Source organism: Corylus avellana, chromosome 2 (genome assembly GCF_965113065.1).
Source record: "Corylus avellana chromosome 2, dhCorAvel1.hap1.2, whole genome shotgun sequence".
In the NCBI taxonomy this organism is placed as follows: Eukaryota; Viridiplantae; Streptophyta; class Magnoliopsida; order Fagales; family Betulaceae; genus Corylus; species Corylus avellana.
Window position 1 is genome coordinate 10096854 of NC_142491.1, and position 108591 is coordinate 10205444.

At 34.2% G+C, this 108591-nt stretch overlaps 9 protein-coding genes and 1 long non-coding RNA gene across 14 annotated transcripts in view; 5 read left to right on the forward strand and 5 right to left on the reverse strand.

Moving 5' to 3' along the window:
- The window catches only part of LOC132165977 (hydroquinone glucosyltransferase), a 3842-nt gene extending 1598 nt beyond the window's left edge, over window positions 1–2244 (forward strand). The window contains exons 2-3 of the mRNA XM_059576703.2: window positions 1–837; window positions 1496–2244. The exon at window positions 1–837 is cut by the window's left edge and continues 30 nt beyond it. Coding sequence (XP_059432686.1) covers window positions 94–837; window positions 1496–2170 — 1419 coding nt within the window. The 5' untranslated portion in view covers window positions 1–93 and the 3' untranslated portion in view covers window positions 2171–2244. The remainder of the gene's footprint in view (window positions 838–1495) is intronic.
- Window positions 2245–3084: 840 nt separating this feature from the next.
- On the forward strand, window positions 3085–7759 carry LOC132190970 (chaperone protein dnaJ A6). The gene is made up of 8 exons (XM_059605998.2): window positions 3085–3193; window positions 4376–4543; window positions 5447–5612; window positions 5783–5924; window positions 6400–6533; window positions 6619–6761; window positions 6875–7073; window positions 7168–7759. Exons 2-8 carry the CDS (start codon window positions 4394–4396, stop codon window positions 7491–7493), a joined length of 1260 nt encoding a protein of 419 aa, XP_059461981.1. The 5' UTR covers window positions 3085–3193; window positions 4376–4393; the 3' UTR covers window positions 7494–7759.
- Window positions 7760–27257: 19498 nt separating this feature from the next.
- On the forward strand, window positions 27258–28358 carry LOC132163063 (Integrase-type DNA-binding superfamily protein). The gene has a single exon (XM_059573265.1). The coding sequence runs from the start codon at window positions 27338–27340 to the stop codon at window positions 28067–28069; it is 732 nt and encodes a 243-aa protein (XP_059429248.1). The 5' UTR covers window positions 27258–27337; the 3' UTR covers window positions 28070–28358.
- Window positions 28359–49895: 21537 nt separating this feature from the next.
- On the forward strand, window positions 49896–59234 carry LOC132168091 (autophagy-related protein 3). Its single transcript, XM_059579166.2, has 10 exons — window positions 49896–50253; window positions 50812–50882; window positions 52153–52269; window positions 52344–52507; window positions 53397–53482; window positions 53727–53778; window positions 54813–54878; window positions 56897–57024; window positions 58239–58342; window positions 58973–59234. Exons 1-9 carry the CDS (start codon window positions 50093–50095, stop codon window positions 58333–58335), a joined length of 942 nt encoding a protein of 313 aa, XP_059435149.1. The 5' UTR covers window positions 49896–50092; the 3' UTR covers window positions 58336–58342; window positions 58973–59234.
- A 656-nt stretch (window positions 59235–59890) lies between these two features.
- On the reverse strand, window positions 59891–60527 carry LOC132182068 (uncharacterized). The gene is made up of 2 exons (XR_009440276.2): window positions 60364–60527; window positions 59891–60278 (listed from the first exon to the last, which is right to left on the reverse strand). It is a non-coding gene; the product is annotated as an uncharacterized LOC132182068 (long non-coding RNA).
- A 202-nt stretch (window positions 60528–60729) lies between these two features.
- Window positions 60730–76209, reverse strand: HUB1 (histone mono-ubiquitination 1). Of its 2 annotated transcripts, none has more exons than XM_059595270.2 (19): window positions 75745–76209; window positions 74889–75050; window positions 74689–74764; window positions 72278–72505; window positions 72010–72171; window positions 70409–70602; window positions 70201–70284; window positions 69954–70073; window positions 69667–69853; window positions 69406–69566; window positions 69250–69321; window positions 68483–68559; window positions 67865–68059; window positions 66932–67004; window positions 66762–66848; window positions 65297–65434; window positions 65009–65211; window positions 64763–64928; window positions 60730–61294 (listed from the first exon to the last, which is right to left on the reverse strand). In XM_059595270.2, exons 1-19 carry the CDS (start codon window positions 75877–75879, stop codon window positions 61163–61165), a joined length of 2652 nt encoding a protein of 883 aa, XP_059451253.1. In that variant the 5' UTR covers window positions 75880–76209; the 3' UTR covers window positions 60730–61162. The 2 variants fall into 2 exon arrangements, with proteins under 2 accessions (XP_059451253.1, XP_059451247.1); XM_059595264.2 differs by having other exon boundaries at window positions 74680–74764.
- A 1765-nt stretch (window positions 76210–77974) lies between these two features.
- On the reverse strand, window positions 77975–84490 carry LOC132187289 (alpha/beta-Hydrolases superfamily protein). The gene is made up of 9 exons (XM_059601557.2): window positions 84237–84490; window positions 84046–84108; window positions 82469–82601; window positions 81639–81858; window positions 80914–81042; window positions 80773–80822; window positions 79430–79527; window positions 79063–79350; window positions 77975–78830 (listed from the first exon to the last, which is right to left on the reverse strand). Exons 2-9 carry the CDS (start codon window positions 84094–84096, stop codon window positions 78342–78344), a joined length of 1458 nt encoding a protein of 485 aa, XP_059457540.2. The 5' UTR covers window positions 84097–84108; window positions 84237–84490; the 3' UTR covers window positions 77975–78341.
- An 8515-nt stretch (window positions 84491–93005) lies between these two features.
- On the reverse strand, window positions 93006–94891 carry LAP6 (Chalcone and stilbene synthase family protein). The gene is made up of 2 exons (XM_088513456.1): window positions 94684–94891; window positions 93006–93970 (listed from the first exon to the last, which is right to left on the reverse strand). Exons 1-2 carry the CDS (start codon window positions 94889–94891, stop codon window positions 93006–93008), a joined length of 1173 nt encoding a protein of 390 aa, XP_088369582.1.
- A 1623-nt stretch (window positions 94892–96514) lies between these two features.
- Window positions 96515–99635, reverse strand: LOC132172211 (Tetratricopeptide repeat (TPR)-like superfamily protein). 3 transcript variants are annotated; one of them, XM_088513454.1, is made up of 4 exons: window positions 99516–99635; window positions 97207–99379; window positions 96879–97094; window positions 96515–96795 (listed from the first exon to the last, which is right to left on the reverse strand). In XM_088513454.1, exons 1-2 carry the CDS (start codon window positions 99605–99607, stop codon window positions 97282–97284), a joined length of 2190 nt encoding a protein of 729 aa, XP_088369580.1. In that variant the 5' UTR covers window positions 99608–99635; the 3' UTR covers window positions 96515–96795; window positions 96879–97094; window positions 97207–97281. The 3 variants fall into 3 exon arrangements, with proteins under 3 accessions (XP_088369580.1, XP_088369579.1, XP_088369581.1); XM_088513453.1 differs by having other exon boundaries at window positions 96515–96798; XM_088513455.1 differs by lacking the exons at window positions 96515–96795; window positions 96879–97094 and having other exon boundaries at window positions 97662–97851; window positions 97953–99379.
- Window positions 99636–102557: 2922 nt separating this feature from the next.
- Window positions 102558–107544, forward strand: LOC132168118 (uncharacterized). Of its 2 annotated transcripts, XM_088512921.1 has the most exons (5): window positions 102558–102797; window positions 103801–103884; window positions 104488–104719; window positions 105520–106181; window positions 106304–107544. In XM_088512921.1, exons 2-5 carry the CDS (start codon window positions 103876–103878, stop codon window positions 107285–107287), a joined length of 1887 nt encoding a protein of 628 aa, XP_088369047.1. In that variant the 5' UTR covers window positions 102558–102797; window positions 103801–103875; the 3' UTR covers window positions 107288–107544. The 2 variants fall into 2 exon arrangements, with proteins under 2 accessions (XP_088369047.1, XP_088369048.1); XM_088512922.1 differs by lacking the exon at window positions 103801–103884.
- The last annotated feature ends 1047 nt before the right edge of the window (window positions 107545–108591 follow it).

The window sequence follows — 108591 nt, forward strand, 5'->3', positions numbered from 1 at the left end:
GGGGTTATGTCCGCAAACTTTACCCAACTCGTATAAAGGTGACGTTTTGCATAGTATTCTAAGAATCTAGTCGAGCAAAACCCTGAAAACTCCATGGAACACAAACCCCACATAGCAATGCTCCCAAGTCCAGGGATGGGTCACCTTATCCCTCTTGTAGAGCTAGCGAAGACACTTGCTTTTCGCCATGGCTACCATGTCACATGCATCATTCCCACATCTGGGTCTCCATCAAAAGCCATGAAAGGAGTCCTCCAAGCCCTCCCCACAACCATAGACCACATCTTTCTTCCTCCGGTGAACTTGAACGACCTCCCGGCCGGTGGGCAGCCCGGAATCCAAGTTTTCCTCACCATGACTCGCTCTCTGCCGTCCATCCATGATGTGTTGAAGTCCTTGGTCGAAACTTCTCGGTTAACCGCCATCATCCTTGATCACACTGCAACCGACGCACTAGATGTTGCCAAGGAGCTAAATCTCTCGCCGTACATTTTCTTCACGTCGAGTGCTTTGGCGCTGTCGTTGCTCTTGCATTTGCCGGAGCTGGACGAGACAGTTTCATGCGAGTATAGAGACCTGCCGGAACCGTTGAAACTTCCGGGGTGCGTAGCTATCGACGGTGGGGATCTTATGGACCATGTTCAAGACCGGAAAAGTGAATTGTACAAATTGTTTCTTTGCCACACAAAACGGCTCCGGTTAGCTGAGGGGATTATGGTTAACACGTTCATGGAGTTGCAGGGAAGAGCCATCAAAGGTTTGGAAGAGGAAGAAGGTGGAAACCCCACAATTTATCCAATTGGACCAATCATTCAAACAGCTTCAAGTACTAAGCAGGTAAAGCATGTTGTGTTAAATTACTAAGCGGATAGAAAATTGTAAATTTTGAGCATGTTTCGTATTGTGTTAAAGAGCTTAGAAAGCACTTTGCTCTAAAAAAAATCTAAAACTGCGTCTTTTGGATGCTTGAAAATGATTTTTTTTTTTTTTTGAAAAAGCTCTTTAAAGATATTTCTATGGACAAAAGTTTTGTTTTTCAACACAATCTCGAATAGGCTTTTAATCATTTAAATAATATTTTAACACTCCCATTTACGTGTTTGTCTAGTCTTATTTGCTCCGATACCATGTTAAATCATCAATTATCTCATAAATTTAGATTGATAAGAAATAATAAATTTTGAAGAAATTTATAATATTATGGAAAATTAAATATAAAAAGTGGAATAAAGAAAAAGAAAAAAAAAGTGAGGCAAGAGGTTTTACGGGTGGTTCGGTATTAGACACCTACGAGTCTATGACGTCCATCATTAGGGAAGAACCCAAAATGCTACATCATGCTCTTATTTCTTGATTATTTTTACAATACCAATGATCCATTTTTATATGAAAAATGTGTTAGATTTGTAATCAAATCACAAGAATTTGATAATCAATCGCAAGGATATGAAAATATATTCTAACAAATTTAATCATTCAAATAATATTTCAACAGGTTGACGGGCTGCAATGTTTAAGTTGGTTGGACGACCAGCCGAGTGGCTCCGTCCTATTTGTGTGTTTTGGGAGTGGCGGAACCCTATCCCACTCTCAGCTCAATGAGCTAGCCTTGGGATTGGAATTGAGTGGGCAAAAGTTCTTATTGGTGGCAAGAAGCCCAAACAATGAATTGGCTAATGCAGCATACCTCAGTGACCAAAGCCATGACAACCCTCTAGCTTTTTTGCCAGAAGGTTTTGAAGACAGGACCAAAGGGCAAGGCCTAGTGGTGCCGTCGTGGGCGCCGCAGGCTGAAGTCCTCAGCCACGGCTCTACCGGCGGGTTCTTAACGCACTGTGGCTGGAATTCAATCCTGGAGAGCATCGTGCACGGCGTACCTTTGATTGCATGGCCGCTTTACTCAGAGCAAAGAATGAATGCAGTGTTGCTGGTTGAGGATCTGAAAGTGGCTTTAAGACCAAAAGCTAACAAGAAAGGGCTAGTGAGCAGAGAAGAAATTGCAAAAGTTGTGAAGGGTTTGATGGTGGGAGAAGAGGGGAAAAGAGTTGGCAGCCGGGTGAAAGGCCTGAAGATGGCTGCTGAGAAAGCATCAAGTGCAGAAGGTTCTTCTACAAAGGCAATCTCTGAATTAGCATTCAAGCTGCAGGCTTCTAAAACAGGACAATCTTAATTTTCTTGTTTTTTCATGTATTGAAGACCTCATTACTACTTATATTCTATATGAACAAAAAAAATAGTGATGTTCCGGGATCCGAATTCCCTGCCATTTACAGCTCAAAGAGGAAGGAGATAAGGATAATAACAAGGGTCGGGGGTCGGGGACTGTGAGACAACGGGTCCTACCCGAGTGGATCTTAGCTTTAAGAGCATGTTTAAAATTGCATCAAAAAATAAAATTTGTCTATAAAAAAGTGTAAAAGAGTTTTTTTTTTTTTTTTTAATTTCATTTCCAAGGTTCTATTGAATGCAATTTTGAATTTTTTTTAGAACAAAAGTAAGTTTTAAGTTTTTTACCAGCCCATCATTTTTGTGTATGAAAAAACCTTTTCAACAATAAAATTACTTTTTAACTCAGCCAATTCAAAAGAGGGTTACTTTTTTTTCTATCTAGGCGGCTGACTTGTATTCTTTTGCCGCCCCAACGAAAGACACAAAAACGTCGTCGTCACGCATAAACCAACACGCGGTGGCTGACAGCCGGCCCTTTTTGACACAAATATCAGCCGTCAGATCATTAGAATACACGTATGTGATCTTGCAGTGACCTCAGCCCTAACAGCTCGAAAACTGCGATGTCAATAGTAGATAGCCAATCACAACTTGGTCTCCCAAAGCGCGCTCTTAGGGTGGGGCCCAGGCGTACACATCCTTTCCGGCGTTTCCGCTAGTTACCTCACAGAGCAGGTAACACAATCACTGCCACCCAAATTTCCCTCTCCTTGCGGAAAAGCTATTTCCAGATAGTAATTTTGCTACAGGAAGACTTATCGCCCACCACTGACCAATCAGGATTCAGAAATAAGCTTTAAGTCTAAAGGTCTTTACGAACCGGCATATCCAGCTCTGGCAATAGCAATTCCTTCCCCTATAGAAGATCCCCCAACAACAATTGGGTAAAAACAACTTCTCTGAATATTTCGGTGAGAGATTCAGAGGGTTCCATACTTTGGGTCCTTCTGTAAATTCCTATAAGGTATCTCTTACTTTGCACTCTCTCTCTCTCTGAACCCTTTTGATCTGTTAAAGCTTAGATCTTTCTGTTAGATTCATTAGAAATTAGGGTTTTTTTTTTTTTTTTTTTTTTTTTTTTTTTTGTGGGAGACATTAAGGATTTTACCATTTTAGGGATTGTTGTGTCATAACTTGTTGGCAGTTGATAAGATGGATTTTTCAGTATCAAAAATTGCTTATGATTTCTGGGTTTATTTTCGTTTTGTTGGTTATTTATATAAATTTGCGAAGGAAAATATTAAATTTGTATAATTACTATCTGCATGAGGCATAAGCTTTTTTTGCAATTGTATGACCGGTACTTGAGACCCACTTTTGATGTTGATTCTATGGTGAAAGGGTTTCGAGGATGCATGAAATTTTAGCAAATTTGTTGTTTAAGCGCTCAAGAGGCTTTTTTGTTTTGTTATGAAATTGGATTTTTTACCCTGCTGGAGCTTGCTGTTTGTAATTTTTTAGGGATCTATAGTGGTATGCTCATTGTTGGCTGGTTAGCTTTTATTTAATGAAGTGTTTTGCAAGTTTTTTCTTTTCTTTTCTTTTTTTTCAGTGGTTAGTAATGGGTTTGTGGATTAGTAGGGAGCAGGTCTGCTACTATCTATTATTTAGTTCGAGTCTTCTTCCTTCTGGATTGGTACAATTGTTTGAAATTCAACTTTTATGCTGGGAGCTTTCCTGTAGCCATCGTCGCTACCAATTTTGAGGGCTGCAAACCACAATGTTATTGCATTGAAGTCTCTATGTAATAGCATGGTTAAATGAGCTTCTCTTTTTCGGTCCGGAAATTATTACTTACAAGTTAATGGAATAGGTGTCATATTTTTTCTTCAAAGGCATGATATTCCAAGATAAGTAAAGCTTAAGAGATTGTTTTTGGAACTTTTTTTGGGGGACTATGTTCTTTTCTGCTAACCTGGTTGTTTAACATATGATTGAATTTATGCTCGCTTGTGACTATAGTTGTATGCCTGTTTGTGCATCTTTTTCCTGTTATGTTTGTTTGTTTGTAGCTAGTTATATGATTTTTCTACGTTTCCAAATTTGGTATTGGCATTTAGAGACCTGCGGAATTGAATTTGCCTCTCTTTTGAATAAGCAGAGGTTTTAAAGTACATTTTTTTCGTTTTTTTTTTTGTGTGATAAGCTTTAAAGCGCTTCAATCATGTTTGGGCGTGCGCCAAGGAAGAGTGACAGCACCAAGTACTATGAGATTCTTGGTGTTTCAAAAAGTGCAAGTCAAGATGAACTGAAGAAGGCGTATAAGAAAGCTGCAATCAAGAATCACCCTGACAAAGGTGGAGATCCTGAGAAGGTGGGCCCTCAGAAACATATGCATGCATACATACATACGTACATATGCTCACTCAAATGTGTGCGACTTACTTTGCCTTGTACAGAAATTATTGGGTATTATATAGATTGTATTTGTTATCCAATTCATTACAGGCTCAATTAATTATATTATTGTGAATTTAGATCTTCATGTGCTTGTTTGCGGCTGTTAATACTGAAAGAGTTGTAAAAAATTGATATTTGCAAGGAGCCAAAATATGCTGAAGTCCACACCTTGTGCTGAACTACCACATGCTAATATAAAAATAGAAATAAATTCTCCCTACTTTCTGTCGTTTTTCCCCTTTTGGCCAAATGCTCAAAAGATTGTTTTTCCTGTTGCAAAGTATATCTTGGTCAATCACTTATCAGTCATCAACAAAAGAATTTGAAGTACTTCTATATGTTACTTTTCACTTTGGCCCCAAAAAGAAATGGTTTTGCACCAATCAATGGGTCTTTATGGAAAAAAAATTTCCCGGAAGGTATTATAGTCAACCTGTGGATGTAGCCATTCTAGCTACCTCTTCCTGTCAGTGCATGACACAAACCTGTCCGATGTAGATTATGATTGATGAATAGGTTTCAATATGCTATTCTTTAACTTGTATAGTCCTTGGAATTTTCATTCATGTGTTTTCTAAGGTTGCAACATGGCTTTTAAATAAAAGTTATTGGAGAAAAGGGATTTAAATGGTCACATACAAACATAATAATATAAATTTTATTACATTTTGGTGACTAAAATTGCTATGGCTATCATATAAATGATATTAGTAGACATGGGAATAGAAGTTTTGTACCTATGAGGGCGTGTATCACTTTGTCTAAGGGCATGCATCAGTCATATTTTTAATGCTACTTTTCTGGCATCCTGGATCAGTTCAAGGAACTGGCTCAAGCCTATGAAGTTCTCAGCGATCCAGAGAAAAGAGAAATGTATGACCAATATGGTGAAGATGCTCTCAAGGAGGGTATGGGAGGAGGTGGTCCCGGTCATAATCCATTTGATATATTTGAGTCATTTTTTGGTGGAGGAGCCTTTGGTGGTAAGAGAATACTGAATTTGTTTACTTTTCTTTCTTTCTTTCTTTCCTTTTTTTTATTTTTCTTTTTTTTTGGGGGGGGGGGGGGGGGGGGGGGGGGAATCTTGATCTAACCTTCCACTTCAATAAAATGTTCATTTATAAGCACATTTTCTTCTGGTGCTCTGATCCAGGTGGTGGCAGCTCACGAGGAAGAAGGCAGAAACATGGTGAGGATGTGGTGCATACTCTGAAGGTTTCTTTGGAGGACTTGTACAATGGCACAACAAAGAAACTATCTCTTTCTAGGAATATTTTATGCCAGAAATGTAAAGGGTATTTCCTCTACCTTAGCTCATTGTATTCTTCACTCATTGTTATTATGTTTGTATGTGACCATTTAAATCCCTTTTCTCCAATAACTTTTATTTAAAAGCCATGTTTATGGTTGTATGGTCCCTTTTACTACACTGTTGCAGAATTATTGCTGGAGTCATCTTGTCCTTCCCCCATTGTCTTGTTTCCTAAAACTATATTTAAAACTCACCGTTGCTCGGTGTTGTTACATAAAAATGTATTAGTAATGTTGTTGTCTTCTATATGTTGGATGTCATCCCCCTTTCTCCATCCCCATTCCACTCAAATATATGTATAATGTAGGGGACGTCAGAATACTTATTAACTGGAAGTTGCTTGGACTCCTTCCCTAGTTGTCCCCAGTAAACATGAAAAGGTAGATGTAGAGGAGAGAAATGGCTCGTGATGGAGAAAACTTTACAATAACGATTTAATCCATCCCTAAATATTTCAGGAAAGGTTCAAAAAGTGGAGTATCTGGGAGATGTTATGGATGCCAAGGTACAGGAATGAAAATTACAACCAGACAGATTGGATTGGGCATGATTCAACAGATGCAACATGTATGTCCCGAATGCAGAGGCTCAGGTACTTCACTGAGACATATATGGTCCATATTAATGATATTTGATGGTGCTGTTTTCATTCTGGAATGTATCTATCATTGATGTAGGTGAGGTCATCAGTGAGAGAGATAAATGCCCACCATGCAAAGGAAGCAAGGTTACTCAAGAAAAGAAGGTGTTGGAGGTGCATGTTGAAAAAGGGATGCAGCATGGCGAGAAGATTGTGTTTGAGGGACAAGCCGATCAAGCGGCAAGTGAAATTACATTTGCAATTGGACAACACTAGTGTATTTTCTTCTTATTACACTCCACTAGTCCATTTAAGTGCTACTAAAATTGGCTCATATTTCTTGTGGTTTGCAGCCTGATACCATCGCTGGAGACATTGTTTTTATATTGCAACTGAAGGAGCACCCCAAGTTTAAGCGGAAGTATGATGATCTTTATGTTGAACATTCCCTCAATTTGACAGAGGCTCTTTGTGGGTTTCAGTTTGCGCTTACCCATCTTGACGGCAGACAGCTTCTGATCAAATCAAATCCTGGGGAGATCATTAAGCCTGGTATTACTCAGTGACTTGCATGATAATCCATGATTCAATTTCTTTCCTCCCAAGCTTTTTAGTTCCTTTGCTCATCAAGTATTTCCAAATGCAGGTCAATCCAAAGCAATCAATGATGAGGGAATGCCGGATCACCAGAGACCCTTTATCAAGGGCCGACTTTACATTCACTTCAATGTGGATTTCCCTGACTCAGGAATTCTTTCTCATGAACAATGCCGGACTTTAGAGACAATACTGCCCCCAAGGCCTAGCAAGCACTTGACAGACATGGAGCTGGACAATTTTGAGGAGACAACTCTGCATGATGTTAACATGGAGGATGAGATGAGACGTAAGCAGCAGCAACATCAATATCAAGAGGCTTATGATGAGGATGATGAACCAACAATGCCAAGAGTGCAGTGTGCACAGCAGTAAGCCTATCTCATTTTTTTTTAGTCACTATTTTAGCAGTATGCACTATCACGTGGCAACATGCGAGTGTAATATGCAATTACAACTGCATATTTTTATTTTTCTTAACGCTTCAAGACTTGTGTTTTGTGTTATTTATTTTTACCGGTATTGCGGTTTTTGTAGTTTAGTTTAGATGCGCACTACTTCCTTTGTGCTAAGGTTGTGCTCCGTTCCGTTTATTTAATGATATTGAATTACTTACCAAAAAAAGTTTAGATATCTTTTCAGTCGGAAGGTTGTGCTCTTTTGTGCTTATTTAATGATATTGAATTACTTATCCAAAAAAAGTTCAGATGTCTTTTTAATCGGAGCAATGTTAGAAATTACATTTTTTTATCTTATAAATATCCCACAATGCTGACTAGCAATAATGACTTATCTAAGAGTTGGTTATAACTGTCACATCTATAGTGAGATATTTATGAGATAAAAATGTAGTTTTTAACATTACTCTTTCAGCTAAAGGTGAGATGATTTACTTGATTTATATGATTTCAAATTTTTTTTCATTGTGACAGTTCCCAAAATCTTTCAGCCCAATGGCGGAATGATTTTTAACTGCAATTACTACCCAGATTTAGCCCAATTATGGCCAGTTTGCTGGTTTGTTATCTTTGATTTGGATATTTATGAAATTAATTTCTACTATAGCTGCATAGGTCATCAGCCGTTGGATTGGTAATTTGAGGTTTTTTTTTTTTTTCCATATTTCGAGCAAAGTTTTTCCACCTTGTCTGTAATTAGGCAATAAATCCAGCACTGTTGTGCTCAAAGCCTTGCAACATTCATCAATGTTGAAGGACTCTTATGATCAAGAAAGTTACCGGTGGGCGGTGGTTGTCATGCACTCTGATATAGAATGGCTTTGTTTGATAATCTGCTATCTTAGTGTGTGATCATTCTGGATTTACTTTTTAGGAGGAATTATACTTGCTCCCCTTAAATTACCACTCAAGAAGTTGCAATGTACTTTTTCAATCTACCAAGCCCTTTCACGTAAAGTGTAATGATAAATACTCCTCTCATCTCATCTCATCTCATCCCATCCCATCCTACTGGGCCAATGCATATCCCTTGAATCAATCTCTAATAAAATAAAAAATCAAGGCTCGATAAGCATTGGCACATCAGTTCAGTGAAATTAAGGTGGTGTATTTCTCTTTCAACTATATTCATATAACCCCTTGATTCATGCATCAACCTTTCATATTTCTTATCCTTTCATTACGATTTGTGCTTATAAAATAGTCTCGAGGAAGATGAGAAAGATATAGCAAAGGAGATGAATAACCATAATAAGAACAATTTAATGAATATTTGGACTTTGTAGTCTAAATAAAAGTAATGAGAAAAATTGGCTTGGTAATCACAAAAGGTTCTCATTTTTGTTTAATAGATGTGATCATAGCGTATTTATATGAATCACTAGATAATTATATATACATGAAGATCTTCATATGGGTTATAAAGCAATTTGGGTGCAAACAATACATTCTTATATGTGAATATCTATCGAAAGAAAGATTTGAGAATAATTCAATTTATCCATGTCTTTCATTAAGAAGTCATAATCCGGATTTGTTATTGTCACTGTATACGTTGAGGATATAGGTCTTCCTCCTCTAGAAGAGCTCACAAAAACTTTCTTCCTTTTAGCATTACTCCTCTAGAAGAACTCGCAAAAACTGCCTTGAAAAATGGGTTTGAGACAAAAGGTCTTGAGAATTATTTGTTGTTCCCCCTCTCTTCATTGCAGTTATAAATTGGAAGTTGTCCCAAAAGTTTTTAAGTTTTATTTGAGTTTCTAATTTTGACAATTAAAAATTCGAGATTTGGCCTTGTCATATATATATATATATATGACAATTAAAAGGCCAAATTCAAAGATTTTTGGGACAATTTTGTTAATTCATAACCAAAGCCTATGGCCTCCACATTATCCAATAAATTAAGTAGCCAAAAAAAAAAAAAAAAAAAAAAACAGCTGAACCACAAAACCACAAAGACTACAAACGAACAAGTTCAAACAGCCAAGGCAACCACCCTAACCCAACAACTATGCCAAAAAGAACATGAACACTAAAAACCAAACAGAATCAACTAATTAGCTACAGTAGATTGAGGTATTTGCCAAAAATGGTAGGTTTCTTTTAAAGCTATTGAATTTAGTTGGCATCGGATATGGCTCATAAAAAACTTGCTTATTCTAGGTTTCCTATGATGTCACATATAATTCTAAATTCTTCCTTCTTAGGCTTCTTATCATGTACCACTTTTTAGAACAAATTCCTCATTTTTGATGATATAGTGTAGACCAAGCTAGGTTTGAGGAGACTTCGAACTTTTCGCCTTGTGATCATTTATTGACCGAGAAGACAGGTACTTAGATTAGAATGAGTTTAGGACCCTTTATTTTCATGGTCAAGATTTTATTTTGTTGCATCTAACAATATACACGGTGTCACATTATTTAAAAATCATAAACAATGTGACAATATATTCTTAGAATCATCTTTGAGATTGTAAGAAATCAATCCCACTCAGTCTATTAAATGATATAAGTTCTTAGAGCACGTGATTCCCATATGCATATGAAAATCATATGCTCTAAGAACAAATATTAATATAATGGATTGGAGTTGATAAATTTATTCAAATCCAATTTAGAGAAAAAACTTTATCCGACATCTGTGTTTTTTAAATATGCTGAGCGAGGAACAAAGCATGTTGTCATGGACCCAACCAATGTGACAGAGTACTTTTTGATCTTACACAGCACTGTCCACTAAAACATGGGATGATTGTGGGATCCAGAGCTTGAATTTCTCCCAATTAAGTCATGGGTTCATCATCATCAGCAATAGTGAAGGCTAAGTTACTTTTGGTGTCAAATCCTTGCTTGCCATAGTTGAGAGAGCAGGGTGGCCTTCTATGAAAGTCCAGGGTAAAGAAAGGTTTCATGATTTCATCCACCATTAACCATCATATTGTACATGTCACATGATGTGGTCCACCATGCATCATCATACTAGGATTCCCAAAAGACTTAGAAGATGAAAGCTATAATAGTTGCAATGGAGAGATGTAAACTGTTGCATTCTCTTTATAAATAGTATTGACAGCCTTTATCAGAAATACCTTTTCTTTTTTTTTTTTCTTTTTAATGTTTTGTTTTCGTTTGATGATTACTAATGTTGATATAGTGATTGTAAGTCATGCAGTAAAAGAAGCCTGAAGTTAGAGAAAATAGTGATGAGAAAGGTTCACCGAAGGTCTAGCATAACCACTTCTGATGATTAAGTTAGAAATAGTAAGAAAGAAATTAAGGAACGCAAATTGATAGAGTGAGGGTGTAAGAAATGATTGCGTACCTGATGAAGGACTAACCTTCTTTATATAGTCTGGTCGTTCCCGCCCTCCTTCCTCTAGGGTTTATGGGCCTTCAACTAGACTTACGTTAAGGGAATTAGAGATTGTTACGGTCATGCAGTCAGAATGTGAATATTCTATTCCGCAAATATTGAGAAGGTTTCTAACGTGAGGGACCGTTATCTGACCTATCAGCAGAGGAAATTGACTGTGGTGCACTCCATCAGGATGTAGGCACATCCTAGTGTTGGGCTAAGACTAACTGTAGGCTTGATTTTCGGGCCTTTCCCAATTTTGGCTCATTTTGGCAAGTCGTCGGCATTCTAGCCGACAGGTCGTTCAATAAGTGGGCTCCACGATCTCGAGTAATGAGAGCCTTTGGTTATGTAGCTCTGGGTTAGGCAAGCCTTATAGAAGTTAATCAAATATCCAATTGATCACCTTGTTTGTATTGTAAATATGCAACTACGAATAATCTAACCTAATAGAAATTAGACCTAGCATGATTCAAAATAGAAAAAAAAAAATTCAATCATTTCTATTTGTTTGAAAAGGAAAGCAAGAAAACGGTTGCGTTAACACGCAACGACTTTCACGCTACCACGCTCGGTCTTGCTTGTTTGATTACAACTTCCAAGCCTAAATAAACATCCTAATCGCCCATTAATCTCAATGTCCAAGAATTAGCAATTGATGCTGGAATGAACTATTGAATATACTGAATCTCACATAAACATTAATTTTTTAAGAATCAATTTATTTCAAATAAGTCATATCTTGCTCAGACCAAGAAATAAAGTTGGGCTTATAGTTGAAGCCGCCAGTATAAACTAGTTGTGGTAGGCATGTAGGAGCTAAATGAGAAACATTATTATTATTATTATTATTATTATAACTTTACTTTATATATAATAATAGTTTTTAATAAAAAGGTGCAACAACTAGTCTTTTTTTATATATATAAGAAGATGACAAATTAGCTCAGGAAAAATAAAAGGAGATGGCAAATAAGCCTGTCTAGAAGAAAATGATGACATGCCACATTCATTTGTTTCTTTCCTTGCTCAATTCACTTTCTTCTTCTTCTTCTTCTTTTATTTTTTTTTTTAATTTTATTTTTTGAGACGAATGAGGACAAATTGCAATTGGTGAATTTCAATGATCCTATCTTTGAATATGGCATTCAAAAGGACCAAATAAAAAATATAATTTGAATGATAGAACTATAAAAAAATATATATATACAATCAACCGACATTTGCCAAATTTGAAGAAAAAGCCAATTCTGTATATATTCAAAGAAGTTGGCAACATAGAGAAGTTTAATTTCCATCTTTAGGGTTTTTTTTTTTTGGGCAACATATTCAAGACTTTGACAGCCTAGGCCCTAGGATTGGAATTATTGTACGATGAGAATCTTAATTATAGTGAATTTAAATCGTTTTGCTACTATGTGTACCACATTGCCATGTATTCTTGTCCCAAAGGTAGTGAAGGCGGTGGCTGCTTGAAAGGCAGTAGAATTTGGCAGAGATTTTAGGCTTCAACAAATATACATTAAAAATTGTGCATGTTTTATGATTGGAGTGCTCTTGTTAGAGTCAATATTGGCAATTGATCGATGATACACGAGCAATGTTAAATGGTCTCCAATCTTGATTTGCAGGTCATATTAAAAGAAAAGAAAATGAAGCAACCCACCATTTAGCCAAAGCAACTCTTAGCCAATCTTTAGACTAAGGGTCCGTTTGGGAGTGTGTTTTTTAAAAAATAATCTGCGTTTTTAAACCAAACCGCAATTTTAGAGTGTTTGAGATTGCGATTTTAAAAACGCAAATTTTAAAATCGTGAAAAAGTTTGCGATTTCTATAAGCTGACTAAGGGTGCTTATTTGAAAAAAGTGCGAATTTAAATTAAAATCACGATTTTGTTTAAAACAAAATTTGGCGTAATATTTACTTATTTGGCCATGAAACCGCAATTATATGCTAATGTTATCCAAACACTCAATTGATAAAATATATATATATATATATATATATATATATATATATATATATATATATATATAAAATACTTCTTAACATGTTTTACCAAACACATATACAATTTTAAAAAGTAGCAATTTCAAAAACGCAATTTTTAAAATCACACTTATTGAAATTGTACTCCCAAACGTGCCCCAAGTGTGGATGAAGAATAGTCCAAATTTTATACAAAGCATGAAATTTCCTATCCAAAAAAATATTTTAACAGGTTATACATGAATAAATGACAATGAGCCCACTTAGGAAGTTGCCCAGAGAGGCAATTAGCTTGAGAAAAAGGAATGAACAAAAAGGGTGTGCTTCAAATTCAAAAGTTACAATAAAGATATAATTTAAGAAGGAATTTTGTGGAGTTCTTTAGAATATCTTCAACAAGATTTGAAGAATTACTTTGAATCATAATGCATACTTAAAAGTATCAATATATATATTCATCTTTCTTCCTAAATGCAGAGAATGACAGCAAGAAATTTGCTTGATTGCATGTTTAAAGTGGCATCCAAATTAAATACAAATATATAGAAGTCATATCACATATGGATTGGTGTCAAGGGCCTTTACTATTTTCATTTTTCATTTTTTTCTAGGAGATTGTTTGAAGGCTGCTTAATTAATGACAAAGCATGTGAGAAAAGTAAGGTATTAATAACTCAACGATGCGGACAAGATGCCGCCTCATCCGACAACGGGACAAGGATTCTCTCTATTTCATGGCTACTATCTTATTTTGTTATATCTAACTGTGTACATGACATCACGTTATTTGAAATTTTTAAATAATGTGACAACATATTTAACGTGTGGCGTGCAACGAAATAAAATCTTACTCATATTCCTGCCCCATCCCACTAATATCTTCTCTACTCACTTGCCACTCATTTTCTCAAAATTGTTCTCCACCTTTCATTCTAAATTTTGAGCTACCATCCATGCAGGCTATGGGGAATATTTTTTGAACCATCATTAGGGTGGGGACTATAGGGCCAAGATAGTTTGGACATTTGCATGCACAATCAAAAAAAAAAAAAAAAAAGACTTTGGAAATTGAAAGAAGCATTGCAAGATTTACAAAGAAGAATTTGTCATTAAAAATGAAGTGAGGAATACAAATTCTAAAAATCAATCGGATATTATGATTCGAATTCCAGATGTGAATGGTCTACTCTCAAATGAGTATTAATAGACATGTTGCAACTCAGCAAACAAAACATATTGCAACATTTTCTTCTGTCCCAATATTTTGAGTGCTTATTTTTTTGCAAATTTGTCTCTGAATTCTAGTGATGAAATTGAAATACAATTCCAAAAGATAAAGACTATCACATGTTCAAAAGCAAGATAGAAATGTAGCACTTTTGACTTACAATCATCATCATAATCAGGAATAAAATTAAGGGGCCGTCACGCCCCCAGTTTTAAAATTTTCCCTTAACATATGACTAAAAGTTAAATTTTACCTGATCAAAATTAAATTTGGCCTTTAATTCATGTTTTCGACCCTGATGAGAAATCTTAATTCCGTCCCTGAATATAATCAATTGATCAACTTTGCCATACTACTCAATGATTACTCAAACCTTCATATTATCATACAAATATGGGAATTAGTTTTCAATGATTAGTTCTCATTTAAATGGCTGTGATAGAACCACCTCAGCTACTAACATTATGTGGTAGCAATGATGATGATCATTGATCACTCAACAATTATGAAAAGTTGCAAATTTTAATATTGGATAATATTTTTTGATTGGCAATGCATGGGACCAAATACATGCATGTAGGAAATCAAATTCGAGTCACAATCGTCATCATAGTTAATTAAACCACTTTTGAGTGGGGCATGTTTGGGTGTAGGATTAATTTAAATCTCCAAATGGTCATAGATATGAAGATATGTGGGGCATATTTTTTTATTTAGGGTTAATTCTCATGTGTTTAAACGTGATCATATTAAATTGTATTCAGTTTTGGTCGTTCTATAGCCTTAGTAAATGCCACAACTTGCATGCCCCTCATGTTTTGTATTAATTTTTACATATTTAAACAGGCTCTTTTCAATTGGAAGGGAAGAAGAGGACCTGCTGTTTGACTAGAAAACAAATGTAGAGAATTAGGTAGGAAATTTTGGTAAGAAGAGAAAGTACAATATAATGTAATCGGGGATTCCCCGACGAATTCGAAAAATCATTACAAATCCCAACCCAAGCCTTGTCGGGAGCTGACGAAGAAGCTCGGGTTTGCTTGGTAAGTTCAGGTCGATTCAGGTTCAGATTAGAGACAGATCTATGGTGGGACTGAGAGTAGCCCTGGTCCCCCCAAAATTACAAGAAAAAAAAAATTTAAGGTTAAAAAAAAAAAAATTAAGGTATTTTTTACAAATTGGTTCGGACGAATTTTGTGCAATCCTATAATAACCTTTTCTTTGTTCCAATAGCAATAAAGGGTCGAGCTTATGCTATAATAACCCCCTGGACACTCTTGAGCCATAAACTGTAACATACTATGTTGCTTTGATCATATTAAATTGCTTTCAGTACTTTTTTTTTAATGGTGATGCAAATTAACTATACCATGTGGAGTTGTCTAAGCACCGTCCAAAGCGTAGATTCTGATTATCAACTTGTCATACATGTTTTGGATTCTGAACAATAATGGAGTTTAGTATAAGAGTTTTGATAGGGAAATGGTACTTTTTACTATAAGTTGTTTACAAATTGACATGACAATTTATGAGATACTTATCACATTAGCTACTAAAATGTAATTTGACACATGGTAATCTACATAAAACTTACTACGTTTACAAATTGGTGTGGTAGTCCATGTTGTTAGATTTTTAGTGTTAGCAATTTTAGTATAAAAATATGATGTGTTGTAAGGTTAAGTCGTGATCAAAATGCGGTTCAAGAAACATCAAGAATTGAAGTAGGAGTGGTGTCAGTCGATGCCTCGGTCTAAGCTCAATCGATTGAGTTGATGCATTAAATCTATTACTAAAACTTGGGAAGCTCGGGTAAATGGTCAATCTATGCTAGATCGATTGAGATGATGCACCACAATCCAATAGAAAAGCCCAAGAGGCTCGATCAATGCATTAGTCAATCAAGGTGGTGAAATCATAATTACAGGGCTTTTGTAAGAACGATCAATCAAGTCTTCTATAATAAATGCCTTTAGAATTGCCTCCAAAGTGGTTTTCTTCAAAAGGTTTCTATTTAATTACCAAAATCTTTGTATTATTTGATTTTTATACTTTCTTGGATTTTGGTATTGATAACTATAGTAATTGGCTTAATAATTGGTTTGATAATCTTATTCTTAACAACTTGGAGTCTAATTCATAATTTTTACACTTGACACTTATCATGTCAGCCATTAAAATATGAATTGTCGCATAATAATCTATGTGACACTCAATTTCATAAAATGTGGACGGTCGTAAGAGTTTGTAAAAAAAGTGTAACACTTCTAAACATTTTTGTTAGTATAATATTTTAGAACAAAATGGATAGTAAACTGCTTTGAACTACTACAATTTTTACTACAAAGTCATTTATAAAATATTTTAGAACAAAATGATTAATAAATTGCTTTGAACTACTACAATTTTTACTGCAAAGTCATTTATATATTGATGTGACAATCCACAATTGATAAAATAATTAAAATAAATTAATAAACCAAATTATTTGTTTAATTATTTCACTAATTATAAATTATAACATCAATTTATAAATATTTTTACACTAAAAATTACAATGCTCTAACAAGTGATGATAGAGAGAACACGGGCGTGATGCACGCCAGTATTTTTTAATATTTTTTAATATTAAAATAATATATTTTAATATTATAATTAAAATATATATATATATATATATAATATTAAAAAACATGGGCGTGCATCACACCTGTTTTCTCTCTGTCATCACTCATGCCCTAACACTCATGCCCTAACACCACTCAAGTGACTAAAAGTTAACTCTAAACTTGGTAAGTCTACGTCCACCGATGAATAAGGGATATCTAATTACCAGAACATCCTTTAGATTTCATTAAAAAATGTTTTTTTTTTTTTTGAAGGAATTAAAAAAAAAAAATGTTGATTGGCTTAACTTTATTTACCCATAATTAATATTATTTATCTAATTCCATACGTGCGGCTCTCTTCCTTAAATTGATTAGACCCCAAAAAGTTGATGGACCACTAGGGTCAGTCAAGAAATTGATGTTTTGAAAAGACAAAGTAGGGCAATCATACACAAATAAACAATTTTATTGAAATGACTAATTAGTATAATTTTTAGTACAATCTATATATATATAAAGGCTAATTAGTCTAATTGATGGACACTATTACACTAATAGAGATTAAAACCTAATTTTAATATGGGTTAGCAAAATTTGAAGTATCAAGAACATATCTCTTAAAAATTTATAATTCATAAACTCAATCAATCACTTATGATTGCGTGACTTCTTCTGCAAGGGTTCACCTCAAACTCTAGAAAATTAAAATTTATCTTAATTAATGTAACATGAATAGGAGATGATTTATTAAGTGATTAAAATTATTATTTTTTTCTAATTGTATTTATTAGATAGCTAATAATTTATCAAGATATTAAAACAAGTAATTTTGAGTTTGAACTTTGATTTTACTCTCTCTGATTTCGAGTATTTCTGAGGCCAATGCGTTGTCTCTCTCGCCTTGGCTGTTATAGTTGTTTGCTGGTTTTTTTTTAGTGCTTTTGTTTTTGTTTTTTTAATAAGGATCTGACTTCTCCTTAGATCTATTTTCATGAGCGATCTTTCAGATGAAGGTTTTTATCTTAGCCTTTGGGTCGAGGAGGATTAGTTTCGGTATAAACGTTTTACTCCCATCGCCAAGAAAATAAAAAGTTGGGAATATGGGCTACCTATGTATTAAATTGAGTATGCCTGGAACAGATCTATTCTATAACTGTAAGTTTGGACATGGGTTAGCGAATGTTGAAGTTATAAATAGAACTTGATTGTAATATTTTTATATTTGTCTCTATGACGTTATAACCTCATAGCTCTGGCTATGATTTATCAAAGCTTTATGCTATTTGATGTAAGAGTTTTATACTCGTGATCTTTTTTCAATAAATGAATATAAAAGATTCTCCTAAAAAAAATAGTAAATTATCATTGATGATAGAGACATCGAAACATATTACATTTGGGAATGCATTTGTAATAGAGATGTAAAAGCAAGAAAATTACTGTCTAGTTGAGAAAGTCCTAATAAACCAGACAGTGGTCAAGAACGTGATTTGTCGGAATATGCTGTAGGTCTAAAAACTAATTAGAACAGTAACATTCAAAGTTTTAAACGAAGTATAGACTAGATTTAGATGGAAGAAATTTCTCATTGTATCTATAATATTGTTTTGTTAGAATAATATACTCTATTTTTATGAAATAAATAAAGAATTGTTATAAAAAAAAAAAAAAAAAAAAAAAAAAAAAAAAAGGTAGGAGTCAAAAACTTGTTACAATGGACCTAGAAAATTTTCCAAATTTTCAATATTCTTTGTGCTGATCCTTCTAAAGGCTATAGTCCTCGGGTAGCTCAACTAAACTCCTCCCAAAGTCACTAAATTCCGAATACTAACATTTAAAGGTTAATAGAAACAAAGGCAACTTGGAGGATTAGGTACGCCATATGAATAGCCCACAAGTTAGGTTTTGCTTCTTATGTGAATCTTTAGAGGGGTAATTTGCATATCCAATCTTGACTATTAATTTATTGCACTATTGTTGTACCCTTTCAATGGTAGCTTCAAAGAATGATCTTTTAAAGGGATCAAGATCCTCTTTATTTTATAGTTCAAATTAAATTTTACTCTTTTAAAAATTTTAAAATAATGTGACACTATATCCGCAATTAAATGTAATAAAACAAAATTTAGACTCTAAAATAATTCATCTCAAAAGTGAAGTGGAGAGAATCCTATTCCCACTTGGAATCGGCATTGATCATAAATATATTGTTGAATATCTTGGAGCGAAAGAATGAGAGAGAGAAGAAAAAAAGAGAGAGCGGAAGCATATAATAGACTATATCTCTTCTATATTGATGATATGATTACAAGGGTCTCTATATATAAAGAGGCTATGAGTAATAAACAAGAAATCATAGACTAAACCCTAGAATATATAAGGCAACATAATAGAATAATATCAAATATTCTAACATTCCCTTTCAAACTCAAAGTGTAAGATTGAGTTTAGGAAAAATGAAGGGAAATTACGATTTTTTTTTTTTTGGGTCGCCGGAGTGAGGCGGCCGGTGGCGGTCGACGAAGGGCGGCGGCGGCAGTTGAGCCCAAAATGTTGGGCTTGGACTTGGATGAGAGCCTTATATGCTACATTGGGCCGATTACATGGGCCAAGATTTGGCCATAACCAATGGACCATTGAATATGGTCGACCCAAAATAATATGAACCGGGTCTAACCCGGTGGACCAGGTTGACTAAGTTGGATCGGTTTGGATAGCTTGACCCAGTTGTCATATTCAGCTGAACTGGGTTGGAGATCCGAACTTGATGACCCGGTTAGAAACCAATTTTGGACCGGGTTTGGTGCCTTGGATGGATCCGGTTCGGGTTGTAAAACCCAGTGGACCGAAATGGAATGAGACCCGCTTGGTCGAGTTGAAGGATCAAATTGCCAGATCCGTGGATATCGGTCTAACCCACTGGATCGAGTCGTCCATCTTGGTCGAGTTGACGGATCAGATTGCCAGATCCGTGGATCTGGGTCTAACCCACTGGACCGGGTCGACCGTTTTGGATCGGGTTGAAAGTGCCGACGTGGCAAAAGTGTTGCTGGAGGGCCGTTGGCCACGGATTTTCCACAAATTTGTAGATCTCTACCTCGCAAGCTAGAATCTGGGATTAATTTTCCCAGATAAGGCTGCGATGAAGGCATAGAAGAGATTTTGAGCGGATGACCACTTGGCGGCACGCGAACAACCGGAAAAGGGAGGTCGTCGGAAGGAGCCCCAGAAAACGTCAAAGACATTTATTGGAGGCCACAGAAAGTGGCTCTGATACCATGATAAATATATTGTTGAATATATTTGAGCGAAAGAATGAGAGAGAGAAGAGAGAAAGAGAGAGCGGAAGCATATAATAGACTACATTTTTTTTATATTGATGATATGATTACAGGGACCTCTATATATAAAGAGGCCATGAGTGATAAATAAGAAATCCGAGACTAAACCCTAAAATATATAAGGCAACGTAATAAAATAATATCGAATATTCTAACAGACATAATAGAGAGCTCCTATCAATTTGGTGAAAGAATAATACTAGAAATCATATTTTTATCTTATAATGTTAATGGTTAATCTCAATTTCTCAGCCAACCCTTTAATTTAATTTTTTTTTAAAAAAAAAAACAATGACTAATCCAAGAGTTGGTGAGACTATGATGTCAGCATTGTGAAATAAAAATGTAGTTTCTAACATTACTCTTTGGTAAAAATGACAAATAAGCACTCATAATCATGGTCATATGGATTACGAGGTAACGACGACTATGGCAAATGGGAACACCACTCATCGGTTGCAAGTTTGAACCTTTGCAACAAAAACGGCACGAATAATGTTATATTACATACAACACAAACATCCTATAAATAAATATTCTACAAAATTGGCATAACAGGATCTACTAGCCCTTTAATAGACTTTTATTAAAATGCTAGCTATTAGACCGTGCGATATTAACTTTGTAAAATATTTATAGGATGTTTGTTTAGCATATAGCATTACTAATTTAAAAATAAAATTAAAAATAAAATAAAAAAAATAAAAAATAAAAAATAAAAAAGAGAGAAGCATATAGCATTACTCAAATGGCATAATTGGTGTTCCATAGACCAATTGGGACATTCATCATTAATTTCGGACACTTCAGCACTAAGAATTATATTTGGTTTTTCATATTATTATCTGTAACCCTAAGTTTGGAGTTTTTTCCTATCAAAATAATGCCCAATTTTATCTTCCCTTACAAAGTTAGATAAGAATATTGTTCTTAAAAGATTACTCTCTTCGTTATGGTCTTTGAGGGTGGTTTTGTTTTTTATTTGAAAAAAAAAAAAAAAAAAAAAAAAAGACTTCATATAAATATGAAAATTGTTTTTTCTACTTTTAAGTGTTTTGTATTGGAATTATTTGTTAACATTTTTATTTATTTGGAAAAGAGAACAAAAGACAAATCCTTTGAAATGCATGGAAGATCTATGAATGCATCGTTTCATAAAGAAGTATCCAAACTGAAATCATGATTTCATGAAAATGTCATGCATGCAACCACAAAATCATAATATTTTCTTGAAAATAATTATTGTGTCATTAAACAATTTTTTTTTTTTTTTTTAAAAAAAAGGTTGTCTAGATTCAAGGGCTTGGCTCGATCATTTACATCTCCTAACCATAGTTTTCAATTTAATTTACTATTTTAGATTTAGAGTCCTAAATAACATTTGGTCTATGCTTATGTAATGTAAATTAAAATAAATTATGTCTGCACATTCTCGATATTTTTGTAAATACAGAGATTTTTCTTTTTTAAGTGGCTTGGAAGAGAAGTACTTAAAAGGTTATGAGTAAACAAAACACACACATATATATATTCAATAAAGCAATATGCCCAAAAGATTAAGTTTGTGCTTGGCTTGTGATAGAATATTAATTTAATTATTATTATTATTTAATTAGTTTAAGCTTTTGAAAAAAGTGATGATTTAAACGTGATATCAAGTCATGAATTTGAACTTTGTCATTATAATTCACTTTCAATTTTAATTAATTATTCTACTTCTAGGGCCAAGAAGAGTCTTAAAATATTAATTAAATAATTATTTCATTTTTTTCTTATCAGCTATAAGTTTTTGAGATAGTAAGTGATGGTTTGATCGTAAGTGATGGTTTAATAGTTTGATATTCTTGAGTGATATGTATAGGGTCAGTGAGAGTGTTAAAATATTAATTAATGGTTATATTTATTCTTTCTTATGAGCTTAAAATTTTCAAATAAGCCGTGGTTTAACAATTTAATCATACTCTTAATTGAGTTCGAGCCATATGTGGCTAAGATATACTATAAGACGAATGCCCCCAAAAAATAAAGATCCTTAAATAATTAATTAAGGATCTTATAAAAAAAATAATTAATTATCTTATAAAACAAATTAAAACCCGAGTGCATGTTGACAAAAAAAAAGTAAAAAAATTATTCATATTTCTCTATATTGGCATTTGGCATGCCTAAAACGAGCCCAAAATTTTGTGGAGTTGAAGCAATTTCAGCCAAGTGTCCAAGAACACATAAATGATGAATTAAGGGTCTTGCCGGGGAAGTGTCCAAGTAAGGAAGGACAGACCATGTAACCTTTCTTTTATTTTCATACACAAGATTTGAATATCTTGTCTCTCCCCATGAACAATCCTTATCACTATTTCCTCACTGCTCATTTTTTGTCTACTTAATTAGAAGATGGAATTAACTTGATCAAATTAATTTATAAAATATGGGTAATTACTTTTTCCCTCCATCAAGTACAATGTCTTGGCACTTTCCTCCTATGAACTACTAACTGTGACACTCAACCTCTATGAACTACGTACCATTTTGTGCCCAAAACCTCCATTTCGTCAATCAAATGCCAATTCCGTCAGTCAAAGGCATTAACTCAAACGGTCTACCTGTCACTTTACCCCCATGAACTACAACGCATTGTCACTTTGCCCCCATGAACTACAACGCATTGTCACTTCGACCATCTGAGTTAACGCCTTTGACTGACGGGATGAGAGTTTTGAACACAAAATGGTAGTTCATGGGGTCGGGTGTCACAGACTCACAGTTGGTAGTTCGAGGAGGCAAAGTGAAAATGCATTGTAATTCATTGGGGGAAAAAGTAATTAGCCCATTAAAATAACTTATATGATTAAAGGGAAAATTACACTTTACTCCCAAAGTTTGGGGCGATTTGCAATTCGACTTCCAAAGTTTCAATTTTGGCAATCTACCCCCCCAAAGTTTCAAATTTTTGCAATTTGACTAATTGTATCCAAAACTTTCCATATTGCCCCTAATTTTTTATTATTTTTTTCTTTTTTTAAAAAAAAAAAAAAAAAAAAATCAGGGTGTCTCCTTTGGCCATCTAGCCATTTTTGCACCCCCAAATTTGTTTTTATTTTTTTATATATAAAAAAAATAAAAATTAGGGGCAATATGAGAATTTTGGGATAGGGGAAAATATATTTTGCTCCTTGACCTATCAACTCATTTTCACTTTTAACCCCAATGTTTAAAAAGTGACATTTTACCTCCCCCCTTTCAAATTTCCAAATTGTTGCAATTCGACCATTCTAACTTCTTCTTTTTTTTTTTCCCCAAATGCCTCCATCCAAGTTATAAAAAAAAAATAAAATAAAATAAAATAAAATTAAGGGGTGACTAGTCTAGGGTGGCCGGAGCCACCCCTAGGCCCAACTAGGGTGGCCGGCCACCCCTTAATTTTTAAATTTTTTTTAAAAAAATTTAATTTTTAATTCTTTTTTAACTTGGGATTGGGGCATTTTGGGGAAAAAAAAAATCAAAATGGTCAAATTGCAACAATTTGGAAGTTTTGGGGAGGGGATAAAGTGTCACTTTTTAAACATTTGGGCTAAAAGTGCAAATGGGTAGATAGTTAAGGGGTAAAATATATTTTCCTCTTTTGGATAATATTGGTTGAATTGCAAAAATTTGGAACTTTAGGAGGGTAGATTGTCAAAATTGAAACTTTGGAGCTCAAATTGCAAATCGTCCCAAACTTTGAAGAGGTAAAGTGTGATTTTTCCATGATTAAATATTTAATACTATTCATAGTAAGAATCAATGGGTGTTTTTTCATTTTTCTTTCCTAAGCAAATCACGCGTGTTTGGTTAGTTAATCAAACATTGTTTTTTATTAAACATTATTAAAATAAACAAATTTAAACGACCTCTTTATATTATCAACGTGGGTATAAACCGTAGCCAACAAAGATAAAATAACACCCTACCTAACAGGAGGCTATCATGCTTCAGAATTCAGATCATTCCTATGGTCTTTAACTAATTCTATTTCTCCTATGGTCTTTAATTAAATTCCCTTTTTTTCCTAGGGTTTAACTAATGCTACTTACTAAATTCCTATTTTATTTGTGGATGTGCTCATTAATCTTTAGATTTAAAGGGGGACCAAAATTTTTTATTTGGGAATCTGAACATTTGTAATGAAATAATTACATAAAATATATTATCTCTTTATGTTTGCGTAAGCCATGAGGGAGTCCAAATCTATTTAAATAAATAGGCACATAGGTATATATAGTATGTGTGCTGCATGCGTTTTTATGTAAAATAAAAACAGGCAAGTTTTATAGTATACTTGCATTTTAAAAAAGTCAAGCTTATTCATGTTTTGCTTTCAAACCAAAAACGTATTTAAGACACATTTCAAGTTTAATTTTTGGGGTAACATAACTAAAGATTTCTGAACTTCCACCCGATTTGAAACCTTTTTAAACTTCAAAATCTCTCAATTTGATCCCCTAAACTTTCAATTTCTCTCAATTGATTATACGTGATACTTGCATATGATTAATATAACACCAGAAGGAACCTTCATATTTCTCCTTTAAAAACCTACGTGGGTCCCCTTTTACTTAAAAAACTAGAAATAAGAATTTTTCCTATCTTTGTGCGGACATATAAAAAAAAAAAAAAAAATTAAGTAATTGAAATGGAGATGAAAATTGCCATATTAACCTAATAATTAAAAAACACGGGTTTCCATTACTCGTAAAAAGACAAAAAGGAAAAAAACAATATATTTTTCTGTATAATGATAATACTACTGTCAGAGATGTACACTAATAACAACAAACAAAAGGACAACGTCAAAGCAAAGATAACTTCCTTAAGCCATCCGAATTCAACTCAATATTATTGTAAAATATTGCTATCCCAACGGCTACAAAAGATTGAAGAAAAATGTAATTAATAATTTTAAAAATTATAATGAAATATTTAATAAAAGCATAATCCGCCTTTTCGAAAATTATGATTTGACCTTTGAGATACTATGATTTTAAAAATTCACTTTTTACTGTAATTTTACATTCTCAAACCCACTCTCAAAACAGAACATTCTCGACGGTTTTGTTCAAAACAACGTGTTTAGAATGTGAAACCACATAACCCAACTCACTTTTAATGAGTCAAATGCCGCCATTGTACTATATAGGATTTTAATTTTCAAGTCTATCGGATAAGTTTATTAACAAAGCAAAAAATTGCTTGACTAATTTGCATTTGGTAAAAAACATTATGTCATTGGGCCTACATTTTTCATGTCCACCATGTGTGATGGAGATTTTATACTATATATATTTCCCCATCTCCACCCTCCCAATTAATTACCTTTAATAAAAAAAAAATTATAAAATAATAAAATAAAACAAATGGTGATCAATATATATATATATATATATATATATATATATAATGCAATAGCACATTTCTTATAGATTACTGTTTATTAATGTGTAATGAGGTTGCATCAATTGTCATGATCCCTACTAACCAAAACCTTTTGTACAAGCTATTTAAGGGCACTGGAACACTTCATCATGCTTATAACGTCATCAATGGCACTATTCATATTGCAATTGGCCAATTTCAATTGCAGCCAATTTTTAAAAAGCCCATCAACTGATCAAAGTTCTAGATGTGTACAGTTCAATGAACCCCATAACATATATATATATATATATATATATATATATATATATATATTCTGAACACCTAATGCTAATGGACAAGGTTGTAGCAGAAGCCAGATCAGGTTGAAACATATAATTGACTCAAGTTGAAGCTGACATATCAACCGGCTTAGATAACAAATTCGATATTTTGGGTGCTAATTATTAATTAAATAATTATATTTTTTTTATTTTCTTATCAACTTCAGTTTTTAAATAAATCGGTGATTTATAAATATGGTATTAAAATAGAAGTCTTAAGTTCAAATTCCTGAATTCACAATTTACCCTATACTTCAATTAAATATTCTATGAGTTGGGTCTCACCCGTTGAAGGAGAGTTTAAGATTATACGTAAAAATCACTGATTCTTATTAATTCAAACTCTTAGAACAACTGATAATTTAACAAATACTTCATGTCATTGTAGGAGTGGTAATTTGTGTTCATGTGTCAGATTCGAATTGTATTGAGGCATGTGTATAAGCAGTGGCGGATATAAAGGGGGGCGGGTAGGGGCGTCGGCCCCTCCAAAAATTATTGAATTTGTTTTTTAAGAGTAATTTTATTTTATTTTATTTTATTTTATTTTTTTTTATTTTCTTGACTCTAACCCATACTCCTCCTTCTCTCACTCCTACTATAAATTATTATTTTAGTTCCACCCCTCTTAATACGAATTCTTAGATCCGTCACTGAGTATAAAACTATATAGGTCAACCATAATCCAATCAATTTTAATTAAAATGGGTTAAACCCCTCAACGTTAATCTACTAATTTTGTGTTGGGATTCGCTAGCCGTGTCGTATGTCGGGTTCGGGTCGTAGTAAGGCATGAGTATAAGACTATATAGGTCAACTCCTAACCCAACCTATTTAATTAAATAGGACATACACTTTAATCTTTAATCATTAATTTTATGTTGAGTTAATATCAAATATGCGGTGGGGTTAAAAAGTTTGGGGCTGCGTCATAGTAGCATGGAGCACCAAAGAAACAAATTATGAATAAAAATATAGACTACATAGGTGGTTTGGGCTCAAATCGTGTGGACCCGCGAATCAATGGGTAGAATTATAGAGGATGCCAGAAGGGCCCTCGTAAAAAGCAATGTGAAGTTCATGTGATTGAATGAGCAAACATGGTGGCCTACCATGCAGAGGCCACAGAGTTAGAGGACCAAAAAAATGTACCATTACACATGGAAAATGGGGATGGTTTTGTGTTGAAAAATGGGGAGAGGTAAATAGACCAAATGAGTCATACTAGAAACACAACATGGGTGTAAAATATGATCTCAAAGCATGAATTATTCGATTCTCACATGGGAAACAAATAAGCTGAACTGGTCTTCCTTCTTTCTTTATGGTCTTTTTCTTTTCTTTTTCTTTTTTTTTTTTCCCTTTCTTTTTTGATAATATTCCATTTTTATTTAAGAATCATAAAAGCCCAACTCCACCTTCTATTTTTCTCTACCAATCACTCACATTTGCTTCCTTAGCTAGCTAGCTCTGCACAGCTAGAGCTTCTTCATTCTGTCATGGAACAACATATCAACCTAGAGACTGCTGCTGCCCATGACAAGTTCCTCAGCTCATCTTCCACCACCTCTTCCTCTACCTCCTCTTCTTCAACAACTTGCAAGAATTCATCAGCTGCCAACCAAAACACAAACACAAACACTTCCCCTCTCAAACGCTCGAGAAAAGCTCAAGATTCCGACAACGAAAGCGAGCACGGGAAGCCGCGGAGTAGCGACGACGATGGCGGTGGCAACGGCGGCAAGCACCCGACATACCGCGGAGTGCGAATGCGCAATTGGGGAAAATGGGTGTCGGAAATCCGCGAGCCGAGGAAGAAATCGAGGATATGGCTTGGCACATATCCCACAGCAGAAATGGCAGCTAGAGCTCATGATGTAGCTGCTCTAGCAATCAAAGGTCACTCTGCCTACCTCAATTTCCCTGAATTGGTCCAAGAACTCCCCCGGCCCATCAGCACAGCTCCCAAGGATATCCAGGCAGCAGCCGCCAAGGCGGCGGCCGCCACATTCCTAGAGCCAATACAATGTGAAGCCGAGCCTAATCGAGCCGAGCCAATTCCTGAAACCGTGCAGGAATCAACCGGTTCACCTTCTACCGATGATGACGCATTGTTTGACCTGCCGGATCTTCTTATCGAAGGCGGACTCTGCTACCATTCATCGTCGACATGGCAGTTGTGTGCAGCAGATGCCGGATTCCGGCTTGAAGAGCCATATTTATGGGAGTAAATATAGCAGGAGATCAGGGGCTTTAACCTCAAAGTTCATCACAGTGGTCCACCAGCAACTGCATTCTCTAGACAACAAAAAACCCAAACTGGGAAAAATGTCACATCTGTATCCTTTTGAAATGGGTTGGTTTCAGTCCACTTTGGCCCCGTCTGAATTTGCAGAGATTGGAAAGGGAGTTGTTACATCTCTTGTTTGCTTGCATATTTGCTCCTAAAAGAGAAGGGAGGGGGGGCCTTCAATCTTTACTCTACTGTAATATATCAGCATTATATATACAAATAATAAATGAGAAATTTTTACTCTCCTCTCCATTTTCTTTCTTTATTTAATAAAAAAATTGTCATGTATTCCATAACCTGTAAAAAATACATATAAGTTCTACTAATACTATTAAAAAAGCATGTGCTGAAACAACGGTTTTATAAAATCAAAAATTTCACAGACAAAGTTGAAAGGAGAACTTGTCTTCTTTCTTATGGGGTGTAGTGAATTTTGTTTCTTTTATTTTTTTTATTTGAGGGGGCCAGTCGGGATTAGGGAAACTGACTTTCAAAGGATACAACCTTGCTAGATTTAGTTCCCCACCACTATGATGAAACTTTAATGCAATTGACCTCTAAAGTTACCAAGCTTGATAAATTTAGATACCCTTCTAACCTTTTTTTTCCTTCTTTTTTTCCCTTTTTAGTTGGAAAGACACCTAGAGGATGAAACGCATCATATGGAAATAATTTTAATACAACCCACTTTCCCTTTATTTTTTGTTTTTAAAATATATATACTTCCATCATGGTGGAATTTTTTTTTTTTTTTTTTGTGGCCTCCATCATATCTTCTGTCATGATTAAACAGAAGAAAATAATTGGGATTCCTTCCCAAACCGTGAGGTACCCAAATTAGGTGACAACATCATCATCTAACTAAAGAAATTTTCTAAGTTGGAAAATGCATATCTCTTTAGTGAAAGTGTAAATTAGCAAAGCAAAAGTCTCTGCACCAATAGACTTGTTCAAGACACTTATGTAGTAGTAGTAGTTAGTGGGCAAGTGACCTCACCAGTCACCATCATTATCTCCCCCTTCTTTTCAATTTTCCAATCATTTTAGCCACGCTTTATTTGGCCATTTGCTACAACTTCAAGAAAGACAAAAGATATTTAATAATCTATCTCTTGCCCTAGTATAAAACTTGTATGCACCAACAACCTATAATATTAATATTCCCCCTGTATAAAGTTTTTCTTCAAATCATATCAAAACAATATTCTTTTACCATATAATTCTCACACAGTCACACTTATTTTTAAAGAGGGTGAGAGCAGAACATACATGTGTTAATTTAATAGATTAAATTAAAAAAAAAATTATTACAACTCAATTTAAAAAAGACATAAACTAAAACTGGGTTGTAAAAAACTCTTCCAACCTAATCTTTAAAAGTAACATATATTCCTTAGCATATAAGAACTATATGTTATTTGATAGCATAAAAAAAAAAAAAAAAACATATACCTATCACATGCTTTAGAAACATATATCAATTTTATAAACTGGGTTTGAGAATTCCATCCAACCCAGTTTATAGGAAAAAAAGAAAAAAAAAAAAAAAAAATTGTCCATTTGAATCTTCCAACCCAATTTATAGAAAAATTTTGTTCATCATTTGGAAAAACAGTTGTTAGATAGTGACCCTCAAGTCTGTAATTATTGAGCTAGTTAATGAATTGAAAGAAAAATTATTGGCAAATAGTGTTGGACAGATTTGTGCACACTTGTGAAGAAAGTGACAAAAGTAATGACAAAAGGAAAAATTGGTTTTGGAATCCGACAACTGTATGGGGTCAATATCGAAATAAGAATAAAACTGCTTTCCCTTTTATTTTTTTATCATGTGCTTGACAACTAAAAGGGTGTTAATCATATGATAATGACACTGGTGACAAACTTTTGATTTTTGTGAGTAATCATTTGAGATAATTTCTTTGTTAATTATATATAGTCCAACAATGACAAGATTAGTAGTCATAGTAAAGACATGATTTAGCCTACACTTAGGCTGTAGATTGATGTGAGCTTTTAGGGTTGTACAAGCATGTACTTGATGTGCCCATTGCCATTCATAGTTGGTTTGTCTAGTGAACCCCAGACAACGTCAATTCACAACAATTTTTCTTGTGTTTGTCTTGGATTCAAATGGGTATTACTCGTATGAGAAGTTTAGTGGCTTGTGATTGCAATTATCCATCAATAATCGAACAAATTTTGCCACTTCACCATAAAACATGACAAGTATATGTCATACTAATTTGTAAACCAATTGTTTTAAGAGCAATACCACTCCTCACGCCCATTTATTACACTGGTCAATGTTGCGTGTTTTAAGTGGCAAACTTTTTTTTTTTTTTTTGGAGTAATTAATGTGAAAAGTCATTTAAAATATAACATACGTTAACCGGTAATATGAAATAGGTATGAAGGGAAATGTTCTTCTTATATCTGATATTAAAATAATGTTATTTAGTCTGTTATGCGACTGACATACAACTTGATAATATGGTAGTGAAAATTAGCATTGTAAAAAAATAAAAATAAAAACAAAGAGCTAATTTCCAGTGCCACGTTATTCCAATTGTATGACAGTCTACTAAATAGCAAGTTATATAGTAGTTTACTCCTAATACTAATGTCAAGTTCCTTTGGACATTTTTTCATCATTGTTTTTTGTTAAAGTATTAATTAAATAATTAAATTTATCGTTTCCTATCAACTTAAATTTTTTTGTATAAATAGTTATTTAACATGATACCATAGCAAAAATCTTAAGTTCAAATAAAGACTACCGATCACCCTTCATTTCCAATTAAATATTTCACCTAACCTTTCCTTTCTGTTAACTATATTTTCTTCAAAAAAAAAAAAAAAATCACTTTAAAACTAATTAATCAATATGGATGCTGCTACGTAATCTTAATAATTAAAGAACAATGACTTTGTACTTTTCTTGCCTTCAACTAGTAATAATTAACATTCTTTAACAAATATTCTAGGAATGAATAACATTATAATTGCACGTGATTATGGTGGCTAATTGGTTCCTGATATATATATATATATAGGCATCATTAATTTATTTATTTTTTGGCATCATTAATTTTTTATTTTTTTTTTACGTGTCCCCACAAAAGAGAGGAGGATTCGAACTAGTAACTTCCACTTCATAAAACGTGATCCCCAGTTGATTGAGCTACCCCTTATAGACAAAGGCATCATTATTTGAACATATAAAGAAAGATAATATTGATCATTGGCTTTATATGATGAGTCGAAATGGATCTACCCCAACCCATCACTGTGTCCTAACATGGCTGAATTATCATGATGAGAAACAAATAATTTTGCTTTGTACTATAGTACTTGAATAATATCTATCCACAACTAAATTATTAGTCAGGTTTCTAACATGCTACTTAAAATAGTATAGTTTAGTTAGGGTTCATGAGGAACATCTACCCCATTGTATGGCCTATGAGTTTTTTATTTTATTTTTAGGAACGTTATTGAACATATTATTATATAATTGTTATACAACTAGAATAACAAGAAAAAAGTTAACTATTGATTTTTTTTTTTAAGCTCATACCAATCTAAAGACAGATTTTTACGGATCAAAATCCCATACAATTTCAAATAAATTGTAGATTCTTAAATTACGAAATTTTGGCATCGCAAAAGTTTATTCTTCACTTTTTTACAACATAGAAAGCAAAAATCTGATGAAAAATATACTTATTTCTTAACTGTAACATGTTACATTTTTATGGGTATCATTTTTTAAGCGTTTCGATATTTAAAAAGGGCATAAATTTTGTAATTTTATCATGTTAATTTTTTAAAAAATTTGTAAGAAATTAAGATCCAATTTTAGTTAATTATATAACAGTTTATTAAATTTTTTTTTTTTTTTCCTTTTTGGGTCGAATTATAAGGTCAGCTGGGAGTATGTGTTACACGCGGAAAAGAACAAAAGATTCCAATTTCATTTTTCTTGGAACTTGGAAAGAAGTGCAGTAAATGCTTTTTCTCAAATCATAAGATACTTCTATGCTTTTGATGCATGTTTCCTTTTTTCTTTATTCTTTTTTTTTTTCTAAGAGAGAGAGGGAATTATAGTGGATTTGTATATTCCATGAAGAACAATCTCTGATCACCATGAGGACTTTAAGCATTTTATAAATTAAATTCATCACATGCAAATCCAAATTGTAGTTATTCGAAGCAAAGATTTGATGTGAATCCCTGCTATTTTGGTGTGCTAGCTACTTGGTAATTGTGCTTTTGTTACTGGATTTTAGCAAAATCCTATTAATAAACTTAATTAAAAAAAACAAATTAATCAAGTTGTTGGCATCAATAGTATAAATGGTCAAATTAGTACTGCTGCTAGATATTTTACCATTTTTATTACTAGTTTTTCACTTGATGTAACAATCCATTTAATGTTTATCTTCTCGATTAATAAAAAAATTAAAAACTATGATGGTTTATTAAACAATTTAGTTGTTTAGTTATTGTTATTGATGAAGTTAAGTGTTATACCGACTCTAGTATTAGAATATTAATTATACGATTAGATCAATTATTTTTTATTAGTTTAAATTTTGAGGATAAGTGATAATTTAAAAATAAGAAACTGAGAGCATCTCTGGTAGATACTTTAAAGTGTTAGCTAATACGAATCATTTTAGCTCTCTAACAGGTAGTAGATGCTTCAAAGAAAACTGTTTGCTACAATGAATTTATATTTTGAGCGAATATAACATTGAGGGCAATTGTTTATTCTATGTTTTTTTATTGGTTTTCGCTCACACTTCTCCCTCCTTGTACCACATTGAAAAATAATAATTAAAGAAGATAAATAGTAGAATAGATAATTTGTTGAAGTTTGTATTGGAAAAAAAACAACTAAAATAGGAAAATGTGTAGTTTGACTTTTGAGTAGCTAAATAACCATTACAGCTGGAGATGCTAATAAAAGTTGTAGTACTCAATTTTCCTTCGTTAAATACAAATCTTTGCATGCATGAGTCAAAATTAGGAGTAAAATTCGCTAACCGCTTATAGCGGTTAATTGGCTAATTGATTGAACTACCTTGGAGACACATCTTGACAATTTTTAAAAATAAAAAATAAAAAAGCAATGTCTACATCAGCATGATCCTCGCTAGAATGGCCTAAAAAGAAAAACCAATTTATATATATATATAATATTCTTATAGTATCAATTACAAATACAACATTTTTATAAGAATATTCTTATACTATATATATTCTTATATAAGAATATTGTAATGGTCGTATTAAAAATGACCACGTACATTTTAAACCAAATTATCCTTAAATCTCTATATATTAATCCAATAATATCGTCCCACGTGCATTGTTTTTTATGAACGCAAATTAAATTTTTGAGAGACCACCTTATAAAAAATATAAATTTGAAAATTTTAATAGGGCTTCCCTACTCATAATCAAACCCCAAATTCATACTATGATTTGAAAATATATATTAATTGCTTAATTTGGACAAAGGAGACTCTAAGAGCTTCTCAATCTTAATTAAGCAACAAATAAAATTAATCAACCATAGTTGACCCATCACATCACACCTAGAATCCCTTTGATTGATACGACTCCGTATTGCCCTATTTTGATCCATCAAGGAGTTAGCATCCGTACGTTTACTTGGTCTCAAATGGGTTTGAACACCATTAACAATTTCTTTAATATATATCACTAATAAACGGTCACGTGTATCCATATCAAGTGTGAAATATGGTGTTTAGAATATGAGAATTATATATGTATTTTTTTTTTCTTAATATCCAAGAAAGGTTAAGCTATATTATCGTTAAAGTATTTTTTAAGGGGTCCTACTACTTTTACTCTAAGTTTCTAACAAACTAACATGATAATTCACATGATACCTATCACAAGAGCCATTAATATGTAGACGGTCACGTGATAGTCCACATGATATTTACAAACTAACGTGACAATCCACATGATATTTATCACATCAACTACAAAATTGTAGATTATCACTTCAATTTGTAAGAAATTTTAGTAAAAAATGTGCAAACTAAATATTTTCTGAGAAATCATTGTTTGTATAATGGCTCCATCCTCTCATTTTTGCAGAAATATCATTGTATCTGTGAGACCTATGTAGTACTGCAATCCGATGAATGTGAAAAAAAACCAAAAAAAGAGCAAGTGTGAAAAGATGTGACGAGTATCATGGAATGATCGAGATCAAGACCAAGTCCGGTTTCCCCCCACCATTCATGAAGTTTTCACTCGTCCTTTGTATTATCCATAAGGAGTCATGCCGGCTTCGAGTATGTTGATTGAAAAATAATACCCCTTTTTGTATGTTTCTTTTCGTTTTCGTTAGAAAAATAATGCCCGTGGAATATGAATTTACGTATGGTACCTTTCATGCACAGAAAAAAGAGGATCCGACCCTGCGGAATATGAATTTATGTACGAAACCTCTCATGCACCCAAAAAACATACGATCTGAAATTGTTTCACGTGCCTTAACTCTTGTGTTCTTGGCATTTTCTTTAGAAAACAAAAGAGAGATATTTTTATTCACCTTCGATCACACTAAAACTTGCTATTCGCATGTTCTCTAACACACTTTTTTTTTTTTTTTTGAGAAATGTATTTCATATTCCTTTGTCATTTTTTCATCCTTCTTCGTTGAAGTGACAATGTTAATTCACTTTGACTTTTTTTTTTTATTATTTAATATTGATCTAAGGATGAATTGATAATACCACTTCAGAGGAGAAGTATGGGAGGGCGTTTACGGTTATTGATTAAAATAGAGAAGTAGCATCTAAAAGTATGCCCGTTACATACTCTTCATTTACTGTGTTTTTTTTTTTTTTTTGGACATGTATGCACAAGAGGGGGGAGGGAGATTGGTTTATTTATTGTGTTGAAGAATGGTTATGGACAATCCACTATGGGCGCCTTGCATTTGAGAAATGCTTTTTTTCCTTCTCATGTCCAATTCCCTTCCAACTCCATCCATGTTATTATTATTTAAAAAAAAAAAAAAAAGACACCTAAAAAACCTACTATTAAATCTGTCGGACTAACACGTGATCATACAGATCTAATGATAAATTTAAAAAATAGCTGGATGAGAGATAGACAAGAGTTGAAAAAAAGGTTGGACAAGAGATGGACAAAAGTTGGAAGAATAGCAGGTCTTCTTGCCGAGGCATTAAAAAACTTGGAAGTAATAGAAATCATATTTTTGTCTCACAACTATCGCACAATACTAACTGGCAATCCCAACAAATTCTTGAATCAATTTTTTCTTTTTCTTTTTCTTTTTTTTTTTTTTTTTTTTAAAAAAAAACAAAGATTAATTGGGACTAACACATCAACATTTTAAAATAATTATGAAATAAAAATGTGGTTTCTAAGATTTCTCAAAAACTTAGCTCATAACGTGAGTTATCTTTCTTAATTTGTTGAGTTATTGGAAAACATAATGGACTCAACCTAAGACTTGACATTCTCCCTATACATTTTGGAAGTGGTCATTAGCTTAATTTTCTTGAAGCATTCAAAACATTTTTCTTGTTTATATATATTCAAAAATGTTCTTATCATGTTAATTAATTCAATTGGATAATAAATAATGATAAACATAATCATGCATGAAACCTTCATCAATTGTGTCATCATTGAGTAAAATAATGAAAATAATTGCCATGGAAGATTTGAATGTGACATTTCAATCTTCTTTTATTTTTTTTATTTTTATGTTTTTATGTTTCCAAGATCTCATAATCAGGTGGTTGTCAAAATTGATGATGATTGAACGGTTGGTCCAAAGAACAGTTGCAAATTTTATGAACCGGCAGATATGGGCATTGAGATGAAAGTTTCAAAATGAAAGGGGTCACGTTGTCTGCCAACAACCATGCTAATCTTAATTGTTTAGCCCTTCACGCAATTTGCTTGATTCGAAATTGACTGAATAATTGACACACACAAACACTCAAAATTAAAAAAAAAAAAAAAAAAAAAAAATTAAAAGAGATAAAAATTTTAAAATCTTTTTTTTTTTTTTTTTAATTTGCAAAATTTAAACACTTTGTTTTGTCTACAACAAGGAGAAAAGGTATATATATATACATGTTTTGTATTTTAAATTATTTGTTAGTGTATTCGTCTCGATAACATAAACAAACCTGCCCATATGCTTAGTAAGACCAAGTACTACATGTTTTTACCTTAAAACACTTGAGTGGTAAGAAAAAAAAAAAAAAAAAAAAAAAGGAAAAGTTCATATACCCCCCTCAAATTATCACCTAATTGACAATGTCTTCTCAAACTACCAAAACATTGACCCCCCCCCCCCAAATGACAAAACTACCTTAGTAAAATAAAATTAAAAAAAAAAAAAGAAAAAGAAAAAAAGAAGATCATTTTCTAGATCTTGTTTCCCTCACTAGATCTATGATTTCTGTAAGAAAAATGCTTCGATTTTTCCTGGTGTTCTCATGATGTTACATGGATATTGTTTTTTTTAAATAAAAAAAAAAAAAGGGACAATGGGATAATTTTTTTGCTGCTTTTTTAGAAAAAAATATACAAGTAGGATCAAGAACACACCAAAAGAACACCAGGTAGAACAGTAACATTCCTCAGATGACATGTATTATACACCCTATAATATGTTAAAAAAAAAAAAGGAACAAATGAACAATTAAAAAAAAAAATGCAGAGAATGGTTTAGAAAGAAGAGAATAAGATGAGAAGGATCAAATGAATGACAACAAACAAGTTCTTTCCACATTGTTGGCAAAGATGCCAATTGCCAAACATGTTGTAAAGACTAAAGAGACATTCATTTTTTATCACGTGTAGGCAATTTCATGGCCATCAGGAACAAAAATATAATAATAATTTGAAGAATCCAATGTTTAGAAACTATAGAAATTGGACATAACCTTGTGTTTGTTTTGGACCATATTGCTAAACTGTGATCGACAGGCAATCCAACCAAAAAAGTACCAAATCGGGGACTATAGAGGGGAACATTGTGTGCTATACGGTCGGAGAGTCCATAGTGAAAACAAATTGGCCGGTCATGATTGGTTTTGCTTGGAATCTTGACTGCTTCTCATGGGTGGCATGAGATTTTAAAACGTGGGATTATGAAACGCCATTTTTGAAAAATGCAATTAAACTTCTGGTAAAATTGTTTATTTTTAAAAAAAGCGCTCTCTTGTTTAGGCAGATTTTTTTTTTTTTTTTTTAAATGAACTCCAAAACGATACATTTTATGCGATTGGGTTTAAAATGTAGTTTCGGTTTGCGAAATTGCAGTACTAAACAGACTAAAAATTAAGGTATTCTCTTTCATCATTTTGGACAAAACTTTTCTTCTAAAATAAGTTAGAGAAATTGACACAATCATTAAGATTATAAATTTCAACATATTTCATCATTTTGGACAAAGTTTTTCTCTAAACTGTATTGAAAAATAATTCTTATAACTCAGTCTATCAAACCTACATCTATCCTTGTAGCATGTGATTCTTATGTGAATTTTTAATAGAGCATGGAGCATGCTCTATTAAAAATTCACATGAGAATGATATGATCTAAATATGCATGTTAGTTTAATAGATTAGGTTGGAAGAATTTTGAGGAAAACTTTGTCCCGTTATTCTTTCCTCTTAAACCCAAACTTATTAATTAAAAGGAAAAATTTACATTTTTGGTTCTTGTTGTTTAAGGTTTTAACAAATAGCTTACTAGGTTTAAAAAAATGATTAGTCACTCCCTAGGTATTTTATATATATATAACAACTAAAAGCGGAGGGAGTGTTTAAGCCACCCCTTTGGAGGAGGGTGACAAAACCACCCTTAATGGCTATAGGGGTGGTTCAACCACCCCCTCTAAGCATATCTGGAGGTGGTCGAACTATCCCTGGCTATTAGGAGTGGCTCGGCCATCCCCTTTTAACATTTTTTTTTCTTAGCCATTTGGATGGTTTCACTTAATCTTAATAGATCGTGCTCTATTAACTAGTAAAAATAAATGTTAGAATAATATGCTCTAAAGATTCAAGTTAAAGCATATATATATATATATATATATATATAACATAATTTGGAGGAAAATTTTATTATATTATTCTTTTTGTCTCAAAACAAAATATATTTAATTTTACCATGTATACATTAGTAAGCATAGCTGAGGCACTATGTATGTAATAAAAATAAAAATAATTACATGGATACCATTTTTATGAACCGAACCAAATTTAATTTGCAGTCTAATGTATCAAGGAGCAGTAGACATGTCTTGCTATTTTTTGCATTAAACATTTCTCATTTGACTGAACTATGATTATCTCATTGTAAAACAATAGTGTTTTTATTTTTGGAAACAAAAACAATAATGTTAGTTTTATTGACGAAATGATTACATTACTGAAGCCAATGAAGTGATTCAGCCTCTATTCTAGTTGAGAGGAGAGTGACAATTAAGTAGCGTTGGCAGCAAGGGCAAGGCTTGGGTCAACTCAAAATTCAAAAAAGAAAAAAAAAATTATATATTATAAGAATTAAAAAAATTCTAAATTCTAAATTTTAGGTATTTTTATGAAATCGGCCCTCTAAAATTAATTTTTATATCCAAAATATTTTTCTTTTGGTTTTGTTCCCTTCTTAGGTAGCAGTTCGTGTTCATATGTCGAGTTCAAATTACATCAAGACATGAGTATAAGATTATGGTTGTGTTTGACATTGTGACTTCATAGATTAAAAGTGTGATTTTAATTTAAACCAAATCGCAACAAAATAGACTGCTTGGGATTGTATTTTTAAAAAATTGTGATTTCATAGATTAAAAGTGTGATTTTAATTTAAACCAAATCGCAACAAAATAGACTGCTTGGGATTGTATTTTTAAAAAATTGTGATTTAAATAGGTAGAAAATCTATATTTTCAAATCGCAGGTAATGATGTGCTTTTTTTAAAACACATTGAAAAAATGTTAGGTGTTCTTCTAGTGTTCTTCTGGTCTCCTCCCAACTGTGATGTGGCTTTTAAAATCACCGTTGAATTTGATATTATCATTATTGACTTTTAATTTATTGGTGATTTTAAAAGTCACATCACAGTTTGGAGGACACCAAAAAAACACCAGAAGAACACCTAGCATTTTCCTAATTTGAAAGGTTAAACTGCGATTTTATCAGACGCTTAACTGTATTTTTAAAAATCATATTTTTAAATTATACATTTAATTAAACAAATTAGATCTCTTAACCCACAAATTTTATATTAAATTCGTACTGACTCGTCAGTTAGTGTAACATGATATAATACTTCCAAGACCAAAACGTAACCCCAACGTCAAAATGACGTAGAAATGAAAATATTCACGACCATGATGTTATTGTAATATGTTGTAATTTGTAAATATATTTATATGTCTTCCAAATATCAAGGACGTGTACTGTATGTTGCACATGTAACATTGTTTTCAAGTGTACCCATCGTTCTCTTTCATCTACGCCATTGCAGGGAAAAATTTCAAAGTGTTTACCCCACCGCCATTAATACCACCACTTGCAAGATTTCTGACACTACCAAACAGAGAAGATGTAGGAGAAAACGAACGAATTTATTTCTGCACCTCTGCCCTGCCCCCCCCCCCCCCCATTGACACAAGAAGGGACAAGAGGGAAATGACAGCAAATGTGTGAGAGAGAGTTACAGGCAGGAAATTCCTGCCCGGATAGCGACTCTCTTGTTCGGACGGACAGAGAACTCTTGCCCGAACGGAAAATTTTTGATTTTCGGTTCGGACAACGACTCACCTGTTCAGACAAATAAACTCATGCTAGAACAGATACTATGCACGAAAATATAGGGGAGTCCTCCACATGGGGATCCCCATCCCACAGTAGCAGTTGGTGTAAGTTTTTTATCTTTTTTTTTAAGAGGTAAGTTGTTTGAGTTTAGGAAAATATGTCGAAGGCATGATGGGAAGTTGATTTTGTGTGATGTTAGAGATCTCTCATCATGACGCAAACCATCCAAATGATGTATTAGGGAGACAAGAGTATAAGACAATCGTCTTCTTGGACAGTTGGACGGTTGATTTCAAGATGAGAATTTGGTTAAAAATTGTATTTAGATTAAATTTTTTAAGAGTAATACAAAATATATATGTTTTTTTAGTGGGAATTTCAAGATTTCATTAATATCAAAATAACATAGCTTTCGATGCACATCATGAATAAAAGTTGGGTATTCTTCCGTCAAAATTTGCTCTAGATATTACTGAGTCGCTCTTTTTGCTAACCTATGAGCAGCCATATTTGCATTTCTCTTTACGTCATGCTTTCGAACCAATGAAGTAACACATTTGCATTCTCAATCAATTGACCATAACGTACAACTTCAAGATTTTTCCTCCGTATGTAAAACATATGCAATCTCCAATCTCCATCGCATTTCTCTCCAACATTAAACTGATATGACGTGTTGTAAGTGAGGAATACCATTTAGTTATATGACTATCATATAACAGATATGACAGTCGTATAACAATCTAAATAGTATTACTCGTTTTAAGTGACTTACACTTTTGCTTTTATTAAGTGATTGGCATTGTAAGCCACTTTAAACACACCATATGTCAGTCAGTGTAACATAAATATGATAAATTGGCATAAAGAGTATCATTATTAATTTTTATCTCCTAATTATTTCACAATGTTAACATGACAATCCTAACCAATCCTTGAACTGATCTTTGTTAAAAAAAAAAAAAAAAAAACAATGATTGGTTGGTACTCTTACGTTAGATTGTGAGATAGTTGTGAAATAAAAATGTGATTTCTATAATTTACTTCTTCTTTTTTTTTGGTTTTTTTTTTTAAAAAAAAATAAAAAAAAAAATAAAAAATCTTGGTTAAGTCAACAAGAGAGTTGTTTTAAAAACTCATGTGAAATTTTCAACTTGAAATTTGTGAGCATTTTAAATTCTAAGATTAATATGCTATATATTGTAAGTTTTCTACCAAAGATTATTATTATTATCACCATTATTACTTTTTTTTAATTAGTATCATTAGTATTGTTATAAGCACGATCACATTCATTTGCACCTTTACACTACTATTATTAGTTTTGTTATATGTAATATCATCATCATTTGTACTATTATTATTTATCATTGACACAAGGAGGGTCGAGAGGGAAATGACATCAAATATGTGGGAGAGAGTTAGAGCAAGAGGAGGATTTTGTGAAGTAGGTCCCTTCTTCGGACAGAAAATTCCTGCCGGGTAGCGATTCTCTTGTTCGAGCAGAAAATTTCTGCTTTTCAATTTGTACAACGACTTATCTGTTCGAGCAGATAAACTTTTGCTTGGACAGAGATTCTCTGCACAAAGCCCCTCACACATTCCAAGGTTAATAGGAATTCCTCCACATGGGGGATCCCCATACCCCAGAAGGAGTTGGTGTAAGTTGTTTGAGTTTAGGGAAATATGACGAAGGCATGATGGGAAGTTGATTTTGTGTGATGTTAGGGAAGTCTCATCATGACGCAAACCATCCAAATGATATATTAGGGAGACAGTTGGACGGTTGATTTCAAGAAGAGAATTTGGTTAAAAATTGTATTTATAATTTTTTTTTTTAAAGAGTAATGCTACAAAATATATATGTTTTTTTAAGTGAAAAAGGTTGGGTACGTATTCTTATATCCAACTTTGCTTTAGAGAATGCTTAATTGCTCTCTTTGCTAGTTTATGAGCAGCCATATTTGCATTCTTTTTGACCTACCTCATGCTCCAAAATTCAAGCTAATGAAGTGTTATCTTTGTATTCTCGATCAATTGATTATAACGACTTCAAGATTTTCCCTTCATATGTAAAACATTTACAATCTCCATCACATTTCTCTCCAAAATTAAGCTAATATGACATGTTTTAAGTGAGTAATACCATTTACTATACGAATGCCATATAACTGAAATGACATAGCAGTAAAAATTAGCCTTTACTTTTTATTTTTTAATTCTATAATTGTTGATCCAATTGCTAACTTTTACTGTCATGTCATCCAATTGAATAACAGTTGTATAATAGTCTAATAAATAACATTACTCGTTTTAAGTGGCTTACACTTTTGTTTTTACTAAATGGTTAGCATTGTAAGCCACTTACACAATATATGTCAGTCGGTGTAACATAAATATGATAAATTTGTGTAAATAATATCATTATTAATTTTTATCTCATAATTATTTCACAATGTTAACGTGATAATTCTAACCAATCCTTTGATCAATTTTTGTTATTAAAAAAAAAAAAAAAAACAATGATTAGTTAGTATTGTTATGCCAGCATTGTAAGATAATTATGAAATAAAAATGTGTTTTTTATAATTTATATTCTTTTTCGTTTATGGTTAGTTTTTTATTGTTATTTTTATTTTCTTGGAAGTCAACAAGAGAGTAGTTTTAAAAATTCGTGTGAAATTTTCAACTTGAAATTTGTGAGCATTTTAAATTCTAAGATTAATATGCTATATATTGTAAGTTTTCTACCAAAGATTATTATTATTATCACCATTATTACTTTCTTTTTTTTAATTATTATCATTAGTGTTGTTATAAGCATGATCACAATCATTTGTACCTTTACACTACTATTATTAGTATTGTTATATGTAATATCATCATCATTTGTACTATTATTATTTATTAATGCCGTTGCCATCACCATCTATAATCGTCAACATTATCACCGCCAACATTTGCATTATTTTTTAAATTAATCATGAAAGCATAATTCAAGTGAGCATGAAAAGTATTCAATTTTCTATTACATGGATCAAGATTTCCTAGAATTTATAGGATATTCTACTCAATATATAGTTCTTTAAATCTAAATTATTGTTTTCAAATTAAATGATGAAAATTCTATGCATCTATATATCACTTTATTATTTATCACCTCATATTTACCATACCAAGTGATAAATTAGATAAATAATGAAGTGATAAATGCTGATAGATAACATAAATTTGAAAATAATAGATGAAATTTGAAGAAATTTACTCAGTATAATCCCCTGGTAAGCTATATTCGCGCATGATGCAGTCAAACATTACACATATGTATACTATATTATTATTCATATTCAGCAAACATTCTTTAAATTTTTATATTTCTCATACAATAAAATTCATAATTAGATGAAATCACAAATGAAAGTATATTTAACACCTGATGACGCACGCAGCCGTCAGCCGTGTGTCAATATAGAACACAAAAAAAGTACGAATATTGGTCTATATCCTGATGAATGCTGCAGCAATCAAAGAAATTGCAATAATGAAACGGAAGTAAGAACAAATTTGATGAAGCAATCAAACAACTGCAAACCACAAAATGCATGCATGGTCTTTCTCATTGAAGAAGGTGGATGCATTGGACCACCATTAACAGAATCTCAAACCTAGCCATAATCAAGATGCACGCATGTGGTATCCAAGCAATCCGAATCGAACCACCCTCATGTGGGTCACCCTGGGAGGAGACCCACGGCTAGCTAGGTCTCTTTCATGATAAGGGTGGGTGGTAAATTCGTGTTCATGTGATAGATTTGGGTTATATCGAAACACAAGTATATATTTCAAACATGGGTATTTTTTGATAATATGTAACAAAAAATTCTAACAGAATGCAGTAGTAATCGAAAGAAATTAAAAGTTTGATACTTTTAAAACACATGGAAGTTCAAGAAAATTTTTAGGCCAAAAAATATATACTAAACTATGAATAAATTTTTTTATAAAAAAAACAAAAAAAAATTCTTAGCTACATATAAATATTTACCCATAAATACATAAATATTTTAGTTATATATAAATTTGTAACTAGAAGGGGGAGGGGGCCATATATAGTCCTTACCGACCTTCCTCTATATATATATATATATATATATTGTATTATTTTTGAAATGATATTATATATTGTATTATTCTTTGAAATGATATTGTAGATTTGATTGAAAATGATGAAATGCAACAAATCCTTAATTCTGCACATCTTGTTATAATCTTATAACTCATAAGATTAGGGTGGTGTGATTCGGTTGGTAGGATATGTTTGGCTTTGCATTTTGGATTTTTTTAATTATGTCATTATCATATATATCACTTCATAATTCATTTTCTATATTTAAATCCAAGATCTCTATACAATCAATGCTTCGTACAAACCCTAACTTTTTTATGCAACAAAACAAAGATCAAGAAAATCAAACCTTGTAACTATCTCCTGAATAATATGTTTTTAGTATAATGTTTCATACGCACTTGAAATGATGTTTCAACGTACATCTTTGTTTGGTTTGTTAATGTTTTTTCATTCTTTTTTTTGTTTTTATTTTTAAAAACAAAAACAATAACAAACTACCTAAAATATAAAACACTCAACCTCAAGATGTAGCTCAATCGGTTGGGACCACACTTAATGAAACGGAGGTCACTAGTTCAAATCCGGCCCCCTCCTCCCTCTTGTGTGGACGTGTCAAAAAAATAATAAAATATAAAATTATTTATGTGTCATATTAGAATACTTTTATATATATATATATTAAAAAAAAAAAGCAAGCGCCCTTTAAAAAATTTAACAAACGAAGTCGATCTTATGAGTTGGCGGATCTTTATATACAAACTGGCACCAACAAGAGATTTGGGCTTGATTTGTGTTTGAGCCCAACTTGTACCTACTTAATTCTCACAAGCACTTACATTTACATGTCTTATGTGGATACATAGGTAGTGGAAAGGAAAATATTTGGAATACTGTAATTTTTACTATAATTTTTTTTATAAATTGACATGATTGTTTGTAAATTTGTGAATTTTTTTTTTTTTTTTTTTTGAATAAATCATTAAGAGTGAATGGTTAGCAAGTCAACTACTAACTAATTAAATCGACAAATCAGATTTTTTTAAAAATCATTTTACTAGTTATAGACTATAACATTAGTTTGTAAATGATCTTATAATAAAAGTTGTAGTACTTCTAACAACATTTAACAAAAACCCATCTTTTGGGCTACAAGAAATTTGACCAAATTGAACTTTATTTTTTGTGAAAATAATGGTTAGATAGAAAATTAGAAATGCTCTTATATTATATGGCATAAGAAGTTTATGAAACAAGCATATTAGTTTGAAAATGAATCCAAACAAGTATGAATTGAAGAATAGCAGGCCCGAATAGGGGCCTTCTTTTGTCAAACCAAACCCACTCCATAATTCTATAAGGTAGAACAAAATGAACCCAGGCCCAGATTTTGCTTGAAAATTAGAAGAAGAAAAAAATTAAAAAAAAATATTGACAAAATAAATTATTTTTTAAGAAATATTAATTATTTCTTTTATTTTTTAGGTTAGTATTAATGTGATATTAGAAATAATGGATTTGAATTTGAATATCATATCTTATGCTTTAAAGAAAGTAAAAGAGATGTTAGACAAAATTTTCAGATTTACTTTTCAGTTTTCAAATATCAAAATATACTTTCCAAAAAATAATGTTATACACTCTTAGATTTTGTCCATGTTCAAAATAGGTCATTTTGTCCCTAGTTAACGGTTTGTCAAATGACATACATATCTCATTCTCTTTCTTTCTTTCTATTTTTTTAAAGGGATTGGGCGATTTTTATAAATAGTAAAACAACATTAAGCACAACACTCTATAAAGATAATATCTAAAATACAATAGAGGCCTTCCTCAATAAGACCATGTTCCATGCTAAGAGATAACACTTCCTTCGCTAGGCGATGGGCTGCACCATTGAAATGTCATCTAATATGATTAACCTTTTATCTATGTAGACAATTTAAAACCCATTGTGCTTCCTCAATAAGGTGTCCATATCGGCTTCAACTTCTACTATCTTTCCTAAGTGCCTACACTACTTGGAGAGTGTCACCTTCCAAAACCACCTTATAGAAACGGTATATATTTAAAACCACCTTATAGGGTGGGTGGTAAATTTGTGTTCGTGTGACGGATTTGGGTTATATCAAAACACGAGTATATATTTAAAACGTACGTGGGTATTTTTTTGACAATATGTAACAAAAAATTATAACAGAATGCGGTAGTAATCGAAAGAAATTGAAAGTTCGATACTTTTAAAACACGTGGAAGTTCAAGAAAATTCCGAACTTAATTTTTAGGCCAAAAAATATATACTTAACTATGAATAAATTTTTTAAAAAAAAATCTTAGCTATATATAAATATTTACCGATAAATACATAAATATTTTAGTTATATATAAATTTGTAACTAGAAGGGGGGGGGGGGGGGGGGGGGACCATATATAGTCCTTACCGACCTTCCTCTATATATATATAGATTGTATTATTCTTTGAAATGATATTGTAGATTTGATTGAAAATGATGAAATGCAACAAATCCTTAATTCTGCATATCTTGTTATAATCTTATAACTCATAAGATTAGGGTGGTGTGATTCGGTTGGTAGGATATGTTTGGCTTTGCATTTTGGATTTTTTTAATTATGTCATTATCATATATATCACTTCATAATTCATTTTCTATATTTAAATCCAAGATCTCTATACAATCAATGCTTCATACAAACCCTAACTTTTTTATGCAACAAAACAAAGATCAAGAAAATCAAACCTTGTAACTATCTCCTGAATAATATGTTTTTAGTATAATGTTTCATACGCACTTGAAATGATGTTTCAACGTACATCTTTGTTTGGTTTGTTAATGTTTTTTCATTCTTTTTTTTGTTTTTATTTTTAAAAACAAAAACGATAACAAACTACCTAAAATATAGAACACTCATCCTCAAAATGTAGCTCAATCGGCTAGGACCACACTTAATGAAGCGGAGGTCACTAGTTCGAATCCGGCCTCCTCCCCCCTCTTGTGCAGTCGTGTCAAAAAAATAATAAAATTTAAAATTATTTCTATGTCATATTAAAAAAAAAAAAAGTGCCCTTTAAAAATTTTAACCAACAAAGTCGATCTTATGAGTAGGCGGATCTTTATATACAAACTGGCACCAACAAGAGATTTGGGCTTGGTTTGTGTTTGAGCCCAACTTGTACCTACTTAATTTTCACAAGCACTTACATTTACATGTCTTATGTGGATGCATAGGTAGTGGAAAGGAAAATAATCAAAATATTTGGAATACTGCAGTTTTTACTATAATTTTTTTTTATAAATTAACATGATTGTTTGTAAATTTGTGAAATAAATTTTTTTTTTTTAATAAATAATTAAGAGTGTATGGTTAGCAAGTCGGCTACTAACTAATTAAATCGATGAATCAAATTTTTTTTTAAATCATTTTACTAGTTATAGACTATAGCATTAGTTTGTAAATGATCTTATAATAAAAGTTGTAGTACTCCTAACAACATTTAACAAAAACCTATCTTTCGGGCTACAAGAAATTTGACCAAATTAAACTTTATTTTTTGTGAAAATAATGGTTAGATAGAAAATTAGAAATGCTCTTATATTATATGGCATAAGAAGTTTATGAAAGAAGCATATTCGTTTGAAAATGAATCCAAACAAGTATATTAGTTTGAAAATCCAAACAAGTATGAATTGAAGAATAGCAGGCCCAAATAGGGGCCTTCTTTTGTCAAACCAAACCCACTCCATAATTCTATAAGGGAGAACAAAATGAACCCAGGCCCAGATATTGCCTGAAAATTAGAAGAAGAAGAAAAAAAAAAAAAAAAAAAAAAAAAGCTTGACAAAATAAATTATTTTTCAAGAAATATTAATTATTTCTTTTATTTTTTAGGTTAGTATTAATGTGATATTAGAAATAATGGATTTGAATTTGAATATCATATCTTATGCTTTAAAGAAAGTAAAAGAGATGTTAGACAAAATTTTCAGATTTACTTTTCAGTTTTCAAATATCAAAATATACTTTCCAAAAAATAATTTTATACGCTCTTAGATTTTGTCCATGTTCAAAATAGGTCATTTTGTCCCTAGTTAACGGTTTGTCAAATGGATTTGGCTTACATGCTGTTATTTTAATAACAGCATGTATGCTGTTATTTTAATCAACGGTTTAGATTAAATCTTAAAGTTGACTTACCTTTAGAAGCATTTAATAAGAAATAAAAAATGAAGAGATATTTTAAAAAATTCAATCTTGACCGTTGATTAAACTACAGCATGTAAGCCAGATCCTTGTCAAATGACATACATATCTCATTCTCTTTCTTTCTTTCTTTCTTTTTAAAGGGATTGAGCGATTTTTATAAATAGTAAAACAACATTAAGCACAACACTCTATAAAGATAATATCTAAAATACAATAAAGGCCTTCCTCAATAAGACCATGTTCTATGCTAAGAGATAACACTTCATTCGCTAGGCGATGGGCTGCACCATTGAAATGTCATCTAATATGATTAACCTTTTATATATGTAGACAATTTAAAACCCATTGTGCTTCCTCAATAAGGTGTCCATATCGGCTTCAACTTCTACTATCTTTCCTAAGTGCCTACACCACTTGGAGAGTGTCACCTTCCAAAACCACCTTATAGAAACGGTGAAACCCAGTTGACGAAAAAGATTAACGGCCTTCGACGAGGCAATGGCCTCCACAATATCCGGCTCGATGATGTGATATCTTGGTGCTGATAAGCCAGCACCTCTCTCATCTCATCTCTTACTACAACACTAGTACACATCTTCATTCTATTTTTATCTACGGCTACTGTTACCTGAATGATTTTTGCAAACACAAACACGTAAAGGGGATAGATTATAAGTTGCGAGAAAATTTAGACCTTAGATTTTAAGGGAACCTATACCTTTTAAATTTTGAGGAAACCTAAAACTATTTTCAAACTCAAGATTTTGGATTAATTTTCTAATTTCTTTTATTATTATTATTATTATTATTATTATTATATTAATGAGCTTGATGTTTTTAAATAAACAATTACAATGCATAGTGAAAGTAAAAGACTAAGTAAAATAAACTACTCTAATGATAATACTTATATCTAATATTTGAATTCTAATCCATATTATCCTAATGTATTTTAATCCTAAAATACCTCTATTATTAGACCCCCTAACAACCGCTTCCCAATTTACTTTAACAAAGTCGTTCTTAGGGGCTTTCTATCGGAGGTCATTTGTATTCACTCTTTCATTTAACACATCAAGAATACCCCAATGTAATGCCACGTCAACAAGTGCAAAGTCATTTATATATATATAAAAAAAAAAATTAAAAAAAAAAACACACAAAAAGCAATTGATCTTATAAGTAAAATTTAGAGAAACATAAAACCTAAAAACTCAAAAAGCAAACCCACAATAGTAAAAAATTTGGAATCCGATGATGTGCCATTGTATAGGGTGTTGAGATAAACGTTGACATATCAAATGAGACATATGTAATAAATAACAAAATGTTAACTTTGATGATAAAGCGATTAAGGATCGTATTCTTAAAATTGAAAATTCAATTACTAAATCCGAATCAGATAAAAATCTATGGACTAAAAATGATTTTTTTTTTAAAAAAAAAACTAATGTAGTAAACATTTAAAGGGCAAAAGAAAGAGAAAAAGAAAAGGACTATTGGACCAATTAGAAGAAGAGCGCAGGGGCGGCAAAAGAGGGCAGGCACCACTGGATTGATTCATATTGCTGGTCCCGCACGAGCGAAACGAAGGGAATCCCAAAACTCCGAGGAAGCTCGGATTCCTGCGTGTCCGTAGGGTTTTCAATTCGGATTACGTTATCTTCCTCTTCCCAATTCGGTTTCAATTTCCCAAACCTTCCTCTTTTTCAATCTCAATAGACAAACACAGAGAGAGAGAGAGAGAGAGAGATGGTTCTGACGCAGAAGCTTCACGAAGCGTTCAAAGGGACGGTGGAGAGGATCACAGGGCCACGTACGGTCTCAGCCTTCAAGGAGAAAGGCGTTCTCAGCGTATCCGAGTTCGTCATCGCCGGAGATAACCTCGTCTCCAAATGCCCCACCTGGTCCTGGTATCTCTTCATCTCTCTCCCTCTTTTCTCCCAAGCTAATCACAAATTTGAAGAATTGGCGTGAATCTTCTATTTGGAAAGCTTAGGTTGTAGTTTTAGGAGCTTGCCAACCAACTTGCCTGAATTTAGGGTTGATAATATGGAGCTGTAGCTGATATCTTGTAAAATTTGGCCAGAAAATATAAAAAATTATTATTATTATTATTATTTGATGCAGCTTCGGTAAAGTTTGCAATTTGCTGGTTTTCGATCTTTTGATTGCATGAATGAAAAGAAAAATGGTTTATGCGATTCTTTTGTTCTCCTTGTGTTTATGCTTTTCTGACCCTTTCTTGTATGACTGGTCCTAGTGCTATGTGATATCCACTGCTGTCAGTGACTTACTGATAATGTCTATAATTCAATTTATGGTGTTTTTCGAACGTCTTGTTAAATTGTTTTCGTAATTATTTCATTTTGCAAATAAGATTTATAGGTTTTTTTTTTTTTTTTTTTTTTTTTTTTTTTTTTTCAAGTTTAATAAGATTGATTTTTTTTTAATGGATGTTATTATGTAAGGGAATCGGGCGAGCCAAGCAAGAGGAAGTCATACTTACCCACTGCAAAGCAGTTCTTAATTACTAGAAATGGTAAAACGCTTTTTACTTTGTCTTCTCCTTTTCCTCACCCTCCCGCCGCCCCCCCCCCCCCCCCCCCCCCCCCCCCCCCTTTTTTTTAAATCAGATGTCTTGTTCTTGGTAACAGCAATGATAATGGTTCTTTTGGAGTCATTTGACTATAATGATGACAGTAAGAGCAATGACATTGGCTGATGCTTTACACTTCCTTCTAAACTTTAGATAATAATAATAATAATAATGTTTTATCAACTCACTTTCTGGCCACAGTGAAAAGAAGAAGAAGAAGAGAAAACCCAAAAGAGATTTTCTTGGATCCCATGTTTTCTGCTTTCTAGCAAAAACAAAATAAAAAGTAAAAAAGGAAGTTAATTAAGCTGAATAGTTGTGTTAGACTCAGTGAGGAGGGATTTTTAGTTCCCCCAGGTCCTGATTGGCTTTCAAGAAATCATATCTGAAAGTTGACTATTTTAATTACCCTGTATTTTCTCTGCCACCAAACAGGTTGTAGTGATCTATTGATTGATGATTGAAGCAATGAAAAGAATAAAAAGAAAATAATGAAACAATACATATTAGGAGTGTTGCATGAAGAAATTTGGATGTGTCTAGGACACAATATATTATTTATTTTTTATTTTTTCCCTTTTGTTTGCATGCACATGCATTTTTTAAATGCAGTTGGGACATTTTCTTGGTAAATTGCAGATATTAGGAACAGCTTTGAAGCAGTATAAAACCGTATGCATACTAGGGAGATTAGAGTAAAAGCAATTTTATAAGAGAATGAAATTGCGTATTGAAATTGAATTAGTGAAAAATTTAGTATAAATTGACAATAAGCGGACAAGAATTTTTTGGATTATATAAATTAGCGTTGCTCTCAAGCCAACTGCAAACCTAGTTTTAATTATTTCTATTTCATGAAGCACTTGATGGCTGAAAATATTTTGCTGGACTAAAATTTTTTGTTTTCAAAACTCTTTTCCACTGGGCAGCTGCTCTAGATCTAAATGTGCTTAGTTTTTTTTTTTCAAAAAAAAAATAAAAAAAAATTCTTAACCTTCAGCTTAAATATTTGTCAATTATTCTTGAGTCGATATCTTTGTTTCATGCTTAAATGATTTGTTAAGGGGCCCAAGTTTTGGAAACAATCAGTTGGAATTATGCAAATTAGTGAGAAGCAAAAATTTCTTCTATTCTCTTTTATTGTGTGAAAAGTCTACTTCTAACTTCTTTGGAAGATAGCAAAATAATTATGAACTGCTCACTTCTTGTTCAGTCCCTTGTCTACGAAGGGCTGCATCCGTTGAAGAGGAATATGAAGCTGCTGGTGGGGAGATTCTTCTTGATAATGAAGAGAATGATGGCTGGTTGGCAACCCATGGGAAGCCAAAGGGTACGATACCTCTTGTAGTATATTATAATTTAAGTTCAATATATGTACTTATCCGTCTTCTTTCCTTTTTGAAGATAAAAGTGTTGAGGCAGAAGACTTGCCTTCTATGGAGACTTTAGAAATTAGCAAGAACAAGAATGTTAAGTCACTCCCCTCAGGCTTTGATGATCAAGATGAAGAAGATATTCCTGACATGGCCGATTATGAAGAACCTGACAACCTTATTGAAACAGATGCTGTAAGTTTTTATATTTTGCATTGTTCCAAATTGGTGCTTCTCTATTTATACATTGCTTGTGACGCCTTAATACTTAACTATACAAGCAAGCAATCGTGTTAAAGGATTAAAATCTCATGGCTGACCTACATGTTTCTCTTCTTTTTCTGTTTGTATTATTATTATTATTATTTTAGAGGGGAGGGGGTAGCAGTCTGGTAAGTTAGCTAATATGCCAGTGTTTTGGAGCTAAATAGATTCAAAATGTTCATATTGTCATACTTTGCAAAACATCACACCTGAACAAGGATTTATTGCCCATGATACAGTCATACTGTCGTTGAATGTTGAGTACTAGTAGTTTGCAATGATTTAATACTTGATTTTACATACATGTATGGAAGACTAAAGTCAGCTATCAACGTACATTGGTTATGTGATGGTGCTATAGCCTTTTAGAATTTCATATTGGAATTTTATAGTTAAGTTTCATTCATGAGCTTACCCATTTTCTCTTTCTTCCTTTTGGTTGGAAGAAAAATGTGAGGGGCTTTTTTTTGTTGGTGGTCTGGCAATTGACTTAATATCTTAGTGGTGGGAGCTCAAGGGTTGCACGATAATATTCGTATCACTATATTTAGTAAAGTACAACTTCATTTATTGATATTAAAACCATATCCTAGGTGATGCTAATTGTTGATAAGTGATAAAACTATGCTAGCATAAGACAACGCTCATTTGGTATAATTCTACTACTTTGAACTACCTTCCATTTAGTCTCTAGCATTTACTAAATTATTATAATTAACTTAAGCTAAATTATATAGGCTAGGAATTGATTTTTCTGCTTCATCAGTTGTTGCATGAGCCATGAATTTATGTTGTTGTCTTGTACATGTGTGCTCTGCAGGCAACACTGCCATCTACATATCTTGTTGCTCAGGAACCCGATGATGACAATATTTTACGGACTCGAACCTATGATGTCAGCATTACGTAAGATATTTTATCTTCTGTTTAGTGCCATTTTTTTCCCTTTAAGATCATGGAACCCCATGCCTCATTTTTGTTTTTGGTACATGTCTGACTTTGTGGTGATCGTTTCTTTGAATAGTTCGTCAGAAGGGAGTGGAATACTGGAAATGGAAATATATCATTCTTTATAATCCCCCAAAATTGATGTAGATTCTACACCCATGTCATGGCATTAATATCTTCACTCATTTTACCTGTTTTCCAGGTATGATAAATATTATCAAACTCCTCGTGTGTGGCTTACCGGATATGATGAGGTTCGTCTCAGTAATTACGTGTTTTTCCTTGTTTGTGGTTCCTCGGAATATTAAGATTTGCTGTTGGTTGCTGTATTGTTTGCTTTATTGCTAAGAGGTATTAAACAAAACTAGCAGCTTGGGCTATATTTTTTGAATTAAGACCCAGATAAGGTCTTCTGGCTGAGATACTAAAGAGCCAATTTCAAGTCTTGGTTTAGATTGGCATGAAATTTAGCCAAAGCTAAAATAGGTTTCAGTCTGTGACGCTGATCCCAAACTTGGCTCAGCATGGAATTAATATACTATTTATCTTGCTATTCTAAGGATCACAACCCTCCAATTATGATATGTGTTTCATACATGTCAAAGAAACTTATATCTTTGCTGATTAGAAGGCCATTATAGTTGTCAGTTGTCAGGGTCAGTGTATAAAACTGATTAATGTGTTTTTGCTATTGATAGTGAATATTAGTTAGGAAGCTACAATAGTTAAACTAGGGTGTCATTCATCATAACAAAGTGAAATAGAGAACAAAGTCAAAGTGAATAGGAGAAAAGAAAGTCCTTCTATATATATTTTGAGTTCTCCTATTCACTTTGACTTTGTTCTCTATTTCACTTTGTTATGATGAATGACACCCGAGTTTAACTATTGTATATATATATACATATATTTCCTTTTTTTCCTGATGTACGTAAGATACAAATCCTGCTGATAAAGTACATTTGACATTGTATGTTATTCACAAATTATGATTTTTAAGTGCCTTTTTTTTTCTTTTTTTCATTTCATTCATTTATGATGTTAGATCTTTTCTCAAGCTCTTCTAAATTTTATAATGCGTGTTTAGCCTCTTTTGCAACGAGTGTTTGTCATTGGTTGTTGTCTTTGTGCTTTTTTAATGATATTTCGATTACTTATAAAATAAAAAATAAAAATAAAAAGAGAAGATTATCTTGGGTTGAATCATTTTATCCATTTGACTATGTAAGTGTTCAGTTAACATATCCATTTATGTAACTTACTAAGATACCCTTTCCACTTGTGTTAGTCAAGGATGCTTTTGCAACCGGAGCTTGTACTTGAAGACGTTAGTCAAGATCATGCACGCAAAACAGTAAGTTTTTTCCTTTGAAATGGTATATTTACTACATGTATTTGCATCTCTCATCCATAAGCTGTATAAGACCCTCCTTGATGCAATGTCTACCTGACTCTTTCAATGGTGTCTGTTTTAATGTTATGACTGATGGATATTCCCACTTTGACAGTCTAGTATTAAAGATCCTTCGCAGGCTACAGTGATAATTAATGTTTCTAAAGGGTCAACATGGACGATACCAATTCATCTGTCTACATTTTCAGTTATCTGTTTAATTTCATGAGTTGGTCCTTTCAACTCAGAGATTGGTGAACTATTTTTTATCTTGTTTTGTATTTAATGAACATAGTTTCACCCTGAGATTATCTAATTCACCATCTTTTTTCCCTCCTCCTCATTATCTCTCTTTTACTTGCTTAACTTCAGCGCCTTTTCTTTTTATTCTTTCACTGGGGCAAAGATAAGTTGCAATTCAGTGCCATTTTTATTGCTCATCTGCTATTTTGGAATCTTTAGATTCCTGCTGTTCCATTTTTTCGTTGTTTCCAATTGCTTATTGGAGACATGAAATCATGTGTGAAACACACACATTGGTTACATTTGTCTTTAGGTGAATATATTACTATTAGCTGCAGAGATCCATTATAATTGACATTGTGATGCCTTTTACATCATGCAATTTCAACTTTAGACTCATGGTCTTTGTTGACTAGTCAGGTAGGCCTTTTACATGTGCTAAAGAAATATGATGGAGAGGTGATGAGAATGAGCATTGTGAGAGTCCATGAGCCAAATCTGCAAGTATCCAACAATCTAGTAGCATTACTAGAGAGTCATTCAAGCTTCAGTTCTAAATGAACAAATCCTTAGTTTTCCAAGAAGTCAAGTTGAATCTTTGCTGTCTTTGGCTCCAAAAGAAGTCCTGAATGTTCTAAGACACTGAAAATATGTCTTATAGTATGCTTTCAGGGTTAAGGAATGAAAATTCCGTTTAGGACCCTTGTTTAATCTTCAATTGCACTTAGTTTTGGGCTTTTGATTAGCTGTTTAGTCTTGATTGTTGTCTAGGGTTTAGGGTTGGAGACATCTAGGTGACAGCGAAGCTAATAAATATGGAGGGGAAGCCCAGTCCAATGCTTCATCTTGCACATCAATAAAGGGCCTTATTACACCAATGGTTCCTAAAATTGAGTTTGTCATTCCTCACAAATTCAATGGTCCTATTGGAGGATTATATGTTTCATTAAGATCATTGATCCCTCCATTTATTAAAGAGAGAGATTTCAAGATTTTATCCCATGTGAAAGATGTAATTTCTGGAATTGTGAATCCTTGTATTTTAGCGTGCTAAAACTGGAGGATGAGTTTTTGGTGCATGGATCACTGTTTCAGATTTTCATTACAGCAATCCAAAATTCTTCTAGTCAAACATTTCCTCGTCGGATCAGAGTTCTCTCCAATGGAGGAGAGTTGCTGGGTGTAAAAGCAGCTAATAAACGTAAATATAGTCCTTTGATAATGTTAATTCTTGGAGTATAAGAATCAAAGTCCACTAGTACCCAGTTGTCTAGTAGCATTAGTAAAGAGTCAATCATCGACTCAGTCAAAGAATCATCATTAAATTAGTGAAGGCATTAGAAGTTGAATCTTTACTGTCTTTAGTTCAAGGAGAAGTGTTGAATGTTCTAAGACTGCAATTATTCGTCTTTGTTTGCTTTTAGAGAAAATAAATTAAAATTGCAGTGTCTGATCTTTGTTTTCCAGAAAAAGAAAAATAAATAAACTTGTATTCCCTTCAGCAGCGCCAATACTAGATTTGAGCCAAAGTCTGTTTAAGGACGTGAACTCCTCTCACACTTCATTCCATCTGTAATATCTAACCCTTATAAACAACCAAAATTATTTTCTATTTTCCCAGTCTGGATCACAAGGTGTATGTCATGATTCTTTGTGAAAATAATATAGTTTTTATGTGTTCCTCTTGTACCACCCTGTTATGCAATTGTGCTTTAAATTTAATTTTCTGGGTACAGGTAACCATTGAGGATCATCCACACTTGCCTGGGAAGCATGCATCTGTGCATCCATGCCGACATGGGGCTGTGATGAAAAAGATCATCGATGTCCTAATGTCACGTGGAGTTGAACCAGAAGTTGACAAGTAATTTTCACTCTCTCAAATCATCCACTCAATAGTTGTATATAGAACTATGTTTACTTCCAAGAGCATAATATTTGACATCTTACATTTATCTTTCAAACAAAGGCGATAAGGATTGTTGCAATCATAGACAGCTACATTCAATTCATCATTATATGCGTAATTGTTCTGTTGTCTGCCCAATTCATTAAATTGTAATATCAGTGGCTTTGGCAGGAAACATTTTGCCACTATATTGAGGGAAAGTGCTTCTGTTAAACATTTAAGCTTGTTGCTTTTGCATTTTTCAAGCAAGGTATATTTGGAAAGAGAGGTGTAATAAATGTGGTATAACACTACTGAAATATTGCAATTAATATTTCATGCACATGGATGTCTGTTTATGTGTCAAATTTGTCTGACCTCTATATCTTGGTACATGGGGAACATGCCAAATTGTTGAATTGTATAACACTTGTTCTTCAATTCCCTAAGGTGATATAAAGTACATTTATTGACCTAATATGTAAAATACCAAAGTGGCTGACTTAACAGTTTGTCCAAAAATTTGCTTTTGGACAATGAGTTAGAGTGAATTTAACTTGGCATGTTTTGCATGGAGAGTGTATATTTTAGATTTAAAACAAAAAGTTGTCAAATCCTCCCTCTCTCTCTCTCTCTCATGCGCACACACGCACGCACACATGCATGCAGACGCAGACGCAGATGCACACGAAGATGCACACTAAAGCAACTTCTCTTAAACATACATGGGATTTCTTTCTAACAATAAACTCTAGTACACGACCCTTCATCAGATAAGCCTTCATTCATCTTATGTTGTATCTCACACAGTTATTTAACGTACTTGAAAGTCTTTATAGAATAGCCTTTCCATATTGGTCTTATAAACATTTCCTATTTCTAATAATGAACTTAGTATTGTTGATTTTCTCTTCTTAATTACCAGCATATTTTTACCCATATGTTCAACATGCTTGCCTGTATCCTGCCATAACCCATCTAGTTATAAACACTTGCCTATCTACAACCTCCCAACTAAGGAACTAAGAAAAAAAGCCTTGTGCTCAAGTGCATAATATTGTGATACTAAAAGCAAGTGCATACACACTTGACTTGCAATTTTAGAAACTGCTGCTTCATGTCCATATAGTTTTTACATAATTCTGAGAAATGGTTTTCACTCCCTTATCAATTGTATTTCTATTTTTCAGGTACCTATTTCTATTTTTGAAATTCGTTGCCTCTGTAATTCCAACAATTGAATATGACTACACCATGGACTTTGATCTTGGCAGTTCCAGCAATTAATCCAAAGGTAAATTTAAAGTCAAGGTCCTTTCATTCCTTGCTTTAGGTCTATCTGAGTTTGGATGGATGCTTTTGAGTATATAACCTATTAAAGTTACCATGTAATTCCAACAACTGAAAATGACTACGCCATGGACTTTGATCTTGGCAGCTCCAGCAATTGCTCCAAAGGTAAATTAAAAGGCTAGGTCCTTTTAGTCCTTGCTTTAGGTGTTTGTGAGTTTGGATAGATGCTGTTGGGTCCATAATGTAATTATGTGTTGTAGAAATTAATTAGAATGAGTTTGAATGTACTAAGGAAATAAAATTACATCATTCCTTTTCTTGAACTTCAGTGGTTTATGTGTGGACATAAAATGGTCATTTTTAAAATTTAGGATCATCAAGTATGGATGGACATTGATTACATTTATTTATTTAAAATGATGCTGAAAACCAAATAAAGACGTTGCATCAAAATACACGATTACACGTTTCCATTTTTGTTGCTCATATAGATTATTCCTAATTGTTATAAGATTGATCCAGATGCAAGATGATAGTTAGTTTTGAGCTGATTTCGAGTGATCTATGGTTATGAAGTAAGAGGATGTATATCAGTGCTTTATTGACTCTGTTCACTGTTTAAACATTGCAGATACAAGCTACAACTTCAGCTTGAGATAGATTGGTATGAAAAGTTAAAATGGTGCTTTTCTTCCTCAATATATGCTTCCTCTTAACCCTGTAAATATAGTTTATAAATTATTTGATTAATGCTCTTCCAGAGAATGTGATATTTGGAGCCACTGTTCTATTTGTAGATGATGGTTTGATATACTCAAAGACATATCTATCTTATTCTTGTTAGAATTTATCACTCTTCCAAAACAATATACTGACACAGTAATTTATTGTTCTCTGGTTTCCTTCCTGTGGACTGATACTGTTTTACACGAATACTTTTGACTTAATTTCCCTTTGTTTTTGTTTTTCCAACCAAATAACCAAATTCTACATAAATGGATGCGCTGGTAAACAAAACATCAACGGGTCTAATTAATACAGACAGCCCAATGCGTCGTCCTGCGTGTCTATGTTTCAGCTGGGAAATGGATCCTAGGCATGGTAATTTAGGGCTGGGAAATGGATCCTAGGCACGCTAATTTAGGGTCTGATTAGGATTGCGATTTCATTAAGTATAATTTTAAAAATTATGTATTTGAAATCGTTATTTTTTTGCAATCGCAAAGATGTTTAATAAAACATGTTAAAAAATATTTTTTTTATAAAGTACTTATTATGTGAAATTGTGATTTTGATTTAAATTCACATTTTTTCAAATGCACTTTTTAACCTACTTATAGAAATCGCAGATTTTTTTCTTATTTTAAATTAACTACTTTTTAAGAAGCAATGTCAAATGTCTTATATTTTACAATATTTTTAAAAAACGAAAATTATTCTTACAAAGCAATGTCAAACGTCTTATATTTTGTAATATCTTTTAAAAATACAGATTATTCTTACAAAATTGCAATCTCAAACTCATTCTTAAGTAAATCATACATAGGACTTAAAGTGAATATATTATCATCAGTTTGTTCACTCAGATTGTTCACCACATCAAAATAGAATGGAACGAACATCCAAAAATCTAGGTCCCTGCTTTGCAAGTTTTCTCTGCACAGTTATTACCTGAATGTTGAAACTAATATCCAGTGCTTCTATCAGAATTCACTATGACAACCAAGTTTTTACCGATAAGCTGAAAATTCCACTGCAAATAAACAATTTTTCTAAACTAATATGCTGTATACTTGAAACCCCATCTTCAGCATAGCTCAATATATCAACAGGACGATTGTTGGAACAAGTTGAAACCACCTCATTTGCCTTTACAAACCACCATTCCCAGCATCTTGCCTGCAAAGAAAACATCCTGCCTCCAAATAACCCTTTTCCTGCACATAACAAGAAGGTCACGCGATTTCTCTCTCTTCCTACCCTGATAAAGAGAAACAAAATCTGACTTTGATGGATACTTACAAGTTACAAAGCTTATGGGAACAACCAGACAACATAACACAATGTTGAGAAAAATGAGCTGCTTTGATATGAAGATCAGTTATACAGAATAGACTCTCTTTCTTTTACATCTCCTGTATAATGTTGAGTACAGTAAAAATTAAGGACGAAGGGTACAATTTGTGTATATATATATAAACTAGTTCCAGAAACAAACAAAATTGGAACTAGCCTGTTCTAAGGTCTGACCAACATATATACTAAAAAATTGCTCTGCGAAACTTTCTGATATTGCCCCAGCTTTTTCAGCAGAAACAAGACGCTTGGACCCAAAAAAAAAATCCCATAAATAGCACAATACCCCAGCAATGCAGTAAGCACAGATGCTTCTATTAAACTTGGTATAATAAATTTTATTCATTTTATGATCATGCATCCTCCAAGGCCTCTGGGAATTAAGCATTGGGCTAATTCTGATTAATCTGCAATAAATTGAAAAATCCCAGGCGCTCCAAGCAGTTAAATGAGAAAACAAACATAATAAATACAATAACTCGAAGAAAAAAAAAATTGTAAAATCAACAATCTAGAACTAGAACCAGTAAAATTAAGATGATTTCCACTGGTTGCTAAAGGAGCAAGAGCTCGACTGGCTCCTGCCAATGTTATTTCTCTACAATTCTCTAATATAACAATACATGTGAACCTGTGGGTATCCACATATCAAGCCTTGGGTCATGTGCACCAGGTCATATGCACCTAAGGACAGCATTGTAGGCCTCCTCAAGAAGCAGAAAACGAAGTTTTCCTCAGTTTCCTGTCAGATGTAAACGGGTTTGACATCATTAGGCCCAAAACTTGTGGCACATGCTGGGCACTTGCGGTGACGACTTTCAGTAATTCTTTGTACACAGGGGTTGCAGAACAGGTGGTAGCATTTTGTAATAACCACCTGAAGGAGGAAAAAAAAAAAGCCTAAGAACAATTTTTAACAATAATTTGCTAAAAATGGCATAACTACTTCATACTGTATAAAGAATGAATTTCATTCCAAGCACTAACTTGAGTACTAGTGTACACTATAATTTCAAATCATCAACCAAAGCATGACTTCAACACAACCAAAACCCACTATTATAATAAACCATTGACATGGCCTTTATCCAAACTAATCATGACACTTCAGATTTATCTGACAAAATTATTAATACAGTTAAGCTAGACACTGATCCACAGGTAGTTGCCATCCATGGTTGGACCTACTGGTGTTGGCCGCTACCAACCAATCCCCAAACTACTCGTTCAGAGGGTGGGGGGCAACTACTAAACCATACAAACAGTCGGTGGTCAGTGAGTTCATGGATTTGTCGGTTTGAGTGGCACTGTCATGTAAAATCCATAGTTAGGGGCTTGAATGATATCGATCTGGTGTTTGGAATGTGAGCCAGCACCACTCAAACCACCAGCAGATATGGTGTTTGAGGGCTGCTTTTTTTCAAGAGGGGGGTGACCGCTAAGGTTTGCAAATGCAAACCCTTGAAAAAAATTATCAACACAAACCAGTCTATTGGGTTGGTTTTCCGACACCCAAGACTTAGGTTTTGATCAGGTTGGTTGGCCAGGTCAAATTTTCGGGGTGAATCAGTGACCGCACATATTAATAACATAATATATGTGCAATAATAATTTATTGTTATTTGAGGATGCGTATCTAATGATCAATTTTGTCGATTTTCACACTGCATTTTATTGATTGATTAGCATTTAAGATTTGAATTGGTCTTTTGCGCACAGAAGAAATACAATGCACTATCCAAAATGGCATAATTGGATGCCGCATTGTATTTCTTCGGTGCTCTTTCCTGTTTTGGTGAATGGCACTCTTGATTTCTTCAACAGCTCTCACAGTTTGAAATAGGGTGATCCCTTCATCTCCTTTGCCATTTGTCATATTTATGGAGGCTCTGAGTAAAATGCTTTCCGCTACCGTAGATGGAGGCTTCCTCTCAGGCTTTTATGTGGGGTCTAGGAACTTTGATGTCATTCATATTGTCCATCTTTTGTTTGTGTATGACACCCTGCCTTTGCGAGGCAAGCCCAAAACTACTATGCTTTCTCGGTGCCTAATTCTTATGCTTTGAAGCTGTCTTCCGTTTGAAAATTAAATTCATCAAGTTAGAATTGGTTCATGTAGATAATGTTAATAATGTTGATGGCCTGGCAATATTCTAGGCTGCACAGTGTCTTCTTTGCCTATGAAGTATCTTGGCTTTCCATTGGGAGTTCCTCATAAGACCAACTGTATTTGGGATGGTGTTATTGAAAGCATTGAGCGTCGATCAGCTGGGTCGAAGATAATGTACTTGTCTAAGGGTGGAAGGATTACTTTAATAAAGGCCATTTTGTCCAATTTGCCCACGTATTTCTTGTCTCTTTTCCCTATTCTTATTTGTGTTTCCAGTCGCATGGATAGACTACAATGGGAGTTCTTATGGGGTGGGCTGGGTGATGAGTTCAAATTTCACCTTGCGAGCTAGTTCAAGGTTAGCTCTACACATTGTGAGGGAGGGTTGGGGGTCAAAAACTTGAGTCTTTTTAATCGTGCTCTTTTGGGGAAATGGTTTTGGAGCTACGTGCATGAGAGAGAGGCCTTGTGGACAGTTGTAGTGGATTCTAAAAATAGCAGCTTGTGGGACAGGTGGTGTTCTAATAAAGGTTCATGGGCTGTATGGGGTGAGTTGCGAAAAAATATTAGGAGGTTGGAAAGAGTTTTCTAGTCATAATAGATTTGAGTAGGGAGATGGCTCCAAAATTAGATCCTGGCATGACAAATGGTATGGGGATCAGGTTCGAAAGGACATTTTCTTGAATTTGTATAGTATTGCTTGTGTGAAGGATTCTTCCGTGGCAGATTACTTGGAATTATCCAATGATTCCCATTAGTGGAATGTAAGCTTTATCAAAGATGCTCATGATTGTGAAGTGGATGTCTCTGCAAGAGGGGGAAGTTTTAACGTTAGATCGTTCTATAACATCTTTTTACCTCACGGGGGGAAGTTTGATGTTCGATCATTCTATGACATCTTTGTACCTCATGATAGCACACCCTTTCCTTGGAAGAGAGAATTTGGCATAATAAGGTCCCCATAGAGAGCAGTGGTTTTTCCTTGAACCACCACGCTAGGAAAGATCTTAACCATGAATAAGTTAGAATAACCTTAGGAAACATGTTATTATGGTTGACTGGGGTTGTATGTGTAAGAGTGCGAAGTTTGTCAATTATCTCCTTCTCCATTGTGAGATTGCCACTGCTTTCTGGAATGCTACTGTCTCATCTTAGGGTCATGCCTAAGAGACTAGTAGACCTTTTTTTGCCTGTTTTAAAGGGTTTGGGAGGAAGTCTATAGAGCAGCACTATGGAAGATGTCCTGTCTTGCCTTTTATGGTGTCTATGGAGAGAGAAATTATAAAAGTTTTGAAGACAATGAGAGGACGGTGGCAGAACTTAAGTCTTTCTTGTTCAAAATTCTTTATCAATGGACAACTACTTTAGATTCTAATGTGCTTAATTTTCATGATTTTCTTCACTTGTTTTGTCTTTCTAGCTACGTGTATCTGTGTACTTGAGTAGTGCCTTCCTGCTTTTAATGATGTTTCGTTTATTTATCAAAAAAAAAACGGTCTTTTGCGAAGAACAATATAAAAATCAATCTAAATACAGTGAGATTTTTGGGATCAAAATCAATTATTTCCATGAGCACAACAAATGAACAAAGAACATATACTAAGAAATCCAAAAGAAAGGAATGCAAAAAAAAATGGCATCATTAGATGGAACTTTTGTTTGAACCAAGGAGAGGGGAAAAGAGGTAACTTTAATATTACTATGGTATTTTATAAAAAAAATTATAGGTAAGAGATGACAACATTAGAAACAGCAATCTAGTAGAAACTACGTCGTGTCATGGGATCTGAAGAACTGTAACCATATCTTTCCCCTAGCTTCGCGTGAATCCTGTCTTAATGCACAATGCTCTAGAGCCAAGAAGAAAGGGGAAAATGGAGCTTTCTTCCAAAAAAGGCTAGTCTTGCATAGGTAGATTCACCAAATGCATGATAAAGTGTAGCTGAAGCAATCAAAGTTCAATGTCGGTTTTATGAGGTTGAGCCCAAATAAAATTTATTTTCATGATGTTTTTTTTCATTTCCAAGACCATCAAGGAAAAAGAAAAAAGCAAGGAAATGAAATTCAAAACTACCAAACTCTTCAATCATTCATATAGGATGAAAGTGCACAGCGAGCATTAACTCCAATAGTATATCTACTTCTTACAACTGGGAACCATAGCTCAATCATCACTACATACAATATAATCACAGAACAGCCCAAAAAATGTAGAATGGCAAGTGAAATATTTACCTCTTTTGTTCTCTCAAGGCAGATACTGCACTTCAGTATTTCCCGATATTCTCGGAGTTCCTCCTGAAGCTTTTCAACAACTGATGAGCCCTCTGTCTCTGCCCTAAGACGTGAAGCCCTTCTCTTTACTACCTCCAATTCCTCCTCTATTCTTTTCTTGTCAAACCTGATAAAGAATGAGAAATGGGTCAATGCCTGCCGCTTTGCAGAAATCAGAAGGGAAAGAAAGTACAATATTTTCTGTACCTTTCTCTCTCTAGTTCTATCTGCAGCCCTACAAGAGCTGCTCGACTTCTTTCAACCTTAGATTGTAATTCTTCCAGTGACTCCCTTGCTTGCTGAGACAATCTTTTCACATCCAATAATTTCTTTTGTGTATTTTCCAAAGAAAATGAACTATGAAGCTTATCATCTGCGAGCTTCTGAATTTGTTCTGAACAGAATTTCAACTGCAAAGCAAAAATATGGTTGACTCAAAATATTCACATTGTCCACTGCTATCAATTCGAATCCAAAAACATGGCTGGGAAATACCTGATCTTCGACTCTTGCAGCTCTCATGTCATAAAAACATAGAGATGCATTGGCTTGCTGAACCTCCCTCTCCATGGTCCGTTGGTCCATGAGTAGAGTATCCTGCTGCTGTCTCGCCCTAACAGCCTCTAAGACAAGCTAAAACAAAAATAGTAAAACCCATAAATTGACCTTCTAAAAGCAGAAAAACATACACACCCAATCCACAATGTAACATATAACATATCAAAATGTAAATCAGCAGACATCTTTACAGGTCTGAACAGCAAAAAATGCTATTGGTGTAAGCAATACACCAAAAAATCCCTCAACATATACAACTGTGCAATGTTGCAGATTAAACCCATTCCACTGAAGCCATAACACGCCAAAGTCTATTGTTATCTGACATTTGAGGCACCAGTCTATTGCCAGCAAACACATTGTGTCAGTTTTGTAATAATGAATCTTGGCAAAAGTTGCTGGGATAGACTTGATGAGCAGAAACTGTTGCACATTTTTGCCAAAAAATTGTTTGGCAATATCTTGTACAAGCAGCAACACTGAAATGCTTTGCCAACTGTTTGATAATCATTGTTATGTGTTGGGAATGTCTGAAATGGATATCATGCGATTATTGTAGAAAAATATAAAGGATTATCATGGGAATTTTGAAAAAAGAAATATGGACAATTTTGACCCCCCAACCTAGCAGCTTGCAACCCACACAGCAGCTTTAAAAGCAATCCAAATCACTGATTCCCAAATCTGTGGCAGGGCAGTAGTTGCCTCCCACAAATAATCTACTGTTTTCTTTACCAAACACATCGCAACTACTTTTCCCATATAAAAGCAGATGTAGAGGTACCAAAAGCTTTACAAAACAGGCATTAACACTAACATGTTTAGACTCTATTTCAAGCAAGATATATGTTTGTAAGCTGAAAGTAGTAGTAAGTCCAAGAAGTCCTTGACTAATAGCACCACAAAAGGTAAAGTTTGCGCCAATTTGAGATATGAGTAAGCAGGATATATGAAACACACAAACAGGTGCCCCAAGTGCTACAAGATATCAAAGCCACAACCCACCCCTTCAATTTTCTGTCTGTCACAAGTACAACAACACCTCTATAGCATGTCAACCAAATCTTGTTTGAGTAAAAAGTGAAAATTGATTTTAAATGTACAGATGCATTCAACACAAACACTTTTAACCCGATAGAGTGGGATAGTTTCTTTAGAATCATGCCTCATGAAGCATAGATCCATATGAAGAATAGTTTACAACTTCTGCAGTAAAGAAAATGACCATAGATGGGAAAATACTAGTATAAACAAAAGCAGCAAATCATTCCATGTTGCACTGTAACAATGAAGCACACACTAGAGCTCTTAATATCCATAAGTTAAAAGATCGCAAAAATTCAACAAGAAAGAAAAAGCCACTTCATATCAATTACAAGAAAATGGAGGGATAGATAATTACCTTAATGTTATAGTCATCTCTCTCAGTAATTTGCTGCAACAGATGTTGGTTTTGATTCTGCATATCATCATAAGCCTGTCCAATTGACTGAGGAAAAACCAGACCATGAATTAGAACAATTTCAAGATTGTTCATCAGATCCCATCCAAGTAAGATACCAAGAAAGTTACCTCTATTTCAGATAAGTATGCTTCATTTTCTTCGTTTTTGGATTTTAGGACAATAGAAAGTCTAGAAGTATCCCTGGAATAGCAGTAAACTTGACATTTAGTAAGAACTCCTTTAAAATAATTATTATGTTCAAACGATAGTAAGCTAATGGTAGAATATCAGCTTGTGCAGTTAACATAAATGCTACAGATCATCAGAACACTTAATGATAAAATGAAGCTTTTTTTTATCGGTAATGATAAAATGAAGCTTTGAAATCATCAAAGAGAATACAGAGCAGGTTCAGTTAATAAAATGAACCTCTCGTAATGATCTTTTGAATAATCTAACAGCTAATACGTAACATTCTTTTCAAAGTGCCAAGGTGTAAATCACTAGTAAACTTAAAATATACAAGGGGACAATGAAAGAAGACGCTTGACATAGTCATTCAGTCAAAAAGTTGTATTCAAAACATTATCTCAAAATTAGAAGCTTAATTTTGATCCCTGGTAACTCCAACAACCTCAAACATGCTAGTATCATCTCATGCCAAAAAGTCGCATTACTTATTATATATAGCTACATCCAAATCATTCCACTTTACAACATCTCAACAACCACCCTGCACACCATCCTATATAACCGAAACAGGAGGAGACAAAAGATCTAATCGGAAAAGCTCCCTAGCAAAATTGATGGAGCAAAACAGGGTCTCTTATCTCTTCCACACAAACATCAATCAATAAAAACTTCTTAAGCGTAATATAATTCTCCAGTTTCTTTCTTGAAAGCAGGTATCCACGCACCCAAAAATGAAAAACTTGCATACACTATTTATTTAGAAGATATTTTAATTGAAAAAAAATAAATAAATAACGTAAAAAGAGGGTTCAACAGTAGCAGTAGCTTAAACTAAAATGTATCACTATCATTCTCATAGTAAATCACACCTTTTAAAAGCTTCCAACTTCTGCCTCAGGTCACCAATCTCTGCTTCTCCTGCAGCAAGCCTTTGTTGGGATATGGCCTCAGCTTCATTTGCTGTCTTGACTCGCAATTCCAACTTGTGCTCATCAAGAGAGGATTTCAAAGTTTGAACATGAGTCCATGCCTTGTATTCCAAATCCCTGGCTTCCATGATATCCCTGCAGATATATAAACTTCTAAGAACAGTGACAGTATGACAATACGCATCAATTAATTATAACTCACATTATATGAGCAACCCATAACACGTAATTGAGCTGAATATGCAAAACTTAGCTTATGCAGAATTCAGTGCTTACAACATATTGACATTATAGAACCAGAACCAGTATTAAGTATGTTACATACGAGAAGATAACGCAATTAATTAAAAAAGAACCCCCTTACTCACTTAAGAAAATCATGGTAGATTTTGTTTCATTCCTATACACAATCACACGCATGCATGCACCAGAAGATTGAATAAAGATTCCTCAGAACATTCAAAGTCAGCTTTGAAGAAAGTTTTAGGCATTTAGCAAAGTATATCAACTCAGAAAAGTGAAGGAAAAAGAAAAATAGATCCATGCAGATTCTCTAACCTTGAATCAGTGGATTCACGTCTATACATTTCCAAAATCAACTTTAATTCCAGATCACTTTCCTTCAAATCTTGGACCTGCAAAAGAGAATAGGCAAACTTACTAAAGCCAAATCATTTACTTTTATGAAGAGCAGGTACACCCCCCTTGTAAAAACAACACTAATGATCAGACAACAAACAACTATATTCACAGCATGTATGTGCATGTAGAAGATTGCATCAGTACAAATAAAGCTACATATGGAAAACACAGTAATGAAACAAATCACCAGGCATAAGTTTTTTTTTTTTTTTTTTTTTTCCTTTTTCAAAAGAAAAAAAACAAAAACAAAAACAAAAAGTAGTTCTCATACATATAATCTCCCGTAATGGCTGCCCCCTTCAGTAACAGGGCGGCATCCTGATTTAAGATGTGTTTTCAAGGACCAGCACTATCATGCCTGATCCAGAAAACGGTGTTCAATGAGTCACAATGTCTTTGCTCCAAAACTCTACAAATAACCATCATAGCACACTATCAACCAGGTATGTCATGTTTACACAAGTATTACCTACAGAGAACTATTTTTTTCTCACATAAGTAGCAATTTACTCAAACCTGGTAATTACATGGCATAAATATACTTTAAAAAATGTATAGATGTCCAAAAGTTGTACAATCCTTAACATGAGAACAGAAACGAATAAGAAATATTCACAACAATTGCACATCCTTATCCATATGATAGTTGGGGACCAAATACAAGTACCAAAAACATATCCTACCACAGCTTGTAACTTTTGCATCTCAGTAACTTGATCAGCAGATCTGGCAGACAAAGTTTCACATTCTTTCACCTGTCAAGGGAAAAAAGAGGAGCTTGAAGCCCTTGAACTACATCCAAGAATATCACTAAACAGAAAGAAAAAAAAAATCCCCACCTTCCTCTCCAGAATACTAGAAAGGGATTGTACATCAGCTCGAAGAGAATGAACATCTGAAGCAGCCTCTTTGTATTTACTTAATTCACTTTGCATAGTACTCATTTTCTCAGGAAATGAAGAAACCAAGGTTTTAAATTTTGCAATAATTTCTTTTCTTCCTGCAATGCAGAGTATCTTCATCACTATTGCAGCATAACCCTACAGTGATACCGAAGCATATGCTCAATGATCAAAGAAAAGCATCAGATTTCTTATAACCTGGTTCTCTTGATGCCTCTTTCAGCTTAGCTTCAATCATATTTCTTTCCTCAATTTGTCTCTGTATCACTATCTTCAGATCAGTCGCTCTGGAATCAGCAACTGCAGAAGATCTCCGAAAAACATCGACTATGTCATTTTTAATATTTAATTCTCTCTCCCTCCATGCAAGGTTGTCCTTCTCAACCTACAATTCCCAAGGAAAATTGATGTTCAGCATCAGAACCAAATCCTTGCAACAAAGATTATAGATGAAGGCATAAATGAAACTACCGACCAGTTACAACCTGTAGTTTTTCAAATAAGGCCTGATACTGCAAAACTTCTGATTTTGACATTTCTATTTGATCTCTCACTAAGAGGTAAGCATTGGAAGATGAAATACACTTCACGTTCTTCAATTTGTTCTGTCATGAAATATCTCCATTCAAATTATGTGACTGGATAAATAGAAATGTACTTGAATTGATCCTTTAGAAATAAATATTTCAAAGTATTACACCAATAGAGATATCAATGTTAAAGAAAACTAACCTGCAAACTAGATAACTGCTGTAATATTTTTATCCTTTCTTCATGAAGACCTTTCAGTTCCATTAGCCTGCACGAAGATTGGTCCTGTGGAGCTCAAAAAAATTAGCACGCTCATCTCGTCCAGTTTAAAAATTTTCAATTGTTGAACAAAGCTCAAACAAAGCCTGAAATGAAGGAATAAAAATAAGTCCCAAATCGAACAAATTACCATTAGTTCTTTGAGAGTGGACTCCATATCATGCAGATCTTTTTGTTTATCTTTGACCCTATCTCCAGCAATGTGCTTATTTCCTTGATTTAAGATAGGGAAAAATGCCCCTTTCGCAGCATCTCTCTGTGCTTTAAGAGATGCTAAATTGCAATTACTTTCTTCTAGTTCAGCCAGTGTAACCTCCAACTCCTCTTCAAAAACCAACGAAATTGAATATCATTCACTAACACTAATACGATTAACCAAGAAGAAAACCCTTTTTTTTAGACTTTTCATTTTTGCGGCCCCCACCCGGCTGCAGGGGATAGGAAATCTAGAATTCAAAATAGCAGAAGAATTCATTCAGATTTCATGTGTCTCATCATGTCGACTCAGTATAGTAGGCAATTCAAGGGATCAACCAATGTATAGGTACATATAGGTCTACATGTACGCGCTTATCTATCATTATTCTAGAGAGAGAAAGAAGAACGCAAAGGGGCAGCACTCAAGAATAAATGGTTGTGCTTGAGAGCTCAAATATTTAACTATTGCACTTGATGCTTGTTTATCGTTTATAACTAGCAAAAGTTATCTGGCATGCGGCTGCTTTTTGATATATACAACATTACTAATAAAAAAAAAACTTGCAAAAGTAATAAGGTTTCAGTATTTCCGCCATGCAATGAACATTTGACTTTATTTTTTTGGATAAGCATGCCAAATACATTGACATTTATGAATGTAAAGCATAAAACTGCCTTTCAATATAAGTGATGTTAAGAAGCCTATATCTACTGTACTAAGTTCACATAACAAGACATTGACAAGAGGTACAAATCATTGCGAATTATTATGCCACGCATATCCAATTTCATCAAAGGATTTAATTCTAAAATTCTTTAATCTTTCACAAACATTCAATAAAATGTTCAGTTATTAGTAAATGGTAAACCGGTCAGATTTTCAAAGATTTGAATTATAGGTTATATAATAGGCATCTAACAAAAATTGTGACATGTAAAGCATAAAAGTGACACTTGGATAATGATAATTGTAATGTACTTGGAGGACAGACAGTAGAAAACTCCTTTTTCTACTTCCTGAGTCGAGCTAAATGTGTTTCAAAGTTTGGACAAATCCAGCCTTGACACCCGCACCAAGGAAACTTAAGAAGGAATAAATGTGTTTCCTATATTCACACAAATCTATACATATGTATGCATCCAAGTACATAAGGGCACACATACAAATATTGAATTAAGAGTCTGTAAACCCCAACCCCCCCCCCCCCCCCCAAGTTGTGCCTTGAGCTTATTACAATAATGAAATATAAGTGAAAATGCCTTAACATGCCTTGCACAGCAATACCCAACTCCCTCTTTTTTTTAAAAAAAAAAAAACTTCTTTTTAGGGGTTGCTTCGACCCAGTTTTAAATGCTCACTTTCATCTTGAAACTGAGGCTACCCCACATTTAACACCCAACTCAATGAAATATATGAGAAGGGGTACACATATCATAACCCATAAATACTCAAGTTTCTCATTCAAGATTTGCTAATAAAATCAACAGTTTCAAAAGGTAAATGATCAATCATAAAACAAATAAGAAAGTTACCTTTTAAACGTTTAATCCCAGCTTTACTTTTTGCATCAATGTCTTGGTGTCTCCACAGTTCCCTTGCTAGTGATTTGTGCTTCAGATGAAGATCACTAAATTCCAATCTCAAGTTCTTAACTTCTTTCTCTAAGTCATGGGATGCGTTTTGCCTGCATGAGCCTAGAAAAAGGAGCAGAACATGCATAGATCTGAGGGATAACTCAAGAGGAAAAAATATCTCACAACAGGAAACATGTGAAATTTATCTATCCCGCTTAATTCTTACCATCTTCTGGAAGTTCCTTCGACACTGCAGCAGGTAATCCATCCTTCAGATACCACAAGTTATCAACAGCAGCAACTATATTGCGTAAAATGTCCCTAGTCTTCTCAAAGGCAGTTTCTTTATCTTCTTTCATATGATTTGTTGAATCATACGTAGAGGAATTTTCAGTTGCACCAGTTTCAACAAGTCGGCTAAGAAAAGCATCCTTAAATGTAGATGAAACCCCATCTGACAAGCAATTCAAACCTGCCTTGTCAGCAAGTACATTTGCACAATAACGCTTTCTTGACATTTGCTCGAAATACAAAATCTACAATTTTGCAGAGTATGAACCACAGCCCCCTCATATATAGAAAAGAGATATTGTGAAACCAGCTCAAAAATCAGACTTCAGTTCTATTCAAACAGAGAAAAATGAAGCAAGGAAATTATATACCGGAATAACAAATGGCAATGATTAAACTAAAATCTAGAAGAGGTAGAGCTTGCAATTATAAGAGAGCAGAAAATCATTACAGAACAATGCATCATCGCGTAAATAACATTTCAAGATAACCCCCCATGTAGTATAAAATTTATGCACCTGATCGAAAAAGAACTTGCACTTCGTATAAGAATCATCATCACATTGCAAATTGGTCATCTACACAAAAATCTTATTTTTCTCACGATTCATGCAGAGAAATGTTTAACAGGGTTGATGAATACAGGATAGATAAATGGATTTCATAGCCAAGTTCATTATATGCTGCACTTCCAAGAATTATAGGAACACTGCAAAGACAAATATAGGTCAAATGTCAATTCTCCACAAAGAAACCAGTTTTGCTAATCCCACCATCACTACCAGCCACTCTACAGAATTTCATTACTAACACCTCTCAACCTGCCTTTGGGTATAAAATGACAAGCACTGCTTGTTTATTGGAGAGCTCTGCTTGAGTTGCAAAAAAAATAATTTTTAAGTTTTTTTTTTTATGAGAAAATCAATTCATTGAAAGCGCAGAAAGGCACAATCCAAGTATACGGGAAGTATACAAGAAAAACCCCAAACTAGGAAGAAAAAGAAGAATACTTGGGGAAATGGTTATGGCATTTTTCCATCGAGAGGGAGGCTTTGCGAACATTGGTGGTAGAAACCAAATATGGTAACACAAGGGGAGGATGGTGTTCTAATGAGATGGTTAGGCCCTTTGGGAAGGGGATGTGAAAAAACACAAGGGGGCCTTTTCTAGATTTGTCAGATATGAGATGTGAGATGGGTCTAAAAGCATGTTTTGGCATGATTTGTGGTGTGGTCCCATGATATTTTTTTTTTGATAAGTAATAATGATATAAAGCAAAAGCGCAGAGCGGCGCAACCCACATACACGGGAAGTATAAAAAGAGAACGCCTAAGAGGGAGAGAAATGAAAGAGGAAGTCAGAAAAACTAATCACTAAAGGAGCAAGCCAAGCGGCCGTCCAAGAATAAAGAGTAAAGAAGAAAAGATGAGTAAGTTCCTCTACAGTCCTAGTGGAATTCTCAAAACATCTAACATTTATTTCGTTCCATATACACCACATAAGACAAAGAGGAATCATCTTTCACACTACTGCGCTTCGAGAACGTCCTCCCAACCACCAGCAATCAAACAAGTCCCTTACCCTGCAAGGGACCTTGCAGGGTAAACTACAATTGGGTTTTATACTAAACTACAACTGGGTTTTATAACAAACAAAGCCATTTTGATTATTAATATAATATTGAGAAAGCTCACTCAAAGCTCACTCAAAGATCACAAAATTAATTTCAAATTGCAACCATCTTTGCAGATTTGGAGTTCTAGGGATTCACTTAGAAAGATGGGAGATCTTCTAAGTTTAAAATTAAAAAACTTTCCCAGATATAAGGGATTCAAAAGCTTTGAGTACAAGGAGAAACAGTCACATAAACATACCCCACCATTATCAACTGAGTAAGTCATTAGTAAATGATGCATAAAAGGATTTCCAGAACTATATTCTTTTCTAATCAGTGAAGATCTCTGATCTGATCTTTGAAGAAATTTTTTTTTATGAATAATTATTTATTAGGAGAAATTTTTTGATGAATAATAAACCCTTTGAAGAAATGAACTCTGGTTAGCCTCTATTTGCTTGTTTGAAGGTGTCCTCCACATCCTTTTATTGAACCAAAAGAAATATCATTAAACTAAACCACTTCTATATGAAAGTAGGTATCAGAAGAAAGGTCAAAACTGTTTAGCCAACCTCCTATTACATAACAAATTTCAACACTAAGATGCTATCAACAAACAAGAAAACTAATCCCAAGGCACAGAATAAATTAAGCATTTAATCAAATAGGAGTACCACCACAAAAGAAGCAACAAAACAACATCTAAGGCAGTTGATCCTCACCCTCCACACCTGGCAGATGTTCACCATCTAGTTCAATATTCGACTCTCTTGTACAGATGGAAGATGATTCCAAGTCATTAACCAGCTGATGTCAAAAATATGAGTCAAGCTACCATCAATCAATGTACAACTCTATATACAAAAAAGCCAAAAAGGAACTGCTGACGACTGTTAAAGAGCACAGGAATGTAGACATAAATTATTATTACCTTGTCCACGGACTTATTGATCACTGCTAATGTGGAATCATACGGTTGTTGCTTCTGCTTCAGTTGAGAGAATTTATTCTCAAGTGCAAAATACTCAACCTTCTGAGATTCTAACTTCTGTACAAGCCTTTGATTTTGATATTGTAGAACAGCAATATCAAGCTACATCATCGGAAACAGAAAACAGAAGTTAAAAAAACAAACGAGTTAATCTAGAAGACTACATTTTTTGCAACCCACTAGTAATATAAAAGTCGCTCAATGTGAAAAAAGTGCTTTTGTATTATCGTGCTATAAGTGAATGTTACTGCATAATGTTTAACTAGAAAAGTAGGAAGTTAATTCCAAAGAAGTGATCCAATTGTGGGTTCAAAATCCTAACAACTAAAGCCATTGCCTCCTAGTCAAAGAACTGAGTTTCAAACCTTTGTCAGGCTAAAAGCACAATGCTAAGAAAAGCATTATCACGATCTAACCAAATTCTAGATTCCAATAACGTTGAGCCGCGTAGACAACATTAATATCAAATTCAAGCATATAAAAGGCAATTGCTACCACCCAAGAAAATATTCATTCGAATTTCAGGTCATCCAATAGAGCATCCAACATTCATAACAAACACTATAAAGCTAACAACGGAAATTCTACGCTCCTGACAAGCTAACAACGCAAATCAACTCTAAATGCATGAACTTTTCAGATAAATTTAACAATCCAGATAAGCACAACAATAAAATTCATTTACCAAATACCCAGAACTTCAAAAACCAAAAACCCAAACAAACCCACAAAATTTCTTGACCCAAAGCACATAATTTTTGAGAAATTAGAAACAAAAGGAACGCGAAGATCCTACCTTTTTGTCTTCAGAAAGGGGCAAGAAGGGCTGCTTCTTGGCAGTAGCAGCCGCAGCCGCAGCAGCAGTAGCAGCCGTGGGTGACATGGAGCCAAAGTGACGCCGTTTCCGGTCTGGCTCACCAGTGCTCCCCATTGAACCCCTAGCACCCACCCACCACAAGCTCCACTCGCATTAGACAACACCAAAACTTGGCCACAAATCAAAACCCCCCCTTATGGAAATACCACATAAACAAACCCTAGACCAATCAATTCCTCAAAACCCTAATTCCCAATAGCCAACCCAATTTTTAATGTTCTTCTTTTGCTTCCAATCCCTAATCCCCCCAAACACTAATTCAAATCTCTCTCTCTCTCTCTCTCTCTCTTTCTCTCTCTCTCTGTGAGTACGGAGTTGAGGGTTTTCTGTCTCCCAAACGCTCACTTTGCCTGGCTATCTATCTGAAGTTCGAGGAGGAGAGAGAAAATGCGTGAGTTTTTATTTTTTTGGTGTGTTTTTTTTGTATAATAAAAATAGTGCTTGGAATTCTGTGAAAGTTAGGAGGGTAATTTCGGTAATTGGACGTGGCGGAGTTTGTGTACGTCCACCTGTTGGAGGAATCTAAGGGCGGTCATTACGTCAGGGCGAGTAGGGGGGAGGAAGTGAGTGACGTGGCGAAGCATCATTGATTGAGACTGTTGAAGGAGCGCTTGCGAGTTGGGACCTGCGTTTGACTTTGTTTCTATTGGCTGTTGCAGTAGGTCGAAGCTGCGCATGCTTCCACAGTGTTTTGCGGTTGGGATTGGGTGCAGGGGAAAAACCGCGTTCAGCTCTCCAAAAATATAAATATATATATATATATATTATTTTTTTAATGAATAAAGTCCCTCAAAATTAACATTTTACCCATCTAAAAAAATTATTATTTTTTTTAATTTTTGTCTCCAAACTTAAATTTTTAATTCCATCCCTGGTTGGGTGGGTAAGTTTTGATATTTGTGTATTTATAGACCGACATCTGATAAATCACAATGCTTTTAAAAGCATTTTGGATCCATTTGTTTTTGTCTGTCCATTTATTGCCATAATCATTAAAGTTAATGTTATTTTTCTATTGAGTCGTTTTTGCTTAAAAAAAAAAAAAAAAAAAAGAAAGAAGACAATTAATATTGGCAATTTCGGATCAACCCAAAAGATTTCAATCAATTTTTCATTTGCAAACTCATGCTCAAGGTTAACATGTATTGAGAAAGTTGTATTTTTACTTTTATTTCAAGTGATCTATTTTATGCTCAGATTCTATTACCGCATAATAAATATACTGTTACATCATTTTAAATTTTAAATTTTTAAATGAGAAAACCTTGCATTCGAATGTGCTGTAAAACCCCAATTTTTACGGCCCTCAATAAACAGCTGACACGTAAGCCAAAAACATTACATAGAATACACATGAAACACACAAGATAGGATCTCAAAACCTATTGAAATTTTTTTGTTCAATGAGTTTGCAGAGTGACGCAGGAGAGGTAGGCGTCAGCGATGATGGGGAGGAAGTGGAGGGCGAGGAGATGGAGGTCTGAGCCAGTGAAAATTATGATCCAAGGCTGAGTCTGGCCAGAAACCCACGTAGGTCTGAACGCAACCCAAGTGGGTCACGATAGAGACCCGCCCAGGTCATGACCAAAAATCCACGCGAGTTTGGCCAAACCCCGTAGGCATGCTTACTCGTCTAGGTCTCTTTGTGACCTAGCCCGTGAGTCACCAGCGTGGCTATAAAGTTTCCAGCGACTTTCAATCTATGGTGGAAGTAGTTTAGGGGTTATTGATTGGTTCAGGGGTTAGAATGAAGAAGAAAGGGATGATGAGTAGGTTTGGTAGAAAAATCCAGTTTTTTTCAATCATATTCCATATAATGATTTTAGCTTATGTGTCAAATATATATTGGATGTTGCAAAAGTGGTATTTTACACAAAGACCAGATAGTAAGGGCTCTCTTTTTAAATAACGTAATACCATATACACCAATAAATACAACAAAATGTGAACCATAAAATAAATGTCCTCTATTTCACATAAAATAGAAAAGATCCTATCCCAGTGGACAAAGTTCTCTTGCTATTATTTATATTGCTGTCATTTTCATTTGTTTGCTTTCGTTATTGATTAGCCTCTTTACGTTTATTAGCTTATTTTCCCATCAAATTCACTTTATTAGAAAAAAAAGGAAAAAATTGCACCTCAACGGTTTCACCACAAAAATGAAAGCTCTTTCAGCTTGATTAGAGAAGAGAAACGTGTTTGATGATAACACGTTTGAGTTTCTAAAAGTTGACACGTGTAGTCCTAACCATTGTACAAAAATATCATCCTCAACTTAGGTGCATGATTTTTTATAGTTTTTTCAACGATTCAGATTTAATTTCACTATTTTTTTTTTTCTTAAAAAACTTGAAACTAAATCTAGACCATTGAAAAAACTATGTAATTTTTTTTAGAATGGAGAAGAGAAAGTAAAAACAATTAAGAAAAGAAAAAAGATAACATCATTACAATTTACAGCAACAACAACTTCATGACAATGAGATGGAAAGTGGAAACCAACCTCACTGCCCTCATTCATCTTTCATTGAAAGTTCATGCCTCCTCTTCTGCCCAGCCTCCACCAGTAACGTCAAAAGAGCCTCGCACACTTGGGAGGCGTCTGCTTCAGATGAGTCATCGTTCAATGATGAGTACACCATCCATGCATGGTCCAATTTTCGTTTCGGCCGCACGACAATGGATCCGGGGACTTCTGCGTCGCGGCACGTGACAAGGCCGTCGCTCTTCTCGCCGTACCTGGTTTGCAGCAGCTGGGCACACGCAGCCATTGCAGCACCAAGGGGAATTACCACTGGGAGTTTGGCAGGTTGTGCTGCAGATAGGGGAGCAACCACTGGGAGCTCAGCATGTGCAACGTGAGATAATGTGGCTAAAACGGCAGGAGAAATGCCAGCTTCTGTGTGGAATGAAACCACAGGGAGTTCTTTTGGCAATTGATGTTTTGTCAAAAATTGTCTCCTCTTCTCGTAAGTCAAATCTTCCAAAGCTTGCATGTCACCCTTCACAATAGCAGATGATATGTTACAACTCACAAATCATTAGTATATTACATATTAACCCAAAATACCATTAACAAAATTATTCATGTCTTAATATACACAATGCAAAGCAGACACATTGGAAGAGTGAATCAAACTAAAGTTAGATTCAAATTCAAAGACGCCACAGCTTGCCATGCCATTCTACCAATAGCATACAGAAAACTTTGATACGAATAAAGCACCAACTCACCTTAATCACTTTACAGATCAGAATCTCCATAAGTTTGCGTATATTAACATAATCGCCGAGCTGTCCTTCTCGCAAGATATCCGAAGCTATGGGGCTGCCACCATAAGGACTCTGTGCTAATGCTAATCCAGCAACCTTATCTTTCAAATCAGACCAATAAAGTGATAAAGCAGCAGCTGCATCTACTCCCCCTTTGCTATGTCCAAGAAGCAAAACGCGTTTTCTGGAACCCCAATAGATTTCCTCAATGTACTCTTTTATCTCTCTGGCATTTTTCTCAACTGAAGCCTGATTAGCAAATCCTCAATGTTTAGTAAAAGAATTAAAGTAACATGCAGGTGCAGACGAGTTAAACATAACCATTTACCTCGCTGTGAATCTTGGCAATATGACAGGCTAGACCCATCTTTGAGAAACTATTCTTTGTGTTAACAAAATATAGCGGTCCATGGTTGCTGAAAAGACCTGCCAATTGCGAAATCAGCCAAACTGATGAGCACAAGACTCATGCGGCCAAAAAAAAAGGGTACAAGAACCTCAAGAAAACATCAGAATCCCTCCACCATTAAATTCAACATGTAAATTGTATTTAGGTCCATGCATTGAATACTAAAACTGAAAGACGAGACCCTTATTTTTATTTTTGTGTCAGTAGTAGAAAATTAAATGTTATCGGCTCAGCTCACCAAAGTTATCTAATCTGATGTATTCTTGTATAAGTAATTTATCAAATAGATCACCAGAATGATCCATTCTCACTACATTGTGTAATTTTGTTACAGTGGTTTTGGATTCAATATGTTGAAGGTCAACACTTCAAAATCCCACATAAAAACTGTGTTGACAGATGATGAAGACTCCAAAATAGGAAGTTATGCTGTAGTAGAAGGACACTATGAAAATAATCCCTACTCCCTGCCACAGCTTAATTCCTGAGCTACCCTGCCAAAAACATGTCTTTTGGCCTGTAACAACCCATTTTCAAGATTCACCAGAGGTGGCCCCTAAATCTTCTAATGTCTACCACATCATGTAGGAAATAAAAAATGGCACAGCTTAAAATAAAAATAGGGGAAAATACACTAGGCCCCACAAACTACCACCCCTTTGGCACTTTTTTATAAAACCACCCCTTTTGCACTTCAACCACCAAATTTTAAAAAGTGACACTTGAGCTCCTCTAACTACCACACCATCACAAATTATACCCTTTATTAGCATCTAGTGATGAAATGTACGGAAAAAAGCCACATGATGTGCAAATGAATTTTTTTATTTGACTACCCAAATTACCCCTAAAAATTATTAAAAAAATATAAACAACAAAAAACTAAAGGGGGCAGCTGAAGCACCCCCATAGGCTGAGGGGGTGGTTTGGTCATCCCCAACTGGTCAAGGGTAGCCAAACCACCCCCCATGGCTGAGGGGTGGAACAGCCACCACTTCATTTTTTCAGTTTTTTTTTTTTAATAATTTTTAAGGATAATTTGGGTAGTTCAAGTAAAAAAAATTCGCGTGTGCATTAAGTGTGGCATTTCTCTGTCCATTTCAATGTCATATGCTAACGGAGGGAGGGTGTAACTTGTAACAATATGGTGATTGGAGGAGGTCAAGTGTCATTTTTTAAAGTTTGGTGGTCTAAGTGCCAAAAGGGTGGTAGTACTAAGTGTATTTTCCCCACAAAAATAAGAGAACAATTGGAAATGCTACCTGGAACCAGCAAATACACCATTGAGTTTGGCAACTTGTGAAGACCATGCCTGACAGATGTTTGAAACAACTGATTTAACAACAGCATAAACATGCAATACAGATGTGGGCATGTGAAAATTGAAAAGCAGCAAACTCTACCGGACATTGTCAAGAATTTCCATGAATCTTCCGGTTCCATCTTCAACTGGTGGCATTCCTGAAGCACGTTGTAGCCAACCTATATCATCTGCAGACCCACGAACCGTCCGTCGTGCCCGGTCAATAAGGCTGAAATAAGCATCACCATTATTAATTAACCAATATCAAAAAGCCTCGAGTAGAATATCTCATGCATGTGCAAGGGAAAATCAATGGAATGTATATCACAGGAAGCAAGGAACTAAATAATCTTCCGCTATCTTACTGGTATCACAACCAGAAGAAGCTATTTCATGCATGAACTAAAGACAAGGTACTCCTCCCACCACCATCCCCCCCCCCCCCCCCCCCCCCCTTCTCTTCTCCCCCCTTTCTCTTCTGCATTCCAATTGAGTAACAATAAGCTTTCTTATCACAAATTTAGTTATCCCATATTTACATGTTTTCAAGTAACCCCTACTAAAAATATTAAAAAAGGTCATTGGGATTCAGTATTGACGAGAAATGCCAAAAATTGTTTTGGATCAAATCAAGTAGACCATTACCAACTAATAAAATTGAAAAAATTGTTCATGCATATGAAACTTTCCAAGATGAAAGAAGTAATCCTTTAAGTTCAAGGTCTGTTAAAGCAGATGTACTCAATATATAAATTACATTGTAATTTTTCTTAAATTAACGTAAGGATTAAAGATCTTCATACTTGGTATGTAAAGAATTCATACCTTTTAAACATTGAAATTCCATTTTGTCCAGTATGATTTACATCTCCACTAGCATCTTGAGAAGACTCTACCGCTGAGGTGCTTGCTATTTCACTATTTAGAGGAGCAGCAGCTGCAGCATTAGTGGTAACCACAGACCCCATAGTTTCTCCAGAAGAAAACGTTATTAATTCCTGTGCATGTACAATGGAATTCCCAGAATCTCTATAGGAGGGTTCTACTGCAAAAATGGCAGAAGTATGTAAGTCAGGAAATCCAAATCCAATGCCTATTAAGGGAAATGATACAAGTATCATATAATTGCAACAGCTGATAGTTAAAAAGAAAAACAATTGCAATCAGGCAGCTGAAGTACCTGAGCAAAGTGAATATATATATATATATATGATGCATTTTGAATTCTTTACAGAAATGAGATTATGAACATTGTTCAAAGGATTCGTTCCATTAAATTGTTCGACTCAACCTTATATCATATTCAAATCCAACATCAAACAGAATAGAAACATTGAAGGAAGATGTCTAACTAATAAGTTCAAACCTTAAATTCATTTCTGCCATCTTCTAATAAACTTATATATTGATCAATCAGCCTATGTGTCTACCTAAAAAGTTCAGTCCTAAAATTCTAAATATATATTCAAATCAACTCGATTAGTGTGACAAATAATAGGACTGCAATGTCCATTGCATTACATTTTTTGGGTTTTTTTTTTTTAAGGGGTGATGGGAGAAATCTTTTTTCCTCTCGTTATGGAAATTTCTTTATAATTTCAAAATAAAAATGTAATGAAAGGAGATGATAAATATGCATGCGGGAGGAAGCTTACCAGAATAATCAGAGAAACATCCAGTAAACAAAGAAGTTGTTTGTGCAAGATAAGAGGCAGCTTCATTGAGTGATGGTACAGAGGTAAATAGCTGGGGAATGAGACCATTATTTCTCAAACCGTCATTTGGCACCTGAAAGATGAAAGCCATTATAGACACCATTATATGATTGTAAAGCTACCAAGTGACTATATATTGAATATAAAAAAATCCTTATAGCAATATCTGAATAATCTGATGACGAGAGGAAACTTATTAGTTACAGCTACAATAGGATCTTTTCTTTTATTTACCAAAATATACGCCACAAAAATGACAGAAGCAATAAGAATTATAAATATTCTAATATTGCTGCATCATCTCAATGAATATGAAGCAAAGAACTAACATCATCCCTGATTATTAGAGGATATATGGACAAGTGAGATTGTCAACCCCTAGGTCGGCTCCAAAATGGAACAGTAATAAAGGCTGTGAAACCCATGGGTTCTGTCATGGCATGCATTATAGTATTAAAGATGCAGAATTTGGTGTGGAATAAGTTGAAACCAGTATGTGATGTTCAATAAACCAAGTTTGCAAAAACATTCACATGCTCCTCCATTATTCTAAGAACAAATGTTTTTCTTTAAAATGCAGACACTTAATTCTAAAACAAAATTCTAACATCACTACTGTAAGCAGAGCCATCTTTCACAAATTCTCCATCAAGACCGGCCAAACCAAAAAATTAAATACCCAATTCTCATAAAAGGCAGCCAAGTCACCCAGCTTACTAAAATATAAGTAATTGACCCCAAGTGGAGGAAAAATGAGAGACTCGAACTAGTGACTCCCGCTTCATTAGACGTGGTCTTCAGCCAATTGAGCTACCCTTGGGACCTAAACATGATTTCCCACTACTTAAGCCCTTCGGTGACACCTTATTCTCAAATCTAACAAATAGCGAACACATTTTTACTCAACCCAATTCACCTAGCTACAACTTTGGTGAAAAGCAAAGCAATATCGACAGTTCCTGAAGAACCAAGGGTTCACTTCAAGAAACACCCACATCAATGAAGTAACAGGGTATGATTCAGTGCATTGGCAAACAAGAAAAATGATATTTACTCAACCCGATTCACCTAGCTACAACTTCGGCGAAAAGCAAAGCAATATCGACGGTTCCTGAAGAACCAAGGGTTCACTTCAAGAAACACCCACATCAATGAAGTAACAAGGTATGCTGCAGTGCATTGGCAAACAAGAAAAATGCCAAATTAACAAACTTTTCTGCATAACTCTGAAACCACGAACATTTGCAAAGTAACACTAAAAGAATTGAAAATGACTGCTACGAAAAATAAATTCCAAGGAATTAAAAAATCCCGATTTCAAGGCCTATTTTCCAAGATTTCCACGTAAGGTCCCCTCACAATTCCATCTTAATCCAAAATCCAAAGCACAATTCAACACGACCAAACGGCAAACACAGATCCTAAATTACATCCAAATATTAATACTATTACAAGAAATTTACAAAAATTCTTGAAACTAACGACCGTCAAGAAAAGTTTGAGACGGTTATACTTACAACCAACGGTACGCTTGGCTCTCCCCGTTCACCGTTGATGGCTTCCTTCATTGGAACCAAATTCTAAAAATTCGATAACAAAAACAACATCAAAAAAAAAAAAAAATTAGGATAAACATTCACATATTTACAAACAATTAGCAATAACGCACTCAATTTTGGAGAATTTATAGATAGTAATACGGTAATACCTGAAAAAGAATATACCCAATTGCGCATCAAAGAAATGGGACAATTTTAGAGAGAATGATCGATTGCTTTATTCATTCCAAGAGAGAGGGGGGTTTCTTAACAGCAAAGGAATAACGACAACACCGAAACGTGTCGGTAAACGGCGTCGCGTCGTACGACTTTTTCCGGTCTTTTGTACGGTGGATTTTGGTTTGAGGTGATGATAGATTGTGTTGATTTCAGGCGAGGCCAGGTGTTTGTACGTCTTTTTCTTAAAAAAATAAAAATATTTATTTACAATGAGTTTGCATTTCCATTAAAGAGTTTGTAGTTCCATTTTTGTTTCTAGGCAATTCCAAAATGAGAAATGCTTCTTTCTTTTTTTCCTCTCTTTTTTTTTTTTTTTTTTTTTTTGCCCTTTTGCGTCTATTTCGGATATATTTTTGCTGAGATGGCATGGTCCGTTCGGTATTGATAATTTTTTTCTTTTTAATTATAGGCGAATGAAGAATGTCAACTCAGCGAAAATATACACAAAATGGACGCCAGAATAAAAAAAATATTTCTCTTCCAAAATTATTCATTCAGTATTGTGAATGAGATAACTTATCATCAGGAGTTTGATAAAGGGTATGTCGTGTAATTTAAAAATAATTTATTTGAAAACACAATATTAAAAAATATATAGTTATGTGTTTGGTAAAATTACAGTTTGACCTTTAAAATTTTAGTTTAACCTTTAAAATCTCGTGTTTTTAAAAACAAATTATTTTCCTATGATTTGTAAACGAGCATTTTTTACATTTTCAAATTGCAATTTTGTAAAACCCTACTCACAACCGATACATTTTATATTATTTGATTTAAAATATAATATATTTTAAGAAACATTTCACATATTCCTCTTAAACTGCCACTCAATTGACTATGTTCATCCCAAACTACCAAAATTGTCAATGTCCCCTAATGATGAAAATACATTTACTAAAATAAAATAAAAATTCAAAAAAAAAAAAAACCTAAAACTAATTTTTTTTTAAAGAAAAACAAAAAAAAAAGTTTGGAAATTTAAATAATTCTTAAATAATTTAAATGAATAAATAAATAAAAAGCTAAACAAATTTTTATTTGATTTTTGTCCTAAAAGAAAAGGCCAAAACACACATTTAAAAACATATGATTGCCATAGAGTTAAGATGACGTGACAATGAAAATTTACCTTTGAATCAACAAGGGCTTATAAAAAGAAAAATTAGCTAATTTTCACTGCAATATTATCATAATTGTATGATATACTAATGCTCATTTTGTTTCGCCGTAAAATGATTTACTAAAAATGTTTTTCGTATTTTCAAATATTTGGTGCAAGATAAAATAATAATCAACGGAAAATATTTTCCCTTTAACCGAAAATTCTTCTTTAATCTTCTGACTTTAGCATCTGATTCTCAAATCGACGGACCCTGTCAAGACCCGCCCAGGACCTTGTAGGGACTTGACCAGGGCTTGCCTGAGACCCGCCCAGGACCCCGACGGGACCTGCTCGGGACCCACCCGAGACCCAACTGAACTCGCCTGAGACCCGCACCGAGATCTGACCAGGACTTACTTAGGACTTGACTGAGACCTAACCGGACTTGCCCGGGACCCCGCTAAGACCTACTCTGGACTCGCTCGGGACTCGACCAAGACTCGTCTGGGACTTGACCGGGACCCAACTGGACCTGCCCAGGACCCCGCCTGAGACTCGCCCAAGGCCCACCCGGGACCCCACCGGGACCTGCCCGGGACTTAACCGAGACTCTCCCAGGACCCGCTCATGACTCATCGAAAAATATTTTCGGCGGAAAACATTTTTCTTAACAATGATTTCTTAAAAAACATTTTCCGGTATTTGGTATGTACAGAGAATCAAGCGGGTCCCGGTCGGGTCACCAACATCGGAAAATGTTTTCGTTGCAAAACATTTTTCGGTAGTTGGTGTGTACGCAAAATCATATTAAAAACACTAAATTATTGTTAGTTAATTTGTATATTTTAATTAAACATAATTTTTAGTTTTATTTTTTTAAATTATTGTATATTAGTATTTTAGTGTTGGGAATAAAAATTACATTTTATAGGTTAATATGATTAAATGAAAATATAAAAAATATTTGTGATTTTCCGTGCGCCGAAAAATGTTTTCATCGTAAAATAACTTCTTTAAAAATATTTTATGCCCAAACAAATGGAGCCTAAATAACATTTCCCTTTTAAAAAAATTAGAAAATAACAATGGAAATTGAAAAAAAAACGAAGGATTGAATTAATTCTGAAATGGAAATTATACAGAAATTCGAGATAATTATTCTCCTAAAAAGAAGTCTCAACAAAACTTCCACAACTCCCCACTAACTCCCTTTTTTTTTTTTTTTTTAAATGAATCAATTCAATTTCATTCATTAATAAACGGGCATAAAGCTTAAATAATACAGAACAAAAGCTCTGAAGCAACCATAGTCGAAGCAACCATAGTCGAAGCTACAAGGTTACAAATATCAAAGATGACGTATTACATTCTAGACTCAAACAAAATCTGTTAACTTATGACTAATTTTCAAATTAAACAGAAAATCTGCGCCAAACAAACTCAAACCAATGTATAGGTAGCTCTTATTCTTCGGCATTGAAGGTAAAGAACCCCAAACTAAAGCTCATCATTCTCAACCCGAAAGCCAGGATAACGTTCACATCCACAACCCAAAGGTCTGGACCAAAGCAACAAACCCGAAGTGCATCATGCGGGCAGATCGAGAGAGATGACCAAGCATTATTACAAGCAAAAACAAAAACGACTACAAGAAAACAAAACAAGACAGAAAGAACAAAAAAAAAAAAGTTAGACAAAATTACAGGAAAATAAACAACATGAAAAGCACACCAAGAGGATGATAGCAGCCGGAAAGAAGAACTGATCACGCGCTTGTCGGAAACCAGAAACGGAAGGGGCGTTGGAAGCTCATAGCGGTGGGGACGCAAGAAAAGCCCAGCAGAGGACGGTGGGCGGCGGAGCACGCGGAGGAGATTGGCGGCACACTCAAATAGAGGGGGAAGTTTGAGTGAAACCCCAAGAGCATCACCCACAAAGTGTATCTAAACAAGCAGAAAAAACAATAAAAGCAAATACAAAAAGAAGCAAAAACAACTACGGACCAAAGGAAGGGGAAGAGGCAGAGAGAAAGGGAAAGGAAAAAAATCACCCAAAGAGATAGGCGCATTAAGTAAATAGGCTAGCTCACTAAGCGAAAGAGGGTGATGGGAGGGGAGGAGGGAGGCAAAAGAGGGAGAGGGGAGGAGGGCTGGAGGGGGAGAACAAAGGTTCTCCCCCTCCAACGACTGCTAGAGATAAAGGCCTAGCTGAGAGAGGGGGTACCCTAATTCTGATTGTCCACAGTGACCATTAAACATCACTAACCGCCTATTAACATGATGGAAAATGCTAGACATCCAAAGACTTCCTTCCCAAAAGTTGGTTTCCAAATGATATGTCACCATCCCATGAGTTGGTGACACACTTCCCAAAATAATAAATCTCATGAGATTATGACACATTATTTGGGAACTAACTTTTTGGAGGAAAATTTGGGATGTGTAGTACTCCTCTAACATGATAACTCCCCTAAGAAAAAACAGATAGTCACATGCTGGTCACGTAACAATTGTGTGGACGGATGAACAAACAGATAACAAAGAATCATTACACACAAACATCAAAATTTCGACCAATAATCATTGACGATGAACAAACAGATGACCTAGCTTTTCGTTCGTTCTCTCGACAACCAAATAGGCCGCTTAGCGAAATAAAAAAGTTAGACCATTGTCGTCCTTGCCGGCGTCTTACTATTTTTGTAAATACCCATAATAACGGGACCCGAACCCGAACCCAGAAAAACAAAATCCATCTCTTCTTGAACCGGTCTCTTCTTGGGTTTCCTCACCGACTTCTTATCGGTGATGGCGATGAAATCTCTTACAATCTCATCGTTCGGTAAAGCAATCAAACCTCTTTGTTTTATCTTTGAGACTATTGGCGCTGGCGCCACTCATATATTTTAAATAATATATATTATGGAGCAGGGTATATTGTCTAATCGGATGCTGACACATATATTTTAAACTCTCAAGAGGAAACCCAACTGAAATTAGGATTTAGAGATCTTCATCCATTAGATTAGATTTAGCAATAATTAATAAGAGGTTTGATACGGACACAACACAAACCCAACTCATGGCCAACTTCTCTCCTACGTGTAAAAAAAATTTGAATTTTAAACCAAATAAATCCAACTTATGGCTAACTTATCTCCTACGTGTCATTTTTTTTTAAAAAAAAATTGATAGAGAGGATTTTGAGATTCTGAAAATTTGGGAAAAAAAACAATTTATTTGGTTTAAAATTTAAATTTTTTTTACACGTAGAAGAGAAGTTGGCCATGAGTTGAGTTTGTGTTGTGTCCGTATCAAACCTCATTAATAAATATGTATCATATATATCTTAAGGATTAATTGAAAATTTAAAATCTAGCGAACCCATAAATATGTAAAGCTTTTATAGTTATGTTATTTTGGTTTCGTTACATCTAAATTAATTATAGGTGGCGAATTCTTTTGTGAAACAACATTTAAAATATGTGGTATATGGAACACGTGGCAATTAAGATTTTGGATAGAATATGGACGTAGGGGCAGCATCCCTAGTAAACTAAATAGCCAAAAACTATTTTTCTCTATTTTAAATAATAACTAACATCACAATTTTAGCTATTTATTTTTATTATTACATTTAAATATTATCTTTTCAATAATTTCTTTATTCTTTCTCAAAATATTTATATTTTTGAATATTTGTCTTTCCCTTATCGTCATATTTTTGAATGATTGTCTTTAATTTTCTTATTGTCACATATTTTTTTTTTTTTTTGTAAGAATTGTCATATTTTTAAATATTTATCTTAACCTACCGGTTATATTTTTAAAACTTTGTCTTTTCTTAAGAGACATATTTTTTAAAAATAGTGAAGTACAATGTTGTAAATTTGTAATCTACTTGTCTTGCATGTGGTAATATGAAAATAAGGTGTAATAATAATAATAATAATAATAATAATAATAATACTTTATGCGTTAATAAGCCTTTCCATCATATGATTTTTAACTATTGAACAGTACAAATATGCAATGCAAATTTATAATCATGTAATTTGCGTTGTGTTACATATATGCTAACAACAATACAATAAAAGGAACATACGGTTTTTTCTGGTATTTTTCTGGTTCTACGTAGATATTTTTTTTTTTTAGGAACCGATAGGGTAAGTTTTTTTTTTTTTTTTTTTTTTTCTACTTTTTTAGAAAACAATATTCACGTATGATAAATTCTTTTGTAAATACAGCATTGATGTTATTAAGTGTTCGAAAAATAATAGAACAAGAAATTGAAATTGCTCGTAAATATTATGTAGTTTCACTTTCTGGGCTCTGATGCTTAGTGTCAAGTGCATGTGTCATTAGCACCCTATTACGCACACACGTGCGATGCTTCACCCCATACTAGAGTTTACGCACAAATTTATATACCTAAGCATTGTTTTAAAAAAATGCTAGGTGTTCTTCGCTTAAGACCAAATCAATATTAAAAGAACATCTTGCATTTCTCTTATTTTGAAGCCATTGCTTTAAGAGTGTTGGACTTTGTAAATGTCAAGTTGACTTTTTCTTTTTTTCATGTGTGACTTCCTTCATTCAATGCTCTTCCACACATTTCATTTAAAACATTCTCAAACCACAAAATATATCTCAAACCACAATATATATATATATATTGAAAATTATTTAACTTTTGTTTTATTTGTATCCTTTAGTGCAAGTAAAAATGTAGTATATTTTATGTTGCCAGCAACTACGTACGTAGCTAGGTTGATAATGAATCAGTAGACTTTATTGAACAAAATTGGAAAATTTTGCCTTCCTTTTTAATATTGATATTTAAATAAGCAAAAAAAAAAGAAAAAAGAAAGAAAGAAAGAATGATTAGGAGTATAGATAATATATTTAAATCCCAATACTTTAGAATTCCTAATTTCAAATGCAACATAAGAGTCCTAATATAAGGAAACTCATAATAAAGATTAGATAAAGAAAAATGTCTACAATATATAATATAATTCATTATATTTTTAACCATTTTCGTAGTAAATGGAAGAATCTATTATTAAATTTTTGTGCAGCTACTTGACTGCAAGATGTGTATTGGTGTCATAGTCCGTGACTGTAAGGGTGAGGTATAGGCTATTTTAGCTGCGGCAGAGGACTACGTAATTGACCTTGTAATTGTGGAAGCCACGTCTCATAGCATGATGCTCTTCAAGTGGTGCAAGCTTCGTGAAAAGAAGCTAAATACGACCATATGATTGAGGCTCAAGATTTTTCGTTTACAAATCATTCATACTCGACAATTTGCAGACAATGGAGCCCATTGTCTTGCGAAAGAGGCACTATTTCTTAATGATGAAAAAGAAAGTTTCCCATTGTATTCGTGATGTAATTCTCTATCAAGCAATGTGCTTGTTTCATTAATAACATTATGCTCATTCCCTTCAAAAAAAAAAAAAAAAAGTTTCAAGATGCCATATTACTTGAAAATTTTAAATGACTTGCATGATAATATATACATCAATAAATCAATAAAATTTAATCATACACATAAAAGGACGTAAAATTATAAAGAAAAATGATAGAGGTACTAAATTTTTTTACCAAAATAATGTTGAGCTTATTTATTAAAGATGATCAAAATAACTAATAAAGAAAAATACTATTGACGGCAATGAATAAGCTCTAGATCAATTCAATCATTTCGATACATATTTTATAGTAAAAGATTTAGTATTTATAACATTTGTTAATTATAAATACCCATATTACTCGGCTAATGTGGCAATGTCATAATTAAGAAGATGGTGATCTCAAGCCTATTTAAGTAGATAAAACAATCCCTTCCTCATTCTATTAAAAAAAAAAAAAACGATAAAACAAAAACTTTCAATCATGCGTTTGCATGGATAGATGAAGAAACACATAACAAAAGTAGAATATATATATATATATATATATATATATATATATATATAATCACTACAAACAAACATAGAATTTCGGCTAATAATCACAAACATTGACGATGAGAAAATTTTTCCTCCGTTTTCTCGACAGTCAAACAGACTGCACAGCAAAATTTAAAAAAAGAAAAAAGAAAAAAAAATTATACCATTGCCGTCGTCTTACTATCTTTTGTAGAGACTCATAATAATAGGACCCAAACCGGAACCCGGAAAAAGATAATCGAGCTTTTTCTGAACGAGCTTCTTTCTCTTCTGAGGTTTCCTCACCGGCCTCTTTCCGGTGATGGCGACGAAATCCCTTACAATCTCATCGTTCGGTAGAGCAATCGGAACTCTCTGTTTTTTCACTGAGACTCTCGGCGCCGCCGGTCGTACACGCTTGCTATGTTTTCTCTCTGGCTTCTTCACCACCATCGGCATATCCTCTTCATTAGATCCACCGCCGGTATTCGGAGCAGCAGTCTCCGGTGTCTCCTTCTCGTCCGGTATCCCGTAATCATGATAGAACAGCGACGGCCAAGAAACCGAGCTCTTCCTGAAACGCCGGCGGCAGGCGTGGTGGCGGGTGGCCCAACCAGGGCCGGGCAAACAAAAGTTACGAAGACGCTGAGACAAGGCAACGGTATCCATTGCCCCACTTCCTCTCTCCACCAGAGAAATCCGATCGATCGATCGATGATTTCAAGAAGAAGAAGAAGAAATACAGCGCAGGTGATGGGGAACAAAAAAAAGGAGTATATTTTGGAAACTTCTGTTCTACAGAGAAAGTGAAGAGGCTGTTGCACAAAGAAGAGACATATATTATGAGTATGGGTTTATATTGTCCAATCTGATGCTGACACATATACTTTCAACTCTCAAGTCAACCCGAGAGATTAGGATTTAATTAGAGACCTTCATCCATTAGAGATCTATTTGATTTTGATCGTTTTGATTTGAGATAGAATCTAATAAAAACTCCATATTTTGTCCTAAAAGTCAATGTGGCATGCCACATCATCTTTTTTTTTTTTTTTTTTGTCTTTTTTTTTTTGTTTCACAAAAAATATGATGTGACATCTTGCCACATAGACTTTTATGAGCAAAATGTAGAGTTTTTATTAGATTCTAGCATTTTCCTATTGATTTACCAATTTATGAGGTAATTAAATAAATACGCATTGTAGTTAATAAATAAATAAATAAATGACTCACGAGGCAACATCGCCTGATTTGCCATGTGAAAAGGGAAGCTAGCGGTGCAGCTCATAGTCTAGCTACAAGAGCTTTACAAAACGTTACGAATCAAGTTTGGATAGAAGAAATCCCGGCCCTCATTGCTACAAGCTCTCTTTTAAAGTTTGGTAGTAAATCCAATATTGATCATTTCAAAAGAGAACGGAAACGAAGCCGTAAAACGAACATATAGAGGTTACTATCATGAGTGTAACTTAAAAAAAATACAACATGTTATCAACTATGTGATTTGATCATAAATAAAACTTGTAAATTTTTTGATATGGTGATATGTTAGTTTAAGAAACTTTCAAGGAAAGAAACATCAAATTGCATGTTATTCCATACTTCCATAAATCTGAGAAATTAACTTCAAAGTTGAGAAGAAAAAGTCTGTAAGAGATATGATTACAGGCTACGGATGAGAATGCCCTCAAAGGTAATGCCTGGTCCAAATGCTAAGGCAAGCCCCCATTCTTCCCTTCCTCTCTTCAACTCCTCTCTCATGTAGTCCATGACATAGAAAATGGTATTACTGCTGACATTCCCATAATCCATCAATGCCCTTCTACTGCACTCAAGCTTATCAGATGTTAATTTCAAGGTGTTCTGCAGCCGATTGAGAATTGCTGGTCCTCCGGGATGAACTGCCCAGAACAAATCATTGAACTCTTTCAAATCAGCCTTCAACATCAGCTTCTTGCAGAACTCCTCAATGTTTTCCTCAATCTTCTGTGGAAGGTCTCTTCCAAGCTTGAAGTTTATGCCCTCTTCGGAAAGCTTGCCGTCGATCACGTTATGCGTCCCTGGCAAGAATTGTTGGACAGCATAGTTTAGCTCCATGAAAGGAGACTCTTGGCCCGTTAAAGGGTTGGATCCAATAATCACAGCAGCAGCTCCGTCGCCAAAAAGTGCAGCCCCAACAAGATCATAAGGGCGTTCCTTGTTAGGAGGGCGAAAACCGAGTATAGTTGTCTCTGAAGTGGTTAACAAAATCCGGCTTCCCGGATTGTTTTCAGCGATATCCTTGGCAACCCTAAGGCCGGTGACGCCGCCGTAGCAGCCGAGGAAGTATAGCATTATGCGGCCAACATCGCTCTTCAGGCCGAGCTGACTGGAGAGGTGAAGATCACCACCCGGTAAGCGGATTTCGCTCGATGAAACATAGACGATGTGGGTGATGTCTTGGGCTGGCCTTCCCCATTCTTTGATGCAGGCAAGGCTGGCTTCCTTTGCCATCTCTAGGACTGCCGGGTTTGCAATTTCAAGCCTTTGTTTGATCGTTGGTGAGCCCTCAGTTGCAAGTTCAGGGTACTTTTCTAGGATCTCCTTGGACATTACTGTGTATCTTGTCTTCACAGTGGTGGTTTTACCTAACAAAACAGAAAAATTAAACAGAAATGCATGATGAGTCTAGGGGCATCATGAACCATTTTTAAGGGGTGCTTTTTTTCTTTCTTTTTTTTTTTTTTTTTTTTAAGGAAAGTTTCGTAATGTTTTGATTTTTTTTTTTTTTTTGGGTAAGAAAAAGAACCAATTATTTCCCAAAAAGGAAAAAAAAAAAAAAAAAAAAAAAGCGAAGGTGAAATGTTCAGTTTTCTATACTACTGTTCTAGCTAGCCTCTAGTGCTTTGATCATTACAATTCCATTTAGGGTTATCAATTTTTGTCACCACTCGCGAACTCAACACAAAATTAGTAGGTTACGATCGAAAGGTTTGACCTATTTAATTAAATGAGTCATATTAGGATTGACCTATATAGTCTCATGTTAATGTCTTGACATGACGCGAACTCGATATACGATATAAAGACTGACAATTCTTGACATGACTCACTAGCCTGACATAAACTTAACATGAAATTCGTAGGTTATGATTGAGGAGCTTGACTTATATAGTCTTATATCTATACCAAAACATGATCCGAACCTAACATACGAACACAATTCGCATGCAACCCCTACAATTCACGTTCAACCATAAAGCACATATTTGCAAAGATGTCAAAACTAAGCCAGGACAGGTTAGAAACCAACAAATAAAACAAGAGATCTCCATGAACTATTGAAGTAATTTTTGCTTACACAGGCGCTCCAGCTTCTCTTTGATGGAGGAGTCAACACATTTTGTGTCTCGAATGTAGCCCTCCACCAAGCACTCCTGAGGAATGAGTTGGCTGGGGAAGGCCTTCCCCAAAGCAAGGATTGTTGCCTTCCCTGGGGAAGGAAGCCGTCTGGTTTGTGCTGCATGATATAATCTGTCAGGATCGCCATTGCCATTAATCCTTGACATGTTTGTGAGGAGGTGTAGGAGGAAGAAGAAGAAGAAAATATCAAAGATAGGTTTGATGAGAAAAACTTAGGCAGATTTTTGTGATATAGAGTGGAGAGTATAAATGGGGGAGCTTGGTTTATGATTTGGAGAGAAGTTGGTGCCAAGAATGAAGAGCATGAAAAGAGAGGAAATGATTTGTTTATTGGGTTTTGGCTGAGTTTCGGGTTATGGGGCAGGAAGTGTGAGAGTAGATAATAAGGTAACGATCTTTTTTCTTACTTTCGGTTGAGCACTCAACCCGATCTTAACTTACCACATGCATCATGATCATCCCCTTTTGCTTATTACAGGTATGAAAAGGCAAACGTGAAAAAGATAAATGCAATTGGTAGTTTTTTTTTTTTTTTTTTTTTGTTAATAATTGAATAAGGAAATGGTTATTGGGGAAGGGGAGATCATTTCCACTTCTGATCCGAAAAGAAGAAGTGAGTGATCCTAAAAATGAAAATGGGATGAGCTCCCCAAAACCAAACCTAAAACAAACTAAAAATGCAATTAGTAGTAGGTGTTAAAGTATTGATTAACTGATTAGATTTATATATATATTTTTTATCAGTTTAAGTTTTTGAGATAATTGGTGATTTTACATGATATGAGTGCTAAAGATTCCGAGTTTGCACCCCACATTTAAATTAAATATTTCGCGTGTTGCCTCACATGATTAAATTTAACTCTTCTTATCAGTTTAAACTTTTGGGATAAATGGTGATTTAACAGTTGGTACGTGACATCGACATGTAGGCATGGCTTTAATCGACCCAAGCCAAGTCGGGTATTAATTGTTAAAGTTTGGTTTGTTTAAATTTTTTTAACACGAGCAGAGCTCAAGTTTATCACCAAACAGATATATATATATATATATATATATATATATATATATATATATATATATATATATATAGTAGGTACCATATTCTGAATTTTTCTATTTCCATCCCATTTTTCTGACTTAAGAAATCTTCCAAACAAATTGTGCCAGTTTCAGTTGATGCATAACCCAATTAAAAATAAGAAATACCCAGAATCCGGGATGTGAATTAAGTAAGCCATCTGATTTTAGGACAATTAGGATAAACACCTCTTCTGAAATAACAAAAAATATTTGCAACCAGTGGCTAGCTCTCCAATCAAATTAACAAGTTATTATTAAGCCAATTTTTCAAGCTCATAAGTTTTCTTGTGTTCCCAACCCGGTAAGAGCATCCCCAAATCTGGCTGAACCACATTTCTATCTAAAATTGCTAATTAAGAGCTACTTTATTTATTTTTAGCTAATGGCTTTTAAAATGCATCATTCATATAATTATTATTTTTTTTTTCTCAAACAGCCATTTTTCTAAGAGTCATATTTTTCATATGATTGCATTGTGTTATGTTAGTTTTCATTATTATGTCAATGAAACTATAAATCATATTTTTACCACCAACATTTAAAGGGCTTTCCCTTATAAAAAGACCAAAAGCAGCAGCTTTGAGAGTGAACTTGAAATATATGCACTTATAAACATGAGAATGCCATTGAAGAGTTGAAAACAGGGAGCTTCATATGAGTGATATGAGTCATTCACTTAAAACAATGGTACATAGAGTTTTACTTCCATATTTCATATGTTTTAGTAACATGACAAAAGGAACCGAAATAAAATTACTCACAGTAAAGTGCAGCAAAAAGTTTGGAGGCCCCAGGAACTCATTACTAGAATTTTTGGGACATTGAATAATTCCCTTGAGAAGCTTCTCAGTGCTTCAAAACAAGAAAAGAGATATGGGTGTTGGGAATTTGGTGCCTAGGGTTATACAATGGCATAACAGCAAAAGTCATACAGGGCTGAAAATCATATCCACACTCTATCCAGCATGACCTTCTGCACAGGAACACATGGGTTGTAATTCCAGATTTTGTGATATAGTTTCAACAATAAAACAGAGGAAATAAATTACTCACTGGAACTTAAAGTTCAGTCAGGCGTCTATCCACCAAATCACTTCAATTCCTTGGGAAAGTTACCCAAAATGGGTTACATGCTCAAACATTGAGCTTGGGTTCTCTCTGCAATCTCCCACTATCAACAATGGGCTAAATCAAAGAGTCCTGATGTTAGGAGCTGACATTCCATGCAGGGATTCCTGCTCTATTCTTGTGCCCTTCTAGGCTCCTAGCCTGTGAAATAGATTAAATAATTGTATCCTTCAGACACACCAACAGTTATAGTTCATTCTGTATGAATTCATGCAAAAGGGAACAAAGAAGATTAAAGATAAAACACTTACACACACACACACAGGACTTGGAACTGTTGAGTTTTCGACTTCTCAGAGCTAAACTTTGGAGCTGGTGTACCAAATGTTCACTGTCTTGGCATCCTCTTAGATACAAACCCAGCTTCATTTGATCTTCCCCCAGCGTCTAGGGCAGTTTTCAAATCATATTGGCAGGTCAACTGTTGATGGACTCCTTTCTCTGCCAATTCATAGTACAAACCAAATGCTTCTGAAAGTTTCTTCATTTTACAAAGGCCCATTATAACTGTGTTGCAAATTTTGATGTCAATATTTTGATTCTTATCCAAGCTAAATAGCAACATTTCACGTGCCTCTAACAGCTTTCTTCCCTGGCAAAGGAAACCAACCAAGTCTTCCATCATAACTGTGTACCCATTTTCATAAATCAAGCCAACAATCTGGAATGCTTTATCTTGCAGTCCACTACCAAAAAGTAACCTTATACAATTTGTTGAGAGATTAATATTTTGTCTAATTTTTCTCTCTAACATCAACATTATAACACTGGCAGATTCATGGGCACAGCCCTTTTCAATAAGTTCTGCAAGTATAGAATGGAAAGTGGACGTTTTCGGGAGATGAGAGCTTTTCAGCATCTTCTCTAGAGTCTGCTGAGCAAGAAGAGGTTTTCCCTTCTGCAGGAAACCACCAATCAAGGATTCATAGATCTCAAAATCAGGCACAAAATATCTTCTTAACATCCAGACCAAGAGTTCATATCCAGCTTCATATGTACCTTCCCTACAGTGCCCCATGATCAAAGTTTTGTATGATGGAGGGTCTTGGGTTCCCCTTTTCATTAGCTGCCTAAATATTCCCTCAGCTTTATTAGTTTTCCCACTTCCACACAAATACTCAAACATGGGGTTATATGCAGCAACAAGAGGCTTACACCCAACATCCCTGAACAGGATTTCCTTCTCTGATAGCTCATCAAACAACTTCTCTGCTCTAGCATAATCCCCAATCTGACACAAGCTACGAATTAAAACACTATATGTAGCTGAATCTGGTTGGACCTGAAACTCCGAAATCTTCCCATACACATTCAATGCTTCATCCAAGTTTCCAGAACTGCAATGGGCCTGGATTATTGTGTTGAATGTACATGTATCCGGAGTAAATCCTCCAACTTCCTTCATTCCCTCCAAAATCTCTTTTATCTTATCCAGCTTCGATGCCTCACAAAGCCCCTTAATTAGAGTATTATAGGTAATTATATTCGGTTTCAACCCGCGACTAGCCATCTCTTCGAGAACAACCAAAGCTTCATCAATCTCTTGTTTCATACAGTACCCTCTAATCAAAGTTGTATAAGTAACAACATTAGGATTCAAATCCATGCGTTTTTTCCCCATACCCTTCACCACATTATGCGCAATCCTAGCCTTCCCAACCCTACACAACCCATCAACAAGCGTGTTATATGATACAACATCCGGTTCACAATTAAAACGTGACATTTCCTTAAAAAACCGAAACCCTTCATCAACCAATGAGTTCTTACAAAACCCTCTAATCAAAATATTAAACGTATATGTATCCGGGGTAACACCATATGTACTAAGCATTTCATCATACACATTCTTTGCCATATTAGTTCGACCCCGTTTAAGCAAAATCGTCAAAAGACTGTTGAATGAAACAACAGAAGGTGAAACACCAAGCGACTTCATCGTCGTAAAAAGCTTTATAGACTCTTGGAACAACCCGGCTCCACCGTAGCTCCTAATCAAGCTATTAAAGAACCGATCCTCGAGCTTAACAGCTCCATTAGACCTCTTTTCGATCGAAAACAGCAAATTTCGTGCTACATTGAGATTTCTATTACGACCCAAGATTTCTAGCATCATGAAATACGACTGGTCAGTGTGAGAGAAACCCATTTTCTGCACCCAGTTGAAGAACTGAAAGGCTTTGGATGGGGCTGTGATAAGGCGGAGAGTCTGGAGCACAGAGGTTTTGGACAGTGAGGGCGAGAGTGAAGAGATAGAAGACTCAAGATCATTTGACCAGGGCTTGCAGTTGATGAGTCGAGCCATGGCTCGAGCCCTTCTGGTCTTGGTGGGCGGTTTGGGTTTAACACTCTGGTCCTGGTCCACTTCTTCGTCGTCATTGTCATCGTTCTCACTGTGGGTATAGGTCTGTTGAGACGAACAATACCTGGGTTTTGAAAATTAGTTTAAAAGAAAATATAAAGAAGTGTAAAGAGGTGTAATGCTACATTTTCTCACAACGTGTTTGGTTGGTGAGAAAATGTAGGAAAGAAAAAGAAAAGAGAAGGATTAAAAAGGGGTACCTGGGAGTTGAATGAGGCTGAAAACTGGACTTGAAGAATTGCTTTCTAAAGAGTGTAAATAATCGACTGTGGAAATTGGGAACGACGGCCATGAAACAAAATACGGGTTTTGGAGTTCAATTCTTTTCCAGTTTTCCTCCTCGAGAAGAAGACACACCTAGTTGGGTGTTTTATTTCCACGTATGTCAGATCATCAAACTTTGCTAAATTAGTGCTTTTAATTACGGTGACAAGACTATATAATTTATTTATTTTTGTCTTGGAGAATAAATAACTTAATTATATTTCAACCTTTTTATTTTTATTTTAAATGAATTATCTCGTATAACAATCAAATGGGGCAAAATGATCCATATAATGCCAAAGATACAGTCTCCAAGAAGTAGCTCAATCGGCTGTGAACCACGCCTCATGAAGCGGAGGTTACTAGTTCGAATCCCCCCTCCCCCTTCCCTTGTGTGGATATGTCAAAAAAAAAAAAAATGTCAAAGATGCAATTTGAAATCTTTATAACTCAAACATTACTTATTTGAAATCTTTGCTAAACAATATTTAACCTCAACCACCATTAGGGGTGGTTTCGGCCACCCCCTAGGCTCCATGGGCCACCCCCAATACCCACTGGGAGTGGTTTCGGCCACCCCCTTGGAGCCAAGGGGGTGGCCGAGCCACCCCCATCCGACCAGATGGGGGTGGCCATGGCCAAAGGCCACCCCCAAATGGCTAAGAGTCATCCCCAATTTTTTTTTTTTTTTAAAAAAAAAAATTAAATAGGTACCACTTGTCAACATTTGATTGGTCCACGTGAAATTTCGTTAAGTTAACTGACAGAATGACTAATTTGGTCTATTATCAAAACCACATGGACCTCCTATAATAAAAATGAAACCTTATAGGGGAAAAAATAAAGTTATGAAACTCTAGAGGTATTTAGTATTTAACCAAAAAAAAAAAAAAAATGCACGTGGAGGAGAGAGAGAGAAAAATTTAGTCTAAAAGTTGGGACAAAGAAATGACATGGCAGCCACATAGACTTTTATGGGCAAAATATGGTTTTTTTATTGAGAAAAATGCTAGGGGTCATAAGTTCTCAATATTTGGCTCATATTTTCTTATAATAGATCAACTATTAACTTATGTGGAATTCACATAAGTTTATAAATCTAATAGTTGATTATAAGAAAATATGGGCCATGAGAAAAATATTGACCTCTAACATTGCCCTTTTATTGACGCCAAGACTTTTCCTACAATTTGTGTCTAATGACGTGGTGGGACTGACATGGAGCCCTTGTTACAATTTTTGAGACTAGTCGCAAATTTTATATAAAATTAACATGAAATTAATAAGTTAATTAAATGGTTAAGTTAAAGGTTTATATGTGAGCGGAACCGAAGTATTAAGTTAGATATATTTGAAGAGTATTTTTGTCTTTTTATTTTTTGATGCGACAAAAATATTTCTCCAATAAAACTAATTGTATATTCTTGTCCCATCAAAAAAATAAAAAGATAAAAATATCCCAATAAAACTAACTGGATATTCTTGTCCCATCAAAAAGTAAAAAAATAAAAATATCCCAATAAAACTAATTAGATATTCTCCCGTTGAAATGAAACGATCATAATTCTGCAGCTTTCTCATCCAACTCCTTATTTTGGAGAAATTCCTATTTTTAAAGAGCCAAATTACTTATTTTTAATTTCCATCAGGCTCTTTGTTTTGGTAAAAAAAAAATAAAAATTTGGGGAGCATTGAAGCATTGTTCATTGCTCAAATCATAAAAGAACATTAAAAGTCGAGCACTGATTGGGAGCACGCGGCGTGCGTGGCACGCCCACGCACGCCAGTGCAAAATTATTATTTTTTTATTTTTTTAATTTTTGCACGCGGCGTGCCATGTTTTGTTTTACCCTTAAAAGTCGGACATTAATAATTTTTTTAAAAAAATATATTTAAATAGAAAAGTGGCCAGTGGCCACACTAAAAAAGATAAAAAAAGGTGTGAGTGAAAGTGAACTTCTAATTTGGGACTTTGAGTAGCTTGACAGCCTGGACATAAATACTTTGAAAAAGTGAATAGTTAAATAAAAAAAAAGTGTATTTTTTTTTTTTTAGCTAAAATATGAAATAAATTTAGCAAGCGATTGAATTCTTTTACTCATACTTCGATACAAACTAAATCTAACACAAGCCCAACATAAAGTTATTGAATTAAGGTTAAAGAGTCGACCTTATTTAATAAAATAAGTCGAATTATGCCGCCAAGCCCTAGAAAAACCCGCCTTCTTTCTCCTTCCCTCTTTTCCCTCATTTTTCTCGTCTCTACTGTAGATCAACCAAGGTATATGTGTCAATGGTCCTCAGGATGCTTTCTAGCCGCAAGTGGTTGGTCGGCGGTGGAGCGTGGAACGCATGAAGGTGTGTTGGATTTTTGTTATTGTATTTTTCTTGTTTTTAAATAAAAATATATTATCTCTAAATATGTTTTTAGTAGCGATCTATGAGGTGAAGTTTTATTCTCCTTTTTAAGTTTTGTTTTTATGAATAACAAAATTAGTTTCCAGTTGGTCTTTTGTTTTCTTATGGTTCATTTTCTAGAAGCAAGTCATAGACAGATGATGGATGAATTATCAAGCATAAAGAATAAGAATAATTGTCATTATGGTAGAGACATCAAAGGGGATTGTGATTGATAAAACACTAGTAGCGGAAATTTAAAAAAAAAAAAGAAAAAAAAAGCCAAGGAATCAATTACCTAGCCTTAGATAAAGACGTGATTCATCGGAATTTGGTTAAGTCAACTAACGGTCAACTAATAGAATGACTGATTTGGTCTATTATTAAAATTACAGGGACCTCCTGTGATAAAAATGAAACCCTTAAAAGAAAAAAATAAAGTTATGAAACCCGGAGGGTATTTAGTATTTCACCCTTTTTTTTTTTTTTTTTTTTTTTTTTTTTTTTTTTTTGTAAGTTAGGAGAAAAATTGAAACAAAATTGAGTTTAAGTTGCGAATTTATAATTTTCCATTCTTTTGGCGCTCTCTCTCTCTCTCTTCCTCTCATACGGACAACACTCTCTCCCTCTCAGACGCCCCTTCTCTCCCTCTCTGAGCATTCCCAATCTCTGGTTTGGGTCCTGCGGAAATCAACGGCGTTTGGGTAGTTTCGGTCCGGCGGAACTCACCGGCGTTTGGGTGGTTTCGGTCAGGTGGAACTCACCTTTTTCTAGAGCCGACTGTGACGGCTTCATCACTGTAAGGGCCCTTCGAAATCAAGGTGAGCCAAAATCCTAATTTTCTAAATTTCTCTCTGATCCGTTATTTCAACCATCGACATCCTGCAATTTTCGGAGGGAAAATAGGGATTTTTTTGGTCGACACGGAAACTAGTCTAACATTTTTTGTTTAATCAAAGAATTTTGGTATTTTTGAGTTTAACGAGAAATTAACTTCTTATTTATTTATTTATTTTTTTATGCTTTAAAATGCCGGATATTGGGAAACGGCTGAGAGCCTGAGACTGCCTGGTCTTTTCTGAATGTGTGGTTTTGCAGCGTGGCTGAATTTGGAATTGTGTGGGCAAATTTTGTGGTCATTGAGTAATTTGAGTGGAATGATGTTTGTGGACGTATGTGTGTTTATGTAATTCTTTCATAATTTTTTGGATTTTAATTACCTTCTACATTTTTTTTTTCTTTTTATTTGTGTGGAGACAGGTAAATTTATTAAATTAATGGTTTTGGAAGGGTTGAGAATTGAGATGATGATGAATTTTGGTAAGAAGGAAAGTTAAGTTTCACATTTTTATGGAAAGGCATATATTCTCATGGGAAATACTGAAATTAAATAAAGTTTTAGACTTGCATCAGGGAAACTTCCCTGTGCTTTCTGGTATACTGTTTAAATTTTGGTCAAGGGTTGAATATCATGTATAGTCGAATGCCAATGATTATCTAGAATGTATTGTTTAATTGTTCTTCCTTTGTGGGGATGGAGAATGGGTAAAAGTGATTGGTTTTGACTTAGCTGCTCTTAAAATAAAAAACTAATATATATATATTGTTTAAGCCTCTGCTTTTGTTGCTCAAGTATGCAACCTTAATTATCTGGTCTTAGACTCTAATTTGAGTAGAATGTAGTTCCAGGAAGAATCAGTTTGGTTCTTTGTTTTCAACATATGTGAAATTTTCCATTCAACTATCAAGGCACTGTAAATAATTACAAAGACCATAAATTAATCATCAATTTTAATTTGGTCATATATACTTTTCTTATGGCAGCTTCCTGGAAATGCACATTGATGGCAGTAACACCAGAAATGAACATGAACATCAAACTGTAAAGGAATATGACTAATGGTTTTGGTAAGGTCTTCATAGTTGTGAAATGAACATCGGCAATTTTATTTTTACTATATTTAAGCAATGAAAGCTAGCAGTGTGCATTTCTTTCTCTGTGTTCAAAAAACTTTTATGCTGTTCAGCTCTGTTTAGACTGTCATTTATGTTACTTCAAGTGCTGGGATTATATGGATTATCTAATTTATAGAGCATTCATGTCTGGTTGCTGTGTCCTTGAGCTGATAGATAGGTTAGTTTTTGTACTTGTAGTCCTCATATTGGGGCACTTTCCTTACTGTTGAAAATAATATTCTTTGTATATTTTCACACCTTACTTATCAAAAAAAATATTTTCACACTTTTATTTATTTATTTATTTTTTTCTTTTGTAAATAATTTCAAAAGTTTAAGAAGTAGATTTTAATCTCAGTGGTCTTTCCAATTTCAAAATGTTGATTGACTTGGTTGTCTTGAAAGCTTGGGGTAGTGGATTGGCTGTTGTAGAAGTGTGGTGATATGCTTCTTGGTACGGTTGTTTACATTTTAAGGTAATTTTAAATTTTAATTTTGATTGGTTTTATTTTCAATTTGATAATTTGTGAAACTTCATATTTATTTGTCATGTAGACATCTGTTGATTGTCGGTTTTTTGAGGGGGCTGATCACGAAATGTCCACTTCTGAAGAAAAAAAAATGTTTGCACGGATTAAGGACATAGAACAAGTAACGCGGGCTGAAATTGCTAGTTTGGAAACGGAACTAACAAAATACAAGGAGAAGGTGGAGAACCACTTTTTGGGAGCTGAAATGGCTAGATTGGAAATGGAACTAACAAAATACAAAGAGAAGGTGGATTCAGGTAATGTAAAGCATTTGGTTTCTTTTTTTCCCCCTCGATAACATGATTTCATATGCACTTTTTGTATGGATTCATTCTATAAAATAATCTGAGCATGTGGTTGTTCCCATTTTGACAGTTTCTCCCACGTAATCAACATTTCCCAGTTAAAAAAGTTTATTTTTTTATGCACTTCGTCGGTTGTTCACTGGGACCCAAAAGGCTGATTAAAGCATGCATTTTTATTTTAACCCTGTCTGATGTTCTGCTGTGATACAAACTGAAACTATGACAGTAAAAAGTAAGCAATTATTATTATTATTATTATTATTATTATTATTATTTATTTATTTATTTTTAATTATGTTAAGCTTGAATGATATTATGGGATATTGACCTTTGATTTCAATTTTTTTCTGGACTTTTGTCTCAATTTTAAATTATGTTATTACTTGGAAGAAGAAAATCGATTTCAGAAAATTCAAATCTAAGTTTAATATAATAGAAAAGTAACCAAAACTTCAAACTAAGTCAAGAGCAATGAATTAGGAAAAACTAATTGTAATAGTTGAACTGATTGGGATTAAAAATAATTGGAATGAATTAAGCATATATTGTGCGTGTTGAAGTTTCAAAGGCAAAAGCCATATTTATACATTTTAATCTACATGGGGGTTCCTTTATCTACATGAGTACTTGGCCTTCATTTTCATTAGTTTCCCTACATTTTGACAGATTTTGGTATTTCTAATGAGAAATGTCATTGTATACATTTTGGTTCACGATTATTATTTTTGTTTTTGTGGTTGGTTGTATTGTAGATATGTTGATGATTTTACTATATCATGGGGGTTCTCTGCTTGGACCACATATGGCCTATATTGGGGGGAAGGTCCACAACATGGGAGATGTTGATCCGGACCATTTGACCCTAATTGATATTGTTAGTGCTCTTACAAAATTGGGGTGTAAAGACACCAGTAACTTGTACTGCAAGCTTGATGAGGAGGACATTTGTAGGTTGAGCAAGGATGCAGATATCAAAAAAATGCTTGGAAAGATCATGAAGGAGCCAAAAAATGTGTTGCATGTTTATGCGGAACATGGGGTGGATGAACAATATAAACTCACCAAGGAATATGTAGAGGCAATATTGAAATGGAATCCTGGTAGCTCTGCATTTCTGAAGAAGGAGGGAAGTTTCTTTCAACGCATGTATGTATGTTTGGATGCTTGTAAGAAGGGGCTCCTAGCTGGATGTAGGCCCATCATCTCTGTGGGTGCATGCTTTTTAAAGGGTGAGTTTGGTGGACATTTGTTAGCTGCCATTGGTAGGGATGGGAATGATGACATGTTTCCCATAGCATATGCAGTGTGTGAGTCTGAATGTAGAGATACATGGACATGGTTTTTGAGTATCCTTTTAGAAGATATTAGGAGTGACAATGTGCGTGGCTGGACATTTATGTCCAACCGACAAAAGGTATATATATATATATATATATATATATTTTTTTTTTTTTGATAAGTGATTATAATGCACATATCCTTTGATTTTAAAAGCACTGGCAAAAATAAGCGATTAATGTGTTACTGTGTGTGTAGGGGCTTGCGGAGACATTTGATTCATTGATGCCGGGTGTTGAGCATAGATTCTGTGTGAGATACTTGCATGCGAATTTCAAGGGTCAAGGATACAAGAGTAAAGCGTTCAAGGATGCATTGTGGGCTGCAGCTCAAGCAACAGATGCGCCGCAATTTCAGCACCACATGGGTGTGATAAAGTCCATGAACAGCAAGGCATTTGATTATTTGGATAAAATCGACCCAAGGATGTGGTCAAGACATGCATTTAGCACCAATAGCAAAAGTAACATGTTGTTGAACAACCTTCCCATGCCATTTAATGCATGGGTGAAGGAAGCAAGGGAAAAGCCCATACTAACTATGATGGAGACCATAAGGAGACACTTGATGACGCGCTTTCAAGCAAAGAGAGATGGAGCTCGAATGGCCAACTTTGTCATTTGTCCTAAAATTGTGAAAAAATTGGAGAGATCAAAAGCAGATGCCAGAAATCATATAGCTCCATGCAGGAACAAACTCGAGTTTGAAATTGACCATAGCCACGATCGAATAATTTTATTCAACTTTGGTACATGTTATTGTGGTAGATGGCATCCAAGAAGGATAGTCAACTTGAGCACAAGGACATGTAGTTGTGGTAGTTGGCAATTGAATGGGATTCCATGTGCTCATGCTTGTTGTGCTATCTATGCAAACAAGGAGTTGCCCGAAGATTATGTGCACGAGTGGTACCAAATGGAGACTTATATTAAGGCATATTCCCCTGAAATTCATGCAATGCCTGGACCTCAAGAGTGTCCCAACTTGAGAAACAATACTATCCTTTCTCCTCTACTAACGAATCAGCATGATAGGCCTAGAAAGTTAAGAAGAAGAGCACCAGAAGAAAATGAGCCTAACCCTAACAAGGATAGTGTTGACAGAAAGGCCACAATGCTAGACGATGCTCACAATCAGAAAATCCAAATAAGAAGTGGCCAATCACAATCAGATGTTGGTTAAACCAAGCTTATGTTTTTAATGTGTTTTTGTTTTATGTGATGTTTTTATGTTTCTTTAGAGATTCTCGTATTGTGCATTTAATGTGTTTCTTGTTATTATGATGGTGCAAAATGGATGCTTAGTGCCAGCATCAATATCATCACTAATCTAGTTGTATGTGGATATGGTTTTTGTAATGCACAGTAACTGATAGCTAATCTTCTATTTGGTGTGTGTATTGGACTTTGAGTTAGATGTACAGATATGGCTTGGACTTTGATGCTTGTTCATGAATTGCAAAGACATAGTGTAACACCCCGGTCCCATATTGGGAAGATGAGAAGAAACTCACATAAAGTGGGTGGCTTATAATAATAAGATTTTAGATTATATGCATGAATTATCTAAAACCTTATTATAAAAAAACATGCATAGGATAAACGGGTACTTGCTAAGTATCTGTTTTGCCAACCCTTATAAAGATAGTCATGGGTGCTAAGTCTCTCATTGCCTAGCTACTAGGTAAAACTAGGCTTTATAATAAATTATAAGGAAGCTACAAATTGACTAGTCCTTTTAGTGTAATAGCACAGATGTGGTTAGGGCTTTTTTCTGGGTCGTTACAAATAATATCGAAGCCACCTAGTAACACCAGGTCATGTGGTACTGGAGCATTGCATGACGTGGCCCTGACGAGGACGTCAAGAATTTAAGAGGAGTTTGTAACACACCGGTCCCATATTGAGAAGATGAGAAGAAGTCCACATATAATGAGTGGTTTATAAAAATAGTTATGGATGTTAAGTTCCACATTACCTAGTTACTAGGTGAATTTGGCTTTACAATGAATTCTAAGAAAATTCCAAATTGACTAGTCCTTTTGGGGTAATAGCGCAAATGTGGCTATTGATTTGTTTGATGAGTGAGGAATTGATGTGTGAAAGAGTTTGAATTATAATTAAAGTAAAATAGTTACAAGGATTTCATTGATGGTAAATTTCTTTTTTATTTTATTTTTATTTTTGATGCTCATTTATTTTTATTAATTCAATCGGAATATCTAAATAATAAGAACTTGATTTCATGAGACATAATTTCTAACCGATTAAGCTATCTCTTAAAGACTAAAATCCACATAATTGACTGTATTTATATTGATTAAATGCTTATTAATCAAATTGTGGATGCTATTTATGAAAAGCCATCACATTCACGCAGGATTGGAATTATATCATGGTCAATTTTTTTTTATTTTTTTTTTGGGTACTTTAATGATGTACATGGTGTATATATTCACAATGAGAAATATATATACTAATCTTGAT

Coding starts and splice junctions, on each gene's coding strand:
- HUB1 (XM_059595264.2), bottom strand. CDS start 75,879: ATGGGGAGCACTGGTGAGCCAGACCGGAAACGGCGTCACTTTGGCTCC. Junction 70,074..70,200: donor AGCAGTTATCTAGTTTGCAG/GTTAGTTTTCTT, acceptor ATTTCATGACAG/AACAAATTGAAGAACGTGAA. Junction 65,435..66,761: donor GAGATGACTATAACATTAAG/GTAATTATCTAT, acceptor TTTTTGTTTTAG/CTTGTCTTAGAGGCTGTTAG.
- LOC132187289 (XM_059601557.2), bottom strand. CDS start 84,096: ATGAAGGAAGCCATCAACGGTGAACGGGGAGAGCCAAGCGTACCGTTG. Junction 79,528..80,772: donor GGTGTATTTGCTGGTTCCAG/GTAGCATTTCCA, acceptor CGCAATTGGCAG/GTCTTTTCAGCAACCATGGA. Junction 78,831..79,062: donor TGATCTGTAAAGTGATTAAG/GTGAGTTGGTGC, acceptor GCTATTGTGAAG/GGTGACATGCAAGCTTTGGA.
- LAP6 (XM_088513456.1), bottom strand. CDS start 94,891: ATGTCAAGGATTAATGGCAATGGCGATCCTGACAGATTATATCATGCA. Junction 93,971..94,683: donor AGAGAAGCTGGAGCGCCTGT/GTAAGCAAAAAT, acceptor CTGTTTTGTTAG/GTAAAACCACCACTGTGAAG.
- LOC132168118 (XM_088512921.1), top strand. Junction 104,720..105,519: donor CAAAGAGAAGGTGGATTCAG/GTAATGTAAAGC, acceptor GTTGTATTGTAG/ATATGTTGATGATTTTACTA. Junction 106,182..106,303: donor TTATGTCCAACCGACAAAAG/GTATATATATAT, acceptor CTGTGTGTGTAG/GGGCTTGCGGAGACATTTGA.
- LOC132163063 (XM_059573265.1), top strand. CDS start 27,338: ATGGAACAACATATCAACCTAGAGACTGCTGCTGCCCATGACAAGTTC.
- LOC132168091 (XM_059579166.2), top strand. CDS start 50,093: ATGGTTCTGACGCAGAAGCTTCACGAAGCGTTCAAAGGGACGGTGGAG. Junction 50,254..50,811: donor AAATGCCCCACCTGGTCCTG/GTATCTCTTCAT, acceptor TTATTATGTAAG/GGAATCGGGCGAGCCAAGCA. Junction 57,025..58,238: donor GTTGAACCAGAAGTTGACAA/GTAATTTTCACT, acceptor TCTATTTTTCAG/GTACCTATTTCTATTTTTGA.
- LOC132190970 (XM_059605998.2), top strand. CDS start 4,394: ATGTTTGGGCGTGCGCCAAGGAAGAGTGACAGCACCAAGTACTATGAG. Junction 5,613..5,782: donor TGGTGGAGGAGCCTTTGGTG/GTAAGAGAATAC, acceptor GCTCTGATCCAG/GTGGTGGCAGCTCACGAGGA. Junction 5,925..6,399: donor TTATGCCAGAAATGTAAAGG/GTATTTCCTCTA, acceptor TAAATATTTCAG/GAAAGGTTCAAAAAGTGGAG.
- LOC132172211 (XM_088513454.1), bottom strand. CDS start 99,607: ATGGCCGTCGTTCCCAATTTCCACAGTCGATTATTTACACTCTTTAGA. Junction 99,380..99,515: donor CAGCCTCATTCAACTCCCAG/GTACCCCTTTTT, acceptor TTCAAAACCCAG/GTATTGTTCGTCTCAACAGA.